This window comes from Battus philenor, unplaced genomic scaffold (assembly GCF_028537555.1).
Source record: "Battus philenor isolate CCGP_79_NKW_IND1 unplaced genomic scaffold, ilBatPhil1.0.hap1 SCAF_20, whole genome shotgun sequence".
NCBI classification, from domain to species: Eukaryota; Metazoa; Arthropoda; class Insecta; order Lepidoptera; family Papilionidae; genus Battus; species Battus philenor.
This window is the reverse complement of record NW_027181683.1, coordinates 5,883,732-5,986,720: the sequence shown is the minus strand read 5'-3', so window position 1 is coordinate 5,986,720 and position 102,989 is coordinate 5,883,732. Positions and strand designations below refer to the sequence as shown.

Genomic DNA, 102,989 nt, shown 5'->3' with positions numbered 1-102,989 from the left:
TATATATATATATATATATATGTGTATGTATATATATATATATATATATTCAACAACCAAAATATTTAAAAAAAAAACTTTCAGGAGTCACAAGAATGATAAGTATATTAATGAAACAGTAAGTTTTTATGTCCGAATACGTTTATTATTTAATAGGTATATGAAAGCATTTAATTATTCAGTAGTGTATAAGATTATGGTGGCTATTTATGCAGGAATTCTAGCATTCGTGTTTTATGTTAGAGAACAATAATAAAAAATATTAAAACTAAACTATTAACACTCCCATCACGCCTTTTGGAAGATTCCAAAATACCTCAAAGGAAGACCTGCTCTACCGTGCCACCCATCTCACACCTGAATAATTCGACAGGGAGAAATGCTCTCCCAGCCTGTACCCATGAATCCAAACTATTTCTTAAAGGTGGATAGAGAATTCAAAAAGTGATCTCGGAAGCCCATACTGGACTAATATATGCGGTCAATTGCTACGAAGTTGAAGATATTATCCACAATTTACGTCCGCCTGAATCGCCGGGCTCCAATGTTATAACCAATAAGATGGCCAAACTCCTCCCCACCGACAAAAGCCAAGTTCGAGTTCTTGTTTTAAACGCCATGACCTATAGATTCTTCACTAAGCAGTGGAAGCTGCGGAGTTATAGGATTTTGGAAATCTTCCAAAACTGCAACCAATCCCACGTTCTAGCCTATTAACCTAAAGACTTTTGGGAAAATCTACGAAAGATTAATCCTTACTCGAATTAGAAGATTCATGTAGGCAAAAGAACTCCCTATTCATGAACAGTTTGGTTTTCGCGCTAAGCACTCCTGCACTTTTTAAGTGCACTATGTCACAGAAAATGAATAAAAGGATCTAAGTCGGGAGCCATATTTCTCGATATGGAAAGAGCGTTCGATAAAGTCAAACATAATGGACAATACAAGCTATATGCTGCCAGTGTGTTGGACCGTCTCGCATGCATAATACAAGACTTTCTGAGCAATCGAACCTTTCAATATTGCGTTGAGGGAATCCGCTCCCAACCACATTCCGCGGACGTGCCCCAAGAATTGGTTCTCGAACCGGTTCTATACACGCTTTTCATCAACAACATACCCCGTATCAAGAGTTGTAGAGCTTGCCTTATTCGGAGACATCTGCATTTTCACTACTGGTGTCAACAAATGTCTCCAGAGCGTAGCCGACGTCCTAGAATGATGGTTCCGGAAATGGTGGATCCAAATTTATTTTCCCAAAATCACGGCAAAGTTCTTTTCAAAGTGCAAGTTTTACCTTCTACTGGCTTTGATCACATTAATAAATAATTTAGTGCCATGGGTGACTGAAATCCATTATCGAGGTTTCGTCCTGGATGAAAAACTCAATTTAAAAGCACACGTCGAAAGTTCGCGAAAAGTGAAAGCGGCTTTTGTAGTCAGAGGCCTTTATTCATTACTAAAGAATGTGAGTAAAATGTCACTGCCGTGCAAAGTGACCCTCTATAAAGCTGTAATCACACCAGTCCTTACATATGCAGGTCCGTGTTTCGCGCATGTTTATCGGCGCGTCATTCACAGACTTCAAGCCGTAAGAATGGAATTTCATGTGTAGGGTAACGCACCGTCGCAAGTACGCAATGAAGACCTACATATCGACTGGGAAATGCCAACAACCTCCCTGTTTCTTAACCAGACATTTAATACTTACTTCGACTCCGTCGCTCAATACACAAATTCATTAATTGTTGGTGTCGATACAATATAATCACACCCGGTAAATTCAAACGCTACACCGTCTTGAGACCGAGACATGTAGCCGAGTTTCCGGATAACGCGACGACAATTAGACAAGCCACGTATACTGTACACCGTCATTGTCGCCATTCGATAACCAATCGAGGATATCACAGGGCACGCCAACCCCTGATCAAACTAAATAGAACTGTTGTTAGAGTATCTTCAGCCACTTCTCCTAGCGCTAACGCCTTCCGAAGTGGTAGTAGTGATATTAGTAACCAACCAAGCCGAAGTTCAGCCTTCTTGGGAGCCCTAGCGGTACGCTAAGCGAGTATTATAGACGGGCGCTATCCCAGGCCAGTCCCCTAGGCCGAGCTGAGGCTCTCCCGTGTGCCCTCGACCTTCGCTACCTTAAAAGAGGTCTTAGAGTAGACGCTCTCTGGGCCCTGCCTCCTCAAACCTGAAATCTGCAAATACCATTTGAGTATCAATGAAAGAGCGAACCAAAATTTTTTTTTTAAATTTTGGTAAAAAAATTTACATATAACCGACTTTATATAATATCGATAAAATCATTAAAATTCTGTGACGCTAGAGTAAGTTTATTGTCGTCTTTTTACAACTTTAAAACTGAAATTTTAATAAAGTATGTACAAATAGGTGTTTGTTAGAGAAGTCACAAATGCTTTACATAATTCTTTACATGTCCCAATCTTAAAATTGATTACGTATTAAAATTCGAAGGTTTCTAGAACCATATAAATTATAATTTTAGATTCATTGATTACACTGTTATATAATTAATACTCGCAAAGGTAAAGGTAATGGAAATTAATGTCATCGTTCCTAATGCGATTATGATCACAATGACATATTTTTTACTTCACAAACGTGACCTTCTCATCTTAAGTCATCATTTTCTTATATTTCAGTGAATCTTGTGCAAGGCGCGTGAGAGATTACAAGTATTAACTTAAGTCAATTTTATTCCGGTTATTCGTTTCTCACTTTATTTACCTTTGATTCTTAATTTAAATATTGATATAAGATTTTTTTTCTTAACAAGTCTATGTCAGATTCAAATATTCGAGTTTCGAAGTCGAGTTTAAGTAGTCACTATCGCTATATATTACACATTATCTGATGGTTTTGGCGTCGTTTTGGTAAATTCACGGTATAACGTCTTTGATTGGTTAAATTTAAATAAGTAATCTAAATCTCAATGTCGCATTCCATGGGGATTGTTGGATGTTATGTAATTTTACTAATTTAATACATTATTTATTTATTTTACCATTACATTGAATTTTAATTTTTATGATAATATATAGATATATACTAATGTGTATGATATTATTATTTAAAATACGTCTAACATTGATTAGCTAAGGCAAACATGTTTTAAAACTAAATTTGCCTTAACTAACCTTTGAAACTTTTATAGAGGGAAAAATTCATCCATTCCATCCTCCTGTTTTTTTTATCTTTTTTGACCAAATTTGTCATTGCCTTAGTAGCAACAAACTTAAAAAGAGGTATCTTAAATTACCATATTATTAAGATACCTATTTTTTAGTGTTTTGTGGAAATTGAAAGATTTAATAATATACAAATATAAACATAAAGTATGTGTGGATTAAGGAATAAAGGTGCTAATTCTGTTAATGTATACACGTGAAGTTAATGCGGAACCAATACCCGGATCCCTAGGGACAGTTCCCTTATTACAAGAAATTTGAGAACACAAGAACAGTTACTGTTATACGGCTGGTTTTTAATGAAATTGTGGTCGTAATTGAGATAATTTCAGTAAATGAAAGTTGATAACACGAATTTCTTTATCATAAAACATAAAGAGTTAAGTTATTATAATTATTTCGTATTTTTAATTTTTTCCAATCTTGTACTTTACGGGAATTAAAAGCCAAGTAATCATATTTTATGCAACTATAAAACTTAACTTTCTGTAATAACGGATTCCGTTATATTATTTTATATATTACGTGAATGGAAAAATATATTGTTAGGTTAAGTTTAAAAGGCACTTACGTTTAACAAAATTTTACCAATCAATAAAGTGAAAAAGAGATATTTATTTTTAACTTTAACTTCAAAACTTGTAATTTCAAAAGCCTAGTAGTTTTGTCTTATATTATGTACATATCTCTTGAATGGAGATTTAAAAAACTCGCAAAGTTTATGGCTATACAACGGATTTTCTTTAGAAGTTCTATTGCTTATTGTATGCAAATTCAATGAAAATTTTAACAATAGGGCAAAAATATATACGTCGCAGAAGAATTCTCGGACCATGACCTAATCAATTTGAAACCACTTTCTAAGATGTTAACAAGGTAATAATTCTCTAGCTGTCTTGTAAAATGGTATATTATTGCCCGTATGCTTTGCATAACATGAATAGGACTGTAGCAGAAGATGTCACATTCTCTTCTATTGGTGAGAATGTAATTAGCGTATAGTTGTTGTGTTGTTAACCTTCCATCCACATCATCAACATCCACCCTTTGTGTATAACTTAAAATAAAGTAAATGGCTCCGGATGTGCGCTAAAATATTGTAAAATATGGTGGAGAAATAAAATCTATCTCTGTGGATTTTTTTAAAAAAATCCCAATCATTAAAAGTTTAGGGGTTTACGCTCCATCAAATAAATAGTTTTCATTCTTAGTTGCTTTAATGTAAAAGAGGTGGTATAAAATAAAAATACGATATTAAATCTCTACAATTTATTTTAATATTCCTTAAAACAATTAAAAATTTGTGGAATTACCCTATTTTAATGAGATTACAGATTATTGCTATCATAAATATGACTAATGTTTAAGTTACATATACTTAGTTTATAATACTAAGATTTACACTACACGAAGATCATGGACAAGATAAAAAAATTTTGAACATACTTTCATAGTTAAAATAATTTAAAGTGTAAAAAATTTAAAGAAAAATATTGTAGTAGCGTGTTAATACAAATTATTATAATAAGACGGTAAAATAACTTTAACTTCATTAATAACATAAAAAATATTTAAATTGAGAATAAAATAAAATTCATATAATCAATTATTATAAAAACAAGTTCAAGAATCCACATATACATGTAAAAATAATTTCATTAATTCATCGTAATTTAAATAAACTTAATTAAAAGGAGCTTACATTTAAAAATGAAGTGTCTATACATTGTCATATCTTTTTTTCTAAGTGATGTTTTTAATGAGATTTCTAAATATGGCAAGATTATATTAACTTAATCTAATTTTATCTGTGCACGTTTTTATTTTTTACAAACACTACGGTACCTTTTAACCATGAAGTATTTTGCTTTGTATTAATTCTTTTAAAAATGTCTTGAAACGATGATTGAGATAGCACATAAGTTTATGTACAATGGCAAAATAAAATTGATTACTGATCTATAATGTCATAAAAAGAAAAAAAAATTAATCCTAATTAAGTACTGGCTTGGAATGTTTTAAAATACTTTTGAATAGCATTATTTGCTTCCTAATTGGAAGCAAATTATGTGTACAAGCATTATCAATCACGATTATAAAAAAATTTACACCAAATCATATGATAAATAAATTGAGTATTACTAATTATTATATAAAATAAAATAACAAATCATATACCGTAAAAAGTAAAGCTGATGTTTACGTTGATTATAACTAAAAAATGAAACAAAATCTGCACATAAATTCTGAATACTTAAATTCATTTGTAAATTGGCGAAAATAAAATATAGCTACCACCATCTTATAAGCTAGTTTGAAAAAATTATATTAGCAATTCCTTTAAAGTTAATCCTTATGTATTATAAATGTGCCTTATGACCTTAAACGCACCAAAAAGTTTGTATTATACTAAACCTTAAAATTCTTTCCCGTATCACTAATTAAAAATAAATAGCAAATTATGAATTTAATTTTTGTGCACACATAAGAAAAAGGTACTTTTCGAGTAGCCGGCTGCAAATGACTCAAATGTAAGTTTATTTATATTCTCTAAGTGGAATCTTTAGATGTTCAGAACTTCTTCTTCATCTTTAGATGTTCAGATGTTCAGAACTTCCCTAAACGGTTCAATTGTTTTGAGGGCGTGGGCGTGTGACGTCTTATTTCGTTGTACAGATAAAAAAGTAACATTAATGCACATTCTTTGTCGTATATGCCGAACGATTTGTCTTTGGGACCGGCAAGCGGAAAACCACCAAAAAATTATAACATCTTTTCGTAAAATTATATTTCAGAAACGATTGTGAAAATATTCGTAGAATTAATTACATTTCTATTTTTTAAATATTGCATCAGTATTTATCACCAATGTGAATTTATAAACGATTTTAATTTTTTTAACTTCACGACAAAGGTCAGCAAACAAGTACAATCAAGCCCAATAGAAGAAATCAAAAATTGCTTTAATTTTGCATTTATTTAAAATTTAAACTTTCTTTTGCAACGACATTTTTAATTAAATAAGTGGAGTTACAAGTTCACTAGCTGGTCATGGCTGAAATGGTTTTATCTCTTCTAATTTTACTTTTTATTTAAACTGATATTAGATATTATATAAATATTTTTATAACAAGAAAAATTCAAAAGGCACGTAAATATTAAAATCTTTTAAATAAACGATGTCCTTCCATTTCTTAAGAAAGTAAGATTAATTTTAAAACTGTTCACATTACAATTTTAGGTTTCTAAGTTCTTTATAGCCTCTTTGCCGACCTTTGCCTAAAGATTTTATAAAACTGTAACGATTTTGTTTAATGTTTATTTTAAAACTATATATATTTTAAATGCTAACATTTACGTAACATTAAAACTTAAAACTATATCCAGGTATTAAAAAACGTTCAAGAGATTACTCTGAAAATTTAAAGCTACTTAAGGAATGGACTGGAGCCTATCTGGCACGGAAATATATCTCAAATACTAATATCCAATACACGTGTATTCAGAAGGACGGACATTGTGATGTAAATTGCACTTTTGGAATGTTCATGTTACTTAATATATATGTATAACTTATATTTTTTAACTGGGATTCTGTTCATAAATATAACAGTTTTTACGTAGCTACGTGTATTCTAAAAAATATATTCTGTATTATTTTGGTGAATTCAAATTGAATTTATCCTATTGTAGTTCTACGACTAGAAGTATTTATGTTAACTTCCAAGTTTGGTATTTTAGTTCAGAAAATTTAAATCTTTTGTTATTTAATTCAATGACATAAATACTTTCTCTGAATAATTTATAGATAGATAAATATTAGAGGATGGTTAAACGACGTTAAAAATGTTAAGACTTATTTTATTCAATTCCGACAATCTCTGTAAATATGTATGTTGTACTCGATGAATGGGATCTTTTGTTCGGAGTTCAGGTAGCAAAGGTCCTGAAAATGATAATTTAAATCTTTAGTATAAGCTGTACCTTCTTCCTAAATCCATAAAAAGAGATTTGCAGCATATTCAAGTTTTCATACTAAGAATACCATCATCATTTTAGCCGTAGGATATCCACTACCGGACATAGACTTTCCTGTTGATTTTCAATAGGACTGATTGAAAGCGATCTGCATCCAACGATCTCAACAAGGTCCTCCGGTTACCATAACAGTCTCCGCTTGAGAAAAGTGGCTGGACCACTTCTTCTTTAATTTCACTATCCGCTGGACTTCATTCCCGATTAGATCTCGTAAGGAAATCTTGAACATAACCTTTTCCAAGGCTCGTTGAGCAATTGTAAGCTTGCCATTGAGACTTCGGGTCTCATTGGCTAATTATCGAATCTAAATTGTAACATTACTTAGGTTGTGGGTTAATAATAAAATTAACTTACTTTCAATGAAGTAAATCCAGCTCGTATCTTCATATGTCGGTCCATATTGCAGTCTAGAGTCAATTTAGAGGTCCATATGTCGCCGCTGGGTAACGGTTTCGCTGCCTCTCTGTACAACTGACAGTTCTTAGGCGTGTCGTACTTACAATGAAGGTCACACAGTCGAACCTCCTTTAGTTTCGATGTTCTTAAATTGAAAATAAACAAGTAGTATAAATAATCGTAGCTTTAAAACTGTCGACATTAAAAGAAATCCTATCGCGTTTGAAATATAACAATGAACACAAAGAGAAGTTCTTCTCGTTTGAATAAAAAGGTTTTTTTTTTTCTATTTGTGAGATAATCAACAAAGCGACGAAACTACTATGATTATCCTAAATATTTATCAGTTTACTAAATACTGCTCAAACAAATAATTGGTGTTCTTTTTAAAAATATATGCATATAATCTCAAATTAAAATTATTTCGGTGTACATATTGGTTCGATCAGGTCCCAACCACCCTTAATACTATAGTAGCACTACACAAAACAAAAGACCGGGAGAGTTGGTGTAACATATTTTGCGACTCACTTTACAGAAAAGTTTACGGCGTTCAGTAGTGAGAGATTCAATGCAAGAAAAAAAAAAAACAAATTTAGTTGAAAACTACTATTCTGAAAATTATGTTTAAGTTATAAGTTTTTTTTGCAATATATAAATGTTTACGTTGACGTTAATAACAGCGACACCGGATAGTAAAGATTACTTTTAGCTTTATATTATGAGCTACGTGGCTTACTAGAATAATCTGGGTTTAAAAGACTCTCGCACGATATCTATAGTTGGACCATGGAGTTGTGTGTGTAAGGTAGCGTAAGTGTGAAAATAATGTGTAGATAGCGTATTGCATCTTTTGTTTTCCGACGGCCTTCAAACCTTTTAGTATTGATAATGATTGTAAATCGGCAAATAAGGTTCTCGTAGCAAGCTAATGTAAATGAGTAAGCACCTGAAGGTGATGGCGACTTGCTTGTGGTGCAGGCAGTGCGATAGCGGCACGCCGTACGAGTAGTTGTGTACGCCGCGAGCGCACACCGTCTCCGTGAACAGCGACGTGTTCGTGACCGACTTGCTGGTCACGCCCACGCTCACGCTCTCGCACTCTGTGCACAAAATAATTAATTTGACACCAAATTTTACCACCCTTTTGATTGATTCAAGAAAAAGTCTATTAAGTTAAACAAACGACACCCACACTTTTTCTGTTCACATGTTAACGCTTTTTGTCGACATTTACTGCTTTCTGGTTTCGAGGACGCTGAGCTTTTAAAGCGCTTATTCAAAAGCGCTCACAGTATTCATTTATTTTAGGAAAACATACAAGGATAAAGTTAAAAGTACAGATTAATAACAAAATTAGTTATATGTCCAGGAGATTATAAATCCCTTTACAGTTATTATGAGCGAAGCTCAATCCGTTTCTAGTTTCTTTTAAATAAGTCTTATAAGTCTCGTATTCTTCTCTTGATGTACACAAGTGAGTATAAATGATACAGATAATTAAATAATTCATTCATATTAATAATAAAAAAATAAATTTCTAGCAAACAATCAACAAGGGAACTAACAAGACATGCTGTTTACACTATCTGAAATTACTGCCTAACAATGAAGTTTTGTGTTGAATTTCGTGGATCGCTATAAACAGCATTTTAAAATTTAACCAGCTTAGATTTAAAATTTCTTTTAAAATCTTCGACAGTAAATAATAATAACAAAATAAACAATAATAATAAAATAGTAACAAAAATAAGAGTTTTATTACATAAATAGTTATTGTTCTAACTTGATAAAAACATTCTGAAACATTGGCATCCAATGCTATAGTGCAAACTGCCTGAAAGTTACGTTATGTCGTTCATGATCTGGTTTGAGAAATAGAAAACAGAGAGAGTAAGAGGTAAATTTCACTTTAAAAATCAGTTTAAATTGAAAGTTATGTTTCGATGTACACATAATAAAATGTTTTTATAAATACAGATACAGAAAATTTCGTATTTATAAATAATATATTGAAATTTAAGTTAATTATTGGCTTTCATACAAATAGTTGCTGCAATTTATCGCAGGCTGCAAACATATAATAAATATAAATCTCTTATATATAAATCTTTGGGAGTGCGCTACGTCCAGCAGTGGACATGACTGAAATAATTCTGACGAGTCATTTATATACCGTACCTTGAGACATAGGGACCTCATCTGATTGTTCAGTCAAAGTCATCTCCTCAGAACTGCTTCTTAGTAATGCTTCATTCGTCTCTCTCACCTTGCGTCTCCCTCTTGCCTCCCTGTTTCCTTTTAACTCTCTTTTCATTCTTACTTCTGTACCATTCTGTTTATTAGGGTCTAGTAAATTAGTTTCTGCCAGTATTTCTTCGTGTATTTGACTACGTAGCGAATCATTTTCATTTTTTAATGCATCTGAATTGTTTTTCTCTAGTATCACTGGGATGCTTGGTAGCTCTTTCAAGGCTGGATCCAAAGTTCGAGTGTACGTCTCATTGAGGTCTTTATCAGGATTAGAGCGTTCTAATGGTTCTTGATTTTCATAGGTTTGCGGTGGATCTAAGCCACAAGACTGAAAGAATTGTAAATATTTTTAATTAAAATTACATTTTAAATATATTTTTTTCTTAAAAGCATGCTTTGGAACATCTTTTCATTAAGAGTTATCCAAGATATTAAGTGGCAATAAAAGATATCACCTTTGCGTAAAAGTTTTCTGTAGTATAGTATAGTGTTCCGATTAATATTCAATTAAAAATAAAACTATTGAAAGAAAACTTTATTTTAACTGTGATATTTAAATTATTGACTTTGTGTAAATTAAAAAATCTGAAATTCAAACATTCATTGACCGTTAGGAGGAACGAGGTTCACTTGTTTAAAGGTTGTTTATTAATAAGAATGATATGCCTCACCAATATAGACAACACCCATCTTGATATATCCTCAAATCTCTATGATGGCAGCGTGAATTGAACAAGTTTCAAGTTTTAAATATTTTTAAGATATTAATAAATTGATGTAATGAGTATCTTTGACATTTGTTTAACATACCTGGCATTCGGCATCCAGTTCGTTATCAGTGTTCACTGTGAAGGTGCAACCGCCGCCAACGACATCGGCCACCCGGGCTAACGACACGAGCCGCTCCATTCTAAGCGGTTGCGCTGTTTGTTCTATATCTGCAAGGGACAAACATAAGCGGTAAATATCTCTTAGATTTGCATCATAACCTTAAATATTTTTGTAACTATTGTAACTGGAATTGCAATTTGCTATTGAAGAAGACAGTGAACGTGTTATAGAAATCTCCAACGAACACAATTTAACCTTCAAACAAATTTTCAAAGCGGTAAGATTTTAAAAAAAAAAAATATCCTGACAGCGAAAAGAGTTTTAAAGTTTTCCAGGCGGCAGCTACGATATCAATTGCTATTCTAACTAAAGGTTCAGCATTCTAAAGATTGCCCAAAGACCTAGATACGATTCCAATACTTTATTGCATTATGAAAAAACAGGTTCCATATTCATTTATATATTACTACCAAGTAGTTTTATAAACCAAGCAGTAGCAAACATTGTCGTCTATTTAAAAGACTCCATAGTTTTGGTATTTACATATGTACTAAATTGTCTCACTGTTTTGAGAGTACCATATTGTATGTATAGCAATATATTTTGATTGTAGATGTGGCACTATGTATTATAAACTCAACTCCAATTTATATTGCTATCAAAAAAAGGAGCGTGAGTGCCGACGCAAGACCACCGGAATGGATCTGCCGATACTCACCCCGTCTCGCCGTGCGATTACTTAAGGCGCGGTACAGTTGTTTCGGTAGCACTACAGATTGACTGATAAGTTTCTAAACTGTTTAACTATCCACCAGCTCGTTTATTATTTTTGTAGTTCAGTTACAGTGAAGTTTAATTCCAACCTAGTATCTCTTAATGAATATTTTTCATTACGTATAATACTTACTTAAAACGTTTCTCACATAATTCCTGGAGGCGTGGACAGTTGTCGTTGTTGTTGTGGAGTGTTGAGTATCCACTGGTGGTGTAGTAGTATATTCTTGCGTTGTTTTATGTGGCCCTTTTTCTGTGGAATAAACATTCTAATGTTATAAAAGAGAATAATTATAGCAATAAAAACTAAAACCGAAAATCGTCGTCAAAGTTACGTACAGTGTGTGTTTGTAAAAAATAAATATTATATAAATTCCTTACATAAATAAAAAGAAATTACCTTTTGCTGTCTTTTTAGCTGCTACGTGTTGAGATGGTTTTAAATTCTGTAATATAGTACAAAATTATTATTGTATTACATGAAAATTACTTCAGTGCTAAAAATTAACCTCGTGATATTAACTGCTATTCGGTTTTTTTTAACTTGTTTCCCTAACGTGGGTATTCAGGGACATTGCTGCTTACAAAAACTGTTAATTAGCTGTATTTCGTTGCAGAAATAAGTTAATAATGCTTAGAAAATTTTACTACCTCAATTATAAGCATGTAGCATGTATATAACATAAATGTTACAGCTTATGTTAAATTACTTATCTGTTTATCTTAATTACTTTACTTGCATCTATTTATAGTATTTTAAAAGCCTATACTCTCATGATTGCTAATTGATTTTTGGATGTTGGTCATATTTACATCTAAGTTTAAACCTTTAAAGTATTTCTTATGCTACTTAAGGCTTGAAGTGGCGCACCCGTAAAAGCGCTTAACTTGGACATTAATAACTAAATTTGCCGGTCTCATCAAGATCAGGTTAAATCAAGCTCTAAGGTAGCTACGACGAACACTAGGCACAAAGGACTCCCAGAGCAGCTATTTGAGCTGTCATTTGATTCTCCGATGTACATATTAAATGTTATAAAAACTTTTTTACGTATAGAAATCAAATAATTTCAATAAAAATTAGTTCTTGATTCTAGTGACGCTTTTATTTTAACTGTATATTATCTGAAAGATGTAAATTCACCTGTATTTGGTTTTGATCGGGTGGGGTGGCACGATGCGCAGGTCCGCCATTAACATTAAATTTTCCGTAGTGAGGGTAGTTCGAAAATTTCTCATGCATTCGTATCTCTTTCATAGACAAGAGTTCTTGATGTTCTCTAAAGTACAAAGCTGTCATGACGACGAGGCTATAAAATAAATAACGGTAAAAGAAACATATATTAAACAATTTCAAAGAAACATAAAATGACTATATATAGGATGACTCAAGTTCCTTATATTTTCTCGTTCATTTTAAATTTAAAGTTTGTAAGAGGGATGACATTTTTTGTCAAACAGATATATGTTGTTTAAGTTGTTGAGAGGGGCAGCCCTCGATTGCCAATTCAACTCTGCCCGCGTACCGTGAACGTTATCTAATTGTAACTGCCATACATCGTATTAATTTATCTGTTGTTAAATCTATTTTCAATATATATTGGGTTATTCGGAAAATAATTTTGTTTTTTCCCGGCAGAGTATTTAATCGAAACTCATCATAAGGGTTCTCCATGTCCTCACGAAGATAAATTTATGTCGTCGAGTTGACGTCTGTGATTTGCTCTTCAAACGTTACGAAAATGATCCAGTTTTGTAACACAAAATTAATGGGGACGAAAAAAAGGTTGTGTTACAATGTCAAACGCAAGAGATCATAAAGTAAAAAAGAAGAACCGGCTCAAAGCATTTCGACAACCAATATCCATCAAAAAAGGTATAGCTGTCTGTTTGGAAAAATTTAAGGGAGTTGTTTGTTTGAGCTTTCGCCGAATAACATAATAATTATTTTTGAAGTCTACTCTCATCAGCTGGACAAACTGAATGATGCACTTCAACAGAAAAGGCCAGAATTAATCAACAGAAAAGGTGTAGTAATCCACCATAATAATTCGAGACCTCACACGAGTTTCGTCACGCACCAAAAACTTCTACAGCTTGAATGTGATAGATACACCGCCACAACCACCATATTCTATAGACCTGGTGCCTTAGTATTATTATTTGTTCCGCGCATTGTAAAATTTTTTTTCAAATGAAGTAGTCAACAATCACCTAGAACAGTTCTTTGCTAGCAAAGACCAAACAGTTATGAGTGTGAAGTCATGCTACTACCAGGAAGATGGCGAAAGGTGTTGGTACATAGTGGCCTATTCCATTCAATAAAATATTTATTCACTATACGAAGATCGTCATATATTTACACCAAAAAAACGTTTCCCTTATATTGCCGTCAATAACGATTTTATTACATATTTTTAGTTTTCATTTACTAAAGTAGATCAAACTAAAAACATAAAGAAATATAAAAATGTCTTTGCTATAGTTAGTAATATTGATAAATAATAAACTTACCATATTGCCATAATAAATATCAAAATTGTAATAACGATTTGCAAAAACTTATTTGAGACCAATTCACTGCTGGTGTCTCCATATCTATCTTTCTTTCGGCAACAGAACGCCAGTTTGCTGTTGCCATATGCTAAACTGTCTTCATCTCGCAACCAGAGACACGAATCTTTTTGTTTTGACAAAATACTGTAATTTTCATCCGGCAACTTTTGTCCCGTATTCGATTCCAAAGTGCTTACATAAGTGGGATAGTTGTCAGCGGTTTCGATCTTGTCACTTTTGTTCGTATGATATCTCACACATGTTTTATTATAATTGTAATATTTGCCATATTTAGTATAGTTTCCGTGACAGTTTTTACATTGCTTTCTAGTGTATTTTGGTGAGTTATGACTTAGTTTATGGCAACATTCGTGGCGGCGTATGTTTCGTGCAATATCGCGTATTTGGTCAATCGATATATTGCCGTCGCTATAAAACGATTTCGAAGACGTCGATAAACCAGAGAAACGAGAGTCTGAAAATAAAATTACGAATTCAATCATGATTGCTAAACGCTATTTTCTTTTTCATTTGAACAAGACTTTAATTCTAGCGTCTATATTTCAATTCCCGCTGTTATCGATCATTTAAATAACGAGATAAAATTTTCTGGACGGAAGTCTACAAGAATATTTGTAGTATGAAAGGAAGAGTATTATTGAAAGTGGTTTTTACAAATGGAGGGTAATCTTGGAAAGTAGTGTGTCGTTTAGTTAAAACTTTTTATATTGACTTTCATTAAATAAAAGAGCCAACTTCTTTCTATTACTACATTCTATTGTACATTAAAATTTTATCTATTTCAAAAGAAGTATAATAGTATTAAAGATACTGTTTTTAAATATAATTAAGGAAATTTACCATTACTGAGACTGGAGCGTGCGCTATCCCTACGATGAAGCCTTTTGCTTACTCGTTCTAGTTGCTCTATACGCGATTCCAAGTGTCCCGTCACTTTGCACAATTCCTTCACCGCGCCTAAATTCTCCATAAAGATGCGGTCCTGTAAATTATTGAAATAAGGGGTTATGAGGCTACATTTATGCATTAAAAATGTTTTAGTACCTTAACATCATTTCACAGTTAAATATTATAATATTCTTAAACAATTCATTTCCCATTATCATTTAATGTTCACATAAATAAATTAATAAATTAATGTATAATAATTAATAAATTAATGCTGCATTAATTTTAATGCTATTATCAAAATGGTGATAATTAATATATCAAAGATCCTTTATCTAAGCTATATAAAATATAAGTAACTTTATTTTACGGTTTTACAATACACTACCGTGTAACGTCTAAATTGTTATGCAATAAAGTTTATTAAACAAAATATCGTAAATAATTCTAATATCGTCGCCCTCACCAAATAAACCTGCATTACGCTATTGCGAACTTGTTCCATTTCTGTCAAATTCGGCATCTAAAGGTAGTGTTACACCTAGTTATTATTTATTTGGGATTTCTTGAAATGTAAAATGAAAGAAACAAACTAACCACTTAGAACACTGATTTCGTCTACTCGGGATCGACATTAATCACTTTGTAAATCCCCATTAAGACGGAACAAGTCCATCATAAGCCATAATTGCTATCGCTAAATAGGCGAAAGTATTTCCACGACGGAAAAAAATGTGTGACATTCTGTCAAAATATCAAAACGGTGTCAGGTTGTAAGCAGTTGTGGGACCTTCAGTATAAAAAAGATTGCACCTACCTCACGCGTTTATTGTTAACTACACTAGGGCACTAAACGCGCCATTCTTTTTGCCAACTCATTTGCAACCTATCAAACTAATAAGTAATAAATTAGTGAAGAACGGATATTAGCTATAAAGTATTGAAAAAACATGTCGTTGGCTACCAACTTTTATTGACACTACAATAAGATTAACTTCTAACAATAGATGTTATATTTAGCAGTAGATAATTATAATCAACATTTTTCTTGAAGCTAGTGGCTTATTATTGGTAAGTCTGACCCTATCGTACCTTATTAACGACGAGAAACTTAGGTATGGTGTCGCCGTTAGGTAGGGTGACGTCACCAGCTTCCTTCACTGCTTCCGGTATAACCCGTCTCACTTCCTGCGCGATGACCCCCGTATCTGCGTGCGGGGCTGCGCGACGCGGGTCATGGCCCAATAGTCCCGAATGTTCCGCAAATGATGGGTCGTAGTTGAATCTGATAAGAAATAATTTACGTAGATTACGGTGTACCTTTTTTCCGTTTCTTTTGGGATTTTACCTTCTGTTGTTATCAAGATGCACTGTCCTTAGATCAAAACAGATTTAAGTAAAGTTGATGGTCGGGATCTTGATTAGGAACGCAATCGAGGCCTCTCACGTACCATATTATTAAATGAACGAATCATGGAAATATACAAAAATGGTTACTAAGGCTGGAGGCCGGAGTAGATACCATGGATCGGCAAGTGCAGCGTAGGATATAAAGTGGAGAGGACTATGTTAAAGTCATCAGAAGACGCAGGATGCTTTCAACATATTGAAAATCGAAGGGGAAATATTTGATAATGATTATATGGGTAAAATAGTATAACATCAACTTACTTGACCACCCTAATGCTTTGTACGTTGCGCAACTGCTGTGCGGTGTCCAACTCTTCGATGTTATGTTTGGCGCGAGCGTCCGACGGATGAACGATGTGACCCATCACTTTCAAATTGCCTAAAATTATACATTTTAATTAAACTTTAAATTAAATAGATATTTTTTGCATAACGGATCTTTCATTACTGCCCTAGTGGAATTTACAGATTCCACTGGTTTGAAGTGGCAGGGCAAAAGGCCTCTTAAAGACTTTTCTTTAGCAGTTTTTTAATACTCTTTTTGTACGCGTAACCCCGGACATCATCATCGTCGTCGTCATCAAACAAGCATCAGGAAAAAGTCCTAATAAAATAAAAATAAATGGACAGTTTTAAAGATAATTTCGGAATAGTTTCGTAAGTTACAAACACATCAGCTGAAAACCTTAAACAACCGACCAAGCAAGGATGATTTAAAACAAATTTTTATTTCTATTTTTTCACTATAAGTATCGTAGCGTATTAAATTATACTCGTAATATTTGAAAGGTATATCTATAGAATTTCCCGGGTTTAATGCGTTACACTGCAAACAGATGAGCACAGAGGCTGCTAAAACGCATTATTGTTTTAGGCGTACGGTAGCACTAATTTTTAAGAGATGGTTAATCTTTGTTGTGTATTTTTGTTGGAAGTATCTATAAAACAAACGAGAAAAGTCTTGGTTGAGTTTAATCACTACAGAAGTGAGGTAGGCTCAAGCCGGTGGATATGGCGTGGGTAGGCACCACGTTTGGTCGCGGGAAGTCGCTGGATGTGCGCAGCACTAGCCCGGCCATCGCTGCGATCCTTTCGGGAGGCTTTTGCCTTGGGGGTACATTGGTTGACATGATGATGAAAGAGATTATACCGTTAATGACGCAGGACTCGTCCGGTCTGTCCGTGTTGATGCCGACGCGGCCGTTGTAATGTACGCTGTTGTCAGACACACCGCGCTGCCACCAGTTCTCCGAGCAATCCGACTCAAATTGTCCCGGATTCGAAGCCTGAATAAAATTCCATGCATTAATACGTGAAGATTATCATAGTAAATAAGAGTTTAACTTGTCTGGAGTAAAGTAGATTAATAAGTGACGGGTACAAAAGGTATACCGTTATTGATTACGTGATCTTTTTTTCAAAGACAGTACAGATCTACGATTTTCAGTTCGTTATAAGTGAAATTATAAGTGTTTTAAAGAGTTTAAGTTTTTAAGTTTTTAAGTCTGTATTATAATTTGAAGTTGTGTACATTTTCCATTTATTGCAACTCTTTAGCTTAATCTTTAATGAATAAAGGATACTCCTAGTAACATCGGTTAACTAAATACTTTGATATTTTAAAATTCATACATTGTTTTGCATATAGAGTACACCAAGTTACTCGATCACGCATCACACGCACTACAAGCCAATGCAATACAGCCAAGCCGATATGTTGCATCCAGTCACTTATAGAGCTATAAGAGCTTGAAGTTTAGCAACTCGACTAGAATATCTAATATAACAGCCTAAATTAAGTTTCTAGAGAGAGCCGATGAGCAAAGTAAGTTTTTATGGTAAGCACCAATATCACTGTATCATGCAATATTTAATAATGACATGTATGGAGATTTTATGAATCTTTTTTTTTACAATGCACTAAATTGTTTAATTAACTGAAATCCGCCTGAATTCTTAGAATCCAACCGGAATAAATTACCATTATACCTTTCTACCGTGTAGTTGTATTATCTGGTTTTTACTTAATATTTATCTGTGTTTATACTGTTTGCGTACGTGCCTGCTTATAATTAGTGCCGTATCTGTATATATTGTAGTAAAACATAACAACTGTCATCGGAAAAAAATAATAAAATAAAATACATTGAGAAGCACTATCAGGGTATTGATTCTGTAAGTATTAGATGCTCAAATATATTATATTATATGTGGTCTATTTAGACTAAACATAAACATATTTATGAGTGTATATGTTAAAGTAAGGCTAATTTATCGATTACATTATCTTTTATTCTTCTTGTAACTTTTATCTTTATTTTTATCACTGTATGTTTCCGTTAAATAAATAAATACCCGAACTATGATGCGGTCACTCGCGTGCGCTGCGATCATATGGTCGTCATGCGCAGCGTGAGCTCGTAGCGCGACCACCAGCTGGAAGTGACGCTGGTCGGGGTTCGGCCTACCCTTCTTCCTCATATTGTTGTTCGTAGTCTCAGCAAAATGTAGACGTCCAACTGTTACTTTTGCGCAGTCACGGCGTAGTTCCACACTGCAATGTTAGTTAGACAGACTTCTTTACTAAGGTTTGACGTATCATTGAATTACATTGCGGTTTTCTTACGATATGTTTCCAGCACTATTTGTGTACTACCTTAGTTGATGTTATAATTGACACGAGGTGTGTGGTGCCCGGTGATTGGAGCAGAGTACTACAATTTTAAACCCTGTTACTCACACGTTAATGATTCTGTTTCTTGACCTACATGTTATCACTGTTAACCTCCACACCATTCAGACCAAGTTCAGAGCTAACGCGATGCCAAAGGACTGTGATGATTTACTTTATTATTCATGTGATGGGACTATAGAGTATTTTAAATTAAAGAGTAGAAGAAAATGGAATGGGTTAGGACAAGGGTTACCAGAGAACTCAGGGAAATCAGCAAGAAGAAGTAATCTCGTTTGTGACTCAGGAATGATACCAGAGAAGACCGGTTCCCTAAGGTGGTACTTTTGGCTTCTATCTATTGATAGTACTGTATGAAGACACACTAGTACGAGTCGGAATCCCGCTATCCTTAAGATTTCTAACCCAAAACAAAAAAAAGGACAAAGTTTGCTGACGACAAGTCCATATCTATTTATCAAATGAACGGTCATTTCATGTCATCATTCATTCAATCTTTTATTTATAATAATTAATGCACAAAGTTAATGACAATAAAAATAGAAAATACAATAATCATTCGAAACACTATATCAGGTATGAAGGCAATAAATATACTAAACTTTAAAAATAATAACACTTACGGAACTGGATGGAAAGGTTTTTTTGTTCTATCTGATTGACTTTGTTCAACTCTTACTTCTTGACTTGGGTCTTCAGCCTGGAAGAAAGCAAAATTTTTACGAACTACTGAAAAAAACATTAAATACGCTTCTGAGTATTTTCTAGAACCTATGTTAAGTCGAAGAAATATTAAAATCCATCTATATTAAAAATCAACCTTAAGAATTTATATAAATAAAAAAAGTAAACGTTAAAATATAAACACAATAAACAAGCATGCAAAAATTGCATTAATATTCTAATGGCACACGATTCTGTATCGTTGTTATTTTCCTTTATTTATTCACTTTGGATTTTCCAACAACAAAAAAAAAGTCGTAAAAAAGTGAATTGCACAAGTGTTTTATTATAATTGGTTTATTATTCTTATAACATCATATTACATTTCTCATTTTGCGGAATTTAATTATTGGCTGCAACATAGATAATTTGGCATAGATTTTAAATTTATTTGTATGTGGCACTCATTATACATACTTCTTAATATCATTATAGCTTCAGCCAGAGGAGGTCCACTACTGTATATGGGATTTCCCTATAGATTCCGTTCTTCACTCCATAACTTAAAGGCCTCTACGGCCTTCTTCCGTGCGCTACTTGGCGTGCATACTACCAGTTTAACTTACCGACCCGCTTACAGGTGTAAAAGTTCACGAATTGACTCTAACAACTATGCATTTAAACCTGACCAAATCAAGAATGATCGACGCATCAAAAATATAAAAGTATAGATTGATATTGAAAATTTAAACTATTTTCTAACTAAATTTATTTCAAATTTTTGGATATGCTGGTATAATAAATTTAATGCTTGACAAATAAAGAATTTATATACCTTCACACCATAAAAGTGCAGGCAGAAATTGTTAATTTTCTTGAAGCCTTCGGCGGTCTTGACATATTGCGCCTCTCCCTGTACTTGAATTTGACAGGTGACTTGAAAGTGGTTCTTTTTCTGACAAACGAACGCTTCGTCTATTTGTGAGTAGTTAAAGCCTTTGTCTGCTCCCACCACGTATGAAGGAGACGGGCTGAAAAATAAAATAAATAATTATAATAAAAGCTAGTAAATTAATAATAGCCAATACATATAGTATATTGTATGGACTTAATACCATGTAAGACAAAACTTATCTCATTGATTTATAATAACGTGCTAAGAATGTGTTTACATACAGATATCCTTTTCGGACGTATTCATTTGTTACATTTTAATAAACTAAAAGACGCCAAAGAAAAAAAATAAAACTAACTTTTTTAAACAGTAACCACGTCATTATCTTTCCATATCAACCAATCATTTATCTTTCTCTGTAGCTTACAAAGTGTAATATCATCCATCCATGAAACTAAATCTAAGTACTATTACCTTAATTACATATTTTCATACATCAAATTTATAATTTTATGTATTTACTTATTAAATTAGTATGTATAGTAAATAAATTCAATCAACTGTAAAATCAGATTTGGTGCAGTCTGCCGGTTTCGGTGTAGCTATTGGTAAAAGCTAAGGCTCACTTAAATTAACTTATTATAAATACACGAAAGTAAATGATGCTTGAACTAATGATGACTTAAGACTTAACTTAAGATATTGTTGTTTCCATTGGTTAGATCAGCTTGGCTGGTCTGACTTACCTCGAGACTCGGAATAAATTATTAATGATATTCATTAGTAACTATTAGGTAACCTATTTTATATTAATATTTACGTACAGTGGTTTCAGGTTGCAGTCGTAGAGTAGATGCCAAGACGCCTGCTGGAAGGGAGCGAATCTTATACATTGTAAGGGCGCATCGTCGCCTGCTTCAGAGCCATCTACCGAAGGCGGCGCCGGACGTACATTATGACTCACGCTTTCAGGTGATAGAGCCGCTGTAGGACATAAATGTAAATTATTTACCCTGTTATCAATATTCTAATATATATATATGTGTCATTGGATAGCAACTACAGTAGAGTAGCAACATCAAATACTATATATTTTTTTTCTATATTATTATCGTTTTTGTTAGAATTTACTCCTACACAAGGTTCAAGAAGGAAGGTATTAAGCACAATATATGTTACCGGATGCCGCTAGAATTAAGCCGAGTGATTGGTCACGCTCTACTTTCATGCTGCTACATAAAAAAGATCAACAAAAATGTACTGTAACTGCCGTCCCATTTCTCTTTTATCCCACGTCGATAAGATCATACTTAGTATTATTGATACAAGACTCCAAGCGTATCCGTCTAAAGAAATTGCACCCGAATAAGCTGATTTCGTTAAGGGTAGAGGAACAAGTGAGCAGCTACTCATAATGCGGCATATTGGTGGAAAAAGGCACAAGGGTTAGATATCATCCTCGATGTGTAATTTGTTGACTTTAAAAAGGCTTTCAATACCGTCAAGTAGATCAAACTAGCTGGTCCTGAGCGAGATGGGCATACCGCAGGGCATACAACTTATCAGAAGTTTGTACGAAGCTGCTACCGATGCAGTTCGAGTTGATGGTATTGACTCTAAAGCTATAAAACCAAGCTAGAAAGAGCTGTATAAAATCTCCTCTGCGGTTCAATATCTACTCGATGTACGACATGCGGATTGTTCTCGAAAATTGAGATGGGAGAAGGTACGTAGGTGGCAAAAATATATCGAACTTGAGATACGCTGATGATACTACCCTCTCCTTTGCTGACTGGAGATCTCAGTGTTAGAATTTAGACTTGCAATCAATCACGATTAGATCAAAATGATGATTATAGACCGCGCCAATAATGAACCAGATGTCAAAACTATAACTATAAGTAGTTTAAAGCTACATATCTACGCCTGGGCTCCTCTATCACCAGCGCTAGAATGCAAGAATGAGATTCGGAGAAGTGGCGCTATAGAAACCGCAGGATAAGTAGAAACACAAAAATTCGACTTTGAGAACCCTGGACTTTCCAATTCTTACAATTCTTACATTTCCTCTTTACATTGATCTGAGAACTGAATGCTGACGATTTTAAGTCATGAGAAGATTGACGCCTAGGAGACAAATGCTTAGAATCCTGTCGACGGCGGACCGAACCAACTTTTCGATTATCAAAAAACTCAACTTAAGAGATAGGTTATCGTCGACTGTGCAAATACGACACCTCAAGTCCTGGACTAGAACAATGGAACATTTGGTGGTGCAAGACACAGTGGAAGGCGAGTAATCTCGTAGATGTTCTTTGACAAGATGAACAGACCTCATAAAAATTGGACCTAAAAATTTAAATAAATGTTCTTACTCAACCAAACATCGAACTTATTGGTGACGTTAAGAGAGAGGAGCAAGAGTAACAGAACAAATCAGGACATGACCATGATCACTATTACAAGAGTGCACGACTGAGAAAAGAAGATGAAATCCGTAACATTTGATCGCATTTGTCAAGGCGCAAATACAATAGTAGTAGTGGTCGCAATTGACGTTTCACAATTTAAAAGTTTGTATGGTTTATATTAGGGTACAAAAAGACTGTTAATCAAAATATTCACGGCCCCAGTGAGCTGGTAAAGTTTCTGTTTCCACACACTTTGGTTTTGAAGGTTAGGTGAAAATTTAGAAAGTCCTTGACAAATGCTGTTAGCTCGTACCTCTTTATAGTAACTAAAGTTAATAGCTACATTAGCTTGGGAAGTAACTTTAATTATATAAACGGAATCCCGCTTAGCTCCTGGACCGCTTTAGACGGACGCTCCTTTGCAAATGCTAGACAGAGAGCGAAAAAAAGCGAAAGAGTCCCCGAAAGGAAATGAATTATAGCTTTCTATGCGTTCAGAATTGCAATTCCAGGGTACCCGAGAGGATCGAACTGTTGCTATTTTTGGAAATCATTTAAAGTCTTGGAAAATTTTAGAAATTTGTCATACTGTAATTGGTTGCGATTATTGTTTGTCACGACAAGAAAACCTACATCAATTATTTTATTAAACTTCTATAAAGTTAATAGCGAAGAAAACCAGAAAACATAAATAAATTGGTTCATCGTTTTACCGAAATAGTCTTCATCAATAAATAAACACAATGTACCTGGCTCACATTTAATATCTTGCGAATGTTTTCTCTTTTTGCTGTTGGGCTCCTGGAGGTTAGTATACACTGGGGTGAGCGTGGCACCATCGTGTCCGAGCGAAACCAGTTGCGGATTTATCATTCCCTGTTCCAGCTCCGGCATTTCTACCCTCATTTGATTGTACCGATTCTGATACGTGATGGGGTCCAGTCCCAAATCATGACGTACTGTCCTTATCCCCAGCTCGACAATGTTAGGATCCTGCGGTAAAACTACCACGTCGTTCAGGCCGCCCCTCAGGACTTCATGGTCCAGATTATCCGACTTTAATTCCTCGTAAATGTAATCGCCATTTTGTTGAAGAATCTCGTGCGTTGGAATGTGATCGTGGACAAGCATGTAGTCAGCACCAAGTGCATTTTGAGAGACGGCGATCGTATGAGGCACCTGCGTCTCCGAGGGACTGTAGGGATTCTCTGATCCGGAGTCCGGTGGACTTTCTGGCAATTGATGGCCCCTGTAACATATATCATTTAGTTATTGGAGGTTATTCGTTAAAATTGACATCGTTTTCTGCCATAAAAAATGTTGACATTTATATTGAGGAGTTCGATTAGAATCGAAATTAAGAGACGTAACTTTATTCTACGGGCGCCGGGCCTTCGCGTTGACAAATAGACTGATAGACTGCGCTACTTGGTTTGTCAAATGAAACCTGAATTAAACACCATGTAGTATTATAGTGTAAGGGCAATTTTAAATTGACATAAAAAAAGTAAAATTAAGTATAAAATCATGAATAAATCTTTGGGTTACCCGATTCGGCGCGCGTCAAGCGGCTGCGGTGCGTAGCAACCTTCGCCGACGGGGGCCATGAACGCCTCCAACTCGTCTATCAGTCCCGGACCTGAAAAAAAGTCAGACGTCATTGCATTATACAGAGTTTATATTGTATTTAATACATCGGTGATAACTTTCACCCTTGCTGGTCTATTGTCTATCTAAGTCGTTTTTCCGCTTTTGGACGATCTACGTTGCGCTTGCCAGTCTATGTTCTCTAGTTTAGCAACTTAGCCCTAGCAACAGTCTATTGATAAGCTACTATGTACAATATATAATTCAGTTATAATATGTTCTTTCAAGTTTAATTAAGAAACATTTCGTAAGATCTTATATTGGAATCTTTAGAGTAGCTTTTATTTTTTGCCTACTACCTTATATTGTAAGTATGAACTCGGGATGAAAATCGGGATATGAAATCGGAATGTTAAAACATGCATTATTTTTTCAAAGAGTTCCAAATTAAAACATCTTTTTGGCTTTACTTGTTAAATGAAATCAATATTTTGATCTCTAAGCGACCGTGATCGTAAGCGAAACCATATAACTGATACACAACACATGTGCAATACGCGTTTGCCCAGTTTAAACACGTCAATGCATCCGTGCGTAACATTATCGAGATACTTGCCATTTTAAAATCGTCAATTATGTTCCAAATTGTTACGTCACTAGCAACCAGCAAAATAGGAAAAAAATAGCCAAATTGCTTGAGCAGTTTTCGATTGTGTTTGGCGAGTCATTTTATTAACATTGTTGTATTTTCAAGTTCATCAGCTTTTCCTTTTAGGAAATATATGATTTAATTATAGGAATCTTTAAGTAATTACTTATAAGAAAGAATTACTAAAGCGAAACCGAATGGATAGAAATTCTATAATACAATTACATAATGTTTACTTTATGTTAATTGTTAGGAAATATTTTATTACTGTGAATATTTTATTTTACTGTGATTATTGCAGGTGTTTATTAATAAAGCCTCATCATTCATCATTTATTCCTATGGTTGCAAGATGGGGCATAGGGGGTCTAGTACGTCGCCATCGCGAGCGGTCTTGAGTTTCGCGTTTTACTTCGCTCCACGTCATTCGATTGCCTTCACTTCTGCAGTGATCGTCCGCTGCCAGGTTTGCTTTGGGCGGCCAAGTCTTCGCTTTTCTTGTTGATCCCATTCTAGGCTTTGCATCGGTATATAATCAGGGTCCTTTCGGAGCTTGTGGCCTATCCAGTTCCACTTGCGACGTTTGATCTGCTGGTTAATCGGCATCTCACGGCAGCGTTTCTAGAGGTTTACTTTGGAGACTTTCTCAGGCCAATATATACCGAGAATACGTCGAAAACAGTTGTTAACGAAGATTTGGAGGCGACGCGAGATATCTTTGGTGACCTTCCACATCTCGTATCCATATAGCAACACGGTTTTCACATTGGACCGGTATATTTTGAGCTTAACTCTACTAGTCAGTTTCCGTGATTGCCATACAGAACGGAGCCGTGCGAAGGCTGCCTTTCCCTTGGAGATTCTCGTCCTCTTCGATCCCTCCTGATTTCGACACTACGCTACCGAGGTAAGTGAATGGGTGGACTCTTTCCACTCCCTCTGTGCCAATCCATGTTGTTGCTCCGCACCTCATTTCTTGGATCTTTTGGGTGTTAATTTTAAGTCCCGTCTCCAAAGCCGTTCGTCATGGGTCGTCCAGTTTGACTTGCATGTTAGCCTGTGTGTGGGTCAATACGTCATCGGCAAAGTCCAAATCTTCTAAGATATTGGACAGTCCCCACTCTATGCTACGGCGCTTATCGTTGATGGTGGTGTTCATGATGCCATCCAGAATTACAAGGAAAAGAAAAAGTGAGAGGAGGCACCCTCGTCGCACACCTGCATGGACTTGTATATCTTCCGATTGATAAAGCCTAGTGCTAACTAATTGATATAGCCTAGTGGAAAGGCATAGTGGGCATGCTATGCGTATATGTGTGGGCTCTGTAGTTGAGGTGTCGGACTTGTTGCTTGCTTGTGACATTGTAGAACCTAGACTTACCCCACTTAAGTGGACGTTGGATAGAGTAACTGGATCCAAAGGCCCTCAAAATTTGGAATTCGCGCGAAAACGCGTTTACCATTTTAATTCGGTCTTAAGGAGAAAAACCGCCACGAAATCGTTTATTTATTTATCAATAGAATATGTCAAGAAATCACATTTAATAATCAAAATAATGTAGTAATAAAAGCGGTTTTATGCCAAAATGTGATTTCTTCCAAATAACCACTGGATGAACTTGGTTAATAAGGAAAATAGAGCAGGCAGTTGTCAAGCGATAGGTTATAATAAAAATACACGTACCATATGAATCACATATTCGCTATAAGCCGGTGGCGATGCATTTATATGTACACAAAGACTACTTACAATTTAGACCCTAACGCAAAAGCAGCCGCCACATCGCCGATGACATCCGAATTCAAATCGGGGTTCGAAATTTGTATTCGAACGCACAAGAAAGGTTTAAAAGTATTTTCGACGTAGTAGCTATACGGAACATGAATTTATAATGATAAAAAACTACATACACATATAGCACATAAAATACACAGAGAACGTTTTTATTGTCAGATTAAATACGACCAAACCATGTGTCTAATGTAGAGCGAAATTTATGAAGTCTTAACTAAAGAATAAAAATAGTTTCTCCGAAGATATATTTATGTTTTGCACATATAATTGAAATAACACGTTTTAATAACAGGTTGTCAAATATCTCCCTTCCGCCTTTTTGTCTTTTGAATTTCGCGGCTATGTACAAAGCGCTACAGAGCTCGAAAGTCTTGACATAACCTACAAAACGACGCTATGCATGATTAGTTTGGATATTGCGTTCAACAATTATAGACGTGTAAACATGGAGTTCACTAACGCCGAAATTCGCGCTATTTTAAAGTTTTACTTCGTTAAAGGCAAATCCGCTAGAGAAACGTTCCGTGAGATTAATGGTGTTTTAGGGGAATGTTCCTCTATCACTTCGAACCGCGGAGGAATGGTTTCGACGATTTAGAGCCGGCGAAAACGACACCATGGATAAGCCAGCCGGCGGAAGACCTGTGACGACAAATACCGATCAAATCATGGACTACATCGAGTTAGACCGGCATGTGGCATCTCGTGACATCGCCCAGGAGATGGGAGTTAGTCACCAAACCATTTTAAACCATCTGCAGAAGGCTGGATACAAAAAAAAGCTTGATGTTTGGTGCCGCATGATTTGATGCAAAAAAACCTTCTGGACCGAATCAACGCCTGCGATATGCTGCTGAAACGGAACGAACTCGACCCATTCTTGAAGCGGATGGTGAGTGGCGAAAAATGGATCACATACGACAATATCAAGCGAAAACGGTCGTGGTCGAAGGCCGGTGAATTGTCCCAAACAGTGGTCAAGCCGGGATTGACGGCCAGGAAGGTTTTGCTGTGTGTTTGGTGGGATTGGAAGGGAATCATCCACTATGAGCTGCTCCCATATGGCCAGACGCTTAATTCTACCATCTACTGCGAACAACTGGACCGCTTGAAGCAGGCGATCGACCAGAAGCGTCCAGAATTTGCCAACAGGAAGGTTGTAGTATTCCACCAGGACAACGCTAGACCACACACTTCGTTGATGACTCGTCAGAAGCTACGGGAGCTCAGATGGGAGGTTTTATCATATTCACCATATAGCCCGGACACAGCGCCAAGTGATTACCACCTGTTCCTGTCCATGGCGAACGCCCTTGGTGGTGTAAAGTTAAACTCAAAAGAGGTTTGTGAAAAGTGGCTGTCCGAGTTCTTCGCAAAAAAGGAGGGGGGCTTCTACGAGGGAGGTATTATGAAGTTGCCATCTAGATGGAAACAGATTATCGAACAAAACGGCGCATATTTGAACTAAATCCGATCACTGTAACACTTTTTATAAAGCATTCAATAATGAGCAAAAAAGCGGAAGGGAGATATTTGACAACCTGTTATATTCGTGAGAACTCACGTGCAAGTACTATAAGGATATAGTAAGAAGGATCTTAACATAGGCAAATAGAATATTATTTATTATTTCAGTCGTATGCTTCATTAGATTTTGAACAGGACCGGTTAGAAGCGGTTTTCGTTTATTGCCTTCTGTTGGCTGGTGAATGTCCTACGGTGCAATTGCCTGTCTGTGGTCATCACTCTAGAACTTCAAAGCCCCATCGACTATTCGTTCTGCGCGCTCCGTGGCTTGCCTGCCTGTCTTCAAATTGCCAGTGAGAGCTACGGTTATTACTTCCGTTCGTCTACGGATCGCCTCATTCTTAATAGGTTATGTTAAATACATAAGCAACGTAAATGTGTCTATAAAGATACACAATTCATAATTCAAATGAATATAAAATACCGCCCGTGATTACAATAACACGAGTTCCGCAGAATACCCATAAACGGTACCATGGATTTGCAGAGAAAAACAAATGACACGTGTTTGTTCGTAGCGCGTTTCTCAACAACGTAATAAACTAAGTTATGGTGATTTAGCATACTTACGGTCATCGTTATTTGTAATTAATAATTATATAATTAAGTGAACAATGCAAAACCTTTAATTTCCTCTCTAGTTGGTCACTCCTTAGAGTATTAGACAGAAAACTCTACGAAGGTCTATGTTTTTAGAAAGCAGAAGAAAATTTGGATATTCCATATTGAAGGGGTCCACCGGAAACCGTACAATTTTGTAAATGTTCTTCGACAAAAATAATCGGGGAATCTCTGACATAACTAAGTTTAAAGTTGGAATTAAAAATGTTGCCTCAAAGTAACATATTTTTTTTTTATAAATAAGCATATAAATGATAGAATAAAACAAATCACATAATTTAATTTTTTTGACTATCATTTTGTTCATATAATTTTTTTTGCTTTAAAATTTAACACTAATATAAACATAGACGAAGATTTTTGATCAACGTAAACAACTTCGTAGCTTACGAAGGGCTTCATAGTAAGACTCAAGGTCACCAGGCGGCACATATTGTCGAGAGGCGACCACTAGCCGGCAGACGCGGCGTGACCGCAGAACCAATCATTGTGGAGATTTTAGGGGATTTTGAGAAAAAGAATAAACAATCCGTAGTTTTGAATTATTGGCGAACTAGACTTGATACGACAGTATCCGAAGGAGGAAATATCGCCGAAGACCGGCACAAATGCCGTAACATATACGACAAATTTTAGGAAAGGTCATGAATCTCAGTAGTGAATCTAGAATAGAAAATAGACAGACGCAATGAAAGAAAAGCTAACAATAGATTAAATAAACAAAAAGTTATGTTATTTTTTTTATTAGCAACATATAATAGAAAATTAGAACGCAAGTTATCACTAGGATATTCGGAGTTACATTGATGATCGTTTAATTCGAACTGTGGAAAAATACTAAGAATGAAATTAAGTCAAGCTAGTCGGAAAGCATGTATTCAAGTCGCCACGCGATCCTCAAACTTCCGTGAATAGACTATATGAAAACTACGAACGAATTCGCATACCAGCGGATTGCGGCGTATTGATTTATTCAAAGACGCCACACTTCACAATTGTAGAACACAAGCCGAGTGAAAGGAGAGCCGGGGTGAACGACTGACACACACGTAGTATTGGAACATCGTTCTGTTATCGAAACACTATTGTTTTCGTCACACAGTTTCAGTTCCACTGATCTGAATTACATTACAATTACATTTAGATACTTACATATAGAAACTATTTTTTTTCTTCAATTTAATTTATTTGCTGTAACGAGGATAGTTTGTCTTTTATTTTAATAAACAGACGTATAATTAAAAGACACAAAACGTCGATGAATCTTTAGAACCATAATGTATAAAATAAAAGAGAATTGGTGGATTTATTTACATACATATTAAGCGTGAATAATAAAATGTATAACTTATCAATATCACTTAGCAACTGTGTTAAACGTGAAACCAATCGGTTTTTCCTTTTGCTTTCAAACCAACGAGAATTTTGAACGAGATAACGAAATATAGCAAAGAAAAATAATTGTATTTTATAACGCAAATTAAATTATTTAAATTAATAACAATATCTTGAAAGTCAAAAAATTTGGTTAACCCACTTTTAATTAGCAAAGATGTTAGTATACATGAGTATTTTATGTAGAAAGGAAACTAACCGACATTTTAAATTGTTTTCCTCGTGATGAGGTTTTCCTTGTGCGTCAGTACAAAATAAATAGTGCCCGCAAATAAGGCTTGTTGGAAAAAATGCTTTTTTAAATAATGAAAACCAATAAGGACAACTTGCAAGGATTTTTTATTTTTGCTGCAGTTCTTGAATACAACTTCCAACAGTACTATAATAAAAAGCGATTCTCTATTGCCTGATGAACTTATTCACCGGGAACTAGGAAAAACGGAACATTGACATCGGTGTTAGATAAATAAACGCAAATCTACTTTAACTCCGTTTGATTTTGTCAAGTTTTTGTAACATAAAATAAGCGTCGCTTAGTTTTTTGTTGCAGTTAGTAGGACTTTTCAACGGTCGGAATCATAATTATCATTTCGAATTAGGCTTCTCCCATATATTTCCTTCCCATGTCGCGCAGAATCGATGGCCACTGTGTCTTTAACTTTCTCTAGTGGAGACCACTGATAGGACCACAAGGTTGATAGAGACGACCTTGTTAAGGTTGTCAGAAGATGCTGAATGCTGGTTGCTTGTTACCAGCCCTATTGTAAATCTATAAAGGAAGCGGTACCTAACAGTCTACGTCCTACGGCTGATACTATGAGAAATACAAAATAAGAAACGTTTTTGCGTTATTATCAACAATTTACTTGATATAATGTTACAGCAAAATGTATTTTTATACTGAAGTATATTTAAACAGCTTGTTACAGTTTGCGATAAGGTTTTGTGGAAATGCTAATATGTTTAATTCAACCGTTTATTTTCATCTATCGCTTGTAAATTTAATGTTAAAGGTGGAATATTTTGCATTATTATTTTAAATACAAAACACATAGGTGTTAAAAAGCGAGATATATGCGAATTAACTCAATTGAATGATATACAGGGTGTTTGGTTATAGTTGTTAAATTGTTAAAGGTGAGAATGAATAGTTCAATTGTCAGCAAAAAGCTACAAAGAGTCTACCTCTATTTCCAATTACACTGTATAAAATGATCACTTTGAAATATTTTACATTGATTTTTATATAATATGTTTATACGCATAAACCTATTGATGTTAATAATTAATTTAGTTGGTGAAATGAACATTTTTGTATTTTAGTATTTCTCTTCGATATTTCTTCTGTCATAAGGCTAAGCAAATCGTAACCTGCGTGTCTATAGTTTTACTTATATTTAGGTTCGGATTTTAAATTAAATTTTTTTAGTATGCGGCACATAATATAATAAATTGCAAAGTGAGGAAATGTTAAATACACAAAATTTTTCTTAGTTCAAGTGATAGGACTCTGACCTGGTGAGCTATTTCATGTCTAATATATATTACTAACATTACTATGAGGGTCTTGGATTATTTTGGCGGTGAATTTTTTTATTTAATAATCTTTACAATTAAATGTATACCGTTTTGAAACAGAAGTTTAAAATTTGTTTACTTTAAAGATATATTTAAATTTTAAATAAGGCACACGATTTTTACATTTTTTAACCATATTTATTAATCATTTCCAGAAAAAAATAATCGTGTTTTAGCCCAGAGACGCCAACCGCAAGGCATAGGTCTTTCCCAAAAATATCTATAGGGCATATACCATACTCGCCACGCTTGACAGCCAGATTGGCGTTCGCAGTGTGGTGTTATAGTACCTAGTGAACACTGCTGTCTATCCTCTATTAACTCGTTTGTAAGCAGTCACAATCATGTATAATTAATGGTACAAGTGTGAAGTATATAAGGTTGTATCTCGAGGATTAAACCCACTAGTTACGATCGCAAGTCTCAGTCCTTTTCCGCCGCGATACCACTGCTTGGAAAAAGTATAAAATAAACATATGATCACAGTTATTTTCTTCACAATTTCTTGTAAATAGCAACGTATTTACTTTGTAATCATTTTAATTTTATTTTTTGTACACCTGATTTTTCCGGATGATGTGTTTACTGTTTACCGTAACACTTTAATTATATAAAATATTATCGACTAATTGTATAAAAAACAAAAATAGCAGATGTAATTTTACGGTTGAACAGTGAGGGCAGCAGCGGATAGCTTTTCACACAATTTTGTTAACAAATTAGCGATATGGGAGGGTGGGCAGGCTTGCTCAGTGAACCGCGTGATTTGTCGTTAATAGAAACGATATGCGTAATGTAGGGGTGCTTTATTATCAGGTGGACTGTCGATATACATTGCCGTGTGCCAGGTGGGATATGTTAACAATAATTAAAGGAACAATCTTTTGATGTAGCGACAATTAACATAAAACAACTTTAAAACTGTTTTACTTAATGTTTAATCTTAAATGCATTATATTAAGATATTAGCAACTAAGTTTAACAGGGTATTAAACGCGCAAAATAGATAGCCGCTGAGTGACGATCGCGCACCTCGAGCCCAGCGTAAGACGACCCACAAGACAAACAGACGACCTGGTGAAGGTCATTGCAAGACGCCGGTTGCAGGTCCGTTCCTACCGGTCTTATTGAAAATCTTTGGGAAATGCTATGTTATGGTAAGTATTGTTAAAAGTAATGATATGTCTTTAAATATAAACGTCTTATGACAGGTTTCATCGTATGTATACCACAATGAAAAGATAACGCCAAAAAGATAATTACATAAAATTAACTGGTAATTTTTCTAGGCGAAATAAAATACGATTTATTAATTAGTTACTTACGACTACTTAGCAATAAACAGACGCTTATGTAATATTTAATTTTAAGACATTTCGCACCAAAATTTTAACCTAGGTAGATAACTTTAAATGTATAATAAGTTGAAAAATTTTATTTAGATGAAACACGGTTGTTTAGCTTAAGAGTATATAAATTTTTATGTATAGTGTTGTAACAGGTTGCTTCAATTGCCAATTCGATTATCTCCATTTTTTAATTATTAAATCTTAATATCAAAGCACTTGATTAGCTCCTAACTGTACATATTTAAAATAAATATCTCTAATAATAAATTTTACCACTACTAAATAACAAAATCGTTTTAGCCATTGTATAATAAATAATTTATTTCAGAAGCCAATCTGATTAACTACACACTATAATGTATTTTATAATATAAATTGTTAATCGCCTGTTCTACGTTTATTCTCCTACGGAGGCATTATTCCCATTAGACGAAAGCTGTTATCGCTCACTGAAACTAAATACTTGAAAAATACAATATAAATTAGTTGTATTAGAACTGCCACAAAATGTCACTCGTAAATGTCAAATTTATTGAGAATTCTTTTTTTTTTAATTAAACCGTTGTAGCATTATGATGGAACGTGTTAATAAAAATATTTGAGTAACGAAAGAGATGAATTATGTGGTTCTACAATACAAATTATTGGTAGTACGATCGGCCCAAGAAAACGCTTTTTTATTTATTCAAATTCGTCATCCATTCACAGCAATGAAAAAATTGCAGCAAATATCTTGACTGGACGTAAAAGATGTTGTAATCCTGGTGAATGGAACCAAAATATCCAAAAGCATAACAGAATAAAGGGTATATTATACAGATATAGAAGTGCGCGTTTAATATTAGAAAAAATATTGCAAATCTGCCATGTCGATATCGTGAGAAGTGCTGTGAAAAAATCATTTCGGATGAAAGGAAAGCTGCCATGGAGGCATGTTATCAGTTAGAAAGTCAAGTTGAGAATTTTTTTAAAGAAAGTCTATTAAAGTCAAAGAAATATAAAGAAGCCGTCGGAAGGATAACGTTCTTTCACGATTATATTCGAAGATTCGGAAAAGATGATATGGATGCTTCACTTGCCAAATCAACTCCCCTAATCATAATTTTTTTTTTGTAATAATAACAAATACTCTACTATATTCCATCTTATACTTTTTTTAAGTCGTCAGATAAAAGATGCGTTTGCAATAATACAGTGTACATCGTATTTTTTAATTTTTAATTTGAAATGAATTTTAAAAAGTAACATTTAATATTTTGTACTTTTTCTTTAATGGAGTTAATCGATTTGGCAAGTGAAGCATCCAACTATCTATATAATGTCTATAGTGTTTTGTCATTTCAGCCGTACGTCCGCATCTGGACAAAGGTCACACCACAGATTTCCAACAGAATCGTTAGGAAGCGGCCTGTGTCTATTCCAACGAACTTCTGTCATTTGTCCGCTTTGTGCGTGGTCGCGCTTCGCTTATTGTTCCGTGGTCTCTAAAAAAAGGTCTCTTTAAAACCTTTATTCAGTAAGTAGTAAAATTTACTTCTTTGAAACCTAAAGTACATTCTCATATATAAAAGCTTCTTTGAATACACAAAAAATAATGTTTTTATAGAATCATATGACAGATTAAGTTTATAATATTATAAACTAGTTTTTATTAATATTATAACACGTAATTTTCATCGATAATGCAATCTTTATGGTCGTAAATTTCCATTATTTTTTATTTTCAACTTATTTTAAAGCTTCATTACACTAAAGAATATCAAAAACAATCATTTTAATTTTTTTCAAACAAAATATAAATATAATCTTGTCCTAATAAAATGTAAAACATTTTTTATTTACAGTTAAGGTTGTGAATAAATTGCTCTTACTGGATTAAAAAGGTTTGTGAAAGGTGGTCAAAAAAAACTCGACTGAATTTGTCGTGGGTTTTAGAATTTCAGCGTCCGCTGATCTAATCACACCTAGAAATTCTGGAGCCTATATCTTAAGTTAAAGGAAGATAGAAGATAGATATTCACTGCAAAGCATAAGCCGTCCCCAAAGATCGACGTTATGACCGGTCTTGCGTTGCCCGTATCCTGTGACTTCTTGCAAACTTTACTATATCGTCGATCCACCTGGTGGTTTGCCTTTCAGGCCCCCAACAGCTATCGGTTGCACGCGAGAAGCTACGTCGGCTAACCTTGGTTCTTCTGCGGATCTCTTATAGCTGAATCAATCTTGTAGCGCAACTCCGAGCATAGCTTTTTCCATTGCTCCATGGGTGACTTTTTTATAAGGCCCACTGTAAACGACCACATCTCGGATTCGTAAGTCATCACCGACGAAACACACTTTCGTAACAAAGACCTTCGTGTTCGGGCATTGCAGTATTTTGGACAAAGAGATGTTTTGGAGCAACCCGAACGATGCTTCTCCGAGTTGGATTCGGTAAGAAATTTTATTAATAACTAGTTTCTAATTTCGACACTTTCTTTGTTGTAATTCATTATCATGAATATAATACTTCTCTCTTCTTTATATTCTATATTTAGTAAATTACACGAAGGCCACAGGAGATTTAATTTTTTCCTGCTGAATCTGATACCTTTGATTTACCAGGCTTGACTAAAAAGATAAATCCTGTATTACATTTTTACACCATAAATATTTAATATATTTACATCTTTACTAATTATTGTAGTTTCAGTAAACAATCAAGCTCATCGATCAAGTCCATCCAATAGTTGTCCGGGAGATTTTGCCGTTTACGGATAGATGGACCTTTTATTTCTCTTTCTTTTTCTTATTTAATATTATTTATTTACTTTTCCTGTATCGTGATGGACAATACACAGTTAAAACAATAAATAAGCTTGATTACAACAGCCATTTAGTACTTAGTTCCAAACAATGGAGAAATTTTAGTTTGGTTAAGTAAGTAAAATTACGTCGGGTCTCATTGAATGGGTTGTAGTCGCTCAACGAGCCTTGGAAATGGCTATGCTCGGGATTTCTCTACGAAGTAGAATCGGGGAGATGTGCTGTAGACGACCAAAATTAATCGAGATAGCCTAGATTGGCAAATTGAAGAGGCAGGCCACATAGCTAGCAGAATAGATGGCGGCGCAGTGTAAGACGTCCACCTATAACTGCATACTTTCTTGTTTAGGTCATTGGAAGACTTTGGATGTGAACTGCTTGCTAGAAGTCTTATTGGAAAGCTATGGGAAACGAATATGCTCAGCAGTGGACGCCCTTCTGCAGAAATGGTGATTTAAAACAAGGTAGGTTAACGAATATTTTTGTAATTATTTTCAAAGTATTTTATCCGAATAAATGAGTCGGAGAAATTTATGAATGATGAAACAAGACTTGTATTCTGGCAGTGTAAACATTAATGATTTTAATCGTTTTTCACGCTAGCACTGGCTTTGGACATTGCGAACTAAACGGATATTCTACGTTTAAACGTTAAAACATGTTATGGCTACAATCCATTCCTTACAAGTTTTCTAGAAACTCGTGTAATTTGTTATCAATAAGGCAAGTATTTAAAATGCTTGTAAATCTTGTTACAGTCTGTTTTCGAATAGAACTGGAATAAAATTATATGGTCGAATTGGGAGGTTTAAAATCAGCGCAAGCGCTGCAAGCTTCATCGACTAGACTAGCTAAGGTTTATGGGGCATATTTAATAAATATTAAACGTTATTTAAGTAAAAAAAAAAAACGTTTTTATAATTGTTAAAATTTCCTTGCTAAATCGTGGATATTTTTCGTAGACAGTCGACATCTTATTAATAATAGCATCTTATTGTCATCTTACAGTAAAATCGTTTTTTTTTACAAGTTCTCTTTTTCTCTATTTTTCTGTTTAAAGATAAAACGTGGACTACTGATAACGAAGCAATGTATTTCAGATGTTATAATACTTTAGTAATTTACTATAATAACAGATTTTGATTTATATGGACACGAGAATACTCGTATCTTAAGAAGTTACCAACGACCTAGTTCTTGTTCTAGTTAGTTGTAGTCCTGATGAAACGGTGAGGGCAATCAAGTTTCTATATAATAAGTTTATAATGAAGTTTCTTGTATCAAAACTGCGGTCATCGCTTTTCTTTGACCTTTATTTTTGTTAAATAGTTTAACTGGTTTTTGTGCTTAGTTATGTTTGTGCAATTTGTTATAAATTAATGTGAAACCTTTATATTCTAGTAAATTGCAACAATTGTTAGCTGACGTAATTTAATAAACGAAATTTTAAAACACCCAGGTGATTTTAAAAATGAAAACATTGATGTTAATGCACTTCTGGTTGGAAAATATACATACGTAAATTCCACAGAAAGTTATTAAAAACATTAGATCGCTAAATTGCCGAATTTCTTGCTAAGCTAGTTGCAAGTTTTAATTTTATGGTATTTTTTGTTTCCAAGTTTATTAATGCACGTTAACCTTGCACGTGCCATCCATATGTATATTTGAAGATAAAAAAACGGAAATTTCATAAGGAAAATAGTAATAGACATATATATTTTTACCATACAGCACGGAGTAATTTTAAACACCTGTCCCTAGTCGACAGGCATTTGACGTCAGACAAAACCAGGAAGGCGTATCGAGATGTAATCAAACAAAAATTTTCGTGTACATACAGCATTACAATGTAAATATTATCACATAATTACAGTAGTCCCGCGGTATACAAAGTAGGTTTTTTTTTGTTAAAAATCGTTGTTTATGTTTAAGACATTAAATCAATCAACATATACCATTCTGAAATATAAAACTATTTTGTTATTGGACTGCGATATGCGTATAATTTTTGACAGTATCAAGCTTGTCGTGGCAGCTTGTATTTTTACCTGTTCATGTTATTATCCGCTTAGGATCATCAAGTGATCACTCGCGTGAGTCGTTACGCGAAAACCAAATCGATCTTCCTTATAATGCAACCCTTATCACAAAGCTACGAGGGTTCCGAACGCGCCCTTATTTGAGAAAAGCCCACAACACAAAACGGTCTTTTTTTATCCCATAGTAGACCAATTTATTACCACGCTTTATTACCAATAAAAACAACACATCAAAATACAATGCAAAAAATTACGAAGAGAAATAAATATTTACGAGTTATTTAAATAAACAAAGTTTTTTCATTTGTTTAAGACCTACTTTATTTTAGACACAAACAATTATTCATAAATTAAAAAAAAAAAAACATTTGAATTTCACACGTCAAATAACGAACAGGATCTAATAATGAACTGTTCGGCTTTTCCGTTACAATGCGCTATCAGTATTCATAGACGTCCACTCACGAGATTGGACTGACTTGCTGCGACTTCAATGAAATAATAAAATGCTCAGGATTTTATTATACGTGGCTCACTGTCAGTTCAGTAAAGAGTTAAAGAAAGAACGAAAGAAAAAAATGAAAGAAGATTTATTGATGACTTAATTTAAAATTTTTATAAGCCAAATATATATTTGAAGAGTTGCAACAATGGGTAACCTTGCTCCGTTATCTACTGCAGAACAGCTTAACCCATACTATAGAGCTAAAAAAAATACTTTAACGAATGTAAATATACAATTTTCTCTTATTATTCTCAGTTCAAACAATTGGTAACATTCAAATATTCGATAGAAAAGCTGGATAGTAATTTGAAGTTAAAAATATAAACATAATTGTTTCGGAAATTGTGATAAATAAAATTTGAATAAAGTACTAACAAGATCTTGGATCTTACCTTGATTTCTCCCCTGTAACCTGCTCACTCTTGAACCCTCTTGATTGCCAGGGTCCTCCATGTGCCAAGAATATTCCATTTTAACGCTAAACAGACATTTTACGTTCACTGAGTCTATGTTGCGTCTACCACGAAACCGTAATGGTACATCGCGGTGAAATGATACACGGAAATTGAGTTTTATTCGCTAAGCGATAGAGTATATTGTATTTAACCGAATTTTAAACGTAAGACTCGGACAGAAATAGAACACAACTACGGTTTTCACTTTCAATCACATTTCAGTGAAATTATAACAACCGGCGCGTACCGTATGTTAATTAACATAAAACTGTTTTTTATTTAAATTTTTTAAGTGATTTATTTTTTATGCCGTTAAGAAAAAAATGGACTTTTTATAAAAACTTGATGAATGCGTCCGACAATTGTTTAATCTTGGAAAGCACTGACAGTGAATAGAGCATCGTTTCATTTCATCCCTATGCAAAAAAGAGTCGGCTAGCGGAACGATCGCCGCGATGGAAAGGGATAGATATAGTTAGTTTTCGCTTGTTTTCATGGAGAACCGTTGGTGGTTTGTGGGAAAACACCTGGCCAATCGGGGGACTTTCTTTATTCGACTGAAATAAATATGCGGTTTCAGGGAGGGTCTGTTCTTAATTTGAATAAGGGGTGAAAACGATTTTTGATGTAAATGAGCTGGATACCGAATGTAGTAAATACTTGAACAATTATGCGCTTTGAGGATTGTCTGTGGTCGTGAGTTATGAAGGAGTTTAAATAATTATACCTGAGTACTGGTTTAATAGCCAGTTTCGGCATTTTAGCTTAATTTTTTAAATTTATTTGCATTCATAAATAAATTATGCATTTCTGACACGTTAATTTTCCAAAAAAGTTTACATATTCCTTTTATTATCAACGATTAAAACCCGTTTCTATTTGAACATAAAATATAAATCAAGTTTATTTCGTTAGCTATAATCATACAATCAATTTTCAAAGCGCATCATTCTGGCTACCTGGGAGACATTGAATATTAAACAATTACAAATCATAATTTTATCAATAATAATAATGAGCATTATTAATTTATATTACCCACGCACACGCACACATCAAATACAAATATTTACAAACATAAAGATAGCTATTTCATTGTTTTCTATTTTAACTTTCTTCGTGTTATTGGTGTATTTTGTATTCTACTCACGTGTTTAATTTTTATTCACTGTCATCTGTGAATAATGTCTCTACTGACCTTATCTTATACACACAGGTCGATATTTGAAAATAGTTATTTAAACATTACTTATGTATCAAATTTCCACTTAGCAAAGGACAAATAAGGATTACAAATTACATCAATTAATCCTAAATAGATAAATAATTAATGTATACTTTACTTGAAACTTTGCAAGACATGTAGCTCCCTCGCTATCGCAAATGAAACGAATTTTAAAAATATAAATGATCATGGCTAGAAGCGACACCTTGCAGATTTTAAATTTTAAAAAAATGTCAATTTATGTGCGATTCTATATCAGATGTTTATACACCATGAATAGATCTGTGTAGTGAAGCGTAAAGAAAGGCCAAACGTTAGGGCATTTCGTCAGGTGTACCATGTCCAATGGTCATACACCATTAAACTTGATACAGCCGGCTGATGAAAACTATCAAACAGCTGTGTTCTGATATTACTAAACATAAAACCCTTAATTTCTTGCCAATTTATATAAGTGTTTACCATAATTATTTACAAGTAGTTACATTGATAGACTTGCTACAGTGATAAATTCTTGACATTTCAGTTTAACAAAAAAATTAAGCTTATTTAAATAATTTCGTTGTTTATTGAATTCTAAATAAGATATATCGATTACTTATTTTAATCTTTCTTTTTTGTATACTGCAAAGATTTAATACCTAGTTATATTTTTTATAGTCTTTGTGGTGCACTAAATTTTTATTTGATTACATCTTAATACACCTTTTTTGATTTCGCTAGACGTCAAATGTCTGAAAGCTAGAAATATTTTACTCAATAAATTATAGGGAGAAAAAGAGAGCATTTTATATCATTTTCTTTGCAATTTTCCGTTTTCTTCTTTTTAAAGAAGCTTCTATGGACCTTAACGAAAATATAAATAAAAAACTTGGTCAAATTTGTCAAGATATTCCCGAGTTTAGTGTGAAGCTTTATTATCATTTTTATTTACATAGATAAATATTTTAAGTGAAGGTCGACTGCATTAATAAGCTTGTTAGAAAAGAAGCCGATTTTTTTTTCGATGATATTGAAAAGAAAATTCACGTTTGATACCAATAGTGCGATACGTAATTAAGACTGGAGAACCCATCACTAAATGTCAGTGTCTCTCTTAGGTGGTCTTTTCTGACTGCAAACTCTTCTTTTGTGGCTAGCCAGACCATATTTATTCCTTAACACTATTATTGGTGAGGCAATATAATTGACCCGCGGATTTATATATTAAATTAGTATAGTATGTGCTATCATTCCGTTTTAAGTCTGCGTAATTGGTGCTTACATCTAGTCTTGACAGACGGTTTTCTTGAAATGTTTTTGACGGTCGCTCGTCTAGATCATCTACGAAAAATAACCACCAACCAACGTCCAAGATTAATAGCGCAAAAGACATCTGTATGCTTTTAAATATCTTTTTTCTTACAGCGGAGATGCTAGCTACCATCTGCCAACCACAAATTAGAAGATAGCAAAATAAGTTAATACCCTAACAGCAACTATAGTCGGTATTTTATGCTTCGCAACATCAAATTGTTTTTATAGGTTTTTTATTGAAATATAAATCCAAGTAGGACTTCTATGTTACAGTCGATGTTGATTGTTTTTTTTAAGTATATTTGGCAATTTCAAACTTTCTATTCAAGAATTAATAATAAGCCTTACGCTCTGATGCACATTTCGAAGAACATTCTAGACCAAGTGTCTTGGTTCTTAAGTACTCAAATACGTAAAATACATTAGATATACAGCTATAAATCTTTTCTATATTTGGTCTGCGTTAGTAAATGCTTCATGCCCTTTGACATTTATAGATATTTCTGGATTGAGGCGGGGTTAAGCGCTATGTCTATATCTTTTCACAGTAACTAAAGCTTGAGGATTATTCAGGATAATAGCATATATAACCAATACTGGATATATGTTATAATAACATAACATGTATTATAAACATGTTTAAAGTAATTTGTTTCGGATGTTTATAGTTTTTTTTCAGTACAGCTTATTTTAGGTATATAAAAAATATTGTAACAAACGCAATATGACCAGAGAATGATTACGCATTTATATTATTATATTACTAACATTAAGACAAACGAATCAATAACATTCATTTGCCATTTAAAACTAAAATAAAATAAATAATCTCATTTTGCGTGTCAATTTATGTAAAGAAGGTAAATGTATAAATAATATATAAAACAAGGACGAATTTTCAAATGTGGTCACCCTCTTTACTTCATTTATACAAAGTAAATCTTTTTGGATCGTGACCAAACTTTTTATTACTTTGAACGAAATAATTGACATATCCGCAGCAAAGTTCAGCAAACATTTGTATCGGTGATAATTACGGTAAACGCTTGTTTGCTCCGAGCAAAGGTTGGCGTCAACCCCCCGGAACCCTAACGACACCGTGAAGGTAATTATGGGCGTGGGAAGGTACCGACCGAAGGCAGGTATCAAGTCAGGTATATATTATAATTATCTAGATGTGCCCTAAAATCCGAACAAAAGCCAGTGTTTGGGGCTTCGTTACAACAAAAACAATATGTACAAGAAAATATAGGGTGTAAATCAGAGCTCGCCAACCCCTTTTTTTTTTTTCATAAAGGATTGTATGCTGTTTGCAATTTACAGCTCTAATTTTTAAGGTACGTAAACCTATTTACATTGAGCAGTAGTAATTCAGCGGTAGAGGACTGGGACTCGCGAAAAATTTTGATTCCCGGGATATAATCTTACTTAATTTACACTTTATAGATTAATTTCTAAAGATTGCCATTGCTCAAACACAAGTTTCCAGAGCTAGTAGCAGCATCCTCTGCGTGCCATAATACAACAATGCGATCGCCAGCCCGCCTGTCAAGCGTGGCGAATGGTATATGCCCGACGACGAAAGATGACGAAACGCTTAGTGAAAAAGTTTGATTGATTGAAGAAGGAAACAATGAACTGCTGTCCATCCTCTGGAGACTTGTTTGTTTGCAGTGGCAATTCTAAATAGTAAATTAACAACGTGTGAATTATATATGAGATTGTATCCCGAAAATGGAACCTGCGACCTAAGATCGTTAGACTAATCCACTACTACTGGGGTACCACTGCTTACCAAACGTATGATTGAATATATATACATAATTTGATTGTTTATTACAGTGTAACTTAATATCAATTTTGTTCTGTATGCATGTAGGGTTTTTTCCAGAAAGTCGTATCTGGACCTGGTTTATTTTTTTACGTTTACTTTGTTTCCTAATATGTGTAATCGACTAGTTTAGTCAAACTAATAGAAAAAAATTATAACATTAGATGTTTTATTATACTTTTTTCGATGACATTGTTGATCATCGGCTTCAATGTTAGTATTTTATAACAGATAAGGCAGGAAAGTATGACCGGAAAAAGAAAATATCATGTTTTCTATTACAAGTTTTTTGTATCAAATCACAGAAGTCAAGTTAGGTCATCACTATATATTCATAGCAATAACCAGTTTAAAAATTACATAATCACATAATTAACGTTACCCAACCTCGGGTTAGAATTAGACGTAAATGGACACAAGTATCTTTGGCCATTTAAATGCTTGATTTGGACAGGCGGTGCATATTTCAATTAAATTTAAATTTCAATGAAGAAGGTAATTAGACTTGAAAATGTCACTTAGTCAAAGCTGTATTTTGTTATTTGATATTGCCAAAAGTTACTAGCCGGTTGCATATTAATGGATAAAAAATAATGTAATATTTCAGAGAGGTTATTTTTCGTATTAACTAGGTTAAATAAATTAACTAAGTGAAATTAAATAAATTTTGTGATCGATTATTATTAACCGATGTAACCGTTAAATGACAATATTAATATGCAACGAATGAAGTGTCAAATACTCGGAGTTCAAAGCTGTCAAATGTGCAAAGTTCCTGTAACAATTTTTTTCTGGAATTCTCCGAATATATCCGCAATTTCCAATTATTTACTGAAAAATTAGGAAACATAAAAACTAGATGAATGAAATCGGAACAGTCGTGACCAAAAGAAATTACTCATATTAAATTATAATTATTTAAATATTTTTAAGTATTTATTAACTTTACCATCATACCATCTTTATACGACATAACATATAATAGCTAACAAAATAAAGTATATAGGGCGGTTTTATAGCAAAACACGACGATTTCTTTCAGACACACATTTGAACAGATATTTACGAGAAACGGACTTATATTTTGTTTGTATACTGTTATTTAAAAGTAGTTAATTGGAAATAATAATAAATTCAACGCTATTATATTTGATTGTTTATTAAAAAACATCGAAGTTTTCTATTAAAATAGTAAATAATGAGAAATGAAAGAAATCTATTAAATAAGTAACATAGCGAGCACACCGTATCTACATAGTTACCGGGAGCGGATGTACGCGTTGCAAGGGCCGTGTGAACGCGCATGTATCTGACGTTAAATGAATTAATCACTTTAGGCTCGCCGCAGACGAGCAACTATAGATACTAATATTAATACGTGATTATTTTTATTAATTAAAATAAAATCCTTAATCATAAAAAATAAAATTTACGTTAAATATTAATTTAAAAAATCCTTTTTCATTATTAATTCTCAACGACCCTTCAGAAATAGACAGTCAAGTTTTTAACGAATGAATAAATGAATAAATTTTATTTCAAAATCTAGTGAGTAACAATATTTACTTAAAGGCTATATTAGTTATGGATTAGTATGTCATACAATTTAATTATAACACTAATTAAAAAAAAAAACTTAAGATGATTTTTTTAATAGTAGTGGCTATTTTGCCATTCACACTTTTGTGTAGGTGTATCCAGTGACGATAAAAAACACTTTCGTACACATAGCGCGCGACCTCAGTTAAGATATCATTGCTACTATTACGTAGCCTGTTCCACGCACTAGCTGCTCGACATCTTAAGATTGCGATTAAGTGAAATTAACAGGTATTGAATGTATTTATCTGTTGTATACCATCGTCGTTATAGCCATAGGACGTTTACAGCTGGACATGAGTCTTCCCCGTACATTTCTAATAGGACCGGTTGGAAGCGTGCATTCAGCGTTTTCCTCATGGGTGGACGTTTAACAGTCAGTGTTCTCCAATCTTAAAGCCCCAGCGACCATCTGTTCTGCGTTATTTGTACTGCGCACTGCTAATTCAAATTAAAAATCCTGCTAGACTGTTAGTATATATCACGAACAGTTTTTCTTCAGTGTTTTCTTCCTATAATTTTAAAATAAACAACCATCAACCAAAAATTAAAAGAAGCTAGACAGTAACAGACGACAAGACCGAGTCAATTATGTAATTCTGCAATATTTAGTACCATTTTGCTTTGATTTGTACCTTTTTGGTAATATTAGGAGTTTTATACAGCACGTTTCAGTTCAAATTACAAAAGTTTACATGATTATTTGTTGTAGGTGAAAAATCTTTAAAGTGATGAATGTATAGCTCATTCTCTATTAATTAATGTGTCCAACACCACCCTTTCCAAAAATCAATATTGTCACAAATAATAAATAACTTTATGATACTATAGTAAGTAAACGTTTTAAAAATTCAAATTACTACATATTAAAATTAATTATTGTTTATTATCTGTTAGAAGGTATTGGCCTGTCGCATTTCAATAGAAAAAACGTAACATATTTCAAAGAGATCACCTAATACAGGTTGATTGAAAATATGTGTTAAAGCGTTACTTTGTTTATCAACCTGTATACAAAGTTTCAATCTTTCTGTTGTAGTGGTATGATAGTTACTTTTTAAATGTAATATTCGTAAAGTAATTCTTAATATTAATAATTTATTTAGATAAACACACCAGAAGCACATTCATTAAAATAATTACAGTAATGCATAAATAATTATGAATTCTGATGCACCTGCTCTTTTAAAGTGTATATAATATTCGCAATATTTATGATATACACCAGCAAAGGTATAATATAAAGTAGGTTACAATCTAATGATTATTTGTTTGTAGGAAAATACCTATTTAATTATTTATAAAAATATTTGTTCTGTCATTTATTTTTGTATTTTTTATACGTAGTAGTAATTATTTGCGTTTGTTGACATTGTGACACTGAGTCGATGTCTTAGAAAAAAGTGGAAAGTTTTGTTTTAATAACTTACTAAAAATTATCCATTACTCATTAAAAATCATCAATTCTTTACTTGCACGATCCCACATATACGTATATTACAAAATAAAACAAAACTTATTTCCAGGCGACTTTGGATTGAGATAAGGACCTATGTTTGTAAGAACAGACGTTATAAGAAATGCAAAAAAAGGTTCTTTAATATGTACACTAAAACAACGACAAATTTAAAAGTAAAACAAATGACAAAAACTCGAACAAAGCGTGTCCTGCATTAGAATTAATGTGAAATCCACTAAAGCGGAAACCGAAGCGATCATCGATTAATACACAAGTAATATATTCATTTCGCGTGACAGTCCGCAATGTGCGGCCGGAAACGTCACGATGAGAACATTCCTTCGCTGACGGCCGAGTAGGAAGACTAATCACAGTCATAACCGCTTAGTGTTTTTACTGTCAACATCACGGAAATCGATCTCTACTGCCATACAGTAGTAATTTCATTCATTCATCATCAAAAATCGCTATAATGACTTGTCCTACGCTGCCCGCATCTAGCAAATTCCCGCGACCTTGACTATATAGTCTGTTAACCTTGTTTGGTATCTACTTCTGTCTACCGGCTTGTGATCATCGCTCGAAAACTTTTTGGCCCTAACGACTCTTCATTACCTTTAAAAATATATATACAATATTTTCGTCGTTTTTTCCATGAAATTTATTCATTTGTTGATATTTATTCCACATGAGATTATTTACAGCGATCATTTGTTTACGTTATGAGTAGAAAGCCAGAAGAGCCCATTTTAATGGAAACTAAAATCAGATTGAGCTGCGTAATAATAGCATCGTTCAACTTAAAAGCTACGTGAGTATCAAACACAAACTAATAAGAGCCCACGACAAACTCAGACTAGTTTTTTTTTGTGGTCACTATCACAATATCCTTAATACAGCAGTAAAGCTATTTGTTTCCAAGCTTTAGTGTTACTTAAAATATCTTTCACACTATAATAGGATTAATCTTACAAGATATTGATTAATAAACTTTTTATGTGAAAACTCGAGAGACATTGTATGGGAGGATATCAAAACGCATTATATTATTGTTTATATCTTTATGTATCGCACAAAGCAGATACTAAAAAAAAAATATGCTTCTTTGACTAACGCAACATGATAAAAGAAATGACAATGTAAGGTTACCGGACGGCACGGTGATCAATATTAGCAGTGAAGACCACAGACCGGTAAGCATAACGTAAGATGTCCGCACAGAAGTCATTAAGGTTGTCAAAACTTATTGGAAATATGTGGGGGAGGGATATGTCCAGCAGTGAACGTCTCACGGCTTAAATGGTGATGAGGATCTAATTGTTATGAGTTAGCGATATCACAGGCTTGGTAAAAGACCTTATCGACTTGACTATGAAAATAATATATAAATATTTCTTGATGGACATTCTATGTAAATAAAGTTTTTTGGTAATATTGTTCGGGTCATCAGTCCCATCAAAACGTAGGTGCATTGAACCAACAAACCTTCACCATGGCGACGATCTCGTGCCGCGATGACGTGGCTTCAAACCATAATTTGACTCCCCTGCTGAATACTAAAGTGTATCGATTGTATGATTTTCCGGCGCGTGTCTCATGTTGCGATATAAACAAATTGACTTGTGGCTTGAACTGTATCATATCGAATGTTAAATACGTTTATATATTTCCTATAATAAATAAATAATACAGAATTTATTCATTAGTGCAATAATAAACTACTGTTCCATTAGATTAATACATACTTCTTTGTCGGTCAAAAATTTATATTTATGTGATGTATTCTGTATTCACATCTTAAAGTCATTTACCCCATCATAGTCATGCGGTTTGGCAAGTTGATGTAGCATAGCACATACAGCGCGCATAACGGATTGCCGCTGAAGCCTTGATTTTCTGGACTGAATGAATGAAAGAATGAAAATGATATATATATAGTAAAAATGTAAACTGTGATAAAATGTAATAAGTCAAAAAAACCTAAATAAAGTTAGTAATAAAATAAAATTGAAGTCTCTGTAATAATTGAGGAGCGAGGTAAAGAAAGAATGGCAACTAAAGAGAAAATTGGCGTGAAATGGAACGATAGAGAAATTGTACAATGTAAGAAGAAGAAAAGAAAGATCTTATGTGAATTTTTTTATAAAAAAAGAACTAATGAATCAAAAATCAGATAGGGGGTACGAGAGATCCTCAATAGCGGGAGTCATTAAAAAAAAATTCTGGACTGGAGAGCACGGACCGGTATACAAAGCGTAGCTTGTCCTCTGACAAGGTGGACAGATAACCAACCTTGTTAAGGTCGTCGAAGGACGCTTGTTGCAGGACGCTTCAAACCGGTGTTATTGGGGATCTATGAAGTGAACCTACGTCCAGCAGTGGGCATCCAGCGGTTAAAATGATGATGATAGATATATTAATAAGAGGTAGAATTTGTAAACCTTTTTTGTAATATTTGAATCATCATTAATCGTGTACATTAAATTGTTGGAAATAGATTCATCGGTATTTATACCAATCCATTTCCAATCGCTTCCTGATACTGTAGGAAGGCATCCTACATCTTTTTGTCACATATAAGACGTACTCGAAATTATATAACCTTCCAAAGAACAGCTATTTTTAAATAAATAAAGACCTAAGGTAAAGAATGTACTTTATAATAGCATTACAGTACTGTCAAGAATTGTTGAAATAACTGAAGTAACAAATAAACTGCATTAATTGTTCTCAATTGCTTCGTCATACTAAAAAAATCTATAGTTCGGTTTCAAGGTTCTTTGACTGTCTATGTACGTGGTGAATATCGACAAAACTTATACATAGCAACACAGGGAGGGCGGGACCTCCCCTCCGGCTGCAATAGTAACCACGGGGTTGGATTGGCCAATCGTGTGCAAGTAGAATTGAGGACGAAAGTGGTGCGTCTTCTAGGTAATGTCAAGTTTGACGTTACTCGAAAAACACAACACTTGTATACAGGTTGATTCAAAATAAATAATCTAATATACATTAATTATAATTGTTTCTGTCATACTAACGTATGAGTAGTTTTTAAGAGTAAAGATTATCATGACTCGCCTCTTCCTACGTATATTTTTACATGCATAATCGTCTATCACTGCTTATTTTATTGGGTGACTCAAAGGTAGCATTGTGGGTAAAGACTATTTCGCGTCATTTTAAATTTTTTTTATTACTCAATGACTGTACTTGACAACATTGAAAATATTATTCTATTTAACCATATGGATAAAGGGTTAACAATATATACCTTAAATAAACTAGAATAATTAAGTCACAATGCGCCTATTCATACACATTGTATAATTTACAGTGACTTATGTATGTATGTATTATGAGAAGAGTGAATTAGAATGAGCTCCACTATAACGACATCCTTTTACTTACAGCTACGAAGATTCCAAATATTACAAAAGTATTACGTAAATAAACAACTAAACATTCTTCACAGTCGCCAGATGCCCACTGTAAGGCATACGTACTTTTGCGCTGCCAGAATTCAGCGACTTCTCGCAACCTTAAGTAAGTCGTAGGACCACCACGGGGCCTCTTAACGCTGTGTCTACCGGCTTGTCGCCTCTCAGGCACCTTTCGGTCCAAACGGCTGTCGGTTGCACGAGCGATGTGATCTGCCCATTGCCAATTCAGACGAATAACTTTTCAAAGCAGGTTTGATCTTGCAACGAAACTCAGACTATAGCCATAAACAGTTAATACAATTACATTAACAAAATTTACTGTTATTGATGGCATTTCTGTGTACATACGATTTACAAGTGCCTTATTAAAATGTACAAGAAATGTTCTTGTCGTCTTTTATTACTATACTTTTACATAATCAGACCATCTCGAAAATCGTATACCAATTTAAGCCTTGACTCATCGTAATAACGCAAGCATGTTTTTAAGTTTCATGGAAATTATACAAAACATATCAATAAGCACAATGATGGGGCACTACGCGAGATTTACACGTTGGAATAAATGTCAAGGATGCTCGGCGAATGTAAGCGAGACGATAAGTGCCATATTGAATTAAAATTTACTTCGTAACTTTATACCTTTGATAATAAACTGTTATAATCTTCCATTTAAATAAAAATAAATCGTCAACAATATGAATTATCGGATATTTAAAATGGAAAAAAAGTTCTGTAAAATAGCGAAAACAATAATTATCTTTTGACATATAAATCAAAGAGTAATTAAAAAAAAACTTGTTCCTAGCTGTCAATTGTGTAACATGAATCAAAACCAAAAATGTTACAATTTAATAACACCAAAAAAACATCGTCAATATCGTAGATCATTACAATAAAAATATTATCATATTATTACGTTACATTTAACGAAATAAAAAACAAATTTTTGTGTCGGTTTTTCTGTGACTAAAAACCTCTTACGTCAATTGCAAATAAGAGAACTTTATTTTTTACTTCTAATAACTAAGTGTAATTTTAAAACCTGTTTTCAAAACCCAATCGTGTTCTTTATGTGATGAAGATAGATTAAAAATGTAATTTTAGTTACCTTATCCGTGTTATTTTTTAATAATATTACGTATCACGACCACAGAATATTTTCATCTATTACCAGTTCTGTATGGCGAATCTGACAAGCCTGTTTCTGCAACTATTTCTATATTTAGATTTAAAGAACGTTACACTCCCATATGAACATAGTGACAAGAGTAGACTATTGGCTAATTAATAACTTAATTCTACATATGGCGAAAATCTAATTGTCCGAAATAATAAATTAAATACAAGATATTTCTTTTCTTATTTAGAGAATCATAAAGACTACAGGGAAAAAGTTGAACTATATGTGTGTAATATAATATAGCATAAGCGAAGTCCGATGAATATAAAAGTATTATTATGATAATGTTTTTATTTACAGTCAACGTAAATTACGTCTGGAAAGCAAAAAAAAAAACACATTTCGAGTTGGTTTTTACATTCTTAGAAATTTCCGTACTTGTTAAGAAAAAAAGTATGTAGTTGTTTTTGCTTTAAGTTTTTAAATTTTTTAAACGATTTTCATAAACAACTTTTATAACTTGTACAACATAGTAATCAATAAAATAGATATCACAGTATGTCCAGAAGTAATTGTGTTCAATAAATTATTTCCTTATTCGTGGTATACTTTGAACATTGTATCGGCACTTTTTCAGCTGTAACAAAATAGGCTTTATAATGAAAGGCATCTAGGTGACAAACTCAGTATATATATATGTGTGTGTCTATATATGTATATATATGTGTGTATATATATATGTATATATATATATATATATAAATATATATATATATATATATATATATATATATATATATATAAATATATGCAGAGGAGGCTACATGTGGAGATGTCGCTAGCGGGACTGAATGTTCGAAAGCGTTCCTATGTTTCTGTCACATAGCGATGATATAATGAAGGTAAGTAGACCCCTACTTACCTTCATTATATTTCATTTTGGCGGTTCAAGTCCTGCAGTGGTACATTGACTTGATACTGGAGCTGTACATTTATTACTAGTTCTCCGCCCAGACTAGGACTAGGACCAATACTATAGGAACTTTGACCCCTTTGTTGATTATCTTAGGTGCAATGATCAATATGGGCCAGCGCACGTAAAACAATCATAGTATTAGAAAAGGAAAGAATGATTGGATGCGACAATATTATACAGGCAGGACATGTCCCTCACAAGATGTAATAAAAAGCGGCTTTCTTACGTAATGAGTATAATCGTTATATATGAACGAGTCTATGAGTCTTATATATATGAGTTTTTATATTAAAATTATCACAATACATATTATTTTGTTATAAGAAAAATATTGTCCAAATTATTCTCTAGAAAAATGTTATGAAATGAATATGAGATTTAAATACAAATATTTTGTGACAAAATTTAAATAAAAATATAAATAAAATTGAAACTAAACGTTGCAACAAAAAGTAAATACGCTTTGTAGCCCCAATAAGGCAAAGTATTAAACTGTAGACATTAACCAATTTATAGACCTTGGTTGATGTTCAGCCTTCAATTACAAATGCGACCACTGCAACTGCGAACTTAGCGAGACGTTTGGAAATAATATTCGAGCTAGATATCCAATAATGCAGAAAATGTTTTTGCAATGTTTAAAAAATTTAGCCTCTTGAAAAAAACCTTGAAATATGTGCTAATTTTTTTTTAAAGATTTCGTTAACTTTATGAAAAGTTTACGAAATCCTATTTATTAAAATGAGATTAAGGACGTATTTTAAATTTATTTGTTTATTTGAAAAAAAAATTTAAAAAAAGTCAGAAAAAAAAATTATTAACATTATTTTTTTTAATCATTGATAGCAATTTATTTAATTCTTAAACAGTTACTTTAAACAGCCAATATTTAACTAACACTTTCTTGAAGTAAGGTAACGGTAACTGTAGCAGTAATTTCGCAAACCGTAAACCTTTACAGCATAGTACATGTAATTCCCAAATAGCCGGCTATTATTTGTTTTATTTTATAGTTATTTGTATAGAAGTGTTGTTCTTAACTAAAATAATTTAATTAAAATTATTACTGTCTTGTTATATAAAACCTAACATCATATTGTTTTTCGTAAAAATTATAATCATTCGCGTAACAAAAATTTGGATAAAAGTTCAGAGTTACAGTGGTCGCATTACGTGCACTTATTCAAAGGGATCCACCCTTTTGTTATTGTTGTCGTCTTGGTTATGCTGGTTTTCAAACAGTATAAGTACCGAGTTTATTACGATTTGTACGAATGACATTGAATTATGTTCACTTCGAGATTGAACACTTGATGTCAATATAAATGTGAAAAAAAAATGGTATTGTTATTTTTTACGTCTTACTGCGGTATACGGAATGTATAGAAAAATGGATAAAAAATATATGTTTGAGATAAATAATGATGGTATTAATATTATTTGCCGTCGTTGAAGTCGTAATTTAAACAATAGAATGTGACTGGTCTTTCTCGGTTTGATTTACTAGCCAGAAGACACAGAACAACGGAAACATCCAAATTAAGGCGGAAATGGTAAATATTATACAACCATAAGGACCTAACAATTCAATATAGTAAGGACATATATGTATATACAACAGTCAAAGGCTCAGGCCGAGGTACTCTTTCGGGCGCTTGAACCCGATCATTTCTTGAAGACTGCAAATAATCTATACAGTAAACCGAGCTAACACTCCCAAAAGTTCTCTTAATTAACAAAAACGAACTTTAGTTTTCACTGATTAAATTTTTTTTTTTATTGCAAGTGCCGCGAACATGTAATATTACTAGCATCATACAAAACAAAGAACAATTGGAGCATGCTAACCTTTTTCTCACAGAGGAAAAAATGTCCATACAATAGAGCCGTGTGGCAAAATGAAACACATGACAGTGATTGTATGGTGTACAGCCAACCATTATCTATGATCACCACAAAAATGATGTAGCAAATTACACTCATATTACCTTAACTTAAGGGCCATTATGGCAAGATTATTATGGTAAAGTACGAACGTTTTGTGGTGGAATGTTCCATTTGATTGTACTTTTCGAATACCGATGGGATTACGTAGTTGAATGCACCTGTGCTTAATTCTTTTTGTCTAAATTAATTTTGAATTCACACTAGAAGTTATTGTAGTTGTTAAAAAATGCGTGTTTTACGTAATGCACTTTGGACTGAATATATTGGTGTATGTTTTTAGGAAAATAATCTTCCAATCCGCCTATTCTTGTGTTATTAAGGAAACTATATTGGTGAAATAATTTCAGACCAGTTTTAATATCTAACATTTTTCGCAACGAGGTGTGATCTAGAATAAACGAGAAAGGGAGAAATAATAAATAATTGATTATATATATATAGTAATAAAAGTTTAGTACTTTTCCGAATTCGAATTGCGCTCTGTATAAAACTAATTATTGTATATTGGTATTCTTGCAAACTTTATACTGCCAGAAGTTATTGGCCTATCGTGTTCCAAAAGAAAAAAATAATTTAATGTAACGTTTATCAAAGTTGTCTGGTAGAAATCGCCCCGAGCGATAAGACCATCTCTTGTACCATATGAACTATTTTTTTTTTAATTTAAGGCCTGTTTTCCACTATGGAAGTGCAATCGCCCACGCCCCAGCGTCCACACTCGCACCAGAATTCTTACAAACTAGCTCAAATAACTACTTTGAATGTCTTCTTTATTTATAATGCTAACCGTGTATACAATGCTTTTTTCCTTATATTTATCTCTATTTCGTTTGCAAGATTTTCTTTGCTTTTGTTTCCTAGGTATTTACGAATAAAATAAATGATATTATTCATATCTCTATTGAATTACGTATTTACATGCGCTTTTGAATGGCCAATTATTTTTACATTAAGGCCAAAATTATAGCTGCCACAGGGACGGAATGCTTATCAGCTAAGAAGAACCGGCCAGAAACTCAACAGTTGCTATTCAAATGAAATTTAAGAATGCTATTGTATAAATTATCATATAAACAATTTCAATTACACATCAACTAAAAACTGATGAACGCTACAATAAGATTTTATGTTAGATTTAAAACTAAGAAAGGGAAGATCTTTAATATATTCTGGAACTTTATTATATATGCGTACACTCAATGCCATGAAGAATTTGTTAACTTTTTGAAAACGAAATTTGGAATTGCGTGTATTTTTATTTCTTGTTTTTATCAAAGTCCGTCACTATACATTTATATAAGTATTTAAATTTTGTCTCATAAATAATTTGTTTTTACGTTATTAAATATATGATATTTTAAATAATCATTTATCTCATGATTAATGTAATAAAATTACTATATTTACATCTTAGTACATTATGAATCGTTAACACAATGCCCATGTTGCAGTAATGTATAGATTTATAATAAACACGTAGGTTCATTTAGTTAAAACATTTACGAGTAGTCAAAACACTGACCGACCGCCCCAACGGTTAGAGAATACGGTTTATGAATATTATTGGTATGTAAAATTTTATATTCAAGCAAATTCCATATAAACAGTCTTGAGAGTTGCACCGGAGTAAACAATCATGAAGAGAAGTAGGCTAAAGGTGACATCAGAAAGCAATGGAGAGAGCTACGCTCGGAGCTTAGCTGCGAGGTCGGATCATAAATGAGACAGAAGAACCAATGTCACTGACGTGACTCAAAAATTTCTTTGCTTTAAAGTAACAGTGGACAAGGTACATCACTGCTACAACTGGGGCCGAAAAGTTCTTGAGGGAAACCACGAACCGGTGGACGCTAAGTGGGTAGGTCTCTCACTAGGCGAACCGAGGTTCAAGTTAAGGTCGCAAGACCAGCGCAACACAAGACCGATGACGACCGAGACGATGATCGCATCGTGGCGATGTTTGGGAGTGCCTTGAGGTGGGCGTCTGTCGGTTGATATGATGACGAAGCAATGGTAATGTAGAACGATGCATAGACAACCACATTAGCACAACACAAGAAAGTTTAATCAAGTGTAATCATTATTCTTTTAACAGAGCAATTTTTTTTTTCAAATATTTGCATAACATGATAGATTTTTACGAATTTCATTCTCATTCTGAATAGCTCTTTCTTTTCTGACTATGTAATCATTTATCAAGCTTTGCGATGACGATTCTGCTAATTAGCATGTAGCAATGTAGTTCACGATATCTAGATATGCATTTTTGCAACCCATGTTGTATTAGGGGGACCGAAAAGTAATGTTGTTTCTGTCGACATATTTTACAGAAAAACCGATTGATTGATTTCACTGCTCGAGGATTTTAAATTTGTATACTAGATTACTAAAGGTTGTTGATAACGAAAGTGAATGTATTGTTCATTAGAAATAAAAACTTGCTAAAAATGTAGACGTGTGAATTTAACTGAATAAAGTTACGAACTTTTCGGTCCCCGTAATAACTTAAAGCCTCATTCAGAATAGCGGTCATTAATAAAAAAAATATTTTCTAATTTACAGCAAAGTTAAAGACTTTTTCTGATCGATTTTTAATTTCGAGCATGCTGCGATTTTTGGAGACTACGTGGGTTTCCTTACCATGCCTTTACGCATGTCTTCACATATACAAATAAATAAGTTTTAGTTAAAATAAAACATATACAGTGTACATTGTACAGTGGTAGCTCAGCGGTAGAGGACAGGACTTGCGATCGTGGATCACGGGTTCGATTTCCGGAATACAATCGCATAATATTCACTTTGTGAATTAATTATATAGTATTGAGCAAGTTTTGAAAGGATGGGCAGCATCGTCCTCTGTGTACCATAATATTACACTGTGATCGCCAACTCGTCAGTCAAGCGTGGTGATTATAGTATATCGCCCCATAGATATCTTTTAGAGTAGCCTTTGACTTGTAGTGTGCGTACGGCCCATGGGGATGAAACGATGACATATACATGTAGAAAAATATTGTTAATTTTGTCTTTGAAGTAAATCATTCGTACAGGACAATTCATGAATATCGTAAGTTGAATGTAACTGAAATTGTGTATTTCCGAATAAAATTACTAATCTCCTGTAATTTGCACAATTTTAACCAATTTACCGTTTCAATTTGCGAATTAAAGGAGATGATTCATCAAAGAGAATTAAACTTCCCTGAACTACTTGCCTTTTGGAATTTTTTTAATATAATCAGAGTTTAATTTTAAGATAGATAAATATAAAATAAACAACGGTTAAAACTTAAATTATTAAAATGTTAATAGCCTATAGGTCAAGTGAAAAAGGATCCGAGCCGAAGCTATTCCAGCTTGATTATTTTTATATTATAAACATCAGTGTTCATTCATCTTTTTCTATTTATTTTAGGGAAACCTATAGTGATAAAAGACAAAGATAAATATGTAACTATATACTAGTTACATGTTTTTACCAATAGAAAAAAAGAGAATGCAACAGAAGATAAAAATGTTGCGAACAGTAAAAAGCACACACAATAAAATCCATTGCAGTATATTCTACACCGTATGTAAGCTTGTTAAAAAGAAGCAGGTCAAGATCAAAGGATTCTACGGCTTTGTTTCGGCTTGGATGACAAAAAGTAACAATCTCTGTGGAAAGTCCATCGGACTGGCAAGTGGCAGTGGGACTCGCACAGATGGGACTAGAGATGGCCACAAGTGGTGAAAGTAGAGACCACAGACCTTTAAACGCTACGTTCGCCCACAAGGTGACAAATGACCTCGTTAAGGTAGTTGGAAAGGCCTGGATGAAGACTGCTTACAATCGGTCTCATTTGAAACCCATGGGTGAAGCTTATATCCAGCAATAGATGTCTTATGTCTGAAATGATGATATAATAAAAATTGCCTTATTTTTTTTTAAATTACCACGATGAAAGACTTTTATCCTGTTGTAATTATTCAACGTATTGTAAATAATATGTGGAATACATATTATTTACAATACGTTGAATAATATACGATTAGAATGCATGATATACTGTATAAGACGTACAGATATTAATAATGCGAATGATTGTATCTGTCAATCTGCCACGTCAAGGCTGTGTCTAATTTGGTTGTACGCAAACGTAACTTTAGTATGGGCTTGTCTAGTTTAGTACGCACTTGTCGTACAAAACATCAAGATATTAGATTATAAGATATTTATTAGATAACTATACTGTTTATATGTAGCACAAAACATTTTAATGTTTATTAATTTTCACTTACATTTTATACAATAATAACTGACCCGAATATTATTAGCCTTTTGCATTACAATAGAAAAAATTAATGAATCTTCATATTTCAGAGTAATCACTTTATTTATAGATTGAATATGAAATAAGTGAAATAATTTTGTTTTCGGTAAGTACTGATCGAAATAGCTGTTATGCGACAAATGTAAATTTGCAGCACATAAACGAACGCGCAGTTTCAATGGTTATTATATTTTCTTAAAATTTTAAGGAATTCTACGCAATTCTTTATTATTTTTTCATAAGAACATCTACACGATGTTAAAAAAACTTATAAAATAGATAAATGAAATCGGTATGACTTTACCGATCATATGGCGTTGTCTAAGGATAATAGAGATTCAAACTTTTGTCATGATTATATGTAGTAATGTATATTTGTTTTGTACTATTTATTTATTTTTATATACTTAGTAGCTCAGCGGTAGAGGACTGAGACTTGCGATAGTGAATCGCGAGTTCGGTTCCCGAGATACAATCTTATATAATCCACACTTTTTGCATTGATTATATAGGATTGCTACAGCAAATAAGTTACTAGAGGATGTGCAGCAGTGTCCTCAGCGTACCATAATAACACGTTGCGATCGCCAACCTGCCTGCAAAGTGTGGCGGTTATGGTATACTATTGTATTGTATTAGATATTGACAACATTTTTCAACATTTTTCCCAGGCATCGTCTTTTTCTATCGAGAATAACTGTAAAGACTTTTCAGCTTATTCATGTTCTAAAGAAACGTATTTTCGATTAGGTGTAACGATGTAAAATTGTTTCACAAGAAAACTTTAAGCTCTTTACGACATATTTATTATTGCAGTTTTAAAACCACATCTGTCTTTCTTAGTGTGACATTTATGTCAATAACGGCCAACGATGTACAGAAAAAAAATTCCGTAAAACTTTACTTTTTTATAATCTATAAAGAATTTTAACCAATAGACCAACTGTACTTTGAAAGATGTGCCCCAGAAAAATTGTGACACTTTTAGTTGTGTAACTGTAAACCATAGTGACAAGTTAAGGTTTACATATTTCTTAAAGCTTTGCTGGCTGTTACCGCCGCACGATATTCATGGAAGTGACACCATAATATCGTGGTGTGACCATATAAATAACCACACAAAGAAATATAACATTTAAAGAATATTTATTTAAAAATAATGTTATCAAATAAAATATATCTTAGACAAGTAAAATGATAACTAAAATTTGTACGTAATTGAAATGTCTTGTATGTGTGATATTTTTATGAAATTTATATTTACTGCCATATTTTTATACCTAAAAAACAAAGGTATTTGAAGTATTAGACATTTTCAGTAGTTGGTAATAAAATATTTATTTCCATGATCAGATTCATTTTGATATCAATCGAAATACAATTTATAACTTCCCTTTAAAGGAAAAAAAATCTAATTCATTTTAACTTTATTTTTGATGGTGTGAAATATCGATTAATAAACCTACTATCATAAATGAACCAACCTAATTCGATTGTAACTAGATCATTAATAATATATATTAATAATAATACTAGTTCAGTAACTATATCCCAGTTTATTAGCAGCGCACGTGGTGATCCTACACACATGGAGGTTATACGTATTATAGATGTTGTAGTATGCCCTTTTGTTAGAACTAACGGTACTATGAAATTCGATAGAGCGCGCGATGTGTATTTATACAGGCGCGTTTTTTATCTTCGTGATATCGCGTATATACATCAACAAACTAACGTTATACATATATCAAAAGTTATGGTTTGTTTTACTCTATATTTTAAAGTTTCTACAACATACATTCATAAGTTTTCAATTGTAAAGTAAGGATATGGACGTAAGAATCCATTTTATTTTAATGATAGTATTAATATATAAATTGTGATAACAAAGTAATAGAATAAATAATAATAACATTATTAGGAATGTTTGTTCTTGTTTGTTTTTATTATTTTAAAGAAATTTTCTTTCACCACTTGTGTTACTGATTGTACCCGCCACTTATGACAGTTTTTGGACATTTAGCTACCATTGTAAGTGTATACATTGTTATTGATTTTAGGTGTAAAATCTTTAAGTGTGAATATAGCTCATTTGTCTGCAAAAGGCTTTAGTGTGGTTACCCTACATAAAATGATTACTCTGAAATATGTTAGAATAATTTTCTTTTCTATTTAAATGTGACTGGCCAATAACATCTAGCAGTACAAGGTTTACTAGGCCAGATCGTAAACAATTATTAATCTTAATATGTACTAATCTTAAAAAGGCTTTTTCTAACTATATAACAATTAAAGAATATAGGATGCATCATATATTAATTCACAGCAAATTTGCTCTACGCTTACCTCTTTAAAACGTTTACAACTATTACCAATTAACTTGTGTTTTTATACAGGTTCTAATATTTTTATATATATACATAGTGTCGTGGTGGGACCAAAAATAAACATACAACGAAATATAACATATAAGAAACTCATTAAAAAAACGTGATAAATTCGTATTGAAACCTCAATAAATAAAATCTATTTATTTATTTTAGTAAGTACTATCTGTGTATGTTACGCATGTAGTTTTGGATTCGAATCTCTGCTTTTCCATATTATTTATAGAGATATGACGCGTGTACGGGTCTCTGGTCCTATCACAACAAAAACAGAGCGTAGGATAGAGAGATAAGCGCAGTGATGCGATAACAGGCGTGCATAGCAGTTTTGTTGTTCATATGAGTTTTGTTTGCCACACGTTTTGAACGTATCTATTGTTTTTTTGTACCTACAGACTGTTGCACCACTAACAAATCTATTAACGTTTCAGTCACGTTTCGATGCTTATAATACTTACTCAACCAGCACGTTATGTCAGCATCTATAAATTTAAGCTGAAATCCGTCATGTTATTTAATTAATGTAATACTAAAAAAAAAATAATATGACGGACTATAACAACTGTCACTCTATTATAATAGTTTCGGTGCTGTACGAGTTTTCGTTTTTTAATAACAATATCGTCGTTTCAGACCATGGACACCCACTGTAAGGTATAGTCCAAAGATATATAAAAATATATATACCGTAATCGCAACGCCTGGCAGGCGGGTTGGTGATTGTATAATGGTACGCAAATGACGCTACTGCCCATCGTCTGGAAACTAATTTGTGAGCAGTGGCAATTATATATAATTAATACACAAAGTGTAAATTATACAACACTGTGTTTCGGGAATCGAACCCATGACCAATGATCGCAAGTCGCAATTCTCTACTGCTAGGTTACCACTGCTCATTACTAATATAATGTATATTAATTTAAAAAATAACTTGAAATAATACTACAAAAATCCTTACTGTATAATAAATTAGTGGTGTAATAACAAAATTGGGTGTTGTGTATTTAGGCTGTAAGATGTAGGCCTGTCAAGAGAGATCTCTTGCTTATTTCAAAAAGGGGACTAAAGCAGCATTGGTGGAATCATATAAAATTTGATTAGATAGAGAGAGTCTAATCGGTGAAGGTGAACAGTAATGCATTGCAAAGAGATCTTCCTAAATCTTGTAGCTCATCTTACAACCCGATGGACCCAACGCCCGCACAGTGAATTCATGGAATGATGAAAAATTACGTCGCGTACACAGTTATTTTCGAAAAAGACTAGGAAAGGAAAAAAATTATGTTGTATATAATAATATTTATAAAGAAATATTTTAAAGGAAAATAAATAAAAATAGGCATAATTATAATTATTGGAAATGTAAATAATAAAAATTTCTAAGAAACTTGCCGAAGGAAGGAGGCGATATGTACATTAAATGTAAATAAATGCGTTGAGAATGAGAAAAAATGTGAAGAGAGAAAGAGAGAGCGTGAAAATAAAAATATAAAATTAAAAAATAACATTGGTAATAATAGTCTTGTCCCCAAAATAAAATAGGGGAATGAGGTCCTCCAATAGTCGGCCACAAAAAAGAAATAAAAATGTTATTTTCGACCTTATTTTTCATGATACTAAATAACAATGAACGAATAAGTGTAGTGTTAGAAATAACCGTGGACTAAACAGATGAAAGAGTTACTTAATCGAGAAATTAATATAATCGTGATGGAAATTTTCTGTAGAATCTATAATAGGTAATTATGTAATTTATCGAACTTCATGGTCAGCGTAGCCTGAGTAATAATAGACATTACTTAAGACTTTAAAAATTACTCGAAAATAAAAGCCAATACAGTCATTCCCATATAAAGTAATAATTTACTTCTTATACCTCATAAAACGCAAGGATTTTCCATGTTATTTTTCTGTACAGTGACATTTAGTGACTTGTACAGTTCATGATAAATTTCGTTCACGTCTGTATTATATGTCAACTGTGTTGTTATTTAAAATATATTCTATTTAAACTCAGTTTTAGAAGAATATAAACGTCAATCATTCGTACATAACGCGTTATTAACGGTCACATCAGTGTATTTTATGAGAACGTTGTTTTGTATGAGGACAGTGGCGTACCTAGGGGGGGGCGGTGGGTGCGGTCCGCACCGGGCGGCACTTACCTAGGGGCGGCATTTTTTAAATTTACTTATAGTTGTAAAAAGCAACATATTCATTTCATATTTATTTTCTTTCTTGAATAATAAATTAAATTATCTTCGTTCTACAATGAGTCAATTAGGACCAAAAACTCTTGCAATATTGCCAATAGAACAAGAAATTACAAATAATTTTAATTTTGAGAGCATTATACACGATTTTTCTAGTATGAAAGCTAGAAAGAAGAGTAGATATTATATAAATATGTTTACGAGTGCATACACATATGTCTAAAAAAATTTACTTTGTGTATTAATTAATATTGATTAAATAACTTAATATTTATGTGTATCAATTTATAAAAAACCACTATTTGATTGACTTATAATAGAAGGGGCGGCAAATTGGAGACCGCCCCGGGCGGCAAAAGTTCTTGGTACACCACTGTATGAGGATTACCAGGTTTTGTAAAATCTAACCGCAATAGCTTTGGCGCAGTCAGAAGATGAAGCTACTGATATTAAATGTTTTTTTTTTGTTATCTATAACTTATAGTAGAGTGCTAAATTTCTTAGAAGGGCTTAGACTTCTTTACAGCAGATAAAGACTAAAGATTACTGGTCGTAAATATTCACGTGGCGGATACAAGACCTTTGTTACCAATCAGAGCAACTGCAAAGCTTAGGTCTAGAAGGACGCTCAATGGTTTGAGCGCAGAAAAGAAATCCTGGAGCACTCGAAAAGCATCCAGTATTTTATTTATAGGGTAACTGAGAAGGCAAAACCAAATTTTAAGATTTGATCAAATAAAATAACCATAACTTAAAATTAGCGACAATGATTTTATTTTTATTTTATTGTTAAATTCGAATATACATAATGGAGTTCTAATTCTTAAATCTATACATCATAGTTTAACTTTTAAAAAACTTCAAATGTAAACAATTATTTTAATATTACCATGACTTTACTATTTCTTTAAAATATAGTTCTGTAATTTTTCCAATCCAAAAAAAAAACGATTTTATAGAAATTTGAATCAAATTGAGGTCGACTATAATGGCATCCAACTTAAAGCTACGAGTGTTTAAAAAGTGCCCCAATCTAAAAAGAACCCATAACAAACTTAGATAGTTTTTTGTGATCACTTTAATAATTACCCTTAAGACCGTTATTTTATTTTTAACCTGTCAGGCAATGAAGGCGCTTACCTCAAAACCATTTTTAAGGTAGCGAAGCTCTAGGTCTACCTGGGACACGTCAGGTCGGCCCGCCACATGCTACAATTTTACCAGTCTGGTCCTCAACAAAGTAAATAAAGAAATGCATTACTTAACTTTTTTATTGATTAAAAATTAGACTTTTACAAGTTTTCGAGTAATTTATTTTAAATTTAGTACAAGTTAAATTTATTACATGATGATTAAGAGTCATTACGTATTCGTGTATCGTGATACCTATTATCTTATGTATTTATACACTGCACTACAATTGAATTAATTATAATAATAAAGGTCCTTAACCATATTTAAATAAAATTAAGAATATATGCAGATTATTGGATATTTTAAAATTATACTTTTGTACCATTAATATTCATGTGACGATTTTGAATCAATCCGACGTCCACGCCTCAGCAAGTAGATAATGACAACCGGATAGGTGTATTATCCAAGGATAACTGTGCGATGCCCGTATTGCCCATTGTGATCCCATTCAGTGTATACAAGTAAGGAATTAGGCGTTATGCCTTACACTTCCCTTGACATGATTCTCAAGTGGCCACCGCTCAATCCACCAGTTATTTGCTAGTTCCTCTTCTAAATGAAATTAATTTTAAAATAATTAAACACAAGTAAAAAATCCAGGGTGTATTCCGGTCACGGGTACGTTGAAAATTGTCCCAGTATGTAATCGGATCTTGTAGATAAACATGAAATCGACCATAGACATGGTGTAACAATCGTCGAGGTGGTAAATTGTATATACACAAATTATTAATAAAATTTTATCAGCTATTATCGTGGACCAAATTATCTCGACGTACGGCTGTAAAACTATTTATCATCATTGTTTCAGCCGTAGAATGTTCACTGCTGGACATAGACCTCCTCCAAAGCCTAACCAAGTTTATCTGTACACCTAATAGGTGAACGTCTTATGCTGCGCTTAAAGGTCTGTAGTCCCCACTCCTGAATCTTAATGACTGAGTAGCTATCTGTTATGCGCGCTATGTAACCTGTCCATTGCCACTAACCAATCACCATTTCGACCATCGGATGTCCACAGCTGTACAAAGACGTTTCTCGTAGATTTTCAATAGGAGCGGTTGCAAATGACATTGCATGCTGCGCTTGCCGGCCCGTGACCTCTATTCCAAAATTTTTAGGGGCTTTACGGTTATCTGTTCCGCGCGCTATGTAGTCTACTCTCTGTCCCAGATATATGACCACATTTATTATTATATCATGAAAAAATGCGATCAAAAAATTCAAGTTTCGACAGTTTTTTTAAATTTAATTTGGTTACACAAGTTATCCAAATTTGATTTGAAATAATCTTTGATCAATCGTTTTTTCTAAGTTATGAATTTCTTAATAATATTTTTATTCTGACAGTTTGATGATGTTCACATTGCGACATAAATAAACTAAAATTATGGAATTTTCTATGGCGTCACTATATACGTTTCTGTGGTTAAATATTACATACAAACAATTTGTAGTAAACATCAATTTTTTAAAAGTCTATGTAGCATATCAATGAAGTAATATAAAACTCTTAAACTCATTAATTTTTTACGTTTTATCGGAGAAACAACGCAAATTTGTATTTATAAGTGATAAACACGGTTTTACAAACACATAAATTCGTAAAATACATATTTGAACACTAGATCGCCTACCAACAAATGCATTGTACAATTTATATATATATTTAGATTAGAACTTATTTTCATCAAATTCATGCAACAATTAGTTCAGTAAATAATGTAAGAAAGAAAAAATTGTAGATAAATAATGTAAGAACTTAATGGTATATTATTAAACTTGCATAAATATTGTGTTCAAGCGTTGACAATCACTTAGTAACGCCCTTGCTTATTTAATGAAAGGTTTCGGGGTCAAATCACGTATGTCGAGAAGAAATTTTGTTCCTTATTTTCACGATTCATTTAAAATTTTTAAACATTTTTTTAGCGATTAATAACCCTATGTAAATTTACGTGCCACGTTTAAATACGTGAGTAATACGCTCGAATTTTATAATAAGATACTATACATAAATTTCAAAACCTAGCCTTACACCAAGTTTTTCATGCGGCAATAATATTGTACAATTTATAAAACCTATATCTGATGAACTATAAGTTTTCTTAATAAATTAGAACTATAAAAAAAACTAAACTTTAATACCGGTTTATGAAAATGTTATGCGAAGAAACGATTTCTGGTCTAGTGGGACAGCATTCAGGTTTTCTAGCCGGTAAATCGCGTTGTTGCGTAGTTGTTTTTATGTATATGGTGTTTTATTTTTTTTAATTTCCAGCCCATTCGGATGGGTACTATCTATTAATATAATGATCTGAAAGGACTCATTTAACAATAATATTGAATTATATTACAACGGTGAAAAGATCTTTAAATAATCAATCTACGTGGTCACGTCTTAGTAAGTCCAGATACTAAACGCCAACGATATATATTCCCTTTTGGAATTATTTATTAATTGCTTATTAATCCTTTTTTCTAGAAAGTAGACCTTTAGCTAGCCTTTTTCGTCTTTAGTATGATATAAAAGACCCATCATACCAACTAGAGTTGAATATATTTATGTTTACCTAAACGGGTTTTTTCTTAGATATGATTGGGCAGGTTATATTAATAAATTCATTTATTACTAAAATCATCCTTAACTACGTATTTTAACACATCTAATTTAACAGTTAGGTTTCAGTAGCGCATGCGCAAACTTTGTATAAAAAGTTTAACTTACTCAAAACAGAAAAGTCCGTAATTATATCCATTTTCATAAAACTTCCAATGTTTTTATTTTCACTTTAAATGGGTGTTTCAATCTGTCACCCATTTCTTTTGCACTATTTTGTGTCACTAATCCCGTGCAACGAGTCACATTTGCACTGATACATAATTAACAACATCACTTTAAAGTAACAATATTCAATATCACCGCTTACACATTTTTTCCGTGTTTGTATTCAATCCGGTGTGATACAATCGCTGAACTATCAAATCACACTGGATTCATTCAACCCGTTGAACTGTCCAGTTTCAAATGTCAATTATCCACTTTATACCTAAACCTCATTAAAGTTCCGTTACAAATGTAACAGTAACATAAACACTTATAAAATCTTATTTGACTTAAATATTTTTGTAATTAATCCGCGGCGTTGTATGAATTCTTCTTCAAACTCCCACGGCATAAAAACAGTGGCGAAACGTCACCTCGACTAAACAGGTTTTTGTTTTTTTTCATGTGAACAGGTCTTACCACGTGATCTACATTATCAACGTAGTTCAACATTACCTCGATAGATGGCTGTATAACTAAACAGAAACAGCGGGAATGTAATCAAATTTTAGATTAGCGATATGATTTTTTCACATCAAACTAACCATGAAACTTTTAATGGCTTTCAAAATTCCTTCCGAATAGAAGAATTTTTATGTTGATTACAAGTACATTTGTACTTTGTCAGACACAGACCATTATATCATCGTTGTTGGTTGATATTTCATTTCTTATAATTGCCGCATGCCGCTTAAATAATTGATATTAAGTTTAAAATTTGAGATTAACTAAATAATTAAAGGAATAAGTGAATATTAAGTATCAGCTTTTATAAGTGACTTCACTACAATTAATTTGGCTATTTAATTTTTTTTTGCTTTTTACGGAATGTAACTCTCTTATGAACATAGTTCATTTTTATTTTGAAAATAGTCATACAACATATATTATATGGTGAATATAGGCCTTTTTACTCGTTGATCCCGCTCCGTTCTGTAGTCATCCATCGAACGTTTTGAGGTTGTCGATCCATCTGGAAGGAAGTACTGTTCGACCCATACGTATTATCAACTTCAAAAATTTTCTTGCCCATTTCCCGCCGCTGGTTGCATATTTTGAGAGCTGTATTTATTATTTTAGGATGGCTTTTTTATACACAGATGTGTCTTATAAATCAACGTCACGCAGAAATGTGGCGATAAGGAAGGTAGTGGACCAATTCTAAAATAATCTAACTAACAAGAAAGATGTTATGAATATAACATTATTTTTAAACCGTTAAAAAAAGAGTTCAATTTTTTTTCAAAATATTTGTTTGTCTTTCCTTTATTGATAGGTTACTCTCAATAAAAAGGAAAATAAATGATAATTAAGGTTTCAGGAGAAGATGCAAGTCGCATAATTTGTTTTTTTAAATAACCACGATGTTCGATCAACTTCAAATAACGTAAATCCAAAAATCAAAGAATATAGCATTTTAATAATAATTTATTGTTTTATAGGATTAATTTAATAGGACCTAAATCGGATTTCAAGTTGACTTAATGGAACATCTGTAAAAACACAAAATTTTATCTTTTCTCTATAAATGTTTACTGTTGGCTCCGAATAGTCAGATCTTATAATAGTATTAGAATTGTCTATCATAGATCTCATCTGAAATCAAACGTCACCACATGCCAGCTGTAGTTTCTGAAGCCTTCTGACCGCTGTGTCATTGACATATGTATTTTTCCTTTTCTGCGATAACAGCGTCAATTAATGCCGCCACAGTAACATGACGTTGCTAGCTTCATAGGATACTAGCTTTTTAGTGATCCGTGTGGTATGTAACAATTAGTGGTAAAATTATTCGTATGGAGTATAGAGTATCACCTTCATCGTTGCAAGCGTAGGACATCGACATAAGCTTTCCTCTTAGATTTTTATTAAAACCGAACGGAAGTCCTGTGTGTTTTTCGGACCTTAACAAGATCATCTGTCCACCTTGCGGATAGATGTCTTACGCATCTTATTCTGCGTGCTATAAAACCTATCTACTGCCACTTCAAATTGCCAATCTACTGGGCTATTTTGGTTACTTTCGTTTGTATACGTATCTTCACATACCTGATTGGAAACCAATAAAATACGACCATAGCCGTCTCTATGGCCTCTGCAGTGACTTTGACCTTGCTAATGGGACCCGAGGTGAGACACCGGCCTTCAAAATTTGCCACCAAGGGCCTGGACACGTGGGGCCCGTACCTAAATCCGGCACTGACTGTACTTATCTCCCCCGCCGTCAATTTCATTGCCAAAACTGGACTATTAAAACATTTATGTTAATTTTTAACTTTACTCCAAAGACAATAATATGCCATAGACATTGTTTACTACAGAACACGCTATGTGGTTGCCATAGCAACTGATTGACAAACTTTTTTTTGAGCTGACGATTATATTGAAGTAAGTTAATTTTTGGTAATAATTTTAGTATTCATATTAAGTAACTACCACGTACCTATAATCCATAAGAAAGATTAAATATCCGTGTTATGAAATAACAGATATATTATTTATATAAGTGAAAATACATTTATGTAAGTACTTAGCAATTGTACTATAGCATGCAAAAGTTGATTACGTAACATAATTATTAGGTTTTTATATATGTTAATTAAAACTAATACGCAACTATTAACTTATATCTTTATCTATGTTAAGAAATGTAAGTCTATAAAATATTCTCAATCTTTCTTATTGCTCAATTTTCAACTAAAGACTATTTGAGATTAGTCGTACCGACATGAATTTATGATAAGAAGTTCATATGAAGCTAATTATAATTTTCATAAATCCAGTTCGTCTAACAAACTTCTTATTAGAATAGCAAACCACGTCTTTACAAAGCACGGCAGCGTGGGCATATCTAAAGCGGTTTTGGTTAAAATGTATATAATTTTTAATAATAATTTTGTGATGATAAATTGTATGAAGGCATAATACAACCCAGCCAACAACAAGGGCAGCAGTATTACAAGTATCCTGAGTCTAATGTGATCTCGTCACGTCTTCGTATTAGAAAGATACAATAGTACTCATCTCTTCTAGAAAGTTTCAAAAAAACTTCAAGATGCCGGAGTTAATTGAGCAAATGTACTGCTCCCAGCAGATTGTCATACCACCGAAATATCCATACATTCTAAAGCGCTACTGTAAAGGTGAGTGTTCGTTTTATCATACTAGTTTTCAAATGTTTGCAATCATTAACCTTGGAACAAAAGATAAGTTGTTTTATTTACATTTTATTTTATAATTTAAGGAAAATTTTTAGTTTTTATAACATTTAAACCTGTACGTAACTAAAACTAAAGTCACGTGACCTGCATCTTTTGAGATTTTTTAAACTCTTCGTTGTCTTACCAAACTATATAATTGTTTAGCCTCAAAATATATGTCAATTATGAGGTACGAGAAATAGAAATACAAATTCTGCTTTAGAAACGCATGACATGTTTTAAATAGGCATATTTAGACTTTAATGCATACATATATTATGGTATGATATCATGAAGTTTTTTGCTATGTTAGTTCAATATAAACATTTTTTTAAATAATTGTAATGGAATAAGTGTTTGTCTTCCATCTCACCTGATGTGTGTAGATGAAGACGAAGGTGGTACACGCCCATACAAAAGAAACCTGTTCACTCTACTCTTAAAGGGTCCAGAGTTCAACTATCAGGAAAAATATTTTAACATCTTTTTATATTAATAATTATATATTTAATATTTTAATATCGTATTTTGTATATGTGTTGTTCGTATGTTTAGTCGCATATGCACGAATGAAAAGACTATTCAGGATTAATCCTAACAGGAGTATGCTACAAAGAAGAAGAATGTTACAACTTATTTTTCATGGAGAGTTTATAATCTTAGTGTATTTTTTACTGTCATAGAAGATTACTACTTCCTTAGTGATGAATACATTTTCCATGAATTCGTATTATTGTTTTTATCACAACAGGCATTCTTCTTATACAGGTGGTCATTGTAAATGATTCTTTATAGTTAATAATGTTAATAAATAAATATATCTTATTATTTAAGAAGAGAAATGCAATTCATCCACTTCTCTGCACCAGAGGCACGAAATATTAAATTAATGTTATCGATGATTTGACAGCGGCGATTAAAACCCAGCCCTACGATCTACTGCGCTGGTCGTACGAATACTTCAAAGCGCTTGCTGAACATCGTCCGCCTCCTGTGAAGCTGCGGTTGGAATATCCGGTTTTCAGCACTGAAGGTGGTTTGACTAGAGGATGCCTTAAAGTGTTAGCTCAACAGGTATATTAAACGCACTTTATTATTTATTTTTCACTCGTCGTATCCAACTCGGACGTGGAAGTTGCGAAAAAACTTCATCTCGTGAAAATTATAGCAATGTCTGAAGACGAAGGACTTTGACCAGTTAGTGCTGCCGGTGATGGCCTTCAGATCCGAGACGTGATCGCTAACGGTGTGCTTTCTAAGAAGGCTTAAAATTCAGAACGCTATGGTAAGAGGTATGCTTGGAGCTTCTTTGTGAGATTAAATTAGAAATGAGGAGGTCCAGAAGAACCGCGGTCTTATTTGTTCTTCTCAAGTGGCAGTAGGCAGTGCACATTGTGCAACTGAAAGCCGAAAGGTTTTCCAGTGGTGATCACGGCGTGGGTAGACCCTCCACTAGGTGGTCCGGTGACATAATTAAGGTCGCAGGAAGTCGATGAATGCGGGCAGCGCAAGCCTGATCATCGTGGCTATCTTCGGGAAAGACTTGTGCAGATATGATGATGGTTTTATTTTATTTTCATTAGGCACGCAACAACAAAACATTTTAAACGTTCATATCAGTTTCATGCAACACAGTACATGTTAAAATATGTTTGCCTATAGAAAGCGCAGACAGATCTGGCTATAAACATGCTATTTTTTAATTACAAGTTCATAACCATTTATTCTTAAAAATGATGATGAAAAAGGGCCTTGAATAATAATAAGTAAACACAAAGGATTTGTATTATTTGAATGAGTTTTTAACAGACATGCGTATTTGTACATAGTTTTTTAAACTAATAGCTAATCACCGATTTCCTAACAATTTGTCTTAAATGTTATTATTTTTAAAAAGTTTTTTGATTTAGTTACATTGTTATACTTAGATAAATTTTCTAACTTACGTATCGATGCGTGTTTTATGTCACTTTATCCTTGATATGACATCTAGAAGCATAAAGGTTATTTTTTTTTAGATTTTTTGCCTGAGTGTAGTATTTCGCGAAGTTGTGGTAAAAGTTACAAGAAACAAATTTGTACTAATCTAAGCAGCGTGCATTTTTTTGGTAAATAGGTTTTTCAACCTGTTGTACATTGGCAAAATAACAATTCGTTGTAACTATCTTTGGACACTAGGTTCTGTATAAATTTCATCTGTCGCTCATCGTTTAGCGTTATTTTTATATGACTGAAACTTGAGAAATATTCTCTTATTTGTTATATTATACTTTAATAGCACTATATCGCAACACTAACATTATAAGCCGAAAAATCTAAAAATATTAATCAATCTCCACTATAGTTATCATCTATGAAAGAAGTTCCACTGCCGGCTCTTAAAGCTGCATGGCGAGGCTTTTGTTTGGACTATGAAGAACTGAGAAGAATTCTCTGCCTCTGCGAAGTGTATCAGAGGGAAGATAACGTACCATTTTTACATTTTATGGCAGTAGCTGGAGGATTGTTGACTAAGGTAAAAAATCTTTTCAATTTAATAAAGAGTAGTACCAAAGATTAGCACCAGCTCTAGCAAATACCATGAGATGATGACTCTACTTCGCGTGGTGTTATAGCTGTAGAGAAGAAGCAGGAAGAAATACATATATAACAAACAACATATATATGGGATCGTTGACATGATACATGTTTGCTTTACTGTGTCTGGTTTTATATATTTTATATGTTAGGTAAAATTATAAAGTAATATTATTTATTATCGTGGATGTTTTGTTTATAATAAAGTATTTTAATATATTTTTTGTAATTATATATGAATAAGCACATTTGGATATATAATTATGTGTAAATTTGTCTTTTTGAGTATATTATATATGAACAAGGTACACGGTAATCTGCAGTTTGGCCTTCTATGTCTATAGTTTAGGTGTCTGTAAGAATTTGTAAAGAATCATAAGACAGCCCGTTGTATATTTTAAAGTTATTATGACTCAGTGTTTTTTTTGATCGTACGTGTACAATGAAGATTATTCAATTAAATTAAATACTCGATAATTTTATTCGCAGACTTTAACTCACACCATGATCCTCCTGTGTGAAACTCTGACCAAGGAACCGGACGGAGGTTCAGCAGCGATCCCCGTAGAACATTTTCTTTTGATGTACAAGCTTCTGGCCCGTATGGATGCTTCGAAGGATGTAAAATACATAAATGGATTTAGAGAAGGTTAGGCGAACTACATCAAATGGATGATAAATATTCTTCTTTTTTCTTTTAATATCATTAGACATTAGCCATTTAATATTAAAAAAAAATTGGAATTTATAAACTCAATATCTGCAAATCACTGTGTTCGGTGGTCTTTAGCAAGTTAATTGTTTTAATTTAATTCAAGTTCTTCATTTACACAAGGTTAAAATCAAGTTATATCTAATTTGTTACATTACTAGATAAGTATTTGTCGGAAAAAAGAAATATAATTAGATTTATAGAAATATATTTAGTTAGCAACGTCTTCAAAGATCAATGAAATTATTTTACATTCTGTAAATGGTTTATATGCAACAACAAATTATTTTCTTCAAAAAGTAGTACTTATAATCGTCCTGACGCCACTGTTAATAATTCGCGATGTTGGATTGTCACATTTTCCATATTAGTGAGTGGAATTTAGTTGAGCCTTTAAATTTTTATATGTGAGGAACCTCTGAGTGATCTCCGGGATGGGTGGTGGGACCACGGGGTTTAAGAATCGGCAGTTTTTAAAAAAGACTGCATTAAAAAATTCCTTCTATTAATCCTTCTATTAAATAATTCATATGTACATTGTATAAAAGAGGCTAATTTGTTTTGAATCAAGATAGAAGCCCAGGAGCTTTGAACAATGCACCGGGGCCAAGGACGTTATTTTTTTTCAACTGTAGAGTTTAAGAATCTGAGTTAATCATATAAAAGCTTGTTTAACAAATATTCGGTTCCATTGTTATAATAGTTACAGACCTTAATTAACAGAGATTAAAAGTTGAAATAACGAGCCATTGTAAAGATTTAGGGAGTTATATAGAAAGTAAAACAGTTTATTCATTACAGTCCCAATGTAAACCTTCGATGCGTAGAGTTACAAAAACAAATGGTTGGTATAAAAGGGGAACCAGTATAATGTTTTGAAGAGAAACAAAACACATTTGAAAACGCTGGTTTTCAATGATTACCTTAGTAATTTTTTTTGTAGGTTTCACTCCCCAGCCAGAGGCGCAAAGCGAAGCTAGCGAACTTAAAACTGAAGATACAACTATCGAAGAGGTAAGTATTTAATTCTTGGTAAATTTTTTGTTTAGTTTACAAAGCATTACATTTATGGAATTAATATTAAGTAAGAAAAGGACCAATATGTAGCTACTTCCGCCAATGCAGTAGTAGTCGTGCAATAAAGTGCACTGCCCATCAGCCCGCTGATAAATGCACATGCGGCAAACAATGCGAATTACACGACTACCACCGTTAAATCACTCAACACGTGTTTCACCCCTCCACGGGGCATCTTCAGGGGTAATGTTACACCGATTAGTGCCACTCTGTGTTTGGCACTAATCGGTCCTTTTCTTATTTAAGATGGACTTCCGCAAAATAACGCCTGAATCCATTACATAATTAATATAAAAATGCATAATGGGAATTAAAAATCATCTTAGAGTTAGGGATAAAATATTTTTAGCTTAATATCTTAAAACCGTTTTGCAACTATTTAACTAGCCATAGCATAAGTAAAAATAACGGCTAAACACAGTAACTTATTCTGTCTAATCTATGTAGGAGTCACCGGATGACTTCTGGCATGACAATGATTTGAAGAAAATAAGCATTATTGATGACAAGGTACCTCGATCCGCTAGGATCAGCATGAAGCTTAACTTGCCTGTAATCGGAAAACTAGAACGGTCTCCGTCGGTGGAGAGAGCGGGACAGATTGACCGAGAAAATTATTTGAGGGAAAGGAAAGGTTGCTTCTCGTATTTATATTATTTTAGCTGTTGCTGAGAAGCCCAGTAAGGGTATACTCCGTCTTTACGTAAAACTACAAATCCCCTACTTAACACCTGTAACATTGAAGTAATTACTAACAATAAGAAAATCCAATCCAGTTGTAGTCCAAATGTATAAAATGTAGTTTATATAAGAAATTTTCTGCAGACTTTATCTTTGTATTTAAGTTTATTATCAGCTACTTTCGTGTACTAAATTTCATATGAGTTTTGAAGAAAAATCTATCAAAAGCGACACTTTTAGCCAAAAAGTCTATTTGGTTGAATAACGGGTACATTTCATATATAGCTTATAACTATCGCCATTTTGCTGTAAAATGTCCGCTACTGCACATAGGTGTCGTTTATAGCTTTTTGATAAGACCGATTAGAAGGAACCTATATCTAACGTCCTCCGATAAACTTAAGAGAAATCGTCTGTCTTTCTTGACCGACAATGGCATGTGCTAGTTGTAAAAAGTTAGGGATCTGCGAGCAATTCTGAAGGTAAAAAAGAAACGCTGTGTTTATCTTTGTGGTACAATATTCTCCTGTCTCCTTCATGGTGTATGTAGTATAGTGCATACTTATAATACATTTTTTTAATAACAATAGTTTAAAAAAATAATGATGCATCCGTTACAGAGTATTAAAATTTGAAAATAATAATAATTTTCAGAAAGAGCTGAACCCGACGAAGAAGTCGATGTTAGTTTGAATTATTAATATAACCTCACTTTAAACTTTTTTGTGTATTAATGTTTTTGATCTTATAATATTTGAAATATGGTTTCATATGTTGGCTGAGATAATTATTAAGTAAATTTTAATTAGTTAGCAATAGCTTATGTTATAGATTAGCTTATTTTATTAAACGTTTAGGTATACATTATTTATGTGATTACATTTTTTTATTTTGAATTAGTTGTATCAATTAGCAATTTTATTAACTATTTTTTAATACATGTACAAGTGAAAATATTACTGTCGTGTGTAAGAGAAATATCTTACAAAATAATTATTGTTGTTGTTTGGTTACAATTTTTACAAGGTAGGAATATGCTAATCGTTTATTAAGAAAATTATATTATTTCTATATACGAGATACTATTATATATATGTTTATTATTTATTTTTAGTATGATTTGGATTTGTAAGGCGAATTGTAATGCTTATAATTAGCTCTTTTTAATGTTGGAACCTTTTAATAGCAAATTGGTCTTAGATTACGCCCCGTTGACTTTATAAATAGGCCCAATGTTGATGAGTTGTTGCGTACATCATTTAACGTGCGGGTTTCTTATTTTATTAGCGGCAAAATGTTATAAATTGACATCAAATGTGTTTGTTTTCTGTCTGAAGTCAAACGTGGAATTTGCGATCGCATAACAGAGGACTGTTGTATCTTACTTTCAGTCAATAGGTTAATGGGATTGTAAAGTAAAATCGATTATAATTATACTATAAATTATATTAATTTATTAATGGAAAATATTTAAATATTACCATCTATTTCCACCAAGCTATGAGTACCGCTAAATTAAATTTAAAATGTAATAATGTATCGCAATCAATAATATTTAGATCTTTTAAACAGTATATTTAACTGTGTCTAAGGTACAGCAACTGTCGTAATTTATTCCTTTAACACAATTGGTTTTTTGTATTAAATCTTCTGCTCAATCGTTACTTCACTAATGAAGGTAACAAAATAGATGACAAGCTTTTTCCATGCCATACTATCCAGTGTTTACATCAGGACAGTAGTAATAGTAAATCCTGTTATTGACTTGACTGGATCAATGGGGTAGGTTGTGTTTTTTCACCGTTTACTGTCCGTATATCCGGTAGTTTGTCTAAGTTATCTGGTTGTTTGTGAGTTGTCTTAGTATAGAAAAGTAATAAGAACTCATTTGTAATTTAGCATAGTAAAAACAATTAACCATGAAATTTTTCTGTTACAGCAAAAGCTAAGAGAGATAAGTGCTTCGAAAATGAGCCCCGAAGAGTTAGCGAAGCAAGGTGTGTGTTTTTGCTGTAATTAATTTATAACCAAAATGAATATAGTTCCTTTTGATTTTTTTAATAGCAGAAGTTCAGCGCACGAATTTCATGTAAAATTAACATATTTCGATATTGTTTGAGGTATTAATCAATTTTTTGGGTGCGAACTTGAATAATGTTAGTATTCTAATTGCTCAAAAGACAATATAGATATGGGTATTTTGCAGCTCGGCGTTAAAACATCACTACTCACTTGCTCTCACCTGATTTACAAATCCTAGGGAATAGTTTAAGAGGATATATTTAAAATTATTTCCGTTTGAAGTACACAACGAAATATCTTGTCCTGGCACTGTTTTTGTCCAGTGATATTACTTCCTGTTAGTTTAACGCCCTACATTTGTGTAGAATATTTCAAGTATAAAGTAATAATAAAAATAACTTCTAAACAATTTTTTGAGAAACTTATTTTTGTGTGAATTTAAGTAAACAAATGCTGGAAATAGCAATTTTTAATAATGAATAGAGCATTGGTTTTAAAAATCACTTAAACATATTAATTCCACTAATAGTATAAAATATAATCAATAAATTTGTTGTAAACAGAGGAACAAAAAGCTGCGGAAAAGAAAGCAATGAAACAGAAAGATGAAGTTGTTATAGTTGTTTTTGACGAGAACGATGCTGTCATACCATACGAGATTTACGGTTACGGCATTTTAATCCTCTTTATCTTTTTTTTTTAATAAATATTAGTGAAGTAGACATAGAAGTGAATCACAACTTTTCGCCGTCTTACATTGATCTAAGAAATCTTATAAAAAATTACATGTTGATGTACGGTCTTCATTAATTAAAATTATGTTCGTTACATAACGTCAAGCATAACAAAGTGGAAAGGCACTATTAGGTATATATAATTTAAAATTCCCGTAATAAACAGTATTATGTTTCAGTCATTCTATGACGTATATTCCTTTGATTTTTCTTAATTTTTTTACTAATTAAAAATCTAACATATATTCCATTGTAGATATTTTCTTGTTCGTTACCACTTTTACAATTTAATTCACGTGCTAAAGTTAGCCTTCGGGGAACTAAACGTACTTTTTACGTTTAAGCCCGTAGACTCACACTGCAAGGCATGTGCTTTCCACAAAGATTTCTATGGAGGAATTTACCCTAATTGCCACCCTAGGCAGGCGAGTTAGCGGTCGAAGTGTAGTATTATGGCACGCAGAGGACGCTTCTACCGATATTCTGGAAACTTCTTTTTGAGCAGTGAAAATCCTAAATAATTAATGCACAAAGTGTAAATTTTATAAAATTGTATCCCGGGAATCGAACCCGTGGTTAACGATCGCAAGCCTCAGGTCTCTATCGCTTGGCTATCACTGCTCTGAATGAAACATGTACCAAATATATTGGGCTTGGTTAATTGTTGTAGTTTATTTTTGTAATAGTAATAGTGAATTTGTCTATTAATTGAAAAAAAAATATCAAGCTCTAAAAATATTTAATAAAAATTTAGGCGAACCAAAGTCTGAAGTTATAGTGGAGGAAGAAGAAGCATCTGAAATTAAAAGCAATACTGAAATAGTCGAGCAGGAAGCAGAAGAGCAAAGGGAGGTGCCGGAAAACATTGAAGAATTTGTAGCTGAAGTAATTTGAGCTCGATAATAAATAAAATCTTTAGTCCTTTTTTGATTTGTCGATGCTTTTGTGTCTTCTATGTTATAGTTTATTCACTCTGTAATGATATTAACCATTGTGCTATTTACCTTTAATTTAATCTTTATTAAAAAAAATCTTTTTCATGTAAGTGTTATAATTCGCGCGAGGAGCGTCGTGAAGATTTGCAAAAAACCTTTGATGAAATCGCCGAACTGGTTGATAAATTCAAAACTACAAGCTATGATTTAGGTTTGAGATTCTTACAACATAATAAATATTACGGAACGAAATTATTCTGTTTTGAATTTTGTAGTTAGACATCACATCTTCATTTAATCGTTATCTAATGTTTTTCTATTTAAATCACTGTACTTTACATTTTTAGACGTAGTTACAGTAACATAATAGGACCATATTTATTTAGGTACGAAGTTAACAACAGAAAAAACGTTAATGCTTACATGTATGATATATTTGTAACTAACTACCTTTTCTTTGGAATAGGAATGGTGGCTGGGAGACAGATGTCGACGACTAGCGGTGAATTTATCGTACATTATGTTGAACAGGAGATTATGGATTATGTGAATGAGCAGATAGCAATACTGCCTGACCCATCTTTAAAGAAAAAAAAGGTAAGATTATTGCCGATCCGTGGTATCCACTTCAGAATTTTTAGGTCCCAGACATCAATTATAAACAGGATTTATAGATAAGCGTGGGTTTAAAAATCTATTTAAGTGGAGTTTTCGTTACAAAACTCTTTTTAATTTAATTTTTTCAATATAATATACTTCACTGAAATAAACTTTTTCAATTATGACGAATTTTCAGGCCAAACCAGAAGAGGTAGCAATGGTTCGTAACATCCTCGATGATTTCTTGGATGAGAACATGGATGTGATTGTACCGGAGGAAGAAGAAGTTGAAGAGGAAGAGGAACCACTACCCAAGGTATTGGTTGTAACCTTCTTCTATGTCAGTTTGTAGTTGTTACTTTCTTAAACTTTATGAAGCTTTTTATTTGTAATATATAAAGTTTACAGAATCCCCGCTTTCTGCTCTCTAACTCGACAGAACAAAATTATTTCTAGAAACGAAGATCTTTTGTCAGTGACAAATACAACGTAATTAATACAATAAGGAACGATGTCAAGTTTGATATGTTAAAATTGCCTAATTTGATTCCTTTTTCACTTTTTACAGTACCTTTTAAATTGTACATTTGCTAATGATTTTTATTTTTTATTTCTTCTGTAAGATTTGGCATCAATTCATGTTCCAGGTAGTTACCACATTTTGTAAGCCCACAATGATACATGTTTGATACGAAAACTATGTTACACGTTTTTCAGATAGCAATCGTTTATGCTGTACCCGGGATTGGTCCATCAGTGGAGGAGAGCATTATACGGGAGGTAGAGGAGTACGCTCTGGATGTTTCAAGAGTACAAGCAGACCTGTTTATGCCGCGGAATATTAGACACTTTTTGTGTCCGCCTCTGGAGAAGTAAGTCCCTCAAGACTGGCTCTATAATTAACTCCATATAGACGTGATGCAAGACCGATCATCGTGGCGATGTTTGGGAGAGACCTATGTCTTGCAGTGGGAGACTATCGACTGAAAAGAAGAAAAATGGCATGGGGCTACGATGTTATTTACCTCAGCCCAATTTATCAAAAAGACTTAGTCAGAAATAAGCAAAAGGTGGCACGTGCAAAGAGTATTTATTAAGCGTCTAATTATTTGTCCTGTACTTTTTGTCTTTTTTGAAGTATTTGTATCTATAATATCTATAGTAACGAGATAAATTGTCGTAGAAACCAAATATTGGAAAACCTCTGTGATTAAATAATGAACAAAAATTATTTATAATCCTTGATATTACTATTGACAGCGTATTATTTTTCTTTAAATGTAGATTTTGATTTAATTAGTCCAAATTTTGGGTGTTACAATTGTTATTTACCGTGTATATCGGCTTTTGTGTAGATTTTGGGGTCGTTGTGTTAATTATACTATGATAATAGATCCCCACGACGGAAAGTAACTTTTGTAATACCTTTAACAGTATTTTAAAAGCAGATTGTCTTTAAATTGTAAGAATCTATTATGTTTTATAAAAGTAATTTTGCGTAGTCATGCCGCGATAAAAAAAATATTTACTTAAAAAGTGGAATATATTTTAGTAAGATAATTAATCGAAGTAAAAAAAACATATTCATTTATAAGAGTAGATAATACGTGTAATATTTATATTCATCATTTTACAGATGCATTGAATATGAAGACGAAAATCAAGCTAAAAAAGAACAAATACCTACAGGAGGAACTATCACAGACTAACACACAACATAAAGATTAATATTTTTAAAGTTTATCACTACATTTTTCTCTCTTTAATACACAACTTAAATTAGGGAAATGAAGTGAGTTATGTATCGTAATAAAGTTTATGCAATAAATTAATTTCGGAGTTCTACTGTTTATTATTACAAAATTTTCATGTTGTTTCTACTCTCTAGAAGTATGTCCGAAAATTTAACTATTTTCCAAACCTTTCTCTGTAACTAACTTTACAACATTTCGGAGTTGATTTCCAAATGTAATTTCTGTCGGTATCAATTATATTTCACAGCTAGAATTATTTTTGGTCATGTCTTCTTTTAATCTTACCCACTATGATTCTCTTTAATAAGTTAATTTGTTTGTAAATATATGATGCTTTTGAAGAAAAAAAATGTTTTGTGCGCCTTCGCTAACCACCTAAATCTAACAGGCTGCAGTGGATGAGAGGTAACTTATGTTTTTTGTGCTTGGACAAATTACTTTGCCTTTAAATAATAAGTGCGGAAAACCCAGAGTTTTGTTGAAATCAAATCCAACGCGAGCGATCATTGGATATGACGACAAAATATAGAATAACTAATAATCTTGCTAATTTTTTAGCGTAGCTAAACTTATTTAGATCGCGAACAATAGTATTAATACTTTTAGCTCTTAACAAATTTAATATCAAATTTAGAAAAAGTAGGTAAATGCAACGACAGATAAACAATCCTGTGCACTCAACAAAACGGGCATCAGATCGAAAAAATACACATTTAGGTTTAGCTTTAGTTGCTAAACATGTTTTGATAGAACTCAAAAGAGAATTAAAATAGAATAGTTACCTCTGGGAAACCAGTAAATTTCTCTTTAATAGGATCGCTACATTTTTTCCATTTCATATTCTTAAGAGAAAGAGAGTTACAATATTTTTGACATTACAATGTTATCTTTCACAAACTCTCACATAACATACTACTATGATAACTCTATTAAAACGACTAAGGTTTGTATTCATGCTATAAGAGTTGACATTGAATAAAAAAAATCTTTTTAGTACTTTAGTAATAACAATGAGCATAAGTGAAAGAACACAAGGCTTTGGAGTGGAAATAGGAGTAATGGGTATATGTGTTTAAATTCGTCATTAGACTTATTACGAAGAAAGACTTAAGTTTGTGTATGATTTTTTAATTTGTGAGGCGTTAATTTCATAACCATTATTTGAGACATAGGACGTCCACTGCGGGATATAGGCCTCCGTCATTTATCTTTCCAAATGAATCGGGTGGAAGCGGTCTGCATCCAGCGTCTGCAAACTTAATAATATCATCTATCCACTTTGTGGGCCGACGTTTAAATTACGTTTAGTTCCAAAAATAAAAAAATGATATACGAAAGTTATATTGAGAAAAGGTTTAAATAAAACAATTGAAAACTTTACATTGTTTTTATTTTAATATATATGGAATAATAAATTAACCCCCCGTGTATATACCGACCTATCACCGAGATACGTTGGCTGCCTACGGACTCTCCCCGTCTCGTTTTGGCTAGTTCACTAATACACAGCGTCCCTTTCTACATGCAGATAGTAACAACACTAGTAATTTATTTCTTCCCGGTATTTGTAAGTAAATTAAACAACGTCACCAAGTTTTCCCGAGTTCGAGTTGCTTAAAAAATGTTTTGACAAAAAATATAGACATCATTACTTACATTATAGTACAAACAACATTTGGGTATATTGAAAATAATGAAATGATAAATGTGCAAGAGGATGCCGCATTAAAGACCAAGCCAAACCGTCACCAGGATCATCGAACATTGAGCATTTTGTCAACCAGCACAACAAATATTTTAACATTCCACCAAGATTTTACAGATTGAAATACCGTAGCCATAAACCATTGGCACCTATGCAAATAAAATTAAAGCAGTTTCACGCGATTTTTGAACAGATTTATTAACGCCATTTTATTGCGAAATAAATATTTCTGTAAGAAAAACAACATCTTAGTCAAAAATGTATTTTGTTAAAAATACATTAAGACTAATGCTTCAATTGAAATAAAAATCTGTTCAGAAATCAACACACATATCTCTGTATGATTCTACACAAAGAAACTTCTTTCATATCACTATACTTCAATTTAGTTTCGCGTAATTAAACGCTATTTACACAATATTGCCTTGTACTAAATTGTATTTCCAAATAATGCTTCATTAGAATTACAAAAGCATTCATGAACGCAAAATCTATACAAGCTCTCCATAATTAAAAAAAAAATAAAGAAAGTAGAAGGTTTTTGTTCAAAATGTACATATAATATACTTACAAGCGAAAACAAATGTCTATTCAATATTTCGCAAACTCACCTCCCATTAGGAATCAACTCTTAAATTACGCTAAGGGAACTTAAATAATTTATTGTTGTTAGCATTATAAGAATGTGGAACCGATTTTGGCAACGAATTTTGACCCTTACCTTTTGACTATTCCTTGTGAATTCGCTATTCTTTAAAACCACAATGAAGACTATGGCCGAGAGTTCTCTGCTAAGACGTTTAGTAAAATCGATTCCAAATTTCGGTTGTAGCCGCTGTGACAATTCCAACTAGCACGAGAGCAGAAGCGTCATGCGTAAAACTTAAACAATAAGAGAAATGCTAACACTTAAACAACGTGTCGTATAAACTTAGGCAATACTTAACAAGTACAACTTACACCAAACTTGGATCAAGTAATAGAAGACATTGCTTTTTATATGGCAGATAATGGTTGTAGAGTTGCAAGGTACAAAGGAAGCAAGAGGTGTTTCGTCAAAATCAAATTCATTCGTCAAGCGAGCCGATAAAAAAAGCTCACACGTCCGTCACACATCAGACAAAGTTTCGCTAAGGAAGACTATCAGCATTATAGCTCTACACGCACAAATTCCAATCCCATAATATCCAGGCAATGGTCGCTGCCTCCGTTTTCAAAATTACATCTAGCATAAAAATAACAAAAGGTAAACGGTAGCGTATTCAAAACGAATAGTTTATACGTATCTATAAATACTAAGGAAGCATCATGAAATGCAACGTGGTCCTAAAATACCCATCCTACGCAAAAATATCAACGATGCATTTTCGGAAGCGAATGATTAATTGTAGCGCATTTCATTTTCAATACACTGGCAACATTGTAATTAATTCATCGAATGCTTCTTGCCTCTCTATCAACTTTCCTTTTACAGAAATATCTAATGATTTAGGTTTATGATTATCTGAACTTTTACTTTTTTATTGAATTGTAATATTTGCATATTTAATAAGCAATATTTTGCTTCTAAATTCCCGTTCCCCTTATTTTTAACAAGAACCAACCGAACATCATTTACATGACTTTTGTCGAGCATTATTTTCGTATATGCTTGAAGAATATTTTTGTCTAAAAATATAAAGTGTGTAGTGAAATGCTGGACGTCTTGTTGCCTTTGCCGTCGTAGAAACTATCGCAGCCGAGTTTCCACCACGATTTTAATTACGATTTCAAATATATAAGAAATAAAGGAGTATTTAAGCAATTTGATTGATTTTTTTACCTAACTAGGATAAATAATGTTTATAATAATTTAAACCCAACCCCTGGTTTTACAGTAGGAACGTAAGAGCATGTTTGTTGGTATACTTTTAACAGCCATGATTGTTTGTTCAAAAGTACCACTAAAAACAAATTAAAGGCTGATTTAAGGAATGTTTACAGGAACAAGAGAAAAAGACTGAAACTGTAATTAAAAAGACAAACGAAATCTTAGTTGGATAGAAAATGAGATGTTTCATGTAAGAAAGCATACCTACAGAGGAAACTGTCATCGGAAGAAATAAAGATCTATTGTTCTTAATGAATCTTGATGACCCCATACAAATACCTGACAAATCCTGAAATGCACCTCAAAACGGTTATCTACACTCTTTTGTTTCGTAATGCATTTAACAATCATTTGTTTTCTCTCAATATTACAGAAGTGATCCGCATTGATTTACACAATTCCGCCTAAATAATTACATATCGGCTAATTTTTAATAATTTTGAGCTTTTATCTTTTAAATATAATTAATAGCGAATATTGTTCCAAAAAAATATCTTTGAAAAAAAAATAAGTAAATGGAATAGTCTAAAAATGTATAATAGATTAAATATTTTTTTAAACTCAACGAATTCGAAAGTTAATAACAACTTCTTAAACAAACGGTACAAGTTTAGATATACAGAAACACACGTTAAACTCGTTATAACTACCGTAATATTTTAAATATATACTAAAAATTAAAAAGAGCGTTTAATGTTCTGGCAGGAAAAGAAATATGAACACGTTTGTTTTGAAAAGAGACAACATTGCCATATGCCCATCGCTAATTTTATTACGGTAATTATAAACGTTGTATTCTTTTTAATTAATAGCATTACTGTATTGTGTATTTATTACTTCTATGCGATAACAAAGTTTGAACTTTATAGTGGAAAATACTTATTGAGCTGAATTATAGGTATAAAATTATTTGGAATTAACATTACATATAGTCAACATCATAACAGAACTATCTTCTAGCGTCTGAGAAGGGAAAATTTCGCTACCCGAAAAAACCTTTAATGCCGCAATGACAACAATTTGAAGGTTACAAGTCTCGTTAATGTTTTAGTAGAAGCAAAATACAATAGCTTTTATGAAGCTTACAAGAGAAAATATTCCTAAACCAATTTGTCGTTACCATCTTATTTAATATCTATTGGTGTCAACTTTCGCGGGTCTTTGTCTGGCTGCCATTTTGTAACAAACGTCAGCTTTGAAAAGGTACCTTATCGCAGCGAATACGAAAGCAAATTCCTAACTTTTAATGGGGCGCTGTCAACGTTGCGTGCTTTTGGTTTGTAAAAGCGCGCAACATCAGGCGATGGCGAGGAGGCGTGCAGCCCGCGTTAGATACTCAACGATGTGGCGCCATAGAGTTCGCAAGGCGCTGCAGCGGCTAAACAGGAATCTCCACAGGAAGAACACGGTCGCCACTTGAGTTATAATGTGCACTATGTGTAACCTGTAAACAGTAATTTTTTTGCTCCAATATAAGACTATTATGAATTCAGTAATATTGATTGTTAATAAATTTAAAATACTACGTGAGTTTGGAGAATATAAAAAATACCTTCGAAGCAAGGCTCGTGACTTGGGTAGCGTTTCGGGGCTCTCTTTGAAGAGGAACCTCCTAATACCGAGCACGTAGGACTCGATGTAGGCGTCCCAGTTGATGTTGGTGACGTCGAAGTCGAAGGTGGCGCGGTCGTCGGCGGACAGGTAGCCGCACAGCGCCTGCACGTTGTCGTCCGTGAAGGCCCATTGGCGGGTCGTGAAGTACTCCAAGCACGCAGACGCTTTCTCAAGCTTATTTTGCACTCGGACCATCCTTGAATTCGTGAAGAAATTTATTAAGATACTTCATTCAATAGAACTGATGTTATCATAATTCTTTAGTTATCGACAATACTACCAGATTGTCGTTCGCAGAAAAAGTTCAATGGTCCCGTGGATTGACTGGCAAGGAATGTTGAAATGCCGTTAGCATTAACACGTCTCTTGTCCTTGTTTTAATGAAGGCTGAATGAATAAAGACTTTAATGAAGTTTAATAAAAAATGCAAGACCAGAAATAATACAGTCGTTCGCGTTAAGAATGCAGTGAATCATAATTTTAAAAATAAGCATTCGCGTTAGAAAAGTACACCTTTTATGGTCACAGTGACCATTTGGTTACGCGCGTGGTTTGGTTAACGGACAACGACGAATTATTGTATTTTTAACGCACATGGACTCTAGTGTAGTCATACTATAGTTTAATCTATAATGCTACTTACATAGGTTTGTTGCCTGTGGCTCTCGAAACGATGTCCATCAAGTTAGCAGGCACGCGGTGCTGAAGCAGAGTCAGCACACCGTGCTTCAGTCGATTGCTGGTGATATCGCCTCCCGGGTACCAAACCACTTCTCCTGTATCGTGATTAGTTGTTTGTCAGTACTAAGATAAAATGGGATATATCGGTTGGTTACTTCTATTTACGGATCTTCTAATTGCTAATTCGATATTGCAGAGAAATCTCAGGCATGGCCTTCTTCATTTCTCGGTGTACGATGTGAAGGTCGAAGTGAGAGACCCATATACAAAACCACGAAAGATTTAAGATTCCCATGATTATGCTTTTTGTCCTACATGGTATTATGCGGTCGTTACACAAACTAACGTATTTATTGGTGAAACAAGGCGTCCTTTTATTTTAATATATTTACGTGTTCATATTTGTTCTAAGAGACGATTAACTTGTATGTATAAAATGCAGAAAAATATGGATTCTATTAAATACTCACTGAAAGGATGTTTTCTCATGTACTTGAAGCTGGTCTTGACAAAACGTTGCCACGTGATCGGGTTCTGCTGGCCGGTGCAGCAATTGTACACCACCACACCATCGCCTCTGTAAACGCGATAAATATAAAGTTATTAGTTGTTCCCAACATTGCTTATATTATTTGGCATACGTATCCTTATAAAACCAAAACGTATATTTACTTATGATATTTAAATATATAAACAGCGTATGTTGACTATTGTTGCATACAGATTTAAATAATTCTATTTTATATATTATATACGATAGATATGATAGACACGGGAAACACGACCTTATGCTAGAAGATCTTAGATCTACAAAAAATAAACATTAGCAATTAATTTACCTTAATGTTACCAAGAGTAAAAAATAAAATATTACTATGGTAAAAACAGTACTTTGTGTAAGGTAGAGGGGACTCTTCTAGCACAGGTTTTCATAAACTTAAAAGAAAGGTTTCCCAAACGTACCCTTAAAGAATTTGTATATAAATAAATAAAAGTGATTTTTTTATTTCAATCTTTGTATCCTTTTATATTTTAAATTATTTGAGAGAAATGTATAAGAAATTCCCACCGAAATACTGACTCCCTAGTAAGGCTTAGGGCCTTGAGATTTAGAAGGAATATTTCTTTCACCTAGTAGAGATCCTTAACGTAACCGTAACCTTACTACGGATTTCACGAAATTCTTTCTGCACAGGGGTTGAAGCGTCGTTCATTAAATTCGCGAAGCGGACGGCGGATAGTCGAAAACTACGAAAATGTATATATCTGTAATAAACCATTCATAATCATTCCATTTTAATAATGATTTTACCGTTTTAAATGCGTCCTCCATGCGCAGACGATCATCAGGTTGATGACGGTGTCGACGGGCACCAGATCAGCCACGCGGCTGCCTGTGCCTAGCATGGTACGGAAGATGCCCTTGCCCACCGCTGCGATGATTCCATTCGGCCCATTCCAGTTGTCAACCCACCCTTTCACTGGCTCCCGAAGTGAAGAAAGTACTGTGTAATTGAACGTTGGTTTACGTCACGTTCGCGTTAACGGTGGAATAAATCGACATTGTCCGCCGGCCTAGCCACACCCCGTAACCAATCAAATTATTCTTAAATACCGCATTCGAAAGTGAAGCTGAAGTGCAGTCTAAGATAACACTTAGGCCGACGGACAATGATGATTCATGTATTATCAACGCAAATGGACTACAGTTTATAAAATAACGCTATAATTTCTAATAATTTAATCATATTGTGCATATATCTTGATACAGACGGTTTGTGTTCCCGCCAGGAATAGATCATTACTAAATTACGTATTTTGATAAATTCTTCAATACCTTATGTGAAAACAAAATCAGGTAAGGTACTGTTACATTTAAAATATTTTATATACTTGCAGTTTGGCAATAATTTTTTTTTAATATAAACAATATACCTAAAAATTATCTTTGAAAATCGAATGCAGATGAGGTATTATTCTTGAACATGTTGTTATGCTGCAACATGTAAGTAATATTTTTGCTATAGATTTCGTAATGACACCACGAATATAATTGAATACGGCTTTAAATTCAAATTTAGAACTATATTATGTATGCATGTAAAATGAGATATATAAATCAAGGCATGTGATGAATGCAATCAACATACTAGTTTCGAGTGGGCATATAAAGTATAAAAATTAACTAAATAACATCACAAACCTATGGATGGTCTCACGATTGCAACTGGTAGATTTCCGCATTCCTTTATAAGCATATCTTCTGCTAGGGCCTTTGTGAATGTATAAGTATTAGGCCTGTCTCCTGTAAATGTAGAAAAATAGAAGGATTGATAACACAAGGTAATCTCTTTATATACAACTCATAGGATGGTTGGTTATAGGCGTTTAAAAGTCTTAAAGCGTTGCATGTATAGCTCAAAAAACTTTATACCTACTTTCAAACACTATAACCAATCGTTATTTTAAGATCTTTAACCATCGTATTAAATTAAGATTTCATTTCACAAGGTTACGGTAAGTTATTGCAACGAAAATCCTGGTGTCTGGGTTTTTTTACGAATTATACTAAAACGTTCCCTGCGTGTTGTAAAAATCAACCAAAAGAGGCAAAGTGGTCCTTATCGTTCACTAAAACATAAACCCGGGAAGAGCATCAACATGAGGTCGCCTCGTTTTACTCTTTAGCTCATAAAGGGAACCGGGAGAGTTCCAGCTTGTCCCCGAGATATTTTTCGCACAGTACTAAGGAGCACCATACCGTAGAATATAGACCACGTGTCTTTTTAGTAGGTAGAATTTCCATATAACCTTGCCCTCGTCTGAGAGGGGTATAGTAACAGATTTCTCTTCCAAAAAAAAAAAAGGTTTATTGGACCTTTCGTATGAAGTGTAAGACACTCGGTCTCGAAGTAGGTCAGTGCACACAAGCTGGTCATGTGTGCCATCGATTACATCAATTAGAAAATATAGCCATAAGTTGCATTTTCACCATTAAGTAAAGTTGATGTCGAATAAGTTCGCTAAGTGAGAGACCTAGCCTTAACCACATGCAAAACCGGAACCGGTAGGCTGAGCGAAGTCTGATAGTGTAATTAAAGCAAAAAAAAAAAAAACACTGACCGACTAAATCCGGTGTGATTCTGTCCACTAGATCGTCAGGAAGAGTTTGAACAAGGGTAACAACGTGCTCGGGGTGGGCGGGCGGCGCGTACACAGTCTCTTCCACTTGCTCCCTCTCACAATTGCAGTACGCCGTGGACACATGTACCAGCGCCTGAAAAACGTAACCGACTTTTAAGAAGGTTTTTATAAATACTGTTCTTGAGTTTCAAATAAAATTACCTCAAATATTAGTTCGGCGATTTTTAGGCAGTTTAAAAGAATTATATCATCATAGTCATATCAATAAAATATCATTAGAATATATTTGGTAAAGTTATGGCTATGTTCTTACAGATAAATAATACCTCTTATATTTATAAATGGCCAAATTAGGAAGCCTCTTAATTTAATTTATAAAATAAGTATCCAAACAATTATTTTTTTTTACATTTGGATATTGGAAAATTAAACATTGATATACGGAAAGGCTTTTATAAGCCAATGACTAATATAGATATTGCCGTGACTTTTATTCTACTGCCAAGCAACTGCAAATGTTGTGTATTCTGTTTCGGAAGGGGCTGTAGCTATTGATATTATACGGGGGACCGCAAAGTAATGTCGCTTTCTTAAGTTAAAATCACACGACTGCACTTTTACCAAGTATTTATTTCTAATTAATAATATATTCACCTTCGTTATCAACAACCTTTTGCTATCTAGTATACAACGTCTTCCAAGAACGTAATGAGCTACCAAACGACAATCAAATATCGACATCGCAGAAACGACAATAATTTCCGGTCCCCCTAATACTTGATTAATTAGATATTTCTTCTTATGTCCCGAGATAATGAATATCAAATTTTTCATTTCATATCCTTGGGTTTTATATACATGAACCTGGTAAAGATGAAATATAATATATAAACAAGAAGTTACAATGAAAAATTATTCACCTCTTGCATTACGACAAGTAAAACTTTTTAGTTATTAGCTACTAAATGTTGTTGGCCCCGAAATATTTGTTCATTATCGTAATAACCAGATAATATTTCTTTTTTTATTGTGTAATTGTTTGTGGAAAAGAACTTATCCGTCAATTGCTCTAAATTCTTTCTAATAAAATTAAACCGTGTTGCAGCAAAATTATACACAAGACGACGATAAACAAATTGGTAGGAATCAATCAAATCAAAACAATCAAATAGTAAAAATAATATATGATTAACAATTAAATTGGCGATTAGTGAAATAAATATGCAGCAAAGTAAAGAATGACAATAAGATTAGTTAATATTCGTAAAATAAAATGCCAATAATACAGGCTATTCAAATCAAAACGTAGCATTTCAATGTATTGAATCAACGAGTTTTAATTTGAAAAAAATGTTATTTTGTTTTTACTGGGCAAAAAATCTATTAAATAAACGACTATTCTTTTTATGCTACTTATCGATTTAATTGATTGCGTAGGTTTTTCCAAGTATCAAGAAAATAAAATTAATCATAAAAGCTTTTACGCCGTTGTTTAAATTTTTATTTGAAAAAAAAAACATGTTTTATTTTCGTAATAAATTCTAACCTTGCTTTTATTTAAGTGTTGTGTATATGAAATAATGTCAATGTTAATAGTGTACTTAAAATGAGCAGTATATTTGACACAAGAAAAGGCGATTTTTTTTAAGAATTGGGAAAAAGTATCAAGAATCAGTTGGATAAGAATCTGTTTTTACAGTTACGCTGCTTAATATTCATTTATTGATAATATTATCTCCTTGTTTCAGCCCGTAGACTCCTACTGCAAGGCATAGGCATTTCCCAAAGATATCTACGTGGGAATACACTTTGGGTATGGGATCGCAGTGTAGTATTATGGTACACAAAAGACGCTTTTGCCCATTTTTTTAGAACAGTTTTGTGAGCAATGACAATCCTACGTAATTAATGCACAAAATTTGAATTATATAACATTATTTATAAGGAATTGAACCGCAACCTACGATCCCGAGTCTCAGTCTTCTTTTGCAGGGCTACCACTGAGGTTTGAATGTCTTGAAGTAGACGTCTATGGTCTGAAACGACGGCTGTCATTTCTCTAGTTCTCAAGTTACGGATTGCATGAATAGCTCTCTATTTTTAATAAGATTTAAAATGTGGTAATGCGTTATAAGTATTTTACACCGATGAGAATTTTAACTGCCATAATGTAGATATAATAATGTAGCGAGGCAGACCAGTATAAACTTTCATACAAGAAATCTCTGAATAAATTGTAAATAAAAGTTACAAAAGAAAAGAACGACAAGGTTTATTATATTATTTCACTACAGACATTTAAATATAATTTGAAAGGTCTGGAATATATTCGATAACAGATTGTGCGGTTAATTACCGTTATTTTAAAATAATACAATACATATATTGATACGTAATCATATATATTACACACATACACACACATATATATCTATATTTATATATATGTTATGATAACAACACAACCAAATTATAAGTATTTGAAGTTCATTGAAAACCAAACTAAAACTTTCAAACGATCTTTACACCTTTAAATAGGTCAGCCATCTTTTTGTAAAATTCCATCGTTTCAGTAAATAAGTTTTGATGGGAAGAAAAGGTTTCTATTTAGTTAATTATACCACTTAAAATAATTCTGGCTATTTAGGATAAAAAGAACGTTTTCAGAGATATATTTTTTGATAAACGAAATATATGAGACGTATGTCAAATAATAATATAGAGCTTACCTCCAACCCCAGCATACGATGGCATAACTGCACAAGTTGTTGTGTTCCGAGCATATTGATTGTGACGGAGAGTTTTAATTTCTCGTCGAATTTAACCGTTGCAGCCGAGTGGAATACTACGGACACCTGTACCAAAATACATATTTTATACAATTATTTACTTTAATTAACATAAGTCAAATATAGAATATATAATAGTCAAAACATAGAATTGAATATATCTCAACATTGTCTTATTAGGGTCGTTGGATGACGCCGGTTGTAGGCCGCTTCCAACCAGTTCCATTGGAAATCTATGGAAGAAGACTGTGTCTAGGAATGTCCGAAATGATTACGATGATATCTCAATATTTGACTAAAACTCATATGCTACGATGTTAATGAGAATAAGAAATAACATTTTATATGTAAGCGAACATTGATGAATACATACGATTAAGTTTATAAAAAAAAATATTTCCATTGAAGTTTTTATAAAATTAAATAAACAACGATACACTAATATACACGCTTTTGAAATATATAAAAACCTGTATACAACATGAGCTTTAAATATCGAGGTATAAAACTAAAGGTCATTTTTGTTCATTAAAACATAATAATGCTTGTAAAGCTAGAATAATGTTGTTTGACAGCAGCTATAGACAATTTAATAGTACACGCCTAGTCTTGCTAATATTACGAACCTTACTGTGGTATTCGACAGTATTATAATTATATTCAGAAATTATGGAAAAAGAAGAAGAATCCGTAAAGACAGTGAGCAGGCCACATAACCCGCAGAACTGTTGGCTGTTGGTTCTGGAGTAAAGATTTGTGCCAAACCATTAAGCACTGAGTAGAATGTTCACCTACAGGGTGGACAGACAACCGTTTTAAGCTTGTGAAAAGACTGCATCCGGGCCACATGTGTTTAGTGATTTTATACCCAGTAGTGGATGACTTATGGCTGAAATGATGTACAGGAGAAGAAGAAAAGAATGATGAATAGGAGGAGATTAGAGAAAAATAATTTTGATTGTGTTTATGAGTGTCGCATTTATTGAAATTTTAAATAGCAGAAACGAATGAAGAATCGATGTACGCCATATGACTTTACACTGAGTGTATAGAATATATAAAACAAAGATCTATTGCATAACCGGACCAACGTCCGCAGAGTAAAAACATGTATAAAAATAAATCGCAAAATTTTATTTATAACAATGACTAATATTCGCTTTAAAAAATCCTCACCGTTTGACAAAGCATGGCCTGGTCCGCTTGACTGATGCCGAGTTCTGGTTCTGTGATATCTCCGACTATAGGCACGATCTTGTTCAGCTCTTGTGGCCGTTCCTTCCTTAGCGTTTCAAATAACTAGGGAATTACATATTTATTGTTATATTAAAGATTGATATGCATTTGGAATTAATCTTATTCTTTACCATTTTTGGCTCCACCTATTATTTACCACATAAAATTTTTGAATAAAATGGTTGACCCAACAGAATTCGTAACATCAAAGGTGCATATCGTAAAGTAATAAAAAAAATTTTTGAGTGAATTTTTTTTCTTGATTGTTGTTGTTAATATTATAATTAATATATTTAATATTTATTTTAATATTAACAACGATAATAATCTATTAAAATATTATGTTACTTTCAGTGGAAGATTTTAGTATAATAATTTAGTTAATTGAGTTAATTTCTTACAAGTCTTTTTTTTGGTTTTAATTGTTGTTAAATGTTGGTCACAACTAGTAACAAATGTTTTAATCTTTGTGTAGGGAAAGAAAAAATTCATTTTCACAATTTTCTTTACAATTTTTATGTTAATTAATTTGGTTAATTTTTTTCTGTTTACTCCTTTCATATGCTTCTTTAATTTATTGCACATATGAGCAGAGACAAAATAGTAAATTTTTGCACCAAGATTAATAAAGATGGCTTACCGGTGACTGTGTGAGTTCCGTGAGACGCGACGCAACATCCTGTCCACGCTTAGGCCGCATCAAAAGGTATATTTTCTTGATTTTTGGACAACTTCTTAACAGTTTCTCGACCAATACCTGAAATTTTATAAGTAAAAGTAAGATGAAATGCTATGTTTTTTTTTGCGTTTGCCAATATGTATACGCTGTAAAAATCTTTGTTAAAGTTGAAAATCATTAAATAAATAAATGTAGACCGTTTTTCGATAGACGGCATTAGTAAATTTAATGTATAAGGTTGTCCTTCCATATTGCAATATAAACGCGATCTAATTATTAAAAACAGTGCCCCGCAACCGGTGTGCTATGGCACACTGGTGTGCCGTAGGTCGGATACAAATGTGCCGCGGTGAAAACTAATAAATTAAAATTTAACAATTTTTCACTATACATATTTTGTATTTAAGACACATTAGCACGTCACAATCACTCGTCTCTCGGATCTAGCTTTTGGTGTTCTACAAAATTCTAGTGTGCCGTAGATAGGAAAAGGTTGCGAGATACTGTTGTAAAATATTATGACCATTTTTTTTTCATTGGATCCATTAGCATGTTTAAAAATCTTTCATTAATAAAAGTTAAAACATTCTTCACTACCATTACAACCAAAGGAGAATGAGCGCAACAGAATATCAGAACAAATTGTTCTGTTAATGGACTCAATGTCTTGAGTGTTGTACCTGATCTCTCTATAATCGAATCAATGCTGTGATTTGTTTTATAGTCTTTTCATAAACACGACGAAGATGAAACCTGCTTTAGTAAGCCAATCACCGAATATGTTACTAATATCATGGAAATCCTCGAGTTAGACCGGCATGCGACCTTTCATCTGGTATTTTCATTCATTCATTGACCGATTGAAAATTAGACAGAAAACTTTAGGAACTATTTTACGTAACGCTAGTCTTAAGAAGCTCGTGTGTCCGTATCACATAAGTTGACCAAAAATTACTTTTTGGTTTCAAGCTTATAATTCCTAACCTTTCGAAAAATATCAATTTTTGAAGAATAACAAAGAAGCACCATGCCCTGTTTAACAACCAAAAAGGTTTTTCTTTGTATTCGATGAAATTGAAAGGCAATTCTGCTCTTTAAGCTGCTTACACTTAGTTAATCATTCAATTCAGACATGTATAATACAACAAATAAATGATCAGATAAGATTAGGCTACTGACGGTAATAAGAATCTAGAATTGACCAGTAAGATGTTATGTTCCTTCAACATACCGCTAGGCTGCACACATCTTTAGTACGTGACAAAACCTGGCATTAAGCATTTGCAAAACTTTTTTGTATTAAAACACTGTCCTTAGAGAACACTTGAACAGGAGCGTATTAATTTTTTTTGTGAAGAAAAAGGAAGTGCGAATTGCAATTGCGTATTTGAAATAGCAAAAAAAATATGGGATGAAAACAGCTTATATTTAAATCCAGTCACTACCACTGTTATCATTTGGGACCACATTGAGATGTGCTAGTTTGTAAATAAAGGGATAGAAAGCAGTACATGTAAATTGTTTTATTGAATTTTTGCTCAACTGTATAGATGCTTACTTTGCAAGTCCTAAAATTCTCATTTGTAAATAAAAATATAAGAGAATTACTTATACATTCATTTAATTAAATATTTCTCGTGTTTTTAAGTATATCTATTCTGTACAAATATAAAAAAAAACGTAGGCACGGGTAAATTTCATTGCTTGAAATAATAAGGCCGCATAGAATCTTTATCTTCATCTACACATATTATAATAGTAATTGATACAGATTTGTTATTTAATCTAATTAATTGTTGCAGTTTTAATCAGATTATAGAATTTCATTTGATTATGCTTTTAGATATTAGATAAAAGATATTATTTTTATAATACTCCATCTATAAGTTAATAATATAATAGATTTTGTATATTGTACTCTTTTGTTGAACTTTATCATCTCTTCAACATCATTTCAGCCTTAGGACCTCTATAGCTGGACATGGGCCTGTACTGCTGCACATAGGCCTCTCTAATGTATTTTCAACACGAACGGTTTTTCCCCCTATCTTTATTGGGACAGGGACTTCATTTTGCAAGATTATTTTTCTAAATTTTCTTATATTTAGGTTTCCTTCTTTCAAATTTCACAAATTCTTCCACTCTACATTCTTATGGGTGGATCTCCCACGCTGCGCTAAATAATCCATGGTCTCGACTTTGGAATCTTAAGACCTGAGCGGCGATCAGTTCTGCATGCTGTGTGGATATGCCACCTTAACTTGCTAATACAATCTCATGTCAACAATTCGAATTAGATAAATATGAATAGGCTGTTTAAATTATTGATTTACACAGAGGACATCGTTTTTATTCTTTTTAGCCGATAGACGTCCACTGCAAGGCCTATTCTAAAGACTGCCACGGTGATCAGTCTCGTCCTGCCCGAATTTAGCGAATTCTCGCGACCTTAACTTTGTCTTCGGTCCACGTAACAGGCCTACCTACGCCGTGTCTTCAAGAACCTCTTTAGTTAAATATCATTTAAAGAGAAGCTTGTATTATTTTTGAATGAGCTTACTTCAACTGATCAATGTTGATTTTTCACGAGCCAATATTTTTTTGTTGCCTAACATGAATATAAATATTTCTGAATTATGTTATACGCTGTCCATCATTCATAGGTCTGAAAATTGTTCAAGTATTCTGATTTAAAGAGAGATTCGTACCTAATAAAATTACTGGACTGCAAAATCGTAATGCTACGCCAAAGTTTGTGTTTTAAAATTGTCAACATTTACACATCTGTTTCCTTTGAGAAATAAAACAATCATTTAATAATAGTGAAACACCTCCAAATCAGACATCTTATATTAATATTAGACAATTAAAATTATTATTAATCCAAGTGACTGAAGAAAAATTGTTGACTTTAACATTAGAATAATTTATTAAGTGACGAGGATAATATTACTTTTTATAAAGAAATGTATGTATTGAGACAATAGATTGATTACTATTTGATATCTATATACAATTCTTAGATCGCTTCTAATAATAAAGTTAGCTTTGCACACTTAACAAAAACGGATAGTAATAGAAATAATGAAATAATTTGTATTTGTATGGGTGAAGCTTGACTACTTCTCTTTGTTTAATTAATTTATTTGATACATAGCGATAAGAATAGCAACCGCTAAATATGAACATTGCTGTACTCTTAACAAAAATGCCATTTAATTTGATATTCTATTTGATTCTCTTTAAAAAGAGAATTGTGTTTTTCATTTGTATTTTTTGACTATTTTAAAGAAAAATATATTATTTGCGTTATTGCACTAAATCGTGCTCTCCGTTTGTATTACTAGAAATGTCTCTCATACCTCTAGGATCTCATACCTAAATAGATTATTTTTGCTTCATTTTATAAATGTAAATAAAAAGGTTGTCACCTGAATTATATGAGGTACAAGTCGAATGAACGACTGTCTCAATTATAAAAGATATACTTTAATCTGAAAATAACCATAGGATAACAACTCATCTGCAACATTTCTTCATTTTTTTATTGCAAATATCACCTAATAATATACTAAGCTATTACGACAAATGTAAAAAAACTGTATTAAGTTTTAGTTGTATGATTATCAAAGAACAAAGTTACCTGTATTATAAAGATTACATTCTACGGATTAACATTACTGGGTAACAGGATTATTCCGAAGGTTCATATACAGCATGTTTAATCTTATTTTTTATATTTATCTCGAAAAATTTATATTCTTTCCTTAATCATTAAACATTTTTTATTTTAATGTTAAGATGTTTTTTTTAATTATTTTAAGGTTAATGTTTTTGGAATAAGTTTCTACTATTAATTAAGTCATCGGATTTTTAAAGTCATCATCAGAGTTTTATAATCCGTAGGTTTTACTATTGTTTTATATTTAATTTACTCTTTAGCAATATTTCTCTTCAACATAATCACTAATATAACTGGTTTACTTACCAACTTTCAAATAACTACACTACTAAATCTGTGCGTTTACAGTTAAATAGAAATTTTCCAAATTTTCAACAGAAATTTTCAAATTTCGAAGAATATTTTCATCATATAAAAGCTATACTGTTTGTATATAGGCATTTTGTCGTAATGCTTTGATAGCAAATTCAATAAAATATTAAAGCTAATAAAAACCAAATAGAACACATTTCATTCTTTTAACATATTTCTTACAATTTTGCAGCATGAGTGATGTACTCGTATGTTACAATATAATTATTTCGTGGTGACTCAAGAAGAATATTTATTTCGTGGTTAATAAAACGTTAATTATTACAAAGTTAATACATAGACTTTTAAAATATCTTATATTATTTATGTAACAGAGTCATTTCAGCCATTATAATGTATTTCAAATCAATAACTGGCCAATGCTGAACAAATCTAGACGACTTCTTCAAAATATAATTTACATAAATAAAATATTCTGACTAATTAACTGATACTGGCAGTTAAAGTTAGTTGAATGCCATCCAAACAATTCAATGCAAAAATCATACCTCGATAATGCTTGTAAAATGACTATGCTCTCAAGTTTTACATTCTTATCGCAGATGACCTGTATTTTTATATAAAATTACCCAAGTATTAAACCCCTGAACTCATTTTATTATAGAGATAATTATATAATTGAAGACTAAAACTACCTACAGCAATAGTGTGTTCAGATCAAGGTGCAAGATGAAGGACAGACATTCACATGCAGTTTCTTTGTTTAAATTAAAAACTGCCTGTGATAGGAAAAATGTTTGCCAATATTTTTTTACGAATAGGATTCAGATATAAAGGTAATGGCAAATGTGTATGCAATATCCTACATCCTGTTCGAAGCTGGAGTGTTAATAGCTCCTCCCCTTTTTGAACTAATGCACGTTTCCTAGCAGTGATAACATTACAAGACTAATACAATTTATAAATTTCAATTAAGACATCGAACTTTTGTAGAGGCTTACCGCTACAAATGTTAGGGAGACCGGAAAGCAATGTCGCTTTCGTAAATTAAATTCACACGACTACATTTTTAATAAGTATTCATTTCTAATCGACAATATATTCACGCTCGTTATCAACAACCTTTTGCCATCTATACTACAAATTTGTATACTACAAATTTTGAATACCGGAGCGGTAAAAATCAATAGGTTTTTCTGTAAAATATGAAGACAGAAACGACATTACTTTCCGGTCCCACTAATACATCTTTATTATATAAACATACATCTTTATTATATAGATAAATCGTATTATTACAAGTGTTACAGTGGGTGCCCCACGAAATGACGGCATCGACCAATCATTTTAGGGTGTTTTCGTGATTATAAACAATACGTTTTCTATAAATCTGCTGATTATAAAATTAAAAGGATTCTTGATAGCGAAACTTAAATCGATCTTATACCGAACAAATGTCATAAAATGTTACATTTGCCCTAAAATCATACCATAGGCGGAACATCGTCTTACCGCCTTAAAAAACCTACTTTTTTCGATGAATGTATGTCATGGCTGCAAAATTGTTTATTCATTGCCTTAAACTTATAGGAAGCTTATACTCTTTAAAATTCTTGTCACTTAATTATAAAACCCTACACGAATATCGATATGTACTTGCAACGGAGGCAAGAAATTATTCACTACATAGAAATAATTCGCATTCCTTCTTATAATTTTCATTATCATTTTAATTATTTTACGGAATTCTGTGACATTAGAAATCTTTCGGTTGTTATAGGATTAGTTTGCTACGTGTTAAAAATGCGTATGAAGAAGAATATGTAAGAAATATTCTTAAACGACAATACGGTACTTAACTATCTTCTTTTTAACATCATTTCAGCCGTAGGATTTCTATCGCTGAACATAGATTCCCAATAGGACTGGTTGGAAGCCGCCAGTATCCAGCGTGTTTCGACAACCTACACATAGTCATCTGTCCACTTTATGGATAGACGTCATATGACGCGCTTGCGCTTCCTTATACGTGTAGAATGACAAGAGGCTTCACTCCCTTACCACCCAGGCTAGTATCCGTCATCTCCTGCTATATGTAATGTACAAAAAATCGTTATCATATTCCACTAGGAAGTGTATTTCCAGTGTAGTAACAAGGCCGACGGAAAATTATAACTAATTTATTTATATCAACGTTTTAACTAATTCCATAAATCTGAAAAGTAAACAAGATGCCATGCAAAATATGTCATTTAAAGGTTTTGTGTTGCACTATAATTTCTTATAAATTATTTATACTTCTAATATTTTTACTATGGTTGTCTGGCAGAAATTCTTCGTTCATTTTGCTTGTTATAATTGTTGTTATAAGACCGACCATTGTACCTTTTTTCTTTATATTTAACAAGATGCAAATGCAAATAAATAATGTAAAAATCGTCTTACTATGATTTCACGAAAGATTTATCTTATTTTTTAAAATTCTGATTATAATAACGTTTTAAAAACTATTTGTGCAGTTGGATTGATGTCGTTACTCCAAATAAGTTTATCTAAACTTTCTTAACTATTTACATAATGTCGCAAAACTTTAACACAAACGTTTCTCTTTTGGTAATGTTATGAAACGCGCTAGAAGGAAAAACTACAGTGTACAGAAGAAAAACTACAGCGATTTTTCTAAACGCGTTGGACATTAATGATTAGTTTTGGCATATTACAACCAATTCTTTCTTTCTTTTATTTTCATTAACTAATGCAGTTCTCAGTTTTGGCCGTTACATTATTATGACGCCAGTAATTATAACTATAACTAAAGCGGTAACAAATTGGAAAAACTTTTGGCCAGTGGAAAGGTAAATGGTTGCCGATCACAGCATCGCAGCCACATGCATTGGTCCGATCAGGTCCAGATGTACACACCGACAAAGACCGGCATAGATAGTATAATAAAGTGCGCCACAAACTTTCCTAAAATAGTCATTATCCTAAGAAGTGAGGAATACGACCGCAAGGAGAATGAATTATAACACTATATATTTTTTAAAAAAATGAGATCTAACAGGTTTAAAAGATTTTTATTTTCAGACTACAAATGTTTGGTGTGTCTTTATAAAACTATTTCACTTACCTTGCCCATAAAACCCGTGCCACCAGTAACAAAAACCGACTTGTCCGCGTAAAATTCAGCAACTGGAATGTATTCTTGGCTGCCAGGACCAAATTGGCTGCCGGCGAGACACGACGCCATCTTTGCCCGCGTGAGTTCTTCAAAAATTCAAACGCCTCTTCTATTTAGAATTGCAGAAGGCATCAAAGGGATTTCAGCTCTCTCTGACTTATAACGCATGTGCGTATTTTGCCTTATAGTTGTCTCCTGCGAAAATTATTTCAACAGTCTCGTTTTTTTATTACTTTTTCATCGGTAAATCAACTTGACTTCACTTAAGCATGGCGTCTTGAAATCGTCTGCAAAATAAAAATAATTTACATTTATATATACACTGTCTCGATCATGTTGTAAAAAAGAAAAAAAATCGCAACGAAAAGAAATAAACAATTTTTTCAAACGACCTTAGGTAGAATCAAAAACTTAAAGAATATTTGCTTTAAGAATCTATTCGTAAAGTCTAACATACGGATGGATGACTTCTGCCGATACATAACATCATGCATGCTTTTTTTATTCATATGACTATCTTTCTCTCTTTTTAAACTTCATCGACAACGAATTTACATTATATTATGTTTATAATTTTTGTTCTTATTTGCTTATGTATTTTTAATTTT

General features: G+C 32.9%; 3 protein-coding genes across 4 annotated transcripts; 1 reads left to right on the top strand and 2 right to left on the bottom strand.

The window, feature by feature from the left end:
- Positions 1-5,406: 5,406 nt before the first annotated feature.
- On the bottom strand, positions 5,407-67,550 carry LOC137922819 (uncharacterized). Of its 2 annotated transcripts, none has more exons than XM_068765899.1 (20): positions 67,098-67,550; positions 24,595-24,685; positions 23,796-24,295; positions 21,460-21,619; positions 20,576-20,771; positions 19,701-19,777; positions 18,741-18,939; positions 17,536-17,671; positions 16,647-16,764; positions 16,068-16,260; positions 14,928-15,069; positions 14,025-14,541; positions 12,655-12,820; positions 11,911-11,956; positions 11,644-11,763; positions 10,716-10,843; positions 9,834-10,233; positions 8,602-8,755; positions 7,611-7,797; positions 5,407-7,164 (listed from the first exon to the last, which is right to left on the bottom strand). In XM_068765899.1, the coding sequence occupies exons 1-20, from the start codon at positions 67,132-67,134 to the stop codon at positions 7,084-7,086; spliced, it is 3,648 nt and encodes a 1,215-aa protein (XP_068622000.1). In that variant the 5' UTR covers positions 67,135-67,550; the 3' UTR covers positions 5,407-7,083. The 2 variants fall into 2 exon arrangements, with proteins under 2 accessions (XP_068622000.1, XP_068622001.1); XM_068765900.1 differs by having other exon boundaries at positions 23,805-24,295.
- Positions 67,551-70,251: 2,701 nt separating this feature from the next.
- On the top strand, positions 70,252-81,457 carry LOC137922963 (caldesmon-like). The gene is made up of 15 exons (XM_068766079.1): positions 70,252-70,339; positions 71,307-71,470; positions 72,741-72,911; positions 73,463-73,622; positions 74,629-74,699; positions 75,210-75,396; positions 76,098-76,126; positions 77,383-77,440; positions 78,029-78,130; positions 78,954-79,084; positions 79,246-79,345; positions 79,601-79,731; positions 79,931-80,050; positions 80,452-80,606; positions 81,371-81,457. Exons 1-15 carry the CDS (start codon positions 70,252-70,254, stop codon positions 81,441-81,443), a joined length of 1,740 nt encoding a protein of 579 aa, XP_068622180.1. The 3' UTR covers positions 81,444-81,457.
- A 4,318-nt stretch (positions 81,458-85,775) lies between these two features.
- On the bottom strand, positions 85,776-102,644 carry LOC137922687 (putative fatty acyl-CoA reductase CG5065). Its single transcript, XM_068765713.1, has 11 exons — positions 102,331-102,644; positions 95,168-95,284; positions 94,468-94,590; positions 93,232-93,357; positions 90,482-90,635; positions 89,562-89,663; positions 88,671-88,863; positions 87,829-87,935; positions 87,321-87,453; positions 86,616-86,873; positions 85,776-86,507 (listed from the first exon to the last, which is right to left on the bottom strand). Exons 1-11 carry the CDS (start codon positions 102,448-102,450, stop codon positions 86,360-86,362), a joined length of 1,581 nt encoding a protein of 526 aa, XP_068621814.1. The 5' UTR covers positions 102,451-102,644; the 3' UTR covers positions 85,776-86,359.
- Positions 102,645-102,989: the final 345 nt, after the last annotated feature.

Excerpts from the sequence above, each read along its gene's own strand:
- LOC137922819 (XM_068765899.1), bottom strand. The coding sequence starts at position 67,134 with ATGAAAATGGATATAATTACGGACTTTTCTGTTTTGA. Across the intron at positions 20,772-21,459 it reads GACTGCAACCTGAAACCACT|CCCGTCTCCTTCATACGTGG; the intron begins GTACGTAAATAT and ends TTTATTTTTCAG. Across the intron at positions 12,821-14,024 it reads ATATTTATTATGGCAATATG|CCTCGTCGTCATGACAGCTT; the intron begins GTAAGTTTATTA and ends TTTATTTTATAG.
- LOC137922963 (XM_068766079.1), top strand. The coding sequence starts at position 70,252 with ATGCCGGAGTTAATTGAGCAAATGTACTGCTCCCAGCAGATTGTCATA. Across the intron at positions 72,912-73,462 it reads CTGGAGGATTGTTGACTAAG|ACTTTAACTCACACCATGAT; the intron begins GTAAAAAATCTT and ends TTTTATTCGCAG. Across the intron at positions 74,700-75,209 it reads AAGATACAACTATCGAAGAG|GAGTCACCGGATGACTTCTG; the intron begins GTAAGTATTTAA and ends TAATCTATGTAG.
- LOC137922687 (XM_068765713.1), bottom strand. The coding sequence starts at position 102,450 with ATGGCGTCGTGTCTCGCCGGCAGCCAATTTGGTCCTGGCAGCCAAGAA. Across the intron at positions 94,591-95,167 it reads CGGAACTCACACAGTCACCG|TTATTTGAAACGCTAAGGAA; the intron begins GTAAGCCATCTT and ends GTAATTCCCTAG. Across the intron at positions 93,358-94,467 it reads AGGCCATGCTTTGTCAAACG|GTGTCCGTAGTATTCCACTC; the intron begins GTGAGGATTTTT and ends ATTTTGGTACAG.